The sequence below is a fragment of the Mesoplodon densirostris genome, chromosome 2 (genome assembly GCF_025265405.1).
Source record: "Mesoplodon densirostris isolate mMesDen1 chromosome 2, mMesDen1 primary haplotype, whole genome shotgun sequence".
Classification (NCBI taxonomy): Eukaryota; Metazoa; Chordata; class Mammalia; order Artiodactyla; family Ziphiidae; genus Mesoplodon; species Mesoplodon densirostris.
This window is the reverse complement of record NC_082662.1, coordinates 22,657,014-22,791,381: the sequence shown is the minus strand read 5'-3', so window position 1 is coordinate 22,791,381 and position 134,368 is coordinate 22,657,014. Positions and strand designations below refer to the sequence as shown.

Genomic DNA, 134,368 nt, shown 5'->3' with positions numbered 1-134,368 from the left:
AGGGCCCTGTCCCACGGCCCTTGGTCTGCAGCTCCGCCCCTGTGTCCTCTGTCCCCTCCGCCGGGTCCGTCCCGTCCACCCTCGGCCTGGACGTGGCACACACTTGAATTTTCATATGCATGAAGGTGATGGGAAGGCCTGGGGGCCTGGGAAGGGGAACTTGCCTCCCCATGCAGCAGGCGCTGTGCAAGGGGCTCTGCACGCATTGCTTCGCTAAGCTCACCATACCTGAGACAGGGTTCTCCGGTGCTTTCCATTTTACTGGTGGGAAAGGGTAAGCAGTGTGCCCAAGTTCCGCTGCCAGGAAGAGACCGAACCAGGTTCCCAGGAGCCAGCATCCCCTCTGCTGCTCGGAGCAGGAAGCCACAGGGCAGTTACCGTTTCTCAGGGGCCCTCTGGAGCCCTCCCTCTGTCTCATTGCCCTTCCCCTGAGGGTTTGGGAGCCTTGATGAAACAGTGACTTCAGTTGCTGGTGTCTCCTCCCAACGCCCCTGGGACGTCACTGGGTTCAGGGCTGAGACCCTCTAGGTGGCACAGGTGAAGGGACGCAGCTCTGGACTCAGCTGCCCCTTCTCGCTGAGATGGGGAATAACACCTCCTGCTCACCTGATCCAGTGGGGCAGGATCCAGGGATGGGGGGAGGGGAGGAGGGTGAAAGAGCTTCATGACACATTCCAACTCAACGCTGTCTGTACGGCTGGCCCACTGTAGGTTTGCTGGGAAGCTGTGGTAAACACGATAGACCCAGACTCTGCCCTTCTGGCACCCAAGTGGGAAAAACCCAGTGAGTGAGGGTTACTCAAGCAGACCTTCTTTACGAAGCCTGGGGACCAAGGAAGGCTGCCCAGAGGAAGTGATGAGTGAGCGGAGGGTGAATGGCAGATGAAGGGGGAGGGCAGCAGGGAGGATGCACACTGAGGAACTAAAAAAAGAGTCAAGTGGGAGGGTTTGAGGCCCCAGGAGGCAGATTGGCCTTTGACCCAAAAGTTTTGGGGATGAGTCCCTGCTTGAGGGACATCTGAAGGAGGAGTGATGTGCTGTGAATTGCATTTTAGGAAGACCCTGGGGGAGATGTGGAAGATGGCTTGGTGGGCAGGGAGGGGCACTGCAGCAGTGCTCTGAGGAGGGAAGAGGGAGGAGGGAGGCCCCGCCTGGCTGTGGGCAGAAGGGAGGGAGAGGCATGTAGGAGGCAGAATGGAGCCCAGGGAGTCTGGGTTAAGCCCTTCCATGGGGCAGGGCTGCCGCCAGCTCTGTCAGTCGGAGTCTCGGGGGCAGGTGGCTGGGGCCACTGGGACAAGGAGGGAGAGTGCCAGGCTTGCCCCCCAGCTCTGCTGTCTGTGAGCTGCTGATGGTGACATTGTGCCTGGACTTCCTCTGGTTACCACCCCGCCCTGACTTCAGCCCCTCTTCTGAGCTTCCCCAGAATAATGGGGGCCTGGGTCCCGGGGAGGGGCTGCCATCTCCGCCTCCAGGTGGGGCTTTGGTTCCAGAGCGCCTACTGCTGTGGCCTGTGTGCAGCACAGAGCCTCCCCCTCTGCTTTATAAACAAGCCTAGAGCGGTGAATTATTAGGAGAGGGAGGACTCTTCTGTCCCAGCAAGTGATTCCAGCCACTGGGAGTTCCAGGGAGCAAGGTGAGACCTAGAGACCCCAGAGAGAGTGGAAGAGGGGTTGGGGGGAAGTGGGCCTTCTTCTGCCTACCCTGAAATCCTGTCTGCCCTGAGCCCCCAGGGCTGTGGCTTCTCAGCTAGAAGTCTTCAGAATTCCTCTCTCCACCACTCCTCTCAGCACCACTGTGTCCATCTTCCAAACCTGTGTCTCCAGTCCAATTTTGAGCTCCAGGTATACATACAACTGCCCAAGTGACATCTCCTCTGATGATCCACAGCACAAAGTGCCTCACACTCAGCACCTTCCCCCTAACTTGCCCCTCCCGTGTCCCCCTCTGCAGTGAATGGCACCTCTGATCACCTGGATGCCCAGGCCAGGACCCAGGAGGCACCTGGGTCTTTCTCCTTCTCCCTGGACTCAGCCCATTCTCTTCAGCTGCCACCGTGACCCAGGTGGCATCATCTCACTTTCCTACAGTCTTGCCGCTGGTCTTCCCACCTCCAGCCTCACCTCTTCCACGGCACTGTCCCCCTCCTGCCATCTGCTCTTAAAATGCTGCCTTCTGCTTAAGCACTTCCATGGCCCCTGGTGGCCCTCGGGGTAAACTCAGAGTTCCCAGTGACCCAGCCCTCTTGGCACCTGACAACTCTCCAACCTCATCTCTTGCCTTCCCCTTCCAGAACTCCCTCTTGAGCTATCTCAAAGAACTTGGAATCCCCCAATCATGAAATACCCCCTCACTTCCCCAGGCCTTTTGCACATGCTGAAAACACTCCTCCCCACTGTCAGGCAGGATCACCTCTATTTACCCATCAGATCCCAGCCTTCATATCCCATTTCCAGGGAAGCCTTCCTGATGGCCAAGCTGGTTAGGACCTCCGGTCTTAGCAATGGTTCATTCATTCAACAAATACTTACCATGTGCCTACGATGTGCTAGGCCCTGTTCTAGCCATTCTGAATACATCCTGAAACAATCCTGACAACAATCCATGCCCCTAGTTGAGCTCACATTCAAATGGGATTGGGAATGGGCAAGACAGACCACAAAAGATATAGAGCAAATAAGCAATTGATCCAGTGTGGGAGAAGGCGATGGGTGTTATGATGGAAACAGAGCAAGGGAATGGGGAGGCTTGCGGGGTGGGGCAGGCTGCAGTTTTCACTGGAGATGGTAACCTCTGGGTAAAGACTTTGTGAAGGACCTCCAGCCAAAAACCACCAGAAAGACAGGGCAGTTATCAAGTTGAGTTTCTGACTTGTAGTGACGGACAGCGTACTCCACGGGGACCGTGGGGCCACTCAGTAAGAGGGTGCTAGAAACGAATTACTATGGGATTTGGACTTGGGTTAGATGATTTAGGGCTTTAGGAAGCAGGACTTTGCTCTGGATTGGATGCTGTAGGAGTGGGGGCAATTCTATGACTAGGGATCTCTTTTTTTTAACATCTTTACTGGAGTATAATTACTTTACAATGTTGTGTTAGTACCTGCTGTATAATAAAGTGAATCAGCTATACATACACATATATCCCCATATACCCTCCCTGTTGCATCTCCCTCCCACCCTCCTTATCCCACCCCTCTAGGTGGTCACATAGCACCGAGCTGATCTCCCTGTGCTATGTGGCTGCTTCCCACTAGCTATCTATTTTACATTTGGTAGTTTATATATGTCCATGCCACTCTCTCACTTTGTCCAGCTTACTCCTCCCCCTCCCCGTGCCCTCAAGTCCATTCTCTACGTCTGCGTCTTTATTCCTGTCCTGCCCCTAGGTTCTTAAGAACCTTTTTTTTTTTTTAGATTTCATATATATGTGTTAGCATATGGTGTTTTTCCCTTTCTAACTTACTTCACTCTGTATGACAGACTCTAGGTCCATCAACCTCACTACAAATAACTCAATTTCATTTCTTTTTATGGCTGAGTAATATTCCATTGTATATATGTGCCACATCTTCTTTATCCATTCACCTGTCGATGGATACTTAGGTTGCTTCCACATCCTGGCTATTGTGAGTAGTGCTGCAATGAACATTGTGGTACATGACTCTTTTTGACTTATGGTTTTCTCAGGGTATATGCCCAGTACTGGGATTGCTGGGTCATATGGTAACCCTATTTTTTTTTTTTTTTTTTTTTTTTTGCGGTACGCGGGCCTCTCACTGCTGTGACCTCTCCCATTGCGAGGCACAGGTTCCGGACGCGCAGGCTCAGCAGCCAAGCCTCACGGGCCTAGCCGCTCCGCGGCATGTGGGATCCTCCCGGACCGGGGCACGGACCCGCATCCCCTGCATCGGCAGGCGGATTCTCAACCACTGCGCCACCAGGGAAGCCCTTGTTTTTAGTTTTTTAAGGAACCTCCATACTGCTCTCCATAGTGGCTGTATCAATTTATATTCCCACCAACAGTGCAAGAGGATTCCCTTTTCTCCACACCCTCTCCAGCATTTATTGTTTGTAGATTTTTTGATGATGCCCATTCTGACCAGTGTGAGGTGATACATCATTGTGGTTTTGATTTGCATTTCTCTAATGATTAGTGATGTTGAGCATCCTTTCATGTGTTTGCTGACAATCAGCATATCTTCTTTGGAGAAATGTCTATTTAGGTCTTCTGCCCATTTTTGGATTGGGTTGTTTGTTTTTTTGATATTGAGCTGCATGAGCTGCTTGTATATTTTGGAGATTAATCCTTAGTCAGTTCCTTTGTTTGCAAATATTTTCTCCCATTCTGAGGGTTGTCTTTTTGCCTTGTTTATGGTTTCCTTTGCTGTGCAAAAGCTTTTAAGTTTCATTAGGTCCCATTTGTTTATTTATGTTTTTATTTTCATTTCTCATGGAGGTGGGTCAAAAAGGATCTTGCTGTGATTTATGTCATAGTGTGTTCTGTCTATGATTTCCTCTAAGAGTTTTAGAGTGTCTGGCCTTACATTTAGGTCTTTAATCCATTTTGAGTTTATTTCTGTGTATGGTGTTAGGGAGTGTTCTAATTTCATTCTTTTACATGTACCTGTCCAGTTTTCCCAGCACCACTTATTGAAGAAGTTGTCTTTTCTCCATTGTATATTCTTGCCTCCTTTATCAAAAATAAGCTGACCATATGTGCGTGGGCTTATCTCTGGGCTTTCTATCCTGTTCCATTGATCTATATGTCTGTTTTTGTGCCAGTATCATGTTGTCTTGATTACTGTAGCTTTGTAGTATAGTCTGAAGTCAGGGAGTCTGATTCCTCCAGCTCTGTTTTTTTTCCCTCAAGACCGCTTTGACTATTTGGGGTCTTTTGTGTCTCCATACAAATTTTAAGATTTTTGTTCTAGTTCCGTAAAAAATGCCATTGGTAATTTGATAGGGATTGCATTGAATCTGTAGATTACTTTGGGTAGTATAGTCATTTTCACAATATTGATTCTTCCAATCCAAGAACATGGTATATCTCTCCATCTGTTGGTATCATCTTTAATTTCTTTCATCAGTGTCATAGTTTTCTGCATAAAGGTCTTTTGTCTCCCAAGGCAGGTTTATACCTAGGTATTTTATTCTTTTTGTTGCAGTGGTAAATGGGAATTTCTTTAATTTCTCTTTCAGATTTTTCATCATTAGTATATAGGAATGCAAGAGATTTCTGTGCATTAATTTTGTATCTTGCAACTTTACCAAATTCATTGATTAGCCCTAGTAGTTTTCTGGTGGCATTTTTAGGATTCTCTATGTATAGTATCATGTCATCTGCAGTGATATTTTTACTTCTTCTTTTCCAATTTGTATTCCTTTTATTTCTTTTTCTTCTCAGATTGTTGTGGGTAGGACTTCCAAAACTACTTTGAATAATAGTGGTGAGAGTGAATATCCTTGTCTTGTTCCTGATCCTAGAGGAAATGCTTTCTGTTTTTCACCATTGAGAATGATGTTTGCTGTGGGTTTGTTGTATACAGCCTTTATTATGTTGAGGTAGGTTCCCTCTATGCCCACTTTCTGGAGAGTTTTTATCATAATTGGGTGTTGAATTTTGTCAAAAGCTTTTTCTGCATCTATTGAGATGATCATATGGTTTTTATTCTTCAATTTGTTAATATGGTGTATCACATTGATTGACTTGTGTATACTGAAGAATCCTTGCATCCCTGGGATAAATCCCACTTGATCATGGTGTATGATCCTTTTAATGTGTTGTTGGATTCTGTTTGCTAGTATTTTGTTGAGGATTTTTGCATCTATATTCATGAGTGATATTGGTCTCTAATTTTCTTTTTTTGTAGTATCTTTGTCTGGTTTTGGTATCAGGGTTATGGTGGTCTCATAGAATGAGTTTGGAAGTGTTCTTTTCTCTGCAATTTTTTGGAAGAGCTTGAGAAGGATGGGTGTTAGCTCTTCTCTAAATGTTTGATAGAATTCACCTGTGAAGCCATCTGGTCCTGGACTCTTGTTTGTTGGAAGATTTTTAATCACAGTTTCAATTTCACTACTTGTGATTGGTCTGTTCATATTTTCTATTTCTTCCTGGTTCAGTCTTGGAAGGTTATACCTTTCTAAGAATTTGTCCATTTCTTCCAGGTTGTCCATTTTATTGGCATAGAGTTGCTTGTAGTAGTCTCTTAGGATGCTTTGTATTAATGCGGTGTCTGTTGTAACTTCTCCTTTTTCATTTCTAATTTTATTGATTTGAGTCCTCTCCCTCTTTTTCTTGATGAGTTTGGCTAATGGTTTATCAATTTTGTGTATCTTCTCAAAGAACCAACTCTTAGTTTTATTGATCTTTGCTATTGTTTTCTTTGTTTCTACTTCATTTATTTCTGCTCTGATCTTTATGATTTCTTTCCTTCTGCTAACTTTGGGTTTTGTTTGTACTTCTTTCTCTCATTACTTTAGGTAGAAGATTAGATTGTTTATTTGAGATTTTTCTTGTTTCTTGAGGTAGGCTTGTATAGCTATAAACTTCCCTCTTAGAACTGCTTTTGCTGCATCCCATAGGTTTTGCATCATCATATTTTCATTGTCATTTGTCTCCAGTTATTTTTTTATTTCTTCTTTGATTTCTTCAGTGGTCTCTGGTTACTTAGTAACGTATTGTTTAGCCTCCATGTGTTTGTGTTTTTTACGTTTTTTTCCCTGTAATTCATTTCTAATCTCATAGCGTTGTGGTCAGAAAAGATGCTTGATATGATTTCAGTTTTCCTAAATTTACTGAGGCTTGATTTGTGACTCAAGATGTGATCTCTCCTGGAGAATGTTCTGTGCACTTGAGAAGAAAGTGTAATCTTCTGTTTTTGGATGGAATGTCCTATAAATATCAATTAAATCTGCCTGGTCTATTGTGTCATTTAACGCTCCTGTTTCCTTATTTATTTTCATTTTGGATGATCTGTCCATTGGTGTAAGTGAGGTGTTAAAGTCCCCCACTATTATTGTGTTACTGTCGATTTCCTCTTTTATAGCTGTTAGCAGTTGCCTTATGTATTGAGGTGCTCCTATGTTGGGTGCATATATATTTATAATTGTTATATCTTCCTCTTGGATTGATCCCTTGATCAGTATGTAGTGTCCTTCCTTGTCTCTTGTAACATTCTTTATTTTAAAGTCTGTTTTATCTGATATGAGTATTGCTACTCCAGCCTTCTTTTGATTTCCATTTGCATGGAATATCTTTTTCCATCCCCTCACTTTCAGTCTGTATGTGTCCCTAGGTCTGAAGTGGGTCTCTTGTAGACAATATATATATGGGTCTTGTTTTTGTATCCATTCAGCGAGCCTGTGTCTTTTGGTTGGAGCCTTTAATCCATTCACGATTAAGGTAATTAGAGATGTGTATGTTCCTATGACCATTTTCTTAATTGTTTGGGGTTTGTTTTTGTAGGTCATTTTCTTCTCTTGTGTTTTCCACTTAGAGAAGTTCCTTTAGCATTTGTTGTAGAGCTGGTTTGGTGGTGCTGAATTCTCTTAGCTTTTGCTTGTCTGTAAAGCTTTTGATTTCTCCATCGAATCTGAATGAGATCCTTGCCGGGTAGAGTAATCTTGGTTGTAGGTTCTTCCCTTGCATCACTTTAAGTATATCATGCCACTCCCTTCTGGCTTGTAGAGTTTCTGCTGAGAAATCAGCTGTTAACCTTATGGGAGTTCCTTTTTATGTTATTTGTCGTTTTTCCCTTGCTGCTTTCAATAATTTTTCTTTGTCTTTAATTTTTGCCAATTTGATTACTATGTGTCTCAGCATGTTTCTCCTTGGGTTTATCCTGTATGGGACTCTATGCACTCCCTGGACTTGGGTGGCTATTTCCTTTCCCATGTTAGGAAGTTTTCGACTATAATCTCTTCAAATATTTTCTCGGGTCCTTTCTCTGTCTCTTCTCCTTCTGGGACCCCTATAATATGAATGTTGTTGCATTTAATGTTGTGCCAGAGGTCTGGTAGGCTGTCTTCATTTCTTTTCATTCTTTTGTCTTTATTCTGTTCTGCTGCAGTGAATTCCACCATTCTGTCTTCCAGGTCACTTATCCGTTCTTCTGCCTCAGTTATTCTACTATTGATTCCTTCTAGTGTATTTTTCATTTCAGTTGTTGTATTGTTCATCTCTGTTTGTTTGTTTTTTAATTTTTCTAGGTGTTTGTTCTTTAATTGTTCTTGGTCTTTGTTAAACATTTCTTGCATCTTCTCAGTCTTTGCCTCCATTCTTTTTCTGAGGTCCTGGATCATGTTCACTATCATTATTCTGAATTCTTTTTCTGGAAGGTTGCCTATCTCCACTTCATTTAATTGTTTTTCTGGGGCTTTATCTTGTTCCTTCATCTGGTATATAGCCCTCTGCCTTTCCATCTTGTCTATCTTTCTGTGAATGTGGTTTTTCTTTCACAGGCTGCAGGATTGTAGTTCTTCCTGCTTCTGCTGTCTACCCTCTGGTGGGTGAGGCTATCTAAGAAGCTTGCGCAAGTCTCCTGATGGCAGGGTCTGGTGGTGGGTAGAGCTGGCTGTTGCTCCTTCATTTATTTTTCATTTATTTCTGATCTAATCTTTATGATTTCCTTCCTTCTGCTAACTTTTTTTGTTTTTGTTCTTCTTTCTCTGATTGCTTTAGGTGTAAGGTTAGGTTGTTTGATATTTTTCTTGTTTCTTTCTTTTTTTTGTGGATAGAAAACTAAAACCATGGCTTCTGGAGGTAAGGTGTTTCTTTAAGAAGAAAAAGTGATCCTTTTTTTTTAATTTTATTTTTTTTATACAGCAGGTTCTTGAGGTAGGATTGCATTGCTATAAACTTCTCTCTTAGAACAGCTTTTGCTGCATCCCATAGGTTTTGGGTCATCGTGTTTTCATTGTCATTTGTTTCTAGGTATTTTTTGATTTCCTCTTTGAATTCTTCAGTGGTCTCTTGGTTATTTAGTAGCATATGGTTTAGCCTCCATGTGTTTGTATTTTTTACTGTTTTTTTTTCCTGTAATTGATATCTAATCTCATAGCATTGTGGTCAGAAAAGATATTTGGTACAATTTCAATTTTCTTAAATTTACCAAGGCTTGATTTGTGACCCAAGATATTATCTATCCTGGAGAATGTTCCATGAGCACTTGAGAAGAAAGCGTATTCTGTTGTTTTTGGATGGAATGCCCTATAAATATCAATTAAGTCCATCTTGTTTACTGTGCCATTTAAAGCTTGTGTTTCCTTATTTATTTTCATTTTGGATGATCTGTCCGTTGGTGAAAATGGGGTGTTAAATTCCCCTATGATTGTGTTACTTTCCATTTCCCCTTTTATGGCTATTAGCACTTGCCTTATGTATTGAGGTTCTCCTATGTTGGGTGCATAAATATTTACAATTGTTATATCTTCTTCTTGGATTGATCTTTTGATCATTATGTAGTGTCCTTCTTCGTCTCTTGTAATAGTCTTTATTTTAAAGTCTTTATTTTGTCTGATATGAGAATTGGTACTCCAGCTTTCTTTTGATTTCCATTTGCAAGGAATATTTTTTCCATCCCCTTACCTTCATGACTGGGGATCTTAATGAACTTTAGCTAGAAGGAGGGAAGACCAGACCAAGGCTACCACTGTTATTAGCAAAAAGCAAGTCTCCTGTGTTAGCTGGCTTAGGGGGATTGCCATAACAAGTTACTACAAACTTGGTGGCTTATAACAACAGAAATTTATTCTCACAATTCTGGAGGCTGTAAGTTGGATATCAAGGTGTTGACAGGGTTGGTTCCTTTTGGAGGCTCTGAGGGAGCATCTGTTCCATGCCTCTCTCCTGGCTTCTGGTGGCTGCTGGCAGCCCTTGGCATTCCTGAGCTTATAGACGTGTTATTCCAGTCTCTGCTGCCTTCTTCACAAGCTTCCCCTCTGTGTCTCTGTGTCTCCCCCTTTTCTATCTCTTACAAGGACATTCATCATTGGATCTAGGGCCCACTCTTATCCAGGATGATTGCATCTCAAGATGCTTACCTTAAATACACCTGCAAAGACTCTTATTCCAAATAAGGTCACATTCTGAGGTTCTGGGTGGACGTATCTTTTGGGGCCACAAGTCAACCCAGTACAGGGATGGCTGGTCCTTTTTGTGGTTTGGATGTAATGTCCTGAAAATATCAATTAAGTCTAACTGTTCTATTGTATCATTTAGGATCGCTGTTGCCTTGTTGATTTTCTGTCTAGAAGATCTGTTCATTTATGTAAGTGGGGTGTTAAAGTCTCCTACTATTATTGAATTCCCGTCAATTTCTACCTTTATGTCTGTTAGTATTTGTTTTATGCACTTGGGTGCTTCTAAATTACATTCATATATGTTGACGAGTATACAATCCTCTTCTTGTATTGATCCTTTTATCATTATATAGTGTCCTTCTTTATAGACTTTGCTTTAAAGCCTATTTTGTCTGATATGAGTATTGCAATTCCTGATTTCTTTTCATTTCCATTTGCATGAAATATCTTTTTCCATTACCTCACTTTCAATCTATGTGTGTCCTTTGCCCTAAGGTGGGTCTCTTGTAGGAAGGATATCGTAGGCTCTTGTTTTTTTATCCTGTCTGCCACTCTATGTCTTTTGATTGGAGCATTCAGTCCATTGACATTTAAGGTAATTATTCCTTTCTGTGGTTTGGACATTGTTCACGTTTTTGTCTGTGTTCAGACATCATTACAGAGTGGTCCTCTTTGTCTTGATCCATCGTGGTCACAGAGTGGCCTTGTCTGACACTGATGTTCTGTGAAACTGTGTATGTTCAGCAGGAGAGCACCAAGACTCAGCTGTGTGAGCCAGGCCAGCCTCTGGAGGTCAGGGCCTGCCTTCCTCTTGTTCAGCTTGAAGGCAGCGAGGGAGGCAGCCATCTGGGAGAAGAGTTCCAGCCACAGGGGTAGGGTGGGAGTGTGCCTTGAGGGCTGAAGGGCCAGCCAGACCCCGTGGTGGCTTCAGCAGAATAAGCAAGGGAGAGAGAGGTAGGAGGACAGAGAGGCAATGGGAGGGGGTGCAGAGCAGTGAAAAGACTGGCTCTCAGGCTGGAGGAAATGAGGGGCCTCTGGAGCGTTCTGAGCAGAGCAGTGAACATGACTGACTGGAGTCATCAGCAGGCACAGTTTTGATGGAGTGTTAGGACAAAAACCTGACTGAAGTAGATTCACAAGCAAGTGGAGGAGAGTGAAGACACAGATGAGACAATTCTTTCTGGAAGTTGTAGTGCAACATGGAACAGAGAAACAGGAGGAAGCTGTGGTACCTGGTGAGAAAGTGGATTAAAGAGGTTTTGGTTTTGTTTCCCTTTGAGAGCAGTGACGATGCATAGAACACTGCTGAGGAAGGTCTGGAGGAGAGACTGTCTTGATGGTGTCAGTTGGAGAGGGCATAACCGCAGAAAAACAGGCTCCAGGCCCAAGTGGCGGCCTGGCTGTGGAGGAAGACCGTGGTAATGATGGGGGTGGAGGGGAGGCCGAGGCAGGCAGCCTGGGGGACTTGGTCATCAGAGGTTCTCTCCTGAGAGCCTCTCTACACATCTCACCTGCACTTCCTGTCAGTAACCTTGTCCCCAGGCCATCAGTGCAATAGTGTCTGGGGGGGGGGCTTCAGTCACCCAGCCTGGCCCAGGTATGGAGACAGCACTTGGAGCTCCACGGACCCCAAAAGCGACCAGAGATGGAGACAGAAGGGGTAGGAAACTGAGAAAGAGAAAAATCAGAAAGGGACCAAAATCCAGAGTCTCTCACAGACCCCAGGCACAGGCAGGGGCAGCAACCTGAGTCAGGAGCTCCCCTGTGTTTTTCGTCGTCCTAAACAGCAGGTCCAGGTTCAAACTGCTGGTTTATCACTTGCCCGCTGCGCACTCTGTGAGCCTCAAGCTCTCCAGGTATAAAGTGGGACTCAACCAACCTCCTCTCGGGGCTGTTGGGAGAATTTAGAGAGGTAAAACATGTAAAGTGCCATCAGGGTGCCTGACAAGGAGCCAGATGCTTTCCCTTACTATCATCTGCCACCCACAACCCTGGGTCTTCACACTGGCTCTTACGGCAGCTGCAAGGATGGGAGCAGGGCCCCGCCTGCTGGCTGACTCTGGAACTGCACCTCTACCCCAGCTCAGCGGTAGAAGCCTCCACATAACAATTCCTCCAGCAATTTCATTCCATGGCTACAGATACTACCCAAATTCGGTAGGTGAGCACTCCAGCCTTCTTACCACCCCCAACATCATCGCCAGGGCCTTTAATCCACCCTAACCCCCTTTACTCCTGCAGCTGCCCCTGCTTGGAGTGCCCCCACCTCCGCCATTTGGAAACAGCAAAGGTCTGAAGCTTTCCATGACCCCTCTCCTCTTAGCGCCCCTCCCTCTCACAGATAGAACTACTAAGGAACTTTCTTTTCCGTATTCTCTCAACTTCCGGACTTACCTCTAGGTTTGCTAAACTGTGTGAGAGTACACTAGAACACCTGTCTCCCCTGCTTCGAGACTCACCTGAGGTCAGAGACTGCCTCATTCATCTGCTGCCAGAGGGACTTTCTAACATCTGAATCCGATCAGTCACTGCCCTGTCTGAAATGTCCCTGAGGAAGTCTCCCCACTCTGGGTGAGGAGGGTGCGTGTCTGTATGAGGTATGTGTCTCTGGATTTTCCAATATTGCTGTATAAGAATGTCTGTATATATATATATTTTTAAGTAAGGAAAACAAATCCTTCATTGGCTCCCTGGTAGCTTCAAATTCCCCAGCAGAGCTCACCGTGTGGGACCTGGACTCTGCCTTTCGGATTCCTCCCTCCTGCCACCCCCTAGCCATCCCCTCGTCCTCCTTCCATGCCTCTCTCACACTGGTTCTTCTGCCTGGAGAACCATGGCCCACACTCCTTCACGCAGCAAATCCCTCCTTGATCTTCAATGCTCAGCTCAAACATCATCTCCCTAGAAGCCTCCCTGACACCCCAGGTTTCACTCATCTCTACTCACACATGTTCAATCCATGTTAGTTGAAAGAAGTAAGTCCCCGCTGCCATGGTTTGCTTGCAAGCAAAATGAGGGATCCAGGCAGGATCTTACAAACCCTTCTAGACTCTAAAATTCTGAGTTGATAATGATGAGCGTATTTTAGGCAAGCAGTCACCAAACAGCTGATCTTGAGCTGTGATCACCTATTGCTTTCTGTCAATAGGTCCATCTCCATGGGGTTCATCACCCTCTCCCATCCTGGAGAAGGGGAAGAGTCATCCCCTCCCTCCTTAGCAGGTGGCCTATTAGGGGCATAGGACTCTGGGGAAACCAACAGTTGCTTCTCATCCCTGCATTCCTCAGCAGCACTGTGCTCACCTGAGCGATAGAGACCATTTGCTGATCCTGGTGGTGAACAGCAGGGGCTTACCTACCCACGGTCATCGTCTAGAGCTGCATTAGGGGCAAGAGGCAGCTGAGCCCCTTCCTGCAGTGTTCATCTTTGAGGGGCACTAAAACATGATTGGAATAAATCAGAAATCTGGTGCCAGGGAAGCCAGGTTTCCATACACACATGCCTCCGTATGCTGTGTAACCACCAAATTCAGCCAGTCCTGCTTCCACTAAAGGCAAATGGACCTTTGTAGGCTTGGATATTCTCTGTTGAGCCTTCTTTGAGACATCAATTCGTTTTACTCTGCAACTCAAATTCTGAAACCGAATAATGCATGACATAATCTCTCACCAGGAAGGATTTTATTCTCTCTCACCAGGAAGGATTTATTATCTAAACTAGACCCAAATCCCTTATTATACCTTCTAGTAAGTTGTCTGGAGTCATCAGTCATTCCAGTTTGGAAAAAAAACCTTTTTCTTCCCTTTTAAAAAAAATTATTTACTTATTTATTCATCTTTGGCTGCGTTGGGTCTTCGTTGTTTTGCGCGGGTTTTCTCTAGTTGTGGTGCGTGGGCTTCTCATTGTGGTGGCTTCTCTTGTTGAGGAGCACAGGCTCTAGGCGCGCAGGCTTCAGTAGTTGTGACACACAGGCTCAGTAGTCGTGGCACACGGGCTTAGTTGCTCCGCGGCATGTGGGATCTTCCCGGACCAGGGCTTGAACCCATGTTCCCTGCATTGGCAGGCGGATTCTTAACCACTGTGCCACCAGGGAAGTCCCCAAAATACTTTTTTTAAACTTCAGAACAAACACCTAGCTCCAGTCTACGGAGCACAATGACGAGCCACCCAAGACCAGCACATCCTTCCCCTTAACTAATCCCGGAGGCCGTGTAAACCTGTGCTCAGGCTCTGGATTCAGGCTACAGTTTCAATCCTGACTTTACTACATGAAATCATAAGGACGTTTACTTTAGCTCTGAGCCTGTTTTCTCATCTGTGAAATGGGGATAAAAACAGTATTCCTCTTAGGGCTATGAAAATTAAATGACATGCTCGTAGATGGCTGGCACAGTAGGCAGGTGCTCAACGAGTGACAGTTAACCAGCACTAACAGTAACCTTCGCTGTGATGAGAGGAAGGTACCCTCATAAAGACGAGGACACTCACTGTTACGGAAGCCAGTGGAGAAGTTAACTTGTCTGTGATATTACAGATCTCTGTCTTTAACAGGCTGCTCCTGCTGTGAGTCCACACTCTCAATCTAAGGGATCTGGAACCTAGTTGGCATTTTCACCACAAAGCCACATATGTAAGTCTCACCACCCACAAATACACTTCCTGCACACGAGGTTCTAGTATGCAAGACACACCCATCCAATCCAAACTCTGGCTGAAATCCCTTCTAAATGTACTCATCTTTAGCTTCCTTTCACTCATGTGCCTCCTGAGCTATAGCGCAAATGCATGCAGCTGTAACCAGAGGGCAATGGTTACACCGAGGACAAGGGCCCCAAAGCCCAGTCTTCCTCGTCAGACCTGCGGCTCTGCCTCCTGATGAAGGGCAGCAAGCACTTCTTAACCCACTTTGCTCACGGAGGCTTCAGTCTGGGGACTGGAATCTCTAATTAGAATTTCCACGTTCATCAGGGGGCATCTTTATTTGTAGTAATAAAATGGGGACAGAGCATCACCTCCCAAGCCTGACAGCTGTACCTTTGACAAATATTCCCTAATGGCAGTAGAAATAGGTGATGGTGACTGAATCACAGACTGCACCCAAATGACAAAAGTTACGTTTAATTTACAATGTAATAAAGGTTACAGGTAAAAAGCTACACATAAAGCGTGAAAAGGCCTATTACACAAATGTACAAATCTCTGTACAAAGCTCACATCAATGTGTCCTACCTTCGTCTCCTATGTTTGTTAGCCAGGTCTAGTCTTGGAGCTCTGGACAACGAGAGCTCTCGGTCGAGGGGGGAGAGAGCCTCCAAATCAACATCTGAAAATGTCCTCTTCGAGATATCCGTTACTTCAAAGTAAAATCTTTTCCTTTTTAATTGAAATTGCTCTAACTGGTCATATCCTTTATACTGCCTTCATAACACACTTGAAAAGGAAAGTAATGCCTTAGAGAGTAGAGGACAGTACTCTGGAATCAGATGAGAAACTTAAGCAAGTAGAGTACTCAGGTTTGACAAGAAAAACAGGTAAACTTCAAACAACACTGTAAGTTTAAAACTATCAACCTGTGTCTATGGCACTGGTCACAGATGAAGAAAAATCAAAATGTTCTCATTGTAACAGAAAGGACAAAAGAGAAGAGCCTAACTACTGGACCTCAAAACCACTGACCCAGGAAAACTTCTGAGTTGTTTTAAACCTTAGCTTAACTGAAGCATTCTAAACCCTCTTGTTAACCTGGAATCCGTGGCAACTCTTCTGCTACCTGGGACTTGCAGGATAGTAAATATAAATCAGGCTGCTGAACCCACAAGGCTGGCGATGCTACTGTCACCTCCACAGCTCTACATTCAACCTGAGGGCCTGGAGTCTCTCCCTGGGGTAAATGATGTTTTAAAAAGTGATCCTAGAAAGAGGGAGAAAAGAAAAAAGGAGATAATGGAAAGAGTGGAAAAGAGCCAGGGCGGTCTATTTAAAAGGATGTATGAAACATTTCTCTTCAATGAAAGTGTTCTGAAGACAGGTCTTTCTGGGATACTTCAACCCCACCCCCAGTTTTAATATTACATGGTTAGGACCCCAGGAGACATTCTGAAAGACGATACTGCACACATGGAAAGTTTTTCTCCCTAGTTCATTAGCTCCCCCATCACCCTTCCACCCTGTTCCCACCCAATCCCACCCTCCTCCATTACCAAAAATATCAAATCAGTAAGGAAGGTGTGGGCTTCTTGCCCGGCCAAGCCTCTTTTGCATATTTTTTCTTCTTGGGCTCGTTGACAGCTTCAGGGTTATAGACGGCAGGGTTTGGTGCAGGGTTCATGGTCACTGCTGACGGCACGACGGGAGTCAAGTCCACGTCAGGAGCGAGGTTCGGGTATGGCATGGGCAAGCCACCGATGAGTGCTGTCCCGTGGATGCCGTGCGGCTGGGAGCCGGCTTCACTGTGCGTGGGGGGCAGGCCCCCATAGAGTCCTCCACTGAATGCAAAGTTCTGCATGCGCCTGTTCCCTGATTCCTCCAGGCCCAGGGAGCCAGGGCCCTCCACCCGCTTCTTCTGTGGTTTATAGAGAAGACAAGAAGTGAGACACAAGAGTGCTGTTAGCCTGTTCTATTGCAGTCCTCGAAAAACTGGGGAAGGCCCCTAAACCTCTAACTTGTTTTGTTTCCTAAACAACCCATCTCACTGTCCTGAAATCTGAGGGTTTGAAGAGACCTTACAGTGGTCATCTAACATCATGGCTCCCAAACACTGCCCCACACAAAGTGGTCACCATCCTACGTCAAACTGAGAAAAATGAGGCTAGTGTGTGAACTTTTCATAAAGTAAGACTTATCCAGTTTAAGTGACCATTCTTTACCCTAAGGTCATACTCCTCCCTCCTTTTTTTTTAATGTTAAAATGCCCTTTCAGGAATCAGAGGTGATAATAGATGGAGTAAGTATTTCAATTTTTCTTTTTGGGGGGGAAAATAAAAAGTTAGTATCTTCCTGTTGGGCACCTAATTTTTTTTTTTTTTTTTTTTTTTTTTTCGCTGTACGCGGGCCTCTCACTGTTGTGGCCTCTCCCGTTGCGGAGCACAGGCTCCGGATGCACAGGCTCAGCGGCCATGGCTCACGGGCCTAGCCGCTCCGTGGCATGTGGGATCTTCCCGGACCGGGGCACGAACCCGTGTCCCCTGCATCGGCAGGCGGACTCTCAACCACTGCGCCACCAGGGAAGCCCTGGGCACCTAATTTTTAAACATTAATCTGAAAGCAGAACAAATCTGTAGTGACTGAAAGCAGCTTACTGGTTGCCTGGGAGTGGGAGGAAACTGACAGCAAGGGGACACAGGGGAACTTTCTGGGGTGATGGAAATCTGTATTTTGATTACGGTGGTGGTTACCCAGGTGTATATATCTGTCAAATTTCAAATTATACTTTAAAGACAACAGAAAATTCCAAAGGGTGAAGAAAAAAGAGAGAAGTCCCCAAGGGGAAATGTGACACAAATACTATGGAGTTGTATGGAAAAATTTCATCTTATACTTTTTCACACTGGACTAAAGTTCAATGAAAGATCCTCCCTCACCCCTCTACTCCTTCTGCATGAACTTGACACATTTTATCAATCTATTCTAATATATTCTAAAGATTTTTAAAAAAATAAAACTCCCTAGAGCATCTCTGACCAACATCTTCCAATCACATTTTGAATACCTCTACTAATAGGGATCTACTTCCAGGGGCCATTTGTTCCCTTTTGGAGCCCTAGCCGGCAGGAGGTTCTCCACATGTTGAGCAATCAGAACATCTCTGTAACTTCCACCTCTTGGTTCTTCAACATAGCTGCTCTTTAAACCTAATCCAATGTGGGCTGGCTTTCCTATCTGTGCCATCCCCATTCACAAAATAAAGATGTGGTAAAGGCCAGAGGTGTCATGCAGAAATGCAACAATGTCTCTTCTTTGCCTAACAGCTTACTTTGAGTCAAGAAGGGAAGGTTAAAGAAAGGTGGGTCTCTCTGCACCCTGCTGGGAGGTAAATTTACAGACCCACATCACACCATAATTTACATGGAGGATCAAGCTAGCTGGTCACCTGCAGCCTCTCTATGGCACTCCAGGATCCCTACACACAGATGGGGTAAATGGATTTCCATAGTATGAAAAATGGGAAAGGAGCAAAGAATGTTTTAAAATTAAGCACACATTTAACACTTAGCTACATATAAAACAGTGGGTTTTTAAACCAGACTATATGACATTTCAAATACTGTCACAACATGCTTCCTACCTTGACTGGGACCACGGCAGTCTGCACCATGTTCCGGAAGCGACCAACTGAAGGATCCACATCCTCTGCAAAAAGACACGAGGGCAGGGTTAGTTCAGTAATCAACTGGGATGATTAAGGTTATAGGGCTCAATGCAAATAAAGCAATCACAATAATTCATATTAAAACAGTAAAATACAGCTAACACTTCAAGTGTTTACTGGGTACTGTGTTAAATCCTCACAACAACCCTACGAGGTAAGTACCACTACAATAAACATTTAATAGATGGGAAAACAAACTCAGGCTTGGAGAAGGAAAGTGACCGGCCCAGTCACCTTGCTGGAGAGGAGCCAGGATATAAATCTAAGCAGCCAGAAACAGGTCTGTGCTCTGGACCATGTGCTACACTGGCTTCCCCAGGTTCTTTCCCATTCCACATACCTCCCTCTTTTGAGGGAAGACATCAATAATCTCATGTTAGTGATAAAAAGAGGTCACACACCACATACCTTGCTAACACCCGCTCATTAGCAAATAACAAAATTAGGATTCAGACCCAAGGCTTCTAGCTTAACTTCGCCTTTCAACCTGAACAACTGTATATAGGCATACCTTGTTTTACTGAGTTTCATTTTACTGTGCTTTGCAGATATTGGTTTTTTTTAAAAAAAAAAAAAAACAAATTGAAGGTTGGTGGCAACCGTGCATTGTCAGATGATGGTTAGCATTTTTTAGCAATAAAGTATTTTGTAATTAAGGCATTGTAAAGAAACAAGTACATTGCTTTTGTAGACATAATGCTACTGCACACTTAACAGTTTACAATATAACGTAAATGTAACTTGGCAAACCAAATATGTGTGACTAGCTTTGATACTTTACTGAAGTGGTCTGGAACCAAACCCACAATTCCTCCAAGGTATGCCTGTACAATTAAGACTCACTAAAGGATCTGAAATCCCTGTCCAGGCAGGGTGGGACAGCGGCTCCCTTTTCAAAGCTTATATACACACTATTGCACCCTACGAAGCTTCTAGCTTCATTCATTCACACTGTGCCAGAAGAATGCACTAAGACCAAGTAAGGGACATGCTTGTTGTCAGTCAGTCTCTCATTTATTGGACATCAGGCATGGAAATAAAGAGCAAGACACCGTCCTGCCTGTAAGGAGTTCACAGTTGTAAAGCCAGATAGGCTAGAATACAATGGAGGTGCTTGAAGAGTGGTGCAAAAATAGTTTTCTTGGAGCACAGAGGGGAGATTGGGCTCGATCTCCTAGAATGAACAGTTTTCTCACTGAAGACTGAGTGTGGGGAAACAGGCAAGCATAGACTTATTATCATTACTAGAAAAAACTACTCCAGGGCCCTTTTATCTTAATATAGTGGTAGGAAAGGAGTTGTTTCCCTAACAGATGTTGTACACCTTATTTTAATGCGTTGAGGGCACTTGTTATTTAAAGAAACACTCTTGTGAGTCCCTCTGGAATATAAAGATTCCTTATTTAATTTGAATAATTAGTCCCTGGTTTATTTGTTTTAAGTCTGGCTTTTCACATATTAGGATGCTTCTAAGGAATATACCCTGGAATTATTTTCACAAACAATCAATGTTCAATGAATGAATAGCTTCTATATGGAAGAAGAAAGAGGAAAAGATATCCAGGCTCATCAGGAAGGAGAGAAGGTCTCTAAAAAAGGCACCCTTATTTTCTCTCTCATTACCATAATAGCCCTGCTCCAATCATCCCTTCAGGAAAGCTAAATCAAGTGCAAGAGCAACTGGAGCCCAAGAGGTGTGGCTAACGGGGTATGTGGCCCACAAACACAAGAGGCCTGCAGAAGAGGGGGCTAAGCCATCTGGGGGACCCTGTCCTGTGCTGGCTGAATGGTGCTCAGGCCTCTCACCCTCTCCTCATTCTCTAGCCATTCAACTCCTAGAGAGGGGGTCTGCCCATTGCAGGAAATCTCTGCTCCTGGAAGATCTACCGAGAAGTTTCTTGCTAAGTCTACTTCTAGTGTAGGAAAGTCTGCATAGGTAAAGGCAAAAGGGGTGGCAGATGATGATGAGGACAATGGCTAACATTTATCAAGGGCTACTGAGTGCCAAGCACAGATATGAGGTATTTTCACATATATTAATCATTTAATCTCCCCACCAATCCTGAGGCCAGTAGTCATGTCACTGGCCAGGGTCACAGAGCTACTAAGCGGAGAGGTGGATTTCACACCTAGGCCCTCTGATCAGAGCCCACGCTCTTAAACACTATGCCATACTCTGCCTGAATGTACTGCCTTAATAAAGCTGCAGGACAATAATTTTCTTTTTTTTCCTTTTTCTTTTTTTTGGGCATGCCGCGTGGCATGTGGGATCTTCGTTCCCCAACCAGGGAGAGCAGAGTTTTAACCACTGAATCGCCAGGAAGTCCCACAATAATTTTCAAGGAGAAAAACAGAACATATCAGACCCCAAGTCCTGAAAGAGACTTAACAAATTATCTAGTTCAGTGATTCCAAAACTGTTGGCTGTTCATCAGTACAAACAGGAGCTTATTAAAACTACAAATGTCTAGGTCCAACCCCTAGAAACTCTTATCTGGCACTCAGAAATAAACTTCCCAGATTAGACATCCAGCTCCTGCCCAAACATTTCCTTTGGGCATTCAGTACTTTGAGAAGTAATTCATTCCACTTCACACATCATCAGAAAGTGAACAAAAGTCACTCAAATGAATGCCCCAATCTCTTTCACAGGAATTCTTTTAATTCTTCTTCTAAATATAAGAAGGATTTGTTGTTGCTTTTCATGCTGAGCCAAATACTTGCTACTCACAGGCTCTGGTTTCGCCTACTCCTTCCTCCCGAAGGTCAGCCTTGCAAACATCCACCTCAGGGTGCCTCCCTCCAATCTACCCTCCCTCATGCACAGTTCCCAGCATTTAGGGACCACTTTCCATAGCTGGGAGTCTCTTCCTTCCCTCAAGACTACATAACACATTTAGTACTTAAGGCCATGCTTGCATTTAGTAACACATTTGGGTGAGTTCTGCTCAGAACACAGGCCACCGGGTTACTGTCCCCCATTATTCTATTAATCCAATCTTAAACTGTACTTGATTAGTTTCCACATCCCCCTGATGACTTAGACTGCATTTTTAACTAACTAAAATCCTTATACCTTTTTTTTTTTAACATGAGCTGTCACTGGAACAGATTTTCTCCATTTAAATAATTGACATTCTGAAACTAAATGCAGGACTTGAAAGTTATTCTCACTGCATTTCAATTTGGGATATAAAAGCAACTTGTTAGTCTGGGATCCTTGTTTCCATCCATGAAGGTTTATTTTCAAACAAGATTTCTGGAATCCCAATTCCATCTTCACTGTATAAACTGCACCTCCCAGCTCCATGCCATCCACCTCCCAGAGTACTTGAGATATAACATGAGCCCAATAAATGAATGTTGAATGATGGAACAAATGGGTAAACTCAATGGCCTTCCCAGAAACTGATGCTCTCATCTTGCTGACGTTTCCACACAAACTATCTATAAATTACGACCTTACAGAGGCAAGTCTTCAATGTGATTAATAGTGGCAGAAAGTTCTCCAATCTTAGAGTTGCCAATCATACATTGAACCCCATGACAATAGTGTCTGCTCTGACCTATACTTAAACTCCACTATACCTGGATCAGCAAAGGAGAATTACAGCCTTCCTCCATCTACTTCTTTCACACTGCAACTGGATAATGCTTGAGTTTCAGGGCACTCCATCAATGTACAGGCATACCTTGTTTTACTGCACTTCACAGATACTGAGTTTTTTATAAATTGAAGGTTTGTGGAAACCCTGCATCAAGCAAGTCTATCAGTGCCATTTTCCCAACAGCATTCACTCACTTCGCGTCTCTGTGTTACATTTCTGTAATTCTCACAATATTTAAAACTTTTCCATTATTACTATAGTTATAATAGTGCTCTGTGATCAGCAATCTTTGTTGTTACTACTGCAAAAAGATTACAACTCACTGAAGGCTCAGACTAGCATGGTTAGCATCTTTTACCAATAAAGTTGTTTGTTTTTTTTTTTTTTGCGATACGTGGGCCTCTCACTGTTGTGGCCTCTCCCATTGCGGACCACAGGTTCTGGATGCAAAGGCTCAGCGGCCATGGCTCACGGGCCTAGCCGCTGCGCGGCATGTGGGATCTTTCCAGACCGGGGCACGAACCCGTGTCCCCTGCATCAGCAGGCGGACTCTCAACCACTGTGCCACCAGGGAAGCCCCAATAAAGTATTTTTAAATTAAGGTACGTACATTGTCCTTTTTAGACATAATGCTATTGCACACTTAACAGATTGAAGTAGTGTAAACGTAACTTTTACATGTACTGGGAAACTAAAAAATTCGTGTGACTTGCTTTATTGCAATGCTTGAACTGAACCCACAATATCTCCAAGGTATGCCTGTTCTGTACAAAAATATCTCCCCTCAGCATAGCACCTGTTATCCTAAACCTTGTAGAGAAACATTACAACTGACCTACAGGTTGTGTACACTACTCTCTGACATCACAGCTTTTTCATCAGAAAAAACTAGGAAGGTACCTCACCTGGGTTGATGATCTCATCATCCTCACTAAAGGTCACCCGTGAGTTCTTCCTCTTCCTCTTTGGTCTCTGAATGTCCAGATTCCCCTCCTCAATGGTGAGAGTGGAAATCCGCTTGTTGTGGGCAGTGTTGAACTCCGTCAGGTTCTGGGACAGGGTTCACACAGGAAAGACAGGAATAAGTACACAAGGAATTTGAAGGAGAATATTACCAAATAAAGGGAAGGAAGGTATTAGGAGCTAACCTTGACCTCTCCACACAGGTGAGATTCTTTTCTGCATTCAGAAAAGATTCATTACCGTCCCTAGACAGTTAATACCAGCAAGCCTCAATTTGACAGAATGTGGAACATCTTCATTGACTAGTGCAGCAGTGATATTCAAAAGGGAGTGAAGGACCTTGGGCTGAAGACAGGTCATCTGTGCAAAAACCCTTGAGTTGAGGTTTTGGGTTTTTTTGAAGAAAGTTTATCATGTCTTCATGCTGAGAATTAACAGAATACAACTGGGAAGAAATCCAAGAATTGTTTTTAAGTAACAGAGATGAGAAAGGACAATTGACAGCTTCTTTCCCAGTAGCTCTCTCCTTTAAAACTTGTAAGGATGTTACCAGTGTACTGAATATCTGGCAATAACATTTTGTCACTCCCCATCCCTTCATCTGGCCCCATTTCTACTCATAACTATCTATCCATCTCAGTGATTAACTTGGCCTCATCACTGCTGCCTGCCTCTTCCCAATCACCTGGACTTATTCCAATCTGTACTGCAGTTTGAGACATCCCAAATGTCTTGAGAACAAGGACCCAGAGATGACCTAACATACTTAACTAAAAGACAGGAAGGCATGGGAGCAGCCTGGAAGAGAATGGGCAAGAGTGACTGCCAACCAGGTCCCTGGCTATGAGGCTACTTCTTTAGAACAAAATAACTTCTAAGTTGTAAGACTGCTACTGTGCTTTTCTTCCTAAGGGCTGGGAAACTGTCTCGGTATACAAGAATAGTAAATGCATGTGGGTGGTTAAGGACAGGCTGGCGTTTGATCTACCTGGATAGACCAGTCACACCGATGCAGTGACAGACATGTGAATACAAAAGCTACATCACAAACTACTGGGGTCAGCTCTAGAAAAGAAAACCTTAGCGCATTAAAATTAAATCTTGTAAAATTCATGGCCTTCAGGGCAGCCAGGCCCAGAGCAAAAGTAATCTAGTTCTACTCAGAAGATTCTAGGGCTGACTGGACAATATCAAAAAGAGCTACATAAATGAATGAAAGCTTCAATCTCTGTAAGCTAGTGTTGTTCAAACAAACCTTCTGGATGATAGAAATGTTTTCTATCAGTGCTATTCAATATGGTTAGTCACTAGCCACATGTGATTACTGAGTACTTAGTGGCTACTGCACTGGACAGTGCAGCTCTAGAGAAATGTAACTCCCAGCCTTGGCTTCTAACATCCACTGAAGGTGCACAAGACAACCATAAGGGTCTACTGGCAGGAGACCCAGTCTCCTAGTTAGCCCTGGTTATACATAACCAAAGCCACACAATACAGCTCTCCAAGGGCCACACCACACTGCCAAAGTGGCAAAGGCTTATCACTGGGCTCAAGAAAACCTCCAGTTGCTAAGTCACTGGCATTTCAAACTACACAGAACAGCTACATACTGCAAAAGCCAGAGTCCCAAAAGACATAACAATGACATAGACAATGGAATTACATCAAGCTCTGTTTCCTCCTCCGGAAGCCCCAGTAAGCCCTTGAGTTCATCATCCTCTCCACCCATCTTCTCATCTCCTTTCACAGCCGATGGCAATGTCTGAGGCTTCTCTCGCAGAGTGTATGCCCTTGTGGATGCACCAAATGAGACCGTGGAATCGATGGGAATTTGCTGAGGCTTGTGAGGCTCCAACCGAATGTGACCCAAGAAAGTGCCGTGTGCTGGGAATAACCAAATCAGAAATGTAAGAGAGGAAAACAAACAAACAAACAAACCTGAGTTGTAGAAGGGACAGTAGCTTCTGCCAGCACATCAGTTTTGCTTTTTAAAATGGAAATGGCACTGGGTCCACTTTGCATCCCTTGTCATGGGTCACAATGAAAAGGAAACTCCTTCACTGAATCTTGAATCTCTTCAGTGGATTTCTTACACATCTTCAGACCTGCTGTTACCCCACATAACAAATACCACTGCTTGCTCTCTGCTGCCAGACAGGCTTGGCTCCATTCTGGGTCCAGCAGGAATGGCTCCAACCCAGCAATAGGCATGCCCCCTAAGGCAGGAGACAGGAATTGCTATGGTCTGACCTCTCCAGCCCCAAGTCTAAGGAACATAGAAATTGCTGGCCTGGTGGCAGTTATGCTTGGGGTTTCCCCAGGATAAGAAATGAGGTTGGCTGAAACAGGTGCAATATCAATGGCAAGGCAAGCCAAAATCCTACTGGAGAGTCTGGATATCTTTCCATGTCTGCATTCTGCATATTATGAAATGGAGAGAAAAGATGAGATAAATTTGCAAGTAAGTACTTATGAGACAAGGCTCTCCAAAACCATTATATAAGCATACTGGGGTGATGTGTGCGTGTGTATGGGGAGCAGGGAAAGGAGTAAAACAGGATCAACCCCGGAAGCAGATCGTTTACATTTCAAGCTGTAATTATACATAGGGAAAAATGAACTAATTTCAAGGCCCCATGCAGTCAAGTCTCAACTGCATTTCTGGAATTATCTTTGACAAACTTGAAAATCTTATTAGTTGGAGTGTGCTCATAGAATTAAAATTGATATTATTAATAGTCACAGCAAAATGTAGCTGGGATAAAGAGCCCATTATAAAAAATTAACTTTTGGTCAAAACAAGTTTTTTTTTTGTTTTTTTTTTAATGTCCTACTGTACTACAACTCTACTACATTAATGGAGTTAATCACAGCTTCTGCTTAAATTGGACCACAATCTATCATGGGCCTATAAACACATTCCCTAGTTCCTGGGTGCTTTTTTTTGTTCTCTGTATATACCTATTGCTCTCTCCAGGAAAGTGCTCCCCAAAACCCTCTTCTCTCTCCAGTCATCAATTATTTCAGTAAAATAGGAAATATCACAGGAATGGAGAACAACTAATTTAAAAACCAAACATAAACTTCCTTGATGAGCAACAAAACACAATTTCAAAACTGAAGAACCCAAAGAGCATTTTCACACTGCCCAAAAGACAATGTATGAAATAGGATGGGATATGAGTTACTTACTACTGTTGAGATCTATTAGGAAAACTCTCTTCAGATGCTTGTGGTAGACCAAGGCAGCGTGGACCCGAGAGCAAGACTGGTGGTCAATGGTAAAGTCACACAAATCAGGGTTTCTCCCAAATAAGTAATACTTCTTCTCATCAATAATCAGTTTCTAAATAAATTAAATTAAATATTACTTAAAGCTTGTTTCAACAGGGTTTAGCAAAAATTCTTCCAATAAACTAAGTAGAGCATCTTAAGATAAAATTCCTTGTCAAAGGAAATATATATATTTATATTTACTATTATTCTTCAAGATAAAGAGCTCAGAATAATTTACTAACATTGGGGGATGGATGGCAATTAATCTCCCCAAATGTAGTGGTCAAATGTTTAGTGTTGATATGAAAGGAACTTTCCTAATCCTATTAGGTGTAAATGGCATGCAAGAATGGTTGTCTTCTGTCCATTGGAAATTTAAGATTTCACTGAATCTTAATTTTAGGTCAAGCAGGAAACACAAAGCATGCCTATAAAGTAATAAGACCGCTTTTCAGAAAAATATATATTCAAATGAAGATTATCAATTGGTTCACAAAGGAAGGGGATATAAACACCTATCTATATTCTAATCATGCTGCCAGAGACCCAGAGTATTTCTGGAACCCTCTTTAGAAACTAGAATTACATTAGACATCATTGTATGAGCCTCTAAATCTAACTTTATTGTCCCATTTCATTTTGGCCACAAAAAAGCATTATTCAAAGTTAACTCTAAATGAGTATTTGCTGTGTCCAAATATGGAACAACCTCACAGGGCAAAGATTTTCCAAGTTTGGGGGAAGGGAATGTAGGGATTGAACATTTATTGAAGAACTATTATTGCTAGGCATTTTTAAGTATTATGTCATCTAATCCTCAAAACAACTCTGTGAACCAAGTATCACCTTTATTGTTAAACATAAGAAAATAGATTCAGAGAGATGAAGCCACGCATCCAAGGCAGTCCAGTTGGTTAAGTAGCAGATCTGGGGTTTAAACTCAGGTGTGAAATGACCTGCAATGCTAACATTCTAAACAACAGTGTCATGGATCTGAAACAATTCTGAGAAGAGCTCCAAAATGTTTCTAGCCACTGCTGTGGTACTGGAAAAAACAAAACTGTATAAGGCCCCAATATAATAGCAGAAAAGAGGATTTCACAGACCAGCAATCTATTATCTTAAAAATTGTAGGGGCTGACATAGTATTGTTAACTTTTATTTTGCCATATGAGAACTATTTTTTAAATTGTCACCAATCAGTATTATAATCATTTTATGAAAGATAGGTCATTTTAACAAATAAGTAAGAAGAAGGATAAAGGACCACCCTTTGAGGTGAATTTATGAAAAACTCGCTACACTGTCTTTTTCTTTTAGTCCTAGATCAGTAAAGCCTTTGCCACAGACTGGTTGTAGACTGGGCCATCATAGATGAAGGACTCTAGATAAATTTTCGCTAACACTGTTTTCAGTTCTTAAAGTCTATAATATGAGTACTTGAAGAATAACCCTCATTCATATACATTATGTTGTTCCTTTAAGTTTTGGGGGTTTTTTTTTGGCTGTGCCACGCGGCTTGCAGGGATTTTAGTTCCCCCACCAAGGACTGAACCAGTGCCCTCGGCAGTGAAAGTGCCGAGTCCTAACCACTGGACCGCCAGGGAATTCCCTGTTTTTCCTTTAAACACAAGGTCTCACTAAGCTCTAGTTCACATTTCACACTATGCTCCTTCTAAAATCCCTGAGAGAAGACAGCACAAAGTTGAGTAGGGAAGTATAGTCAAACTAGGATGTACCAGGCTAGGAATCAAGAGGCTTGTATTTCATTCCTGGCTATGTCATTGAATTCACAGTGGGCTACAATTCTCCCCTATGCTTTAGTGTTCTTACAAAACCAGAAATACACCTCACGTACTAATAACAGTTAACAACTGCTGAGTACTTATGTGCCTATGCGCTATGAGTTTTATGCTATGAGTTTTATGCTATGTCATTTCATCCTTACAACCACTCTGTGAAGTAGGCAGGCACTATTATTCCTATTTTTATAGATAGGAAAAGTGAGGCACAAAGAAATTAATTAATATATGCAAGCTCACACAGCTAGATATTTATAAACTGGATTAGAAATTCAGGTTTGTCTGACTTCAGAGTCTAAGCTTTTTAAACCACTACATTATATATTTTCTTCACTCTTCCTGCATCAAAAAATCCACCATATGGCAAAAAACATTTTAAGGAGTGAACAAGTACTATGGGTCACACTCTTAATTGCTTTTTAAACAATCACTTACCCAGTTCCTTTCCAGCTTAGCCTTTAAAGCTCAAAATAGGTATGGGGGTCACCTCTGGGAAACCCTGTCCAGCAGTGCCCACCTGCTGCTGGCAGAGCTTGTCCCAGGCCCCTAGTGCTAGGGAGCACCAAGATTCAACAACAGCCTGACAGCTCAGTCACACAAGCATCCCATGTCTGCTCAGACCCAAGTATTAAGACTTGGGTTAAAAATAAGACATTGCTTCAGAATTGAGAGAGCCCTGAAATTTCAGCATCTTATTCTCTCTAGATAATATCTATGCAGGTTGAATTTCACTGCATTTCTCATTCATATTTATATGCACATAGATTATGTCCTCATAAGCTTAAATTTGCTAACCACAGTGTTCATAGGCTAGACTTAAAGAAACAGCACATAAGATCACCAGCACTTGGGCTCTAATATAAAACTGACCACATTTCCATGATTCTAAGCTGCCAGTACCAGCAATTTAGGTGTTTAGAGGGGAAAAAAAAGAAAGAGCCTCCAAATTAACTATATACATTCACTATTAAAGGCATCTCAATTATAGAAATGTGAAAATGTAGGGAAAAAAACAGTATGCCTCAGAAGCAAGAAAATGTGTGAATTCTTGGACAATATGCTTCTTCTGTCCAAGTGAATGAAATAATGCATTGGTCTTTCAATAGCCACTAAGTCACAATTTCTTAACTAGCTATGGCTAGTACCATTATTCAGTTGTGCCTCTGAGTTATAACTCAGAGTGTACCTTTACACACTGGGCTTAAAAGACTCATGGCTTTTGTTTTAATATTGCACTTTTTAAACCCAGCTATCACAACACGTCACAAGCCTCTGACACAAGGCTAGGACACAGATAGCTCGGTTAGTATCAAGTGCTGCCTAAATCCTTAAAAAATAAGCACATCTCGGGTCTATTCCTCTCAGAAACAATACAGTGATGTCTAAGTATTGTAACATGACAGTTTTGTGGCAACTCAGCACACCTAAGAGCACTGAAAGAGAACATTATCACTTAATGGAAACCAGTAATTAGAAGGATGTTTGACAAGTCAGAGTGCTTTGAAAATATAAATTATTTCGCAGAGGAATATGACATTATCATTAAAGCTAGCCCTCCTTGTCTGTTTCTTCCTGTAGTAAACTAAAGATTTACTAAATTCTGGTTTTAAAAATAAAAGACTCCTATATGTCTATTTAGCAACAATATTTTATATGTGTGAAACAGTCTACAGTGTAACAAAACAAAACAAAACAAAAAACATTGTAGCTAACTTATTCCTTTGAATAATCTTGGTACTCTGTAACCTTTAAGATAGAAGAACACATGACAAAGGGGCTCTAAGTGACTGGTTCAGGGCTTGATGAATTAATAAGAGAATTCATCACAACTCATGCCTTAATACTTTGCAAAATACGTGGGTATCTCTACAACATCCTGAAAGTGAAAACAGTGTATTTATAGAACATCCTGCAGGAGACCTCAAAGATAGCTTTTCATTATGGAGTGCAATGTTTTTACCATATATACCAAAGAAAAATAACTGCACTCAATAATAGCGCCTTGAACTTAAATTCTATCTGAGCAAGCAAACATAAAATTGGTTGAAGACACAGAGACTCACAACTCCACAGTCAGAGTGAGCTTAATCTCCATCTCTTGGTAAATAAATGGTAACATAAGGATTAAAAAAAAGTACACAACCTAACAGCTAATCAAAATTCAGGTTCTCTTGAAGTTCTATGTGGTTTTCATTCTAGAGACTTGTAGAAAAGCTGGAATTCTGCTCTACTTGTCCTTTATAGTACTTATTTCAATTATAATCATGCAAATTTTTGTTTGATTCTGTTGTTCCCATCAGATGATTTCTTTGAGTATAGGAACCACGTTTCTTCTGTTCACTGCTATAGTCCTATGCCGAGCACAATGACTGGCACATAATAAGTACTCAGTAAATGTTTTGAATGAATGAATGAATTTTGTCACCATTTCCATTCTCTTTTTTGAGCAAGTACCTTAGTTTACTATCTTCTTTGAAGAGTTTTGGCTTGAATCTCATAAAAGAAACTTAAAAGTTAAATTCAATCTACATCATTCACTTTCTTCTTCAATTACTACAGATCTTGCACCTTCCATACAACTCCACATACTCAGAGAGAAGGAATTCACCAAGTTATAGAGCATCCGGTTTGACTGAGGCCTACAAGCCCATGATCTATTAAAACCCTTCATTTGGAACATGAGAGGAGTCACAAAAAACTGAGTGTCTGTGGAGATACATGGTTTTAATGTGTTATATCACCATGTGCTTTTAATAGAAAAAAAAATCAGGATGAACGAAAGTAGAATTTCTGTAAAACAAAGCACAGGAGAGGAGGTGGAAAAGTGAGTCACTGGCAAAAATCTTTAGTGTGGTGGGAAAAAAAGGGAAGACGTGTACTTCCATACCTCAATTAGCTTGTCTCCTTTGACTACATCCAGATGTAAACCAGGAGGGGGTTTACCTGCCCTGAAAAATAAGTGTGAAAAAACATTTTCAGGATGAGTTTGTAGATGCCATTTACAACTATTATCCCATTCAACACTGTAGCTCTCTTACTAGCCTATAATTAGCTCACGTTCAAGCAGAAATGCCATCTACTTCACTGTTATTATAGCTCCTTTCTACATTTGACACTTACTTCCCCAGTGATTCAACTGCTCTGAAACATATTTTAGTGGATCTGTATTTAGAGCAGCACCAAAGAAACCCATGTTTTAACACTGGATTATCCACCTTGGAGAGAAAGCAGCACAAAGACTGCAAGTACTATAGCTGGGGTTGTCTGGTCACTTGGAGTCTGAATCTAAGATTTGCCGCTACCATTAATACCATATAAAGGCAGAATAAATCAGTTGGTGTCTGGGGCTGATCAAGACTAGCCTCATCACAGAATAAGCAGAGGGTACTGTCCTGAGCTCTGAGTCCAAATCAGAGAACTGTAATTAGGGAGCTAGGGCAATCCAAAACTATGCCCATGCAACCAGGTACCAATAAATACAAGACATATTTGTTAACCTTGAACAGGTCATTCTACAATGGCATGGTTAAGGGGACTTTTCTCTACACTCCTGTAACCACACCATCCAAGGGAGATACATGTATGTCAAAGCACCTAACACAGTGCCTGGTGCCTAACAGATGCTGAGGAAATGGTAGGTGATCTTATACAGTCTCTTCTAACTATACGTTTACTGTCCTGGCCCAACTTCTGAAATCAATGCAGCAAGGAACCAAAATGGACACAGAATTTGTAGACTGAAGCAACTGGGTGTTACAAAAGTGCAGAGGGACCCAGAAAACAGCCACACATTCACTTGCTTCCTGTGTTTGCTCCTTTGAAGTTTGAAGGATGAACAATCTTGCCAGAGTCCCTACATGTGCACACAGAAAAATGCATCTGTTTACATCTAACTTAAGATGCAACACAGTCATCTCACAATCCTGACCCAACTTCTCTATGGAGGTTGCTAGTAAGACAAGTGCATTGGACAAAAGCCCATTTTGTCTGGAAAACAGGGAAAGCCAAGTTACGTCCAAAACATGCTTTCTGAACTCCTACTATGTGCCAGGCTCAGGCCTAGGAACTCTAGGAACTGGGAATATAAAGATGCGTTAGGCAGCCCTTGCCCTTGAGTATCTCTATATAACGGGGGCCAGAGAGTAACACAAACAATACACTGTGATGAGCAGAAATAGCCCCACCTCCGGATGGGTCTCCTTGCAAGTCAATTCATATGTATTCATCATGTACTCTACTCAAAGACTTAAATTATTCCATTATTCCCAAGAACTTGCGAAAGGAGGAAAGGGGTTCATCCTAACAAGCAAGGATGCCCTCTGGTGCTCGGCTTCGCGCTGGTCGCTGAGGCGAGCGCGGGGGTAGGTCAGAGCCGTTCCTGCCCTCAGGGAGCTCCCAGTCTGCGAGAGACAGGCAAGTGCCGCACCCAGGCTGCAGCAACAACCGCGGGATGCGGGGCTCTGAGGGGGGCGCCGGGGCCGGGAAGCTAGCTCGTGCGCGCTCGGGACAGAGAGCAGGGGAGCAGATACGGTGCTCCACAAGAGCACCAGACAGCCAGGAGTCGGGATAAGTTCGGGGTCAAGGCCCCGAAGCGCCCCGGCAACCAGCTGATTGCCGGAGGGGCTGCCTAAGCGAGCGCCTCAGAGCCCCCAACTCTGGGTTTCCTCAGTTCCTGGGCCCGGGCTCCGGGTTCCCGGTTCCTCCACACGCCGCCCGGCCTGACAGACAGTTCTCCCTCAGTCAGTCCCAGGGTCTTTGGGCCGCTCGGCTCGCTGCGAGAAATGAGCCGCCCGGCCAGCCCTGGCCAGCGTAGGCCAGGCCACTCCAGCGATGGTCGCCCAGCCACTCACCAGGTCGGGCAGTCAAACAGCGGGAGGCTGGAGCCGGAGTTCGCGGCTGCCGCCATCTTGCTTCTCCCCCTCCCATTTGGCGGGCCTGAAGCACGCCGGGAAACTGGAAGACCCAGAGGAGAGAGGCGGCTTCCCAGCAGCCTGTGCGTATGCGCGCGCGCGCGCGCCCACCCACGCACGCATGGACGCGCGGACGCGCAGACGCACAGGGATCTTCTAGTAGCGGTGGAAACTGGGATTGGGTTTTGAGGTCTTTTTCAGTGCTTGAGAGTTCGCTTTTTACAGAGGTCAGGGCTTTCCTTGGCCGGGAGTTGTTTGAGGAAAATGCGCTCGTAAGGAGGGGTTCGGTTTCCCTCTACGTTCTTTTTGCAAACACGCTCCCAGGCTCTAAAATGTTGCGACTCCACCCTTGCTCTGGGCCTGCACCGTCAGCCTTTCGACCCCAGTCTGGAGAGAAGCTAGAGGGTAGAGCTCAGAGATTGGAAAAACTCCAACTTTTCTGTTTCTCTTCTTCCGGGCCTTCTGCGTAGAGCTGCATGCACCGTACTCCCTTCCCCATTGTAACCCAAATCCGGCACTTGAGGCTTCTGTAGATTATCTGGGAAGCTACCTGTGGGGGTCATCTAAACTCTGGACAAACAGGAGCCAGGGACGGATCCAACCAGATGGCAGGCGTCCAGATCTTCAGTGTGCATGAATGAAATGGTTAATCAAGTTGAGGCCCCTTTGGATTTTAAAATTTTGGTCATAGTGGCTAGATAGTGCAAGGAAGAATTAGGATTCAGGCCTGCTTTAGGCCAACAGCTGGGTGAAAGAGAGCAGCAGCAGGTCCTCTGGTTGTAATGGCTTATGTGTATTGAGTGCTTACTTATCTGGGCAAGTATATAGTTTATATGAATCATCTCATTTAATTCTCACAACTCTCTTGAAATAGGTATTATGATTCCTGAGGAGTGGGTCAGAGAGATTGAGCTGCCCAGCCTCACCCTAGAACAAGTGGTGAGTGGGATTCAAATCTAAATCAGTGTGATGCCAAAGGCCATGCTCTTTAATCATTGCTATCTGTCACACTTTGATGTTGGTGTGATCATATTAGCATGCAACTAAAGCCCAACACTTTTTCACTTTTGTAGAAAACATGGGAGGATTATCTGACCTTTTTTTTTTTCTTTTAAGGAAACCGAATGCAAAATTATTGTTCACCCATAAAGAGGCACTGCACAGCAAGTGCAGCAAGTGCCTCCTTCTGTGGTGGAGTTATTTCTTTTCTTGATTGCCTGCTACTGGTCCTCTAGATTTCAAATCGAACATCAGCCTGTTCAAAAGAGTTTGCCCTTGGTGACATCTCTAGGCATCAAGATTTAGCTGCAGCATAATATTAACTTAGAATTTAAAATTATCAACTCTTAGGCAGGAGAATCACATTTTCCCCTGGTCTTCAAATGCACAGTAAACTCATCCAGCAAGGATGTTAACTGATCAGATCACTTTTTTTTTTTTTTTTTTTTGGCTGTGCCTCGGGGCTTGCAAGATCTTTGTTCCCTGACCAGTGATTGAACCCAGCCCTCGGCAGTGAAAGCCCCGAGTCCTAACCACTGGACTGCCAGGGAATTCCCTCAGATCACTTATCACATGAACTGGTTAATATCCTACTTTCCAGCTTTGTGATTCCAAAAATAGACTAGGCTGATAGCTCTAAACTTGGTTTCAGGAAAACAGGCTATAGCTCCCTCCTTTGAGCACAAGGACTTGATTCTTAAGAAAGAATGAAATAGTTTCAAGTGTTTTGAGTGTAACAGAAAAGAGCAAGGTGCTTGTATCTACAGAGATTGTGTGGGCCTTTGAGGTCCCATGCCCTTTTCAGGCGTGAAGAGGTACTGAAGCCACGTCTAACGATCAGGGACCTAAAACCATCTTAGGTCAGCTTTGCCTTTCAATTTCTCAGCTTCTGTGGGTGGTCTATTATTTAATCCCTTATAATGCTGAATGTACACCCAAGAAACCTAAGCTATATTCTTACCCTTATAATTCTTTATTCCTTGGCCATGTTCCCTGTTTCCAGCACAGCTGATATTCACACTGACCTCTGATGTAATGGCACCTTACACTTTCCTGGGCCTTATAAAGCAAAATGCTCTTTGGGCACCAATGATGTCAGTAGAGATCAGCAAACTGGAGGACAGTAGTCTAGGACATGAACCTTTTGAAATGTAAAGACTGATGGGCTAGCTGCCTTTGGATTTTGGTATCTCAACAAAGACAGATTAATTTCTTAGACTTTGAGACTTCCTTAGAATAGAATCTAAAGACATAAAGAGCATATTGATATCAAAAAACTTCTTAGAACATCTTTTATAGATGAGTGATCAAATGGAGACACTGAAAAAAATTGTGTGTTTGTGTAGAGATGGTACAGCAGGAGACTTCATTTAGCAGGGTGATGAATGAAAAGTTTACAAGGTGCCAACAAAAGAAAAGATATTCATGAAAACTGAACAGAAATTGCCATTACTCCGCATTGTTAAAGCTTCATGAAAGACGTGGTGAGCAGGATAGTTTCTATCAGTGATGAATGGAGACAGTGTATAGTGTCTAAAGGTGTGGTTTTGAAGTCTGTGTGCTTGAGACCAAATCCTGGCTCCACTGCTCCTAAACTGGGTGCCCTTGGCCAGGTCGCTTACTTACTATGCCTCAGTTTCCTAATCCATAAAAAGAGGACGAGAAAAATATATCTCCTCGATAGTTTTGTGAGTGTAAGATGATAAATGTAAAATGTAAAACATTCAGCATAGTAAATTGCTTGTAGTAAGGGCTCCAGCATTACCCCACAAATGACCATTCACATACAGAGCACTCCCTCAAGCCTCTAAATTCCTGCAGTAGACTGCCATTCCTGGCCTCAGCTTCTTCAGTTGTAAAGCGATGGAGCTAGTCTAGGTGAGTGGTTCAGATATTTGAGATGTCACGGACCAGGGGAAAATAAGTATTATAGGGGTGTCAACTTTTATTTTGCCAACTGAGGAGATTTTTAAATGAAGACTGTCACCTAACATCACCACCTTTTCATTTTTATCATCTTTTTAAAAAGTGAGAAGGCCATTAGCTCAGATTCAAAGATGGTACTTTAAAAAGCCCACTATGTTATTTTTCTCATTTCTCCATGGACTGTAAAAACTTGGTCCTTAATCAGAGTTCCACATTAAAAATTCTATTATTTCAAGTTTATCTTTTAAAAATTAAGTAGTATATTGTTAATCAAATTTCATTTTGGGTAAGTATTAAAATGAACTACTCAGTTGGCCTAAAAGCAGCATCAAGGGTTGGAATTAAAACCTTTCAAGCTATTTCCTGGGTAAATGGAGATTCTAAAGTAGATGTAATTCATAGTACTGGAAAGCAATACTGAAAAATTCCTTGAAACCTAGGGACATGCTTAGAAAACATGCTTAGAAAAGAAGGGAGGAAGCAGGTGATTTCTAGCCCTAGGAAACAGGATAGAATGAAGTCTGAGTTAGGTTCTGGTCTGCATTTAGTGACCAAAAGCAAAAGCTTCATTCCCATGACTGAGAACTGCCTCTGAACAGAAGAAGGGGGAAAAACCCAAAAAACAAAAAAAACTGAATGGAGGAGGCTCGGTATGTTTTAGTTTGCACTGACTGAAGCATGATTTCATTTTGATATTTTTTTCCCAGTGGTGCAAAGCAGTGTATCACCACCCCTTAACAAAACAAAACAAAACCTACCCAGGGAGCATTGGTCTAGCAGCTAGCGAGTTCTTGTTCTGGAACATTTGCAGAGGAAGTGGCCAGCATGACACCTCTACTTTACCCTATACTACAGTACTACTGTTTTAATGCACTTGAAGAGAAAACATTCTATAAAGAAAGGAGAAAGAAAGAGAAAAGGAAAGGAATACAGAGACAAACATACAGTCGGTATGTTCAGACCACATCCCTATGGTCTTTATAATCAAAGAAGTTTATAGCTTTAAGAGAACTATTGAGGAAACTAGGGGCCTATGGGTTAAATAACTTGTCCAAATACCTACAGCAAGTTAATGACAGAGCTAAGATTCCCCAGGCCTTCTGTACCCCAGTCTAGTTTTTGACCTCCAAACCAATGGTTTTCAACCATGGTTATACCTGAGAATTATCTGGAGCTTTTAGAAGTCTCTATACCCAGGCTATAACCCAAACTAACTAAATTAGAATCTTGTGGCATGGTCACCTACGTATCAGTATTTTTTTAGTTTCTAATGTGAACCCATGGTTAAGAGCCACTGCCCTAAACCATGGTGCCCTAAAGGTGGACAAAGCACAGTCAAGGAGGATTCTGTGAACAGGTTTGTTAGGACCACTTAGCAGAACCTCTTGGTGACTACTACAAATTCCAGGCCATTGAAATTCTAGGCCAAGGTCATATTTGCTACCCATGACTACTATTACCACCATTGGATAACATAGAACAGAACTATGGTGGCTTCATTTTACCCAAACTGAAAGGTTTCGTGTTTTTTTGTTTGTTTGGTTTTTTTTTTTTACAGTCAAGACTTTTTTCTTGCCTGGAATGTTACAAATGATGTATTCAAGTCCAACTGTAATTTAGAGCTGAAGGGGCAGTGATTGTATAACCAAGGAATTACCTCTGAAGCTGCTGCTTGGGCCACTGTGACGCCCCAATAGCTCTATCCTGTTCCTCAAGGAAAGGACCTATTCCACCCCTAAACCAATCCTCACCTGATCTCCAGTCTTCTTGCAGGTCTCAATTTTTCTCTGGACAGCACATTACCCAATATCTACTGCATTAGGATGTTAACTCATAAAAACTTACTACAAAAGCTTTTCAAATGTTTATTTGTCTTATGTGGGTGGAATGCTGCAAGAGTGCAAAGAAACTTATGCATTTAGCCCTGTTTCCCTGCTGTTCACATTAGTTTAGTAAAAGAAGATTAAGTAACATTAAAGGGAATGGAAGAAATAAGTATAAATATATCCAGGGTAGTGAGATCCTCTGATTCACTAAAGGATGAACTGAAATTGTTGGCCCAATTCACATTTATGTGAGAGCCTAGAGAAATTACTTTCCCTTTAACTTCCCTAAACTTGTGAAAAAGGGGAGTGGACAACATTTATGTTACAAGACAGCAATCTTTTATTGAAACATTTTTTGTCTAAAACTATGCATGGAGAGATTAATCTCTTGTTCATAAGTTAGGATAAGTCTAACAGCACTATTCCAAACCAGTATTATTTACAAAAAAGAACCTTTGCTTTATCGCCAGGTTCACAGGACTAAATTTTAAACCAACTTCAGTCTAGCTTTTAAAATCTTCCTGCCATCAAATGCCCAGCAAACTTTATTAGGGTAGGGGGCAGCCTTTTGATGGCAACATTCATCATTTACCAGGAATGCAGAACCACAACTGAGCAACAACAACAAAAGATTAAATCATTCCAAACAATTCCTATTTGCTCTCCAGAAGAACGCTTTGTCTAATTCTCCCCTTCTATACAGACAGGTGGGAGAGGAACCCCACAGAGAATCATAATGTTAATTAAATTAAACTCTTCAAAAAGTGAACAAGATGGTTTAGTGTATATGTGGATGAACTGCAGTCGATGACACTAGCAGATAATAAACTTAAACCCAGATTAACACACACCCCAACAGCTGACCAGCTCAACTAGTTACTTCGCATTTAATCTGGATCACCTGTGCAATTTTTTATTCTCTAGTTAAATACATTGCCAAAATCTTTCAAAGCATATAGGGGGCAGGCTTCTTAGAAATTCAAACTAAAATATTAAATAATAAAAATTGCTGGCTTATTATACAGTTTCTGATAGACTCCAATATGCTGGGTGACGGAAAGTAATTCTATCTCAGTTGCTAGTAAAAAGGTAAATCTTGTATGTACATAGAAAGACAATATTACAAGACTATAGTGTTACCTACCAAAACAAGAATATCTAGAATGTAATTTTCAGTAAACACTTGGGACGAAGGGCAATCAGAATATAAGAGAAAGCAAAATCCACATAAATTAATGCTTAATTTGAGAAATCAATAAAATGTATACATAAATTGATAAATACTGTCTCCACAGGTCACTAATTCCAAGGACTAGTTAGCAGTTAGTTTCTAACTAAATTATTACAGGACATTCTGGTGTATTCTGTCTTCTTGTGGTCAGTTTGTTCTGGCAAAACTCCAGCAAGCACTTGCCCTTGAGAACAGCTCAGCAGGAGAAGGCTCGGAGGCAATCACTTCATTTATTAACTAGCCACAAAATAAGTCCCAAGATTACAATAATCACCGACAGGACAAGCACCAGGATACAGATCTTCTTGCGAGATTTTTTCTGAGGAGAGAAATATGTAAAGAAGACACTCATGAAACAAGTAAAAAATGTTTCAATCTAAGACTCCAAGAGTGCTTCATCAATCTGCCTCCTGGTAATTCAAAATTAACTCTATCCATGTATGACTATGCGGACACCTTCTCAAAAATCTCAAGTTACCAGTGCTAGGCAGCAGCGCAAGTTCTAATTCCAGGCTCCCAAATACGATTTTGCAAAGAAACTGTTTATACCTATGTTGCTAGGCATTATTTGCAATAAAATAACTTATCTGTACATGTGTATTTAATAAAGGTTTTATACCTAGTATAAAATTTTATGTTCACTGTAAAAAATACACACAAGCAAAAGAGAAAATAATCACCCACAGATAATAAAACAGTTGACATTTTGATTGTATTTCCTTCTGATCTTTTATCTATGCATATTGTTATGTGACATAATTGGGACCATACTGTATGATGTTTGATGTTTTTATCACTTAATATTTTAGCATAAAATTTTTGATATTATAAACTCTTCATAAACATCTCTTTTAATTCCCACATAACATTGAGTGGATGTACATAATTTACTTAATTGTTCCTTTACTGTTGGATATTAAAGTCATCACTCAGTTTTAAAAGAAAACACTATTATTAAATATGAATTTCTTTAAGAACAGTCCCAGGTGAAATAGAGCTATCTTAGGAACATGGTGACTGACTGAATGCTATTTATTTCTAAAAAGCCATGCAACACCAAGTTGAGGAGAAATGAGAGGGACCTCATTCACAATATTTGTAAACTGAGGTAAAGACCCAGATAAAAGTCATAAAACTAGAGTTTCAACTCATATGTAGAAAAATATCACTTTACAGAAAGTGCAACGATTAACCCCTATTTATTCATACGCAATAACCCCAAAATGATAAGTCCCTATTAATTCATAAATAGCCGTCGGAGTTGATTCTTTGTCCATCCTCTGTGGCAACAGTCAACATAAAGTATCTGCGAAGTTCTACTTTGTACCTATTACTATCCTAATTGAAACAAACTTCAGCTGTTTAGGTTATAAACGTGGCCTTATACCAGATTAGGTATCATGCTAGCTTACATGGTTAGCTTTGTAGCTAAGAGGCTTCTATGTCAGTTTATTCAAAGTTTGATGCCTTTTTGTAGATCTCTCTGCAAAGAAAAATACTAAAAATGGAGCTGGGACTGCAATTATGACTATCTGTCTCCAGCTTAAGTCTAAGCAAAAGTCTACAGCACAGAGTGACTTTCTTTTGTACCTGCTTTTACCTGATAGTAAGCAGCTCGCTGTAACTGATCAGTGGCTCTTTCTACATGCACCTCTGAGCTTTCCACATTGGCTTCTATGCTGTCTGCAAAAAAGAAGGGCAGTGGATGTTTTACCACACTCAGATGTCTCAAGACTGCAAACTGAAGACAATTATGATGCTATGGGTCCTGGTTCACCACCATCACTCCAACTATCCAGGCATGAAATCAAAAGTTACTAACTCCAGGGCTTCCCTGGTGGTGCAGTGGTTGAGAGTCCGCCTGCCAATGCAGGGGACGCGGGTTCGTGCCCCGGTCCGGGAAGATCCCACATTCCGCGGAGCGGCTGGGCCCGTGAGCCATGGCTGCTGAGCCTGCGCGTCCGGAGCCTGTGCTCCACAACGGGAGAGGCCACAGCGGTAAGAGGCCCGCGTACGGCAAAAAAAAAAAAAAAAAAGTTACTAACTCCATAAGAGAATAGCCCTATTCTTTGGAAATAAATACTGGGGTGAAGGGTTATGAAGTATATAACTCACCCACAAATGGTTCAGAAAAAAAATCAGGTATATACATAGAGTGAGAAAGAGTGAGCGCAAATAAAAAGCAAGTGGGGTAGAACGTTAACAAGAGGTAAATCTGGGTAAAGTTTATAAAGGAGTTCCTTATTGTTTATTTATTTAATTTAATTATTTTTGGCTGTGTTGGGTCTTCGTTGCTGCACACAGGCTTTCCCTAATTGTGGCAAGCGAGGGCTACTCTTCGTTGCGCCAGCTTCTCACTGCAGTGGCTTCTCTCGTTGCGGAGCAGGGGCTCTAGGCGCGTGGGCTTCAGTAGTTGTGGCTCGTGGGCTCAGTAGTTGTGGCTCACGGGCTCTAGAGCGCAGGCTCAGTAGTTGTGGCAAACGGGCTTAGTTGCTCCACAGCACATGGGATCTTCCCAGGCAAGGACTCGAACCCATGTCCCCTGCATTGGCAGGCGGATTCTTAACCACTGAGCCACCAGGGAAGCCCAAGGAGTTCCTTATTATTTTCATTTTTGCAATTTTTTATAAACTTGAAACTATTTCCAAATAAAAAGCTTTAAAAAAGTGTTTCTAAGCCCATAGTTGTGCAAGTTTCTGGAGATAAAAACTGGGAAGCTGACAGCTAATATTTCCCTAAACAGCCAAAGACTTACCAAGAGGCTATGGCAAGTAAATGGAGCTGACTATTCATGGAAGCCTCATTTTACTTACACATTTGACAACATAAGAAAATTGCTAAGAAAATGAATTTAATGATTTTTAAATGGTATTCCAAAATTCCTAAGACACATCTTACTGACTTCTTTGCACACAAATACTGTCAACTCACCTTCATGTTAAAGGTATCAATGATACATACCAATGAGATCACCTTGGTCATGGATCATCATTGCCAAATCTTTAAATATCTGATTGACATCCAAAATATCAGCCTAAGGAACACAAAAAAACAATTAACGTTAAGCAACATGTTAGAAGATTCATTTCCTCTTACTTACCTAAAGTTTTGTCTAGTAACAACACATGTGTTTTTAAAGCTTATAAATCACGTTTTCTCCATAAACAGAAAATGAAAAAAAAGTTAATTATTAACATTTACTAAATGACTACTGTGTGCCAAGTACTATACCAGGTAGGTAATTAAAAGCACAGTCTCTTGGAGCCTGACTGTCAGCTACAGAGGACTGTTAATCCTCCACAGTCTTGTTGTCCAACCTTAAATTAAGAACTTCTCTGGACCTCCCCTCTAAAATGTGGACAATGACAGTACCCATCTCATAGGATTTTCAGAAGTACTAAATAAAAAGTTCTTAGAACTGTGAAATAACCACTTCATAAGGGTCAGCTATTATTAACTATTACTTAATTGGTCCTCATGACAACCCAATGAGACATGTATTATCCCCATTCTACAGAAGAGAAAATCACGGCTCAAAGAGGTTTAATGACTTGTCCCAAGGTCTCACAGCTAGCAAGTGGCAGAACTGAGAATTAAAAGTTCATGATCTTTTGTTACTATGCCTCCTTGATACTTGAATTAATCATTCAGTAACTCTATGAATTAAGTATCTTTGAGGATGATGAGGCTCAGAGAGGTTATGTAACTTGTCTAGTCATACAACTCGTCAGTGAGGAAACTAAGCATTGCAGCCAGGATTATATCCCTAAAGCCCACGCTCTTTCAATTGTAGTGTACTGCCTCTCAGAATGCTATAATACAAAATGATGCCTTCAAAGCAATGACTTCCTAATCATAACTTGCAAGAATAGTTCTTGCCAGAACCTCAGTTACTTGCTAAGAGTCTACTATAGCTGGGAGAGTCTGCTAATTGCTGTGAATATAAAAAGGCTTAATAATAGCTAATGAGGGGGGCAGGGAGGGATCAGTACACAATAAGATAAATAAGAAGAAAGGGTGTTACATGGTAAATGACTAATAAATGGTATAGGAAGTCTAGCAGAGGAGGAAGACTATGGCAGAAGAGGGAGGACTTGAGTTGTGCCTTACAGCAAAAGAGAAGCCATATACACAGAAAGGTAACTGGGTTAAAGAACAAAGAGCCCAGTTTGGCTATAACATAAGGTGTGATACTGTGATTCATAATAAGAAATATGTATTTGGTCTTTGTCCCATTCCCAGCACAGAGCTTCTAAAAACTTTAGAATTTTCTAAGTGATAAAAGAGATAAAGATGTCTTTTTTTATTCATAACAAGCCCTTTTCAACCACTCCTAAGTTTATGTTAATGACTTGACTTTTGGAAAACCCGTAAGGATGGGGCCTGGTTGCCAGGGGAACCAACTTGGTGATTAGATGGTTGGAACTTTCAGCCCCAATCCTGACCTCTGGGGAGGGGAGGAGGGCTCAAGGTTAAATCAACCACCAAGGGCCAATTATTTAATCAATCATACCCATGAAACCACAGGGTTCAGAGAGCTTCTTGATTGGTGAACACATGGAGATTTGGGGAGAGTGGTGTACCTGGAGAGGGCATGGAAGCTCTGTACCCCTTCCCACATACTTTGCCCCATACATCTCTTCCATATGGCTGTTCCTGAGCTGTATCCTTTTATAATAAATCGGTAATCTAGTGAGTAAACTGTTTTCTTGAGTTCTGTGAGCAGCTCTAGCAAATTAATCAAACCCAAGGATGGGGTCATGAGAACCTCCAGTTTCCAGCTTGTCAATCAGAAGCACAGGTGACGACCTGCATTTGCGAGTGGCATCTGAAGTCACAGGGAGGGGGGTCAGTCTTGTGGGATCTGAGGCTAACTCCAGGGAGATAGTGTCAGAATTGAGTTGAATTGTAGGACATCCCGATGGTGTGGCAGAACTGCTTGATGTGGGAAAAAGCCCACACATCTGGGGGCCAGAAGTGTCAGAAGTGTAGTGTGAGAGTAGAAGAGACACACAGGAGTGTGATGCTTCACCATTAGAATGGGGTTTGTATGTTAGATGCAGGAAATGACTGGATATGAAAATCCAGCCCCAGCTAAGGAATTTGGCCTTAATTCCGTTGAATGTGAAGTGCCCATTACACATCTACTACATTACATTCTTCTCCTTAGCTCCATATATCTCACTCTACTCCCTGCTATAACAGGATTTCTCATGTTAAAGAACCAAGTCAATGATTAGTAGCAATAGGTGAAACAGAGAAAAGACATGACATTTTTGAAGGTGAAACAGAGAAAAGACATGACATTTTTGAAGGTAATAATCAAACTTGAGGATGAGCTGTCCCATCAAAAAAACAGACACTGGGGCTTCCCTGGTGGCGCAGTGGTTGAGAGTCCGTCTGCCGATGCAGGGAACACGGGTTCGTGCCCCGGTCCGGGAAGATCCCACATGCCGCGGAGCGGCTGGGCCCGTGAGCCATGGCCGCTAAGCCTGCGCGTCTGGAGCCTGTGCTCCGCAACGGGAGAGGCCACAACAGTGAGAGGCCCGCGTACCGCAAAAAAAAAAAAAAACAAAAACAGACACTGATGGGCTCTAGGGCAGTGGGGTTCAACCTCGACTGCACATTGTAATCACCTGAGAAGTCTGTAAGGAAAAAAGTGTCCACGGCCAGGGCCTCTTGTGGATGTTTGCCCATTTTTAATCTATGAAAAATAGGAAAATCATACAGTCCAAACACAGTAATTGGTAGTGGAGGAGGAGAGCTGGGGAATTAAAAAAAAAATCTCCAAGTGATTCTAAAGTGCAGTCATGGTTCAGAACGACTGCCACAGATGAAGGTCAAGAGGAGCTCCAAGTTTCTCCTCTCTACAACCCTCCCCTCCCCACTGCCCCAGGGATGGCAGTTTTCTATCTCCATGGAGGAGAAAAGTACTCAGGTTTAAGGATATCTTACTGGTCACTGTGCAAGATTAAAGTTGGGAACTCAGGTAAGAGAAGCCTCGAGACCACTCTCTCAACCCCCACCTCAAAAACTCTTCCTATTTCTCTCACTGACGTGATATCCAAAACTTGGGAGTGGACTTTGGGATACACAAAAATGGAGCAAACCTTTTTGGCCTATCTTTATTCTGGGCTATTCAGACTAAGCAAAGGGCTCTCCATAGAGCCCTACCTAACCTAGAGGTTGGCATTGAGGTTTGAGGACAAAGTCTTAATGAGCAATAAAATATTTGTTGGCCTTGCTCTGTTCTCTGTGCATAGTCTCATGGAGACCATATAAGATATAGTAACTGAGGAGAGGAGTCGGGTGTTCTCAGGCGCCATGGCCAATACCAACATAAGAGTAGTTCAAATTCACCGTGATTACACTGAGACATAATATGTCTCATTAGCCATACAACAACTCATTTCATCCTTTTTCATAATCACTGCGAGGAAAACCAGGTGAATTAAGAGATTGCATCTACATTGAGTCAAACAAAAAACATGACTTAGCTCTCACCTCCAGCTGCCGAATTGCCGTTTCCCTCTCTTTAATAAGTTCCAAATCCTGTTCAGTGATGGCTACCTCATCCTCCTGGCTCTGCATCTGGTTCCACTCCTCATGGCTGCAGGGAGACAAGCACACTAGTTGATTCCTCCTCTCTAAGGTGTGCATAAGACATATCTTCATCACCTCTGCTGCCAGCAGAGCCTGCCCAAAGACAGTACCAGGGTTCCAACACCTCTGGTATCAATACAAGTGTCGGAGGCCACATTCTTCACATCCAGAGGCAAAGAGTTGGTAATACCAAGAAAACAAAGTCTCAGCTTTCCTGGGCAAAACTAAGAGGAAGCAGAATTATGGGGGATGGGACTCCTTGCTGTTTCCCTTCAGGGGTACACTCTACAATCTTGCTAGGACTTGCTAGACAGAAGTGGGCAGAGATTTGAAATCAACAAAGTACACTGGCCCATTCTCTCCCAGGGTACTCTCAAAGTGCAAGCTGTGTTGGTATCTCGGGTACTAGACAGGTGGAGGAGGGCAGGTTAAGTGACCTGTGAGTGCTTCACCAATTAGTCCGATAGAATCACATCCCCTGGTTTTCAAGAATCTCTTTGAGGTTATGCTTTAGGTTAAATGTCTCTTGACAGAAAACCAAAGTAAAAAGCTAGTGAGATGTTATAACTCTTCTTTTCAGGTACCATATTTAAAGAAACGCATATGACATCTTATACTAGAAATGAAACACTTTGAAAATTCAGTATTAAGCATTTTCCAACAGTACACATAAATCACAAATCATCTCCACAATATTTAAAGAATTTCCTCCATGTGATGAAGATACAAAACTGAATAAGACAGCACCCCAGGCCTTTGAGGTGCTCACAGTATAGTGGGGCGGAGATAGATACATACCTATAAGAAAACATTTTATGTTCTCAACTAATACCATCAGTACATTTTTATGGAATTAGTTAATTCAGTTTGGAGAAGTTAAGAAAGGAGATGTTTTTCAGATACAAATTATTTGCTTTTTATTTTAATACTCCTAGAAGGATGGGTTGCCTACATTTTAGGGATGAGTAAACAGAGACCCAAGAACTCTGAAGAATTTAAATCTGAATTCGAGGTAAAATTATTTAGACCTCCAAATCCGTAGATTTGGGGGCTCATACTTATTCTTATTGAGCCACATCCTCTCCCCAACACACAGACATCAGAGATTTCTTGAAAGTTTTTTATTCACTTTGAAATTATTCCTTCCATAATTCAAAGATCTTGGAAAAGCCCAGAGTTTTGACTTTTTTATTTGATGGATTATAAATTACCTACTCCAGGGCTCCCTTTCATTTTCCTCCTTTTTTCTCACTGATTTTTAAAATTAAAAGTAAGTATAAAGTATAAAATCCCATCTCAACTCTCTACATTAGAATAATTCCTTTACCTGTCAAATGAGACGAGCTGCTCCTCTCTTTGCCTCTCCTCCACCTAGAAAGCAGATGGCATTATTGCTGCTGTTATCCAGAAACATGTCACAGACAGACAGACAGACAGACACACACACACACACACACAATGGCTTCCTTTAGCTACAGTATAAAGAAGTAACATCCCTTGGCTCCAACAGACTCTGTAAGATGACACAGGGCTCTGGCAATCTGACTGGACCAGGAAATGGGTGTGAAGCAGTTGAAAGCAAATCTGCATTCCAATTTGGATTCAGAACAGAAAACACACTAAATAGGACGGAGAAAACATGGATAGGAGAAAGGAATAAAAATTAATAATAATGATAACCTATCTTAAAATGTGGAGGCAGGTGGATTAAGGGAAGGAGTTGAAAATTTGCAAGGAAACAAATTTTCAGAACATGTGAAGATTTTTTTAATGGACATTTAAAGCATATTAGGTACTAAAGTGGCAAACTGACTTAAAAAAATCAGTCCAATTATGTATTACTTTTGTAATTTAACAACAAACTAAGAAAAAATGTTAAAAGAGCAATATTTTCCCATTTTTAAAAAGCTGTCCCTTTTTATGATAACAATAATTAAAAAGATAAGCAAAATAAAGAAAATTTCAAAATTCTACCTGCCCAGAGGAACACTGTGGGTTTTTTTTAAAAACATTTTTACTCTTTCCCCATATCAAAAAACAAAACAAGGGCTTCCCTGGTGGCACAATGGTTAAGAATCTGCCTGCCGGGCTTCCCTGGTGCCTCAGTGGTTGAGAGTCCGCCTGCCGATGCAGGGGACACGGGTTCGTGCCCCGGTCTGGGAGAATCCCACATGCCGCGGAGCGCCTGGGCCCGTGAGCCATGGCCGCTGAGCCTGCGCGTCCGGAGCCTGTGCTCCGCAATGGGAGAAGCCACAACAGTGAGAGGCCCGCATACAGAAAAAAAAAAAAAAAAAGAATCCGCCTGCTAAGGCAGGGGACACGGGTTTTGAGCGCTGGTCCGGTAAGATCCCACATGCCGTGGAGCAACTAAGCCCGTGCGCCACAACTACTGAGCCTGAGCTCTAGAGCCCACAAGCCACAACTACTGAGCCTGCGTGCCACAACTACTGAAGCCCGCAAGCCTAGAGCCCGTGCTCCGCAGCAAGAGAAGCCACCGCAATGAGAAGCCTGCACACAGCAATGAAGAGTAGCCCCAACTCGCCACAATTAGAGAAAGCCCATGCGCAGCAACAAAGACCCAATGCAGCCAAAAATAAATAAATTTAATAAATTTAAAAAAAGAAACAGAAACAGAACACTGCTAGTGTCCTAAAGCCTACCTATGTGCCCTTCTCCAGTTACAACCACCTCCCTCTCCTTTAGAGTAACCATCATCTTGACTTTGTGATCATCATTTTCTTGTATTTTTTATATGTTTTTTAAAATTAATTAATGTATTTATTTATTTTTGGTTGTCTTGGGTCTGCGTTGTTGTGCAACGAGCTTTCTCTAGCTGCGGCGAGCAGGGGCTACTCTTCATTGCAGTGCGCGGGCTTCTCATTGTGATGGCTCCTCTTGTTGCAGAGCATGGGCTCTAGGCACGTGGGTTTCAGTAGTTGTGGCTCGCAGGTTCTAGAACGCAGGCTCAGTAGTTGTGGTGCACAGGCTTAGTTGCTCCGAAGCCTGTGGGATCTTCCTGGACCAGGGCTCGAACCTGTGTCCCCTGCGTTGTCAGGCAGATTCTTAACCACTGCGCCACCAGAGAAGTCCCTTGTATTTTTAAAACAGTGATATGTATCCTTATTTAATATCATTTTACCTGAGTTTGAACTTTATATGAATAGAATTATACTGTTTGTATTCTTACATGCTTTGATTGGATCACTTTAGATTATGCCAGATCCATCCCTGACGCTGAATGTAACTGTGGTTCATCTTCTCGGTAGTAAGATATTATAGTACCACAATGTATTTATCTCTTCTAGTGTTTTTTGTTTTTTTAATAGATTTTATTTATTTATTTATTTATTTATTTATTTTTGGCTGCGTTGGGTCTTCGTTGCATGCACAGGCTTCTCATTGCAGTGACTTCTCTTGTTGCAAAGCATGGGCGCTAGGCATGTGGGCTTCAGTAGTTGCGGTTCACGGGCTCTAGAGCGCAGGCTCAGTAGTTGTGGCGCATGGGCTTAGTTGCTCCGCAGCATGTGGGATCTTCCCGGACCAGGAATTGAACCCGTGTTCCCTTCATTGGCAGGTGGATTCTTAACCACTGCACGACCAGGGAAGCCCTATCTCTTCTACTGTTAATCGACATTTGGATGTTTCCGATTTTTGAGTACTACAAATAATGCTGCTATGAACACTCCTGTACACATACCCTGGTACAGACTTACAGTGTTCTCTAGCATAGAACTGCTGGGTCATAAGGTGTGCGTGTGTTCTGAAGTTGCAGCCAGAATGTTTTCCAGTGGTTGTTCCAACTCATACTACCACTGGCCAGGCAGGAAAGTTCCTGTGCATCATATCCATGGCAACAACCCTCCCTGCTGACAGAATTTAAATTTTCTGCCTTTTTTTTTTTTCTGCCCTTCTTTTGGACATGAAATAGTATCTCAGGGTGGTTTTAATCTGTAATTCCATGACTACTAAAAATGGTCCATTTGACCATTATGCAAAGCAATACTAAGATGTTATTTGCTTTTTTCACTGTGTTGACAAAAACAAAGGTGGAAAAAACTACCACTTGCACTTTAACACAAATCAAGGCAGTGGCACCAAACCATACTAGGAGTTTTCTATTCTTTATCACCACACATAGGGGGATAAAAGTCAGTTCGTCCTTAATGAAGCCATTAAATTTATTAATTAACTAAATCTCAGTACATGTCTTTTTAATATTCTGTATGATGAAATGGGAAGTATACATAAAGCCCTCCTGCTACAAACAGCAATACGATGTTTGTCTCCAGGAAAACCACTTGTGTAATTGAGCTGCTGGGTGAACTAGCTACTTTTTTTAGGGAATAGCATTTTTACTTATTCAATATAGTTTATACTTATATATAAAACTTTTAAAATATATGAACTTTTAATACAATTTGTGTATATATATGTATACACAAACATATATTATATATGATATATATAAAAGAATAACTAACAATCTATGGTTCCTCAGATGGGTATTCAAAAGACAAGTTCTTCAAAATAAACAATGTGAGCCTGTCATTTCAAGGAAAATAATGGACAGTGTTTGTTGCCAGTGATAAAAATTTAGCTTTCAAATAGAAAAAAAAAAAAGAATTCTGGAAAACTTGTATCTACTGCTAGTGAACTTGAGAGATTCTCAATATTTAAAGACTTTTCTGGTCAAGCTGAAGATAATACATGATTTTTTGATATTGTAAAATGAAATATATCAACATTTAGAAGACCTGCATAAGTCACGGAACCAATATTTTCCAAATGATAAATACATGATGTTATAAAAATCATGCACGGATAAAAGATCCAATAAAAGCATAAGACAGACCAAGATTTTAATGCATCAGAGTATGAACAAGTCATTGACAATGGTTTTCGATTCCACAATGCAACTAAGTTTTGTCCAGTTTTGATGTAGTATCAAGGAAAAATATCAACAATGATCTGAAGAGGTTAAAATTAAAATACTCCTTCCTTTTCCAGTTACTTACCTCTGTGAGGCTGGATTTTCTTCAGATACCTCAACCAAAACAACATATCATAACAGACTGAATACAGAAGCAGGTATGAATATCTAGCTTCCTTCTGTCAAGCCAGATATTAAAAAGATTTGCAAAAATGAAAACAATGCCACTCTTCTCACTAAAACTTTTTTTATTGTTTTGGAAAAGTAGTATTAATTAAAATCTCATTTATATTTTTATGTTAGTATGTAATGGGTTTATTATTATTTGTAAATGAAATAATAAACATTTTATAAACTTCTCAGTTTTAATTTCTAATACAATATATATCAATAGATATCCTTCATACAAGCAAAAGCTCTTTGGGGTCCTTAATAATTTTTAAGAGTATAATGGGGCCCTGAAATCAAAAAGTTTAACAAACTATTGTTCTGTTGGGTTGTGTCTTTTTCATGTTGATTCCTGAGAATTCTTTATATATTCTCGATACCAGTCTTTTGTCAGTTGTACAAATAGCAGTATCTTCTCCCTGTTTGTGATTTGTCTTTTCACATATTTACCACTTTCTTCATTCTTACTCCTTTCTGCTTTTCAGACTTACTATCTGGGATCACCTTCCTTCTGCCTGAAGTTCATTCTTTAGAATGTTCTTAAGTAAGGTGTGCTGATAGCAAACTCTCTTTTGACTGAAAACGTCTTTAATTAGCCCTCATTCTGGTTATCTATTTTCACTGGGATTAGAATCCTAGGGAGGCAATTGTCGTCCTTCATAACATTAAAGACAACACTCTACTGGCTTCAATTGTTGCTGTTGAGAAGTCTAACTATTGCACCTTTGAAGATATTCTATTGTTTCCCTGGCTACTTTTTTTTTTTTTTTTTTTTGTGGTACGCGGACCTCTCACTGTTGTGGCCTCTCCCGTTGCGGAGCACAGGCTCCGGACGCGCAGGCTCAGCGGCCATGGCTCACGGGCCCAGCCGCTCCGCGGCATGTGGGATCTTCCTGGACCGGGGCACGAACCCGTGTCCCCTGCATCGGCAGTCGGACTCTCAACCACTGCGCCACCAGGGAAGCCCTCCCTGGCTATTTTTATGATTTTCTCTTTGTCTTTGGTGTTCTGAAGTTTCTCTTTGATATACCTAGAATGAGAGTTTTTAAATTTATCCTTCTTGGGGTTCTTGAAACTGTAGATTAGTGACTTTCATCAGTTCTGAAATATTACCAGCCACTATCTCTTCAAATATGACTTCTGATCTATGTCTGCTCTACCCTCATTCTGTAACTCTAATTAAAACTATTATAGGGACTTCCCTGGTAGCACAGTGGTTAAGAATCCGCCTGCCAGTGCAGGGGACACAGGTTCGAGCCCTGGTCCAGTAAGATCCCACATGCCGCGGAGCAACTAAGCCCGTGCGCCACAACTACTGAGCCTGCGCTCTAGAGCCCGCGAGCCACAACTACTGAGCCCGTGTGCCACAACTACTGAAGCCTGTGTGCCTAGAGCCCATGCTCCGCAACAAGAGAAGCCACCACAATGAGAAGCCTGCACACCACAATGAGTAGCCCCCACTCGCCACAACTAGAGAAAGCCCGCATGCAACAAAGACCCAACGCAGCCAAATATAAATAAATAAATAAATTTATTTTAAAAAAAACTATTTTAGATCCTTTTACTTCAGTCTCCATTTCTCATAACCTTTCTTCCCTAATTAACTTCTTAACCCTCTGTCCTACATGCTGGATAATATCTTCTAACCTATTTTCTAGTTAAACCACACACCCGTTAAGTTTTTAATTTCCACATTATATTTTTCAATTCTAGAAAGTCTTTTGACTCTTTACAAAGCTTTTTGTAGTTTCCTGCTTCCTGCAGATGTATTCAAGATCTTCTGTTTCTTTAAACCCAATAAGTATAGTTATCTTATAATTCTAATATAGTAAGTCTTTATAGGTCTATTTCACCTCACTTTTGTTTCTACTAGTTTTTTTTTTTTGTTTTTTGGGTTTTTTTTTTTTTTTTTTTTTTTTTTTGCGGTACGCGGGCCTCTCCCGTTGCGGAGCTCAGGCTCCGGACGCGCAGGCCCAGAGGCCACGGCTCACAGGCCCAGCCGCTCCGCGGCATGTGGGATCTTCCCAGACCGGGGCACAAACCCGTGTCCCCTGCGTCAGCAGGCGGACTCTCAACCACTGCACCACCAGGGAAGCCCTCTACTAGTTTTTGTCCAGGGTTATTTGTTTATTTGTGTACCCTGGGCTGCTCACTACACTTCAAAAATTATTTGAGGGTATTCTTTAGGGTATTCTTTAAGGTGTCTAAACAGAGCGGATTTGTATTTGTTTCTGTCTGGCACGTAGGTACTCAACCAGACCAGGACTACTTGAAGCTTTAGGCTTTTGGACCATTCAGGTAGAATTTGGGCAGTAAATCTGCCTGAAGGTTACTTTGTGGTACAACTTACTGTCTGGATTTCCCCTCCCTCCTGCCATCCTCAGTGCTAATGCGATCTTTTTTGCAGTCTGCTAGGGGAAAGGAGGGCTTACTTTTCATTTTTTAGGGCCCAGTTTAATTTGAGGGGCACCTTCTTTTAGATTATCCACCATGCATGGACTCCTGGCTTTGACTTTTGTCCCCCTTCATGCCATGAGGACATCGAAACTGAATCTAGGTTGGCCCTCAGTGAATATACTCAGTGGAAAAGCAGCTTCAGTGCTCTGCTTATGTCTATGGGTTCACACCTTCTCTTAGACTTTGACCTTAATATTTTCATGGTTCTTAATATTTTTAAGAAGTTGGGTTGTTAAAATCTAGTATTTGTTAATTCTTTTCAAAGAGAAGGCTAGTCCAAAGAACCTAGCCTGCGATATTCTAAGAAACAGATGTATTCTTTTTTCTTTTTTAAGTTTTTAACATAAGATCAACATGACAAGAAAAAAGGAAAAAGGAAATTACACACAATTCTACCTGTCACTTTTGTAAATCTTTGGACACATTCCTTTCTAGTCTAGTGTACAAAGTGACCATATGTATACTATTTTTTTAAACAAAGGGTATACCAATCTGACATTTTCACAGCAGCTAATGTCTATGTTTATTATTTGGAGGGATAGTAAGCAAAGAAAATGGTCAAAAATTTTTTTTAAACTTAGGAAAGAACATTCTGAAATTTGCAAAGGTCTTCTTTTGGAAATAAACTTACAGAAAGACGAGATCCAGCTCTTGCTCTGGCAATACTCTCCTTTTCCTTTTCAGATACCCTTCTCTGCACAGCCTGGAAATTGTTTAAGGCTGCAGAGAAGTCATTCATGAGACGTTCCTTCTGAAGTTTCTGCTGGCGCTAAGGAAATTAAATAAGAACTTGAAATTTCACATTAACCCAGAATCATTTGGTTTTAATTCCCATTAAAAGCAAAATTATACCTCCTAAAGAGTTCCAACTAGGAAAATTACTATGAAATAGGCTCTTCCTTAAATTAATAAATTTGTCCTTTTCTAACTCAAATCCCTGGTTAATAGTATAGGCCAAGTCAGAGTTTTCCTTCTTTCATTCTGACAAACCTGGGACTTGGGTATCATTTACCTGGTAAGGGAATCTCAGAGGGAACCACAATTCAAAATGTTCGTTCCCAGGAGAATCTAAAAGCAGAATACCCAACAGAGATTGTTTTCTTGCTAAAATGTTAAAACTGTATTCATCTATACTGAGTTCACAGCTTACCTGAAAACCATGGAATCATTTTCCTTCACACTGTAGTGAGGTTCAAAATCTTTGAGAACCTGAAAACTACTTTGTAGAGTTACAAGCTACCTTTACTAAGCTTACTGATACTACGTCTCAAAAAACACATACTGAGAGCACTGGCTGTGTGCTGAGAACACAGAAGTAAAAAGTCACCCCTGACCTCAGACAGCTTATCATCTATTTGGAGATAAAGAATTGAGATATACAAATAACAAATCAATACAAATAACTGCTATATTCAATTAGTACTATACAGAGTACTGTACACATTATACAGAGGCAAGTATAATCAGTAAGAATCTAAGTGATCAAAAGGCCTCCAGAGGAGGTGGGCACTGAAGGAAGAGTAAGGCGTGAAGAGCAGAGAGAAGGGGTAATAAGGCGAATCCAGGCAAGGGAACAGTGTGAGCAAAGGCATGGTGGCAGAAATTTGCAGAAGGTCTAGAAAAAGATAGTTTGGCTGGAACCAAAGGCTTTTTCATGAGCATAGCTAAAAGATAAAATTGGAAAAGCAGGAAAGGGGGTGGTCACTGCAGGTTTTAAATGCCAACATAATGAGTTTGGGATTCAACCTCTACAGAACATAGAGCAATGAAGATTTCTGTGTGGAGAACACGATGGGTACAAAATGATAACTTAGAAAAATTAGTCCGTGATGGTGATGGAATGGGAAAAAGAAACAAGTCAAAAAGATGACTACAATAATCTAGATTTAAGGTTAGAAAGACGTGGTATCAGTAATGGGAACACAAAGAAATGAACCTAAGAAATATTATGTGACTGGCTGTGGGGAAAGGGGTATAAAGTCAAGGGATGAGCCAAATTTCACACCTGGGAGAGTGATGGTAATACTGAAAGCAAATTCAGATAAGGGACTTTTTATCCCTTTTCTTGTATTTTAATTTTTACATAAACATTATAACAATAGGGAGAAAAAAACCCATCACTCCCCAATCTCACTATACAAAAATACTATCTTTTAAGTATATCATTAACGTTTTCCATGTTACCGTACTCTTCACAATTATGGTCTTTGTTATATAATACTCCATCAAGTTGATCTAGTAAATTTTAGGTAAACATTCCTTCTAGACTGTTCCATTTTTAACCAGTATAAATAAAGCTAAAGTGAGCCCCATTGTAACAGCTAATATTTATACCGTGCTTATCATGTACCAGTACTGTTATAAGTACTTTATATAATAACTCATTTAATCCATACATCAACCTATAAATTAGGTACTCTTATTGTACCTATTTTACAGATCAGACAAATGAGGCACAGAGAGGTTAAGCAATTTGCCTATGATTACACAGTAAATGGCAGGGGTAGAATTTAAATACAGGAAATTTGGCTCCGGAGTATATAGTTGGTTTCTTTTTCTTAGAACGCAGACACATTTGCATGAGTGGGAACATTAGGTCAAAAGGCACAAACTTTTTTATGACAATAAGCATTGTTAATCAGCTTAGTTAAGGGGTTTGGGTGAAACAGGAGGAATTCCGTATAAGATAACACATTAAATTTTAGATGAAGGCAGCATATTCAAGAGGAGATGTCAGAGCAGGAATTGGCAATATGGGCCAAATACTTAGAGGTTTAGGGGCTAGGGCTTGAAAAAGATCTGGGGATCATGTTCATAAAGGTGACAGGAAGCTCATAAAAGTACAATAGAAAAGATTCCTGAGGGAGAAAGCATAGAGTAATAAAATTACAGGATCAATGGCAGAGCCTTGGGGCACACCCACTTCCAGGCAGATATAAAGTCAGAGAAGGAGGCTGAGACTCAACCTGGGGTAAGAGAAAATAGGCCAGAAAGGGATCACCAGAGTTGAGAGACATGAAAACTACTTTGTAGGCTTTACTACAGAGATCATGGAAAGAAGAAATTTTCAGTGAAGACAGGATGGGCAAGAGGATCAAATGAAACAAAGAAAAGTGAATAAACTCAAAAAAGGCCACTGGATTTAGCAACTAGAAGATTACTGATGATAGCACATAAGTATGAGAAAAATGCTGAGAGTAGGATGTATGGTTTGATAGTCCAGTAACAAAAAGATGGGTGACAGGGCTAAGATTAATCAGATAAAGAAACAATTGAAAGGGAAAAGAATATTCAGCACAACAGGAGGAAGGGAATCAAGGATTTGTATTTCACCAGAGAGAATATGTCTGTAGATTTATTTCATGTTCTTAATGATCCAAGATAACGTAAGGGAACAAGAGCATGCATAATCCAAAAATAAATTCTATTTGATTTTGGAATACATTAGATTTATTTTTAAGCAGATTGAACTTTATATTTTGCTTAGGCTACTATTTAACACTTAAGTACTTTCAATACTCTGTTTACATCAGACTCTTAGACTCCCTTTTTATTACTGCTAAAACTATCTGCAAGTGTGTATTCCCTAAGTGCACAGCTGGGACGAGGAAAGGGGTGATTTGGGAACACTTTGAGATAATGAATGGCAAGGGGGAACTGGTCGTAGGTGAAATATCAGCATGAGTAACAAAACAAACAGCACATGTGGATAGTCAAAGGGTGATTACATTAAGATTACTACTTTGTAGCAGGATGACAAAAGCACCTAGTTTTGGTTCTTTTCTTTTGTGCAAGGGGATGCCAAAACTCCAAAGACTGAACATATACTTCATTAAACGACTTGCCAGGAATGGGTTAAACTGAAGATTTTCAAACTTTTTTGATGGAGACACAGAATAAGAATGTGACATCTTGACCTAGCACCATATATATAAATATGTATGAAAGTTTCACTAACAGTATTACTCTTATTACATGGTTACACACTCTGATATTTCTACTTTGTTTCATTTTTATAAATGATGATCACAACACACTAAAATTGTTTTATGTTCCAATAGCCACAATGCGCAGACAACCCGGGATAGGGAGGTGGTAGGCTTCATCTTTAGAGCCATCAGAGATAGGATACCATCATTTAAAGAATTCAATAATAAAAAGAAATGTAAGTTAAGTGCTCCCATGAATGGTACAGAAACTAAAAGCAAAATAGAATCATAATAGGCTAAGATAGATGGAGAAGGTTTTTGCCCTGGAAGAGAGAGGATCTGAGGCAGACCATGAATAATAGATTAAAAAGTCAAGCCACAATGGAGGGGGCACATCTGACTTCAGGAACGTCTGAAGAAAAGGCACGGCATATCAAGGGAACAATGAATTCCAGTAAAAATTGTGTGGTTTTAAAGGATTTAAATGGCCACTGAAGAAAATGACTTGAATAGAGGAATCTATTTCCCTGAGCATTTCCTCAACCTGAGACCTATAAATGATTCATGATGTGACATGAAAGTGGCTACAAAATATAAAAGATGTCTGCTTGAAATTTATAGATACAGGATACAAGAAAACTAGGATCAAGCCTGAAAGCATAAAGCTGCAGGTCAAACCCCAACAAGATGCAAACATGGACATTCTTCTCCAGTTAAACCCATTTTACTAATATATTATTACTAATAACAGCAGCCGCTACCCATATTGAGTACCTACTAAATGCTAGGCACTTTGCAAGATCTGGTGTGTACATTCTTCCTGTTGTCACAACAGACACTTATCCATTTTATGAAAAAGGAAACTGAGGTTCAGAGAAGGTCTATCTAGAACCAAAGGCCAAGTTATTTTTGTTTCACACACTGCCTCTCCACAAAAGCAAAGTCCTTTCTTATTAAAAAACAAGCCAAAACCCCACAAAATACCAACCTGTTCTGAAGTAGATAAAGGAAGGGGCAAGGACCCTAATTCCTTCAGTAATTCATTTGTTTCCTTGGCAAGCTGATTTGTAGAGTGTTGTAACTGTTGCCTAAGAGAGAAAAGATATGTTTTAGGATATTCTCACTTCTTGAGAGCTGTTGGTATCAGTTCGTTCTCAGAGTGTCTCACAATGCAGGGAATGAAAGGGCACTTGAAGAAATGGGTTCCTAGATGCCCAGGTTCATAACAAAATTCCAGAAATACTACCCAGTCATACTCACCTCCAGTCGTCTTCATATTACTGAGTAGAAAGAACCTGCCTCAATGAAACCTGCTGACTGGGTATTTTAACTCCTTGGGGAGGAAGGAAAAGCATTCTCAGCAGTTCTGATAGAAGAAGAGCAACTGCCCCCACACCTCAATCTAACAGTTTTTTTTTTTTTTGGTTTTTTTTTTTTTGTGGTACGCGGGCCTCTCACTGCTGCGGCCTCTCCCGCTGCAGAGCACAGGCTCCGGAAGCGCAGGCTCAGTGGCCATGGCTCACAGGCCCAGCCACTCCGTGGCATGTGGGATCTTCCCGGACCGGGGCATGAACCCACGTCCCCTGCATCGGCAGGCAGACTCTCAACCACTGCGCCACCAGGGAAGCCCAATCTAATAGTTTTAACACACTGAACGCTCTCTCAAAACTCTCATATTGATTTGCCCAGGAGTTCTACATGGGTTCTGTCTGTCACAGTCCACTGACTAGTGACAGAATCCAGGCACTGGAGGTTGGATGAAATGTGCATTAGAAGCACAGCTTCCACCCTAGGGAACAACCTCCAAAGATCTACTCCCACGCTCTTGCTTAAAGCTCATGCTTTTTCAGCTTTATCCTTGGCTCCCTATTTATCCTTGGCTCCCTACCTGTCCCTTAGGCCTGACTTTCTGGCTCTTCCCTCCAAAACAAAGAAGCCCTATACTGTGTAAAAAAATGTAACGAGCAGAGGGGGAAGGAAATTAAAGAGGGAAGAATGTGTGCTATATTAAGTGGGATTGAAAGGTAGTAGAAATATAAAAAAGGCTCCTTTAGACATGGTTTCCTCTACTATCTGGCCATTTCTACAAAGGGTTTAAGGGAGGACAGGGAAACCACACCATTAATTACTAACATTTTTTTCACTGCAAAGGGGCCTCCAAGATAAAAAAAATAATAAACAAATAAATAAATAAATAAAACAAGGGAGTCAAAACCAAGAGGGAGACAAAACAAACAAATAAGCAAAAAAACCCCAAGAGGCAAGTCAATCAGACGCCTGAGCATCGCAGACAGTACTAACATTCCCAGAGCTATCTCACATCTCCCTGGAAAAAGCTCAAAGTAGTAAGTCATCCTCTCACTTCACAATGTCTAGGACAGGAAACAAAGAATATTGTTCAGTGTGTGTTAAAGATGAAAACTAGAACTTCTAAAAGCAGAGATGGAGTCAAGAAGGACATAATAAAAAGAATCTATTCCACTATTCTCTCCCTCAGACTCTCCTCGGGTCATTCTGAATACATTTTTCTAATATGATAGACAGTTGGAAATCTAACCAGATTACCCGAGCGCTGTAGATCATCAGGAGGCCTCTGCCAACAAGGAAGCTCATTTAGGCAGAATGTAGTTTAAGAGTGGTAGGGATTCCCTCTCTGCTTCCCTAAATTGTTCTGCTAAACTGCCCAAGGGAGGAAAGAAGCAGCGTTCAAGGACTCTGCGAGGCAATGGAGATCACAACCCATTAATATATTTTGTTGCTCCCCTTCTAGATCCAGCTATGACCTCATATCCCACTGCCTCTCATTCTGATTTCACAGGCCTGAAACCTCAGCTGCCAGGCAGCAAGGGTATTAAGTGTATCCCCAAAAGGCCCTCACAAATCCCAACCTTGTTAGGAAGCTACTCACAGATTTTCCTGTAGCTTGCTTGAATCTTGCTTAGTTCCTAGTTGGCTCATCAAATTCTTTATCTGAGCAGCTGGGGAGAGAAGAAAAAAAGATTTATTGAAAAGAAAAATACAGGGCTTCCCTGGTTGCGCAGTGGTTAAGAACCCGCCTGCCAATGCAGTGGACACAGGTTCGAGCCCTGGTCCGGGAAGATCCCACATGCCGCGGAGCAACTAAGCCCGTGCACCACAACTACTGAGCCTGCGCTCTAGAGCCCACGAGCCACAACTACTGAAGCCCGTGTGCCACAACTACTGAAGCCCACGCGTCCAGAGCCCATGCTCCGCAACAGAGAAGCCACCGCAATGAGAAGCCCATGCACCACAACGAAGAGTAGCCCCCACTCAGCAATGAAGACCCAACACAGCCAAAAATAAATAAATAAAATAAATAAATTTTTTTAAAAAAGAAAAATACGTTCATCACGAGCATCCTAATTCTCAGATCACTGGTCTCCCTCCACATCCTGAATAAGTACATACAACTAATAGAAAGCATGCTATGATCAAGACCTTGGCATATATATTCCCATCTAAACCTACTTATAAGGTCCGCCTTTCTCCTCTAGAGTAACTGTGCCACTAAGTAGAGGGTGGTGGTTTTGTTCGTCACTCCCAGAGAACTCCCACATTTTGCCAGATTTCCCATGGCACTGGTTAAAATGTTCATCGCTTTTGGAATGGCCTTGATACCAAATATCAATTCACAACAATAAAAATTTAAATTCACTAATACACAATATTTTATACGGCAAACATTTTTGGAAAGACAATGTACACTTATTATTAATAAGTTACCACTAATTGAGCACCTCTATGTGCCAATTACTATATTAGGAGCTTTGTATACATAATCCTATTAATTTTCATAGCAACAGTCTGAAGTAGATGTATCTTCACTGTGCAGATGAGGAAATATATTTAAAGAAGTTAAATATCTTATATAAGGGCACACAAAAAGTAGCAGGGCAAAAAAATCAATCCCAGGTACATCAGACTGCAATGCCTATGTTTTAACTACGCTGTCTGTAGAGAACCAGTGTATCGTTTTGTTCAGATTACTCTACCTAGATATTGTGCTAAGATTTGGAATGGTCATGTTTGAATCCTAGATGTTGAAGCCCCTAACCCTGGACTAGGAAAGCAGAGGAATGGATTATCTCTCAATACGGAGAAACACCAGCCTGCCTGGGAATCTGAACACCCTTGTCCCTCACTGACTTCTGCAACAGGAACAGAGCCCCTGATTTCCCATGTCCTGCTTTCTATTTTCTGTTTCTGGTTGGCAGGGAGGACGATGGAGATTCCTTCCTTCCTTCATTCATTCATTTGCAGAGCTTGGAATTTTATTGTACGACTTTTTTGTTTGTTTGCACGCTTGCATTTTAAGAGCATTCCCTGTCTTCTATTGCAAGTAGCTGGAATACGGAACACAGTAATAGAATACTTTTTGCCCAGGGGAAACACAATTAATTATCTTCAAGTTTCACTAGAACTTCAAGAGATACTATAACACAATAGGTAATATATGGCTCCTCTAACCAAAAGACACTGTCCTTTGTGAGGGCCTTTCCTACCCTCTCAGGATTAATGCCCAAGTTTCACCTGTGAAACACCAGACTGCTAAATGACTGGCTTAGTGGAAGAAGAGGAGGAAACCAATGCATACTGTATCATTTGTACATATCTCATAGGAACAATATATAAACAAGGCTTCAATGTCCAGTGAAAACGAAATTGCACTTTTTAGAATTTTAAATTTTAAAAATTAATTGTTCCTGGGACTTCCCTGGTGGCACAGTGGTTAAGGCTCCGTGCTCCCAATGCAGGGGGCCCAGGTTCGATCCCTGGTCAGGGAACTAGATCCCACATGCATGCCGCAACTAAGAGTTCGCACGCCAGAACTAAGGAGCCCACGTGCCACAACTAAGGAGCCCGTGAGCTGCAACTAAGGAGCCCACCTGCTGCAACTAAGACCCAGTGCAACCTAAATGAATACATAAATACTTTTTTAAAAATTAATAAATAAAAATAAAAATTAATTGTTCCTTATGATAGGATGCTTCTTAAATAACAAAATTTGGGGGTCAGAGTCATAACCTTGGCCCTAATTCGGTCACCAAGGGTAGTAGAAAGGCAAGCTGAAGTTTATTAAGTACCAATTACCTTACAAAAACACAGATGTGTTAATAGCCTCTAAGTCTGTTAAGAAACAATAATTAAGCAAAATCTTCTAGGTGATTGCTGGGTGACTCTTCTCCTAAGTAGAAACTGAACAACCTAGTCCTTAGCAGCATGTACAAGTTATTTCTCCTGTAAAAAATTAATAAACAGAAACCTCAGTTAAACAGAGTTGGGAGACCAGAAGGGGGAGCTCGCACACCCTGCCACAACAGCCAAGCCCAACTGCTATGAAGAAGACTCCTCTCAGCCAATGAAAAGCCATGGACTCTTTGTTTGCTATACCCCTCCCAACTTCCTTTTCCCCTTCCCTTGCCAGGAGGGGGCTTCCACTTGGCTAGCCATGATTGCAGACCCCAAACTGCAACTCTCTGCTGATCGTGAATAAACCCCTCTTTGCTGGAGAAATATCTGGCAGTCTCTTTGTTTTAGGTCAACACTCCCTAGCCCAAATCCCTGTGTCATCATGGGTGTAACAAAGCAAAATTTTGCAAAGTCAAGAATATATTGGTTTGTAACACTTCAAATTATGATTTTATCTTATTTTGGGACCATTTTTTAAGTAAAACTATAACTCCACTTTTACAACAGAAATATAGAATTCACTTGATTAAAAAGTTGCCTTTTGACAAACTTTCCTAAAATATATCTATTCTATTAAATGAGGGTTTTTAGCTTATTGGTTCCATTGGAAAATGTAAGCACTATAAAATACTGCATTCTGCTAAAAAAAACACTATGTAAGATATAAATAATCATTTTTCATCACTAAGATGTATAATGTCCTTCTTACCTAAGTCAAATGGGAATCAGAATCAAAGCTATCTACTGGGTGGCCGAACAAATAATTTAAGAAAGAGGACAGACGTTAGCATTTACTGAGCATTCACCATGTGCCAGACACTGGGCTACATACTTGATGTGGTATAATAAAAAATATATTTGGTCTTTGTCCCCAGTTCTTGGCATAAAGCTCCTAAAACCCTTGTAATTTCCGGAGTGATAGTAGTGTCTTTCGTTATTCATAAAGGGTTCCTTTGGAACATACTGAGTTTACCTATTGAAGTGACATAGGGTAGGGCTCCTGATAGGCTTAGGTTGGGTGGGGTTAGTCACCAGAAAGACCAAGTGATTATCAGGTTGGACCTTTCAGTCCCACCCACCAACCTCTGGAAGGGCAGTGGGGGGGGGGGGTGAGGAAGCGCAGATTAAACTCTATAAATTCTTGAACTAGATTTGATGAGCTTCCGGACTGGTGAACACATGGAGATGTGGGGAGGGTATCAGCGCTCAGAGAGAGCATGCAAGTTCTGAGCTCTTCCTACATACCTTGCCCTAGGCATCTCTTCTATCTGGATGCTCCTGAATTATATCCTTTTATAATAAACCAGTAATCTAGTAAGTAAATGTTTTCCTGAGTTATGTGAGCTGGGCTAGCAAACTAGCTGAACCTGAGGAGGGGCTCATGGGAACCTCCAATATGGCTCACTGGTCAGAAGCACAGATAAGAACTTGGACTTACGATTGGCATCTGAAGGGGGTGGGGTGGGGGGAGTCTTGTGGGACTAAGCCCTTAATTTGTGGAATCTGATGCTAACTCCAGGTAGTGTCAGAATTGAGTTAAATTGGAGGACACCCAATTGAAGTCCAGAGAATCTGATAATTGCTTGGTGTGTGGTAAATCCACACATCTGGTGTCAGAAGTATTGACAGTGGAGGAAACACAGAAGTGTTTTTCCTTCACACTTGATAAGTATTATCTTATTAAATAAGCATTATTACAGATGGGCACACTGAGGCTCACACTGAGTGTTAAAAAACTCATTCATTCATTCATTTAGAATACCTACTCTACACTGTTATATGCTCTAGAAGATATTGCTCTCAAGAAGCTTACATTTTAAGGAAAGGAGATAATAAGCATATATCAGGTGGTGATAAGTGCTATAAAGAAAAATAAATTCAGGTAAAGGCTGGTAGGGAGAGGGTACTAGTTTACACAGGGCAGTCAGAGAAGACTTCTCTGATAAGGTGACACAGAGCAGAGACCTAAAGGAAGTGAAAGGTCAAGCCATGCGAAATTACTGGGGGAGCTCTCTAGCAGAGAGCATTAAGCACAAAATCCACAAGGCAAGAGCACTTGTCGTGATAGAGGCACAGGAGGCCTAGAGGGAGCAAAAGAGAGGTAAGAGAGAGAGGGGAGCCAGATTACATAGGGCCTTGTAAACTAGAGCAAGGACTTCGAATTTTAAAGAAATGTGAGGCCACTGATGGTTTTGAGCAGAGTGTCATAAAAACCAGAATTCAAACCCAGGAGGGCTAATTCCAATAACTGTATTTTTTATGCCACACTAGGTTCTCTCAAAAGGTTGACGCTTAAAGGAAATACACAGAACGTAGTGACTTAGGGCAGGCCTCCGTTTCCCAGTGTTCCACTTCGCCCCACCCTGCTTATCTGATAGCTTCCTAACTTAATAGCTCTCAGCTCCAGATAGACTGATGCCCTTGCTCTAACCTGCTCCCTTCCCCGACTCCCCCCCACCTTTGGGAAGGTTCCTGTGTACTCACCAGAGTTCAGCAGAGTGCCAGCACCCAGCGGGTAATAAGTAATTGCTGATTAATTGAGTTAGCCTCTGTTTTATGTCATGCCACCTTCAAGGCAGAAGATATGAATAAACATGAGCTAGGAATAATGAGACCTATACTCTAAGCCAGATTCGACCACTAACTAGATGTATGGCACCAGACAAGTCATTTCATGTTGCTGGGTCTCTTTCACCAATTGTATATGATATTCAGGTTTAACTAACATATGTTGAGTACTTACTGTTTGTCACAGTACTTACTATTTGTGTGGGGCTTTTTATTCATTAAATTATTACAACTATGTAAGGACTAAATGATCTCTAAGTACTCCCACCACTGCTCAATGCTAAAATTCAGCAATAATGAAGAAACCCTAGACCCAGAATGAGGCTGTGTAACCAAGCAGTGTTTTTAAGCCAGAGTTTGGCTTAGAGAGACTCTGCCTGTGTACAAATGGGACTGGACTGACGATATGCCTCTGATGGCACTGACCACATTCTACTCATTTTTGTATTTGCATAACCACACACACATACATACCCCTCCAGAAAATAGTTGGTTACAGGGTGACATATAAAGGGAAATGTTACTGGTACGGCAGTTCAAGGAAACATTTCATCTTACTGACTGTCTTTATATAGAGCATTCTCCTTAGAAACTCTAGAGGTATGTCAAAGTTTCAAGTTGTTAATCGTCTATCAAACCATATTAAATGCCCTAGAGAGCAAAGGGGACTTTACAGACTATGGGGGGAAAAAATCAATTGAAAATCAGCTGTTCTTTGTATATTCTCAGCAGAGAACTTTTATTTATCTAGACTTTTCTGACTTCTTTTGTTTGCTGAGATTACCTGAATTGGGATGGGGGGTGGGGTGGAGGAGGACTTTATAGGGTCACTTACTAGTTAAGCACCAGAATGAATCCAAGACTCCATCAATTCTATCTAAATTCCTGCATATTGATATTTTCCTAAAAGTTTTCAGCAAGACTCGGGTATCAAAAACTCAAATGATAAAGACAGTGGTGTCTACATTTACTGGAAGTATAATTTTTTTGTATACCGCCCTCCATAACCACCAACATCAGGGGTTTATTTGAAAATAATGACTTAATGACCCATCTGTTTTACAACTAAGAACTGTATCCCTTAAACCTAAAGCACAAAAAGAAATAGAATAGTGTAAATGTTTACATACATGCTTATTTTCACTTGAATGTACTTAAAATGTCAAAAAGTACAGTGATACTTCTTGGAACAATTTTTATCAAAATGGGCTACATCTAAAAGGGTTTTCTGGTCAGCTTGGTTAATGAGAAAACTCCTTTGCTAAGCATTCTAGTCAATAAAAGTTTTACTTTAGATTGATTTGTCACAATATTTTAGATGAAAATAATTGGGTATCTATCCTCTATGAAATGCTACATAATCCTGGAAACCAGATGACTAGGCCTCAGTTCTGTGTAAGCAATTTTGTTATTTTTAAAACTAGGCCTCAATCTCTCCTATCACTGACCTCTCACTTTTAAAAGCATGTCCTGGCTAAAATTTTTAAAAGACTACGAAGCAAATCAATTTATTGCACATTACAGCTAACATCCACACTAGGAACTACTCTAAACTGAACACTCTTCATGTGCTTTTAGCTGATATCACTTTAGGCAGAATGTGAATCTCCAAATGAACCTTAATCCAAATCAATGTCTAGTCATATCAAAAGCAACTAACATACAGGTAAAAATTTCTTCATCTGAGAGACTCGAATGCTCTAATTCAGTATATTAAACAAGCAAATATAAATTCAAAGAAAGAGCATTATTTACATTAAATGAGAAAATGATAGCCTATGTGGTCATTATTACAATGAGGTCATCTCAGTGTCTTTGAAAATTAGGTTTGCACTGCTTTTGAAAAGCTACAATGAAAATGACCTGACTTTTTAAAAGTAGCCACTATAGGACTTCACTGGTGGCGCAGGGGTTAAGAATCTGCCTGCCACGGGGTGGTGGTGTGATGAATTGGGAGATTGGGATTGACATATATACACTAATATGTATAAAATGGATAACTAATAAGAACCTGCTGTATAAATAAATAAATAAAATAAAATTCAAGAAAAAAAAGTATCTCTCTGTCAACTTCCTAAGACAGGAGAGATTTCTAGCAACAACAACAACAAAAAAGAATCCGCCTGCCAAAACAGGGGACATGGGTTCGAGCCCTGGTCCAGGAAAATCCCATATGCTACAGAGCAACTAAGCCCGTGCACCACAACTACTGAGCCTGCGCTCTAGAGCCCACGAGCCACAACTACTGAGCTCGTGTGCCACAACTACTGAAGCCCATGTGCCTACAGCCCGTGCTCCGCAACAACAGAAGCCACCGCAACGAGAAGCCCGCGCACTGCAACAAAGAGTAGCCCCTGCTCACCGCAACTAGGGAAAGCTTGCGCACAGCAATGAAGACCCAATGCAGCTAAAAAATAAAAACAATTTTTTTTTAAAGTAGCCGCTATACTACAATAGTAAAGCTCTAAACTAAACTGAACATGAATACTAAACATCACAGGTATAATCTTCTATTTACCATACCCATGACAGGACACGAACTCGTTAAGAGCACAGACTCTCAGTTAAGACTGCTGTGTGTTATTCCTGGTTCCACCACTTCCTAGCAAAAGTTTCTATTCCTCTGTGCCTCAGTTTCCTCACCTAAAAAATGGGAAAAACAAGAGAACCTTCATATGGTTGTTGTGAGGATGATCTAAGATAATATGAAGCTAAATTTAGAACAGTGTCTGGCACTTAAAAGAACTCAATTAAGGATAGCTATTATTATCAAACTCGAGACCAAGAAAAATGTACTTAGCAATGATAAAATCAATTAAGTACATATCCAATGCTAACTACATATCCACTGCTGTGCCAGGCACTGAAGCTAAAGACAGCTGTACAATGTGTGATCGCTATCCCCATAACAAAACTAATGATAATCTCTCAGTTGGAATAACAAGGTCAAAAAGCATGAATTAAAGACTACAGAATAAAGTAAGTGCTAAGCTTGCAAATTCAAAGGAAAAAAACAAAATGATAGCTAACATTTCTTCAACAATGTTGCAGGCACTGCTTTAAGCACTTTATATAAGTTACCTCACTTAATTCTCACAATCCTGTGAAGTAGAGTCTATCATTAACTCCATCTTATAGATGAGGAAACTGTGAAATAGAGAGGTAGAGCAATATGTTTACATAGCTAGTAAGAAGCAGATCTAGGACTCAAACCCAGGCAGTCTGACTCCTGAGCCTGCTCACTTAACTAAACTATAGTGGGGCAGGGGGCTCAACCAATGATATCACCATTTACTGAATGTCTACTATGTACCGGGCACTAGACTAGGCACTTTCAAACATCCCACTTTAACAACACCATTCATTTTACATATGGGGTAACAGACAGAAAGGGGAACTAGCCTGCCCAGGGTGAACAGTACAACACAGAGGAGCAAGGACTCAGTCACAGATCTGCTGAGCCTAAGGCCCAGGCTCTTCCTGACTTCACTCTTTCAAAAGCAAAGGAAGGCTTAGTTACAAGGGGCAGGATTTAAGCACAACCCAAAGGATTTTTATAATTTAGGTAGCTAGTGAGATAGGGAAAGATTAAAGAAAGGAGGAACAGAAAGGGCAAAAACTTGCAGCAAAACCCTGTGTTTAGGGATGTTAAGAAAAACAGCCTGCCTGTAACAAAGAGAAGTAGAAAATATGGCTAATTTGGGTTAAGATGACAGAGACAGTGAAAGCAAGGTGGAAGGTTAAGGTCTGACACAGCAGACAACAGAGAGCTGCCACAGGCTCTTGAGGAGGTGAGTGGTATAATGAAAACAGGACTTTAGACATACTGCTGATAGCCTTATCGGATGAACTAGAATGGGAACAGAGACACTGAGACTGTGCTGCTGGACTACAGAGGCTGAGATCATGAAGACTTATGAGGAGGACAATGAAATAAAGAGCAAGGGGCCAATATGAAAATAACTTTGAAAGAATCACCCAGAGGATTGCACACGATAATCAGTTTTAAAAGTTCAACTGCTTTTAATTTTTTTAGTAAACAGAATCATATCAATAAATTAGCAACGCTAGGCTTCCCTGGTGGTGCAGTGGTTAAGAATCCGCCTGCCAATGCTGGGAACATGGGTTCAAGCCCTGGTCCAGGAAGATCCCGCATGCTGCAGAGCAACTAAGCCCATGCGCCACAACTACTAAGCCTGCGCTCTAGAGCCCGTGAGCCACAACTACTGAGCCCGCGTGCCCCAACTACTGAAGCCTGTGCGCCTAGAGCCTGTGCTCTGCAACAAGAGAAGCCACCACAATAAGAAGCCCGCACACAGCAATGAAGAGTAGCCCCCGCTTGCCGCAACTAGAGAAAGCCCGCGTGCAGCAACAAAGACCCAACACAGCCAAAAATAAATAAATAAATTAATTAATTTATTATTTTTTTTAATTAGCAACGTTAAAGAACAGAAATGATGTTCTTTAATCTCTTCAGAGATAACTTGGCGCCTGTTAAGGTTATTTCCTTATATCTGCCTCAGCAATACTTGCCCAGACCCTTCGTTTCACAATAGGCAGAGTCAAGCAGTTTTCTTCTGTAGCCCACACACACTGATAACAACCCCTTGTACCAGGCAGTCAACCTTAGCTGTACCTATAACAACCCACGCAGTGGCCTGCCGTATTTCTGGCTGATATGCTCAGCAATTCCAAACCCACATATGTGAAAAAACCCACAGTTGAGAAAAAAGAATAGCTATTCTCTCAAATCTTCAATAGATACAGGTCCTTGCAGGACTATATGGATGTGGGCATATGTCTGGGAGGTCACATTCAGACTGTATACTTAGGTATGCTGGCCACGTCTGGGGGATAGGCAGCCTGATAAGTGGGTAGAAGCAATATCACCCTACCAATTTCAAATTCCCAGTGCCTCACTAAACAATCCCAAGGGGAGAACTCCAACTCACACTGACTAGGGTCATAAGATGTGGTAGGAACCACACAGCACAAGGTAAATGAGTCAGGAAGAGTTCCAAGATGGTAGAGAAACCTCATTCATTCAAATCTACTAAATACAATTTACTAAGCATCAAGACCCTAAATGATATGATCCCTGGCTTCCTCCCTGGCCTCTTTTCCTACCATGCTCCCCTTCTCTAACTGCAGTCCAGCCACACTAGTCTCCTTGCTATTCTTGAAAGCACTGAGGTCTTTGCTCCTGCTATTCCCTCTGCCTAGGATGCCTTCCCCCAGTTACTCACGAGGTTCTCTCCCTCACTTCATTCAGGTGTCTACTCCAACATCACCCCCTCAGAGAGGCCTTCCTTGACCAACTGATGTAAAAACATAAAATAGCACACCCACCCTCTTGCTCTCCTCACTCTCTGTGCCCTTATTTTTTTCTTCATAGCACTTACTATTTCTCAATATTGTTTATACATGTGCATGTATGCATACGTGTGTATATGTACACAAACACAAACACACACACATACACACACACTATCAGGGCAGGGTTTTGTCTGTCTTGCTCATCACTCCATCCCCAGTGCATAGCAGGTGCTCATAGAATATTTGTTGAACAGTGAATGAATGAATCTAACATATACTTGGGTCTGAGGTAAGTACTAGAAATATAAAGATGAATAAGTCATGTCCCATTTCTTCAAAGGAACTAACAATCTAGCAGGAGAGGCAGACACACCACAAGAAGAGAAAGTTCCACAGCCTCAGGTATTCCCCATAGCTTCCTATGAAGAGTAAAAAAAAAAGAAAGAAAAAGAAAAGTCACTTGTAACTTGAAGTGTTCACTGCTATAAAACTGTAATATTAATTAAAAATTATAAAAAGGCCGAATGCTGGTCATAAGAGACAGATCTGGTTTCAAATTTAGGTATTGCCATTTGTTAGCTGGGTAATTATTTAACCTTTCTCAGCCTGTTTCCTAACCCATAAAAAGAAATAATATTGGTACTTACTTCACAGGGTTATTACAAAATTAAGATAATGCATGTAAAGCACTTATATTGCCTGGCATACAGTATGTACTCAAATGTTAGCTATTAATGTTATTAATGGAATGAATCCAACTATCCCTTGAGCCTGATGCCTTATCAACAGCTAAACCTTATCAATTCTATCACCAGACACCTCTCCTATCCTTTCCTTCTTTTCATTTTCAGATCCTAACGGGTGTCTCTGATTCCAGTCTCTCTCCCTTCCAACTCAATTTACACATTTCTAAAGAATTAAATCCAAACCCCCTTAGTGTACCACTTAAAGCACTTCATGTTTGGGCCCCAACTTACCTTTCCAATCCTACTTTCCACTACTTTCTGGACTCCACCAGTCTAGCCAAATTAAATCACTCTACTTTTCTACACACACCACATGCTTTCCCACTACCATGCCTTGTTCATTTTACTCTCTCCTGGAATGCTCTTCCCTTCTTTACTCTCGAAAGTTCAAATACTTTCCACCATCTTTCCAGACCTAGCTCAGATGCCAATAATGTCCCCCCACCCCGGCCTCTCCCAAGTGAAAAAGGTGTCTTTCTCTCCTGAATATCTATAATTTTATTATATCTCTTCTATAGTAGCGATCCCTTTCAGTCATTATGTATGCCACAGGCTCCCTGTTGAAGGAATCCATGTCAGTTCCTATACATACTACATGCCTCATACTCAAATACATCCAGAATGAAAATTTCACAAATAGACATTAAAATTACATTTGGCCTCAATAAGAAACTTTCAGTATTGAACCAGAATATTCTGATCTAACCTGTATTACAGCTCCCTCACAAAAGGAAATTGGAACACAAAGTACTATACTTTCTAGCCAGTGGTCACATTAATTTTTGTTTCAAATTTCTGGATTTAACAGACCACATATTCTTCTTTCCACTTCCCAACTGCCCAGATTCAAACGCTTTCCATCAGAAACTTCCCTCTCTCATTATATATTTAAATTTAAAAGCTAAGTGATAGATTGTTCTTTAAAATATAGAACATAATTGTAATCCAGGACCAACTAGTTCTACCTATTAACAGGGTACAGCCAAGCTCACAAAAACACAATAATAAACAACAAGGATCATGATACCATTCTTTCCAAGTAGTTGCTGCTTCTGACCTCCTGTTTATAAGGCTTTGAGCTTATTTTCAGGCATCATCAAGAAATAACGTGTATTTGACTCATTCACCTATAGTATCATTCAGATCCTAATGGTGGGGAGGGAGTTTTAAGACAAGCAATGACATTCTGAAATCCACCACCACCTCTACCATGTCTTACTTGCCATGTGATTGTGGCCATGTCCCTGAGCTTCTCTGTGTATCATGCTTGTTCAAAAGAGTAACTAGGTGGGGAAGGAAAACAAAAGCCTCATTGGCTTGAAATCCAAAAACACATGCAAATCTTTTGCTACAAAAGACAAAAGAATGTAAACTGAAATGTTTTTGGTGAATTCTCTTTATTAAAGTAGAAGTCATCTCACCCCTCGAATACAAGTCATTGTATCTGATTTCCAAATTCCTTACAGGAAGAACTGTATTAAAGTCACCAAAACACATGCACTCTCCACTTCCCTTAATTGAAAGATTCTGACTTCCAAGAAGCCAGAAGTTCAGCAGAATGTAAAGTCTAAACCAGTAAACAACTCCCGATCCAAGCTGGCCAAAGAGGAAAGAGAGGTGGGTGGAGGGAGGCAGATGACAGGAAAAACTAGGCTGACCACTGGAGCCAGTCGACTCATTCACTGCTCTGGAGGGGACACACACACACCCTCCCACCCTGCGGCTGTCAGGACTGCTGTCTTGGCCCCAACACAGTAAGAGCAGAACTCCTGAGAAGAAACTCGAGCTGCAGCTGGGGCTCCGGACCCTCGGGGTGACTGGGCCTGGCAGACTCGGGATAGCAGCCCGCCGTATCCGGAGTAGAGCACCCAAGACGGCCTCAGGTGTGGCCCTGGCCGTAGCCCTAGTCGGGCTCCGCGTCCCGGCAGCCTCACCCGGGCCTGTCCCCGGGACGGCCCCCGCCCCCCAGCCCGGTACCCCGGCTCACTGGCTTGGCTGATCCGCTGGATGTTGCCGCTGCACGTCTGGATGATGCTGTTGAAGTCCCGGAGCGGGGGCCCCGAGGCCCCCGGGTTCCGGTACATATCTAAGGGACCGTAGGACATGACGAGGAGCCGAGACCGACTCGCCCTGCACCGCGCTCCTACCGGAAGCAGCCGCCAGACCCGACCAGCAGGCTGACAGGGAAACCGGGAAGAGAAAGGGCGGGGAAGGGGATAAAGCTGCGTGAGCGCTAGCCCCGCCCCCTCGCAGCGCGCACACGTCCGCCCTGGCTCCCCCACATTGCGCAGGCGCCTCTGGAACTGGTGTAGGCACGGTAGCTTAGAGACGTGACGCCCTGGAGCTTGGGGATGCGGGGCGGGGCGATGACATCATACCACTGGAGCTCGGATTGGAGAATCTGAGGTGGCGGTGTTGTTTATCGCCAGGGCACGGTGACAGAAGGCAAGAATTTTTCGATTAGCATAAAATTGTACCAGATGATCTCAGCCCTAACATCCTATTCTGTTCTATTCTGAGCATTCAGGCCCAAATATGGAGAATTCGACAGCCTTGAAACCCAAATCCGTAACCAAACTCCTGAAATTCCTCACTCTGCTTCCATCCTCCAGGGCTTTGTTAGGATTTGTGGAGCATTTTTATGGTTTACAAATCACTTTCATTTCTCCCTCCACCCCTCTTCTAGTCTAAACAATAAAATGGTAATAATAAGATTTCTTGAGCACGTATTATTTGTGATCCCCTCACTGCAATTCGGTTGTTCATAAGCTCTTTCACAGCAAGGGACGATGTTCTAACTATATTTTTACCTTCAGACTAGATAACGGACAATCGATTTTTTTAAATGTTGAAGTAAAGTAACTCGACAGAGCAAGCGTTATTATTTTCCCTTTTACAGTTGAGAAAGTTAAGACCATAGAGGTTAATTTGTTTTTCTGAGATTTGACTGCAAAACCCAAACACTAAGCTAATTGTATTATCATCTTGCTATGTCCCTAAAACGCATTCTCATATTACCAAATTCATTCTCCATCTAAATCCCTCCCCAATAGCTTCTTCATCTATATCCCAAACCAGGATTTCTTGGAGAACTAGACTCTCAAATTTTTAAAATCATTCTCTTAAGTAATTTGGAGTGCATGACCTCAATGTTCCCATAGAAGACTGCATTTTGTGAGTGTATGTTAGATGGAAAGACGAGTAGGATTTTGCTTTGGGAGGAGATCAAGATAGAGAGAAGTGAGGGGGAACTGGCAGTGTTTGTTTCCTGTGTTCTCCACCCCACTTCACCCCAGTCTGCTTTGCAATCTCTGGGGAATGATCAAGAGAGGAAGCTGCTTGCCTGTGTAGGAGGGGACCCTAAATGGGTGAATGAGCCTGCATTCAGCCTTAGAGATTGTGTAAGCAATGCTGTCTCTATTTTTCGTTGGAGCATTTATAAGAGCAATTTTTTCTCTTTAGAAAAGGACAGACGACATTTGGGTCCTCTCATTCTGGTTATTAAAACCCTACGATGTCTTAGAATCCATAGTTTTATGTCCTATCTTATAGTAAATCGTGTACATTGTACTTTTTTACCTAAAAAATAGTCTTGAGAATGTTTCCATTTACATCTGATTCTATTTAAAGTGAAGTTCAGTAAAGGTATTTTTCTCCTAGGATTGAAAACATAGTGGTGGTTGTTATTGTTGGTTTCTTTCTCCAGCTAAAATAAAAAGTGGTTTTCCATCTGTGCCATGGCTATCTTGTTCTATCTCTCATAGCAATACATTTGTGCCTTGCAAATATTAGATGTCAAATGAACATATATTGAATTTATACACGAAAAATAAAAAATAACTATCATTTCTTAAATGCCCATCCAGGTAATGTGAACACATTTTACAAAGTTATTGGTAATACCCAAGATAAAGCCCATCTGATAAAGTGGCTTTATATGGTCTGACAAAGTGAGGTTTATTAACTTACTGCTGCAAGGGGGACTACACACCAGAGGAATCATGAGGTATCTCACCAAGCACAGGAGAGATAGAATTATTCCAGGATTTGGAAAGATGGAGTGTAGGTAAAATTTAAAAGAAGCAGTGTTTTTGATAGCCTCAAAGCACACCAGGCTATGTGTAAAGGGATTATCGTCAGGCCTGAGCTAACAAGAAGACTCAGAATCCTGTTTCCTTGGAAACTACAGCGTGAAGATAAATGTGGAATGCTGTATCTGGAAACCCCTTATCTGAAGCTCTGCACCTGGGTTGGAAATTGAGGCTGCTTCTCCGTGTCAAAGTAACTCAGATCCTCCAGGCGAGAGTGGAATATTCCGTTCTTACTGATATTTCAAATAGCAAATTTTCTGAAAAAGCAGTGCTTTTAGAAAATGAGGTTTCTCAGCATTATGTCTTTTTGCTAATTGACAAAAACAGTTTTCATGGTTCGAACCCATCAAGGTGAGATTAGCTCCTTGGTAACAGATAAGGAAACTGGTGTTCTCTAGAGGTTCTGGGCACTTGCCCAATGTCATCCAGCTATTAAATTGCAGAGCCATGATTCATACATATTCTATGACCCAGCAATTCTACTCCTACCTATATACTCAACAGATGTGCATCCATATGTGTTCTAAAAACCAAGTATAGGAAAGTTCATGACAGCACTTTTTACGACTAAGCAGCATTTCTCTGTATTAATTTTTATTGCATCATAATTAACACACAATAGAATACACAGGTATTAAGTGTTCATTTCAATGAATTTTGACATTTGTATATACCCACGTAACCACCATCCAAACTGGGAAATAGAACACTTTCACTGTTACCCAAGAAAGTTTCTTCAGGCTGTGTTCCTTTTTTTTTCTTTTAAGAGATGCTTTTCTTTTGTATGTCTTTTTAATTTTTATTTATCTATTTAAATTTATTTATTTTATTTATTTATTTTTGGCTCCGCTGGGTCTTCGTTGCTGCATGCAGGCTTCTCTAGTTGCGGCGAGCAGGGGCTACTCTTCGTCGCGGTGCGCAGGCTTCTCATTGCAGTGACTTCTCTTGTTGTGGAGCATGGGCTTTAGGCGCTCGGGCTTCAGTAGTTGTGGCACACGGGCTCAGTAGTTGTGGCACACGGGCTCAGTAGTTGTGGCTTGCGGGCTCTAGAGAGCAGGCTCAGTAGTTGTGGCACACGGGCTTAGTTGCTCCGCAGCATATGGGATCCTCCCGGACCAGGGCTCGAACCGGTGTCCCCTGCATTGGCAGGTGGATTCTTAACCACTGCACCACCAGGGAAGTCCAGGCTGTGTTCCTTTCTAATCAATTCTCCTCATCCCCAGAAATCACTGTCTGAGTTTTATCATTACAGATTAGTTTTGCCTATTCTCAGGCTTCATCAAGAAGGGATCATATGTTATGTATTCTTTAGTGTTGGCTTATTTCAATTAACATAATGTTTTTGAGATTTATCCATGATATTGCATATGTCAGTGGTTTGGTCTTTATTGCTGAGTAGTATTTTATCATACGATCTTACTACAATTTGATTATCCATTCTCTTATTTATGGGCATTTGGATAGTTTCCAGTTCGAAGCTATTATGAAGATGGCCAGAGCAGCATTTATTTTTACAAGTTCCAAACTGGAAACAGCCCAAATGTACATCAACAGTAGGATGGATAAATTGTAGTATCATAGAGCATGAAAATTAATGGCCTACTGCTATGTGAGCAATGTGGGTGACCTTGTCCAACATAATGTCTAGCAAAAGAAGCAGACAAAAATGAGTACATTCTGTATTATCCCATATTTATTAGGTTCAAAACCAGCAAAATGAATCTATATTATTAAAATTCAGAATAGCATGTAGTTAGTTTTTTGGTTTGGTTTGGTTTGGTTTTTTGCCTTGCTGTGCAGCTTACTGGATCTCAGTTCCCCGACCAGGGATTGAACCCGGGCCACGGCAATGAAAACCTGGAATCCTAAGCACTAGGCCACCATGGAGCTCTCAGTTTTGAGGAAGAGAGGGAGTGACTAGGAATGGGCACATGAGATGGGCTAGGGTGCTGGTAGCAGTCTTTCTTGATCCGGATGGTGATTATATAATTGCGTTTACTTTGTGAAAATTCATCAAGTCATACATTTGTGATGTGTGTCCTCTTCTGTATATATGCTACACTTCAGTAAATACATCTCATATTTTAAAAATAAAGTATCATTATCACCAATATGACAAGCTTTCTGGGAAATGTAGGGAAGAGTCAGTGGAGAAATTCAAAGAAGTTTGCAAAGAAGACTGTGTTAAAATTTGCACTCATCATATATTGCCAGTGGGAATGCAAACTTGTACAACCACTTGGAAAAGTTTGTCAGTTTCTTAGAAAATTAAACATAAATTTATCACGCAATCCAGCAATCCCACTGCCAGGTATTTACCCAAGAGAAATGAAAGCACATGTTCATATAAAGATGTGTATGCAAATGTGTTAGCTTTATTCATAGTAACCAAAAATTAGAAATAACTCAAATATACGTCAGCTGCTGAATAGATAAACAAATTGTGGTACATCTATCAATGGAAAACTTTTCAGCTATAAGAAGGAACAAACTACTGAAACACGGAATAAATTTACTGAGACGTGAAACAACATGGATGAATCTCAAATGCATATGCTAAATGAAAGAAGTCAGACATGAAAGTCTACATACTGTTTGATTCCATTTATATGACATTCTGGAAAAGGCAAGGCTATAAGGATAGATATCAGATTAATGGTTGCCAGGGGCTGGATCTGGGGGAGGGAACTGACTGCCAAGGGGCACAAGGAAAGTTTTTGTGCTGATGGAAATGTTCCATGTCTTGATTGTGGTGACTACACAACTGCATACATCCATCAAAATCTTTTTGATCTATACACTGAGAAGGATAACTTTTACCATATGCAAATTACATCTTATTAAACTTAAAGAAAAATGGCACTCTAAGGATCAGTGTAATGAAGTGGCACGCATGAGGTGGGTAATGTGGAGTTGAAAAAAAGATATAAAAGTTGTGGGCTGCATGAATCTGGGGATAAAGTGATCTGGAGATAAAGTAAATTTGGAAGCAAAAACAAATGAACAGGGCTTCCCTGGTGGCGCAGTGGTTGGGAGTCCGCCTGCCAATGCAGGGGACACAGGTTCGAGCCCTGGTCTGGGAGGATCCCACATGCCGCGGAGCAACCAGGCCCGTGAGCCACAACTACTGAGCCCGCGCACCTAGAGCCCGTGCTCCGCAACAAGAGAAGCCGCCACAATGAGAAGACTGTGCACTGCAACTAAGAGTAGCCCCCACTTGCCGCAACTGGAGAAGGTCCATGTGCTACATCGAAGACCCAATGCAGCCAAAAAAGTAAAAATAAATTAAATAAATTTTTTAAAAAAGTGAACATGTATGTTCACTCTATTTTTTCACTGTTTTCTCTCTCAAGAAACAGAAAATGTAGATTCTGTGGTCTTGCATAATAATAGCTTAAAAAATCGAGTGCATACTAGGTGCCAAGCACTGTTCTAGAGACTTCTACATACATTATTTAATCCTCACAACAACCCTAAGTAGAGATAGAACTCACACACAGGCAGTCTGACTTCAGAGCTAACCACAGCCTGACACAGTCTCACTTTTCAAGTAGAGTTGATGATCTGCTTCAGTGACAGCCTGACAAGCACTGACAGGCAAAGTGGTTATTTGACGCCAGTTATAACTAAGAAATATGAACTTTCCCCCAAATGCCAACTTTCATTACTGCCTTCAAAATCCAGAGATTCACATAGTTGTTAATCAATCTTATTGGTCAAAGGTCAACGTGGTAGCCAGTCTCCAAGATGGACCCCAGTGGTTCTGCCTCCTGATATGAATGCACATAGGTAGTCCCATTCCACATTGAATAGTGTAATTTTTAAAAAATTTATTTACTTATTTTTGGTTGCGTTGGGTCTTTGTTGCTGTGTGCAGGCTTTCTCTAGTTGCAGCGAGCAGGTGTTACTCTTTGGTGCAGTGCGCAGGCTTCTCATTGTGGTGGCTTCTCTTGCTGCGGAGCACAGGCTCTAGGCGCACAGGCTTCAGTAGTTGTGGCATGTAGGCTCAGTAGTTGTGGCGCACGGGTTTAGTTGCTCCATGGCTTGTGGGATCTTCCCGGACCAGGACTAGAACCGGTGTGCCCTTCATTGGCAGGCGGATTCTTAACCACCGTGCCACCAGGGAAGTCCAGTGTCAGTAATTTGTCCGCTGTAACCAATAGGGTATCGCAGAAATGATGCAGTGTGACATCCAAAGATAGGCCATGAAAGACATTGCAGCTTCTGCCTTGTGCCTTGTTCTCTTAAATTCGGTTTGGTTCCAAAATCCATTCTCTATGTGGCAGATTTTATATATATATATACATATATATATATATATGTATATATATATAATTTTTTTTTCCGTATGCGGGCATCTCACTGTTGTGGCCTCTCCCGTTGCGGAGCACAGGCTCCGGACGCACAGGCTCAGCGGCCACGGCTCATGGGCCCAGCTGCTCCACGGCATGTGGGATCTTCCCAGACCAGGGCACGAACCCACATCCCCTGCATCGGCAGGTGGACTCTCAACCACTGTGCCACCAGGGAAGCCCTATATACATATTTTTTAAATAAATTTATTTATTTATTTTGGGCTGCGTTGGGTCTTCGTTGTTGGGTCTTCGTTGTTGCGCGCAGGCTTTCTCTAGTTGCGGCGAGCAGGGGCTTCTCTTCACTGTGGTGCGTGGGCGTCTTGTTGCGGTGGCTTCTCTTGTTCCGGAGCTCAGGCTCTAGGCACATGGGCTTCAGTAGTTGTGGAACATGGGCTCAGTAGTTGTGGCTCGCGGGCTCTAGAGAGCAGGCTCAGTAGTTGTGGCACACGGGCTTAGTTGCTCCGCAGCATTTGGGATCTTCCCGGACCAGGGCCGAACCCGTGTCCCCTGCATTGGCAGGTGGATTCTTAACCACTGCGCCACCAGGGGGGTCCGGCAGATAATATTTTTTAAAATAGCCTTCACAGTAGCTTCCATCCCACATGCTCTTCTACTTTGTCACCTCCTCATCAAGAGAAGGGATCTATGTCCCCTCCCCTTGAGTCTGGATGGACTCCTGACTGCTTTGACCAATAAAATGCTGCAGAAGTGAGGTAATGTGACCTCTGAGGACAGGTCAGATGATGAAACACAGCTTCAGATTTGTTCACTTGTGCTTGGAGTCTTGATCCACCATGGAAGAAGTCTGATTACCTTGAGGCCACCGTGTTGGAGAAGGAAAGGTATATATGGAGGGGCCCTACATAGGTGCTTCAGTCAGCATTACTAGACTTTGTCATCTCAGTCCAGGCACTAGATACACAAGTAAGCAGAGCCTTCAGATAGATGATTTCAGTTCCAATAAGTTTCCTTCAGCTTTTGAATCTTCCCAGTTGAGGACCCAGACATTAAAGAACAAAGACCAGTCGTCCCCACAGTGCCCTGTCCAAATTCTTGATCAACAGAGTTTGTGGGCATATTAAAATGTTTGCTTTAAAACACTAAATTTTGGGGAGTTCCCTGGCGGTCCAGTGGTTAGGACTCAGTGCTTTCACTGCCTTGGTCAGGGAGCTAAGATTCCACAAGCCCCCGGCACAGCCAAAAAAAAAAAAAAAAAAAACACCTAAATTTGGGGGTAATTTGTTATGCAGGAATAATAACCACAAGACTCTGTATGTCCTGACAGTTTGGACCTTCCCGAAAACAGCCCATCCCCCAAAATCCTCGAACTGACGGTTAGCTGAAGATAGCTATACTGCAGGTAACATATGGTCTAAACTGAAAAGGATGCAACCAAAATCCTGCTAAGTTGCTTCTAAGGTTAGTTAGAGTGGTTGAAGGACTTCCTGAAGAACTAGATGATATCTTTCTCTGTTTATACTGTATTCTTCCCCTACAGCGGTTTATACGGCTGTGTAAATGGGTAAATTAAGGTAATTCACACCATAAATGTAGTCATAAACATAACCTACTGTCGTAGTCTGTTTGGGCTGCTATAACAACATATCACAGACCGGGTAGCTTATAAACAACAGAAATTTATTTTTCACATTTCTGGCAGCTGGGAGGTTCAAGATCAAGGGGTCAGCATGGTCGCATTCTAGTGAGGGCCCTCTTCCAGATTCATAGCTGGCACCTTCTGGCTCTGTCCTCATATGGTAGAAGGGGCAAGGGATTTCTTTGGAGCATCCTTTATGAGGGCACTAATCCCATTCATGAGGGCAGAACCTAAGCTCCTCCTAAAGGCCCCACCTCCTAATACTACCATCTCTAGGCGTTAGGATCTCAACATATGAATCCGGCGGAGAGGAGAGGGGCAGTAAACATTCAGACCATAGCACCTATAAAACTATCATTATTTAGAGAAAATAAGTTGTCATTGCACCTATAGAACAGAATGACCAGGATGTGACAGTGATAATGTCTGAAAGGCACCTGTTATTTAGAAACCTACTAGCACCAATGTTTCAAACCAATACATTCCTCTCCTTGAGATGACATCTCAAAAACCTTTCACTCATACCTTATAAAGATTCATCCCATATTAATTTTGAGTAATAATGGTAAATATAAAATCAAGGAACAATGGTGTTGTCCAATATTCCATTAAATGGGAGCCTCATGAGGAGAGGAACTTTGTCAATTGTCTTCACTGCTGTATCCTCATTGCTTACCAGTGCTTATAACAAAGCAAGCACTTAAACTGAATAAATAAACTCAAAGAAGAAAGAGAATGATTTTATTCTCTGACGGACATAAAACTCCCTATTAGCACTGTTAGGTTTTTAATTGTTTAAATTCTACACGCAAGACAAACTGACTCTTTTCTAGGTTGAAGGGGATTATGGGATATGTCTATTGATGAACCAGCAAGAAATAAATGAAAAAAAAAAACAATTATACGTAAGTCAATATGAATTTTTATTAACACACATTTTTCAAAGTCTGTACAAACCAAAACATTCCTGTGTTTTAAAAGGTCCATTATTACAAACATACAAATAAACAAAAGGTGTTACCAAAAGTTAGCTACTCAATTTCATGGTAAAACAGTGTCATGAGTTTTAAAAACCAAAATTTCAAGACTGAGGTTTCTTCCTTCCCTTTTTGGAACTTGTGGAAAGTTAGAAAATGTGTGGATTTGCTTTATATTAAATGCCAAGACCTTAAAAAAAGATTTAGTATAAAACTAAATGTGTTTTTACATTGTCACTTCATGTAACAGAATTTCTCAAGTCTTTGAACTTAAAAAAAATGACTGTAACTTTTTTTAATCTTTTCCCCATAGTCAATGTAAATGCATCTGAAAATATTATCTGACAGTTTATCTTTACCTAAAAGTTTCTCATTCAAAAAGTTACAAAACTAAGTAGCACTGCCATTTCCCTTGCTTAGGAGGGAAAATTACATCCTCTACTAGAGTGATAGATAAGTAACATGGTCCATTGTTCCTCTTACCAGAAGGAAGCCACTCATTTCCACATCTCTGTCCAATTATATGCACGGCTCTACTTGTGAGAATGCTCACAAATTAGAAGCATTTGCTCCTAGGAAATGCCTAGCAAGTTAAACTTACTGCTACACTTTTGGTAGACTGAGGTACAAATGTCATCTGCCCTTATGATTACCTCTAACTCTAGTACCACCCCCTGCATTAATGATTCCAAGGTAGCTGGTTTTACTGTTTCATGGCACACTACACACCTCTAGTTCCTTTCACAAACATCATCTAGAGGACCCGAGAGTATGGCTAGAAATGCAAATCTATCCTCTCACCTGGAAAAGAGAATCCATGTGCCTATTGGATCAAGAAGGGAAAACAGGACACAGTTCAGGCTGCGGCCAAGCTGCTTTTGAGAAGCACCTGTTTTCAATTTCAATTTCAATACATTTCCCTTAAAGGCAGGGAGTGTACAGGCTGGGGTGGGTGAGGAGGAGTGGGGAAAAGGTACAGTGATATCATTTTCCCAGGACTTACAGTCCATACTTGAGCAGCTCATACTAACCTCCAAAATGCTCTGTAGTCTGAATATTATCCCATTTTGAATCATGTAAAAAAAAAAAGTTACCTGAAAATGGCCCAGTATGACAACTGATATAAGTAAAGGGCATTTTTTTAAAAAGAGGTGGCAGAATTTAAAATCAGTCACATAAAACAATCAAGAAAGAGGTGGAAGAGAGAAGTGTCCAGTACAACCTGGACAACCCTTCTTTCTGCCTTTACTTAGAAAGACAGACTGTCCCAATCTTTGCTACCTCCCTTAAGTATCTTCTTACATGGTCTTCCAAGAAATCCTCCAAAAGGCACTTAACTCCATACTTACATATTGAATTGTTTCACCTTAGCAATCAGTTTTTAAGACTCCAAGGTAACAAGAAGGAAAAGATCTGATTCTTTTACTAAACGCTAGAGAGTAGGACTTTTTTTTTAAGAGGCATCATTTTTACAAGAAGAACAAGCTAGGCTACCATTACTCCTTTATCAAGAAAAAGTTTCTTTTTTTTAAAAATAAATAAAACTCTGGCTATACATAGTACAAAGTTCATACATAATACACCTGGAAAAAACCCCAAGAGTATACCCTGAAGCAAAAGGTTTATTGGAGAGAAAAATTCTCTTCCACTGTACCAAGTCTTAAGGTGGCAGTTTTCAAAGTTCAGAGGGTGGCAGTGATATGTAATTAATGCCAACTATTTGCTCATGGGTATGGCAGGATGCAATGATGGACCAAGAAAAAAAACCCAAACCATTCTGCACATAACACTGAGCAGTGACCACCACACACACATAAAAAAGTAACAAAAGAGAGACAGACAGAGAGACAGTAGTACTGAGAGGAGGGCTGGGGGTAGAGAGGGGAGTGAGGGAGAGTGAGAGAGAGAGAGAGAGAGAGAGAGAGAGAGAGAGAGCGAGAGAGAGAGAGAGAGAGCCTGAAACCCCAAACATTCAAGCATGCAGTCATAATATAGCACAAACCAGGTGTTTCCACTCAGCCCCACTGCAATCACACAAAGAAGGATAACTATAGTAAAATAGAGATTTCTTAAGAAAGCTTGCAATTCCCAGAGAACAGCTACGTTGCCACCCGAACCCAGGAATCCATTGCTATTGCCAGGAGCATCCTTGTGACCTCTCATGGAGAGGTTATAGGTCCTGACTTCTCTGACTTCTTGCTCTTGGACAAGGCAGCTGCCTGCTTCAGGAGCTCTCGGTTTTTGGCCTTAAAAATAAATAAATAAATAAAATCAGTGCACGCAAGACGTTTTAGCAGGATAGGCTATGTTTTTCATGCAGATGCCAAGGGAGACAATGCAGAGGTCAGGAAGAGGTGAACAAATTCTAGAGGCAGAAAACAACAGAAAGCTCTAGGGTTTGGTTCAGAGGGAAGAAAGTATTTGCTGGAGATTAATCAGTGTACTTCAATCACCTGGGATCCACTATTACAAAAGGATGCTTTATGCAACACAAACGAACCGTGGAGTGCCTTAATGTGCTGGATAAACAAAATTTACAATTCAGACATCTGGAATCACATCTGGTTTATCCAAAAATCAAAGAACACGTTTATTAATTCCACTGTTTTTGAGGGAAAAAGATCAGAACACATCCAAGAGAAAATATTAAAAGACATCTATAAGGTGGATTAATGTGATTTGTCAATTCTCTGAGAAAAAAGAAATCTAAGAGATGATCACTTAAAATACCATCAGCTAAATAAACCAGAGTTACCATATTAAATAGGCAGAGTCACCTGCAATTGTTCTGTAACTTCTTTGTGGGTTTTCTCCATCTGGTTCATTTTGGCTCTCATCTGAGATTCTTGGTATTGAAAATCAGCTTTCAGCTCTGTGATCTGAGGGAAAAAAAGGCAGAGTGACCAGAAGAAATCTCTGTGCAGTGAGAAATGTTTTGGTACCAGAGCGCTAAATGGTCCCCCAAATTAATGAAATCCCGGGCTCTCCTAGTGATTCATACCTAAATCAAAGCCAGGGAACTGTGTATCCTATTTTTTCTAATGATTTCCTGAAAATCACACAAAATCCTGAAATAGCATGTTTGATACTTAACCACTTACTAGAAGGTTTTAGGTATTTCATGTATTTAATATTGCAATAATCTTTCAAATACCTCCAAATAAATCAGTGATTACAACAAATATGACTGACAGTTTGAGAGAAGCCATGAGAATAACAGCTGCTGCCATTTACTGAATTTTTACCTTGTTCCAGGCAAACTGTTTGATTATATTATTTCATTCAATTCTATGACAACCCTGTGGGTGAGTAATGTTATTCTTCCCATTTTATAGATGGGAACATCAAAGGCTTAGAAAGGGTTAAGTAAAGTGGCCAAGATCATACATGTTAGCAAGCAGCAGAGCTAGAATTCAAACTCCAGCCCTTCTTCTATTGACTATGCTATTCAAGGAACACAGAGAAGAGGTATCTAAATCAGAGAAGTGATGTGTGAGCTGAGTTTTGAGGTACAAGCAGCAACTGGCACATGAGGTAAGGAAAAGGGCATCCGAGCAAAGGCAACAGTATGGGCACAGGCAGAGTGCAAGATAATTGAGAGCGTGTTCAAATGACTGATGAGAGCGCCAGGAGATGAGGCTACTGATAGGCAGGCATGATGTGGAAGAGCCTGTGTTCCAACCCAAGAGTGTGACCTTGATCCTGAAAGTTATGGGAAATAATCTACTACTTGTTTTTGCTCTTTCGAAAACCCTAACTTTGTGGGAATTCTCTGGTGGTCCAGTGGTTAGGACTCAGCACTTTCACTGCCCTGGTCCAGGTTCAATCCCTGGTGAGGGAACTAAAATCCCGCGATTGCAAAGCACTAGAAACAAGTGTTCATTTTGTCTCTATTTTGAAAAATCCTTTTATGTGTCATTCTGATCTAGTTCATGAAGAAAATACACTTGGGTCTGCTTTCATCTGACAGTCATGTAGTAAATTGGAAAGAATATTGGTCTCTTCCCATGCACCTCCACCTTACTGGCAGAGTAGAAACATAGCACAGTAGAAACAGTAGGGTCAGAAAGATTTGGGTTCATTCCTTTGTTCTGCCATTTATCAGCTGTGTGATTCGGACATTTAACTTGGTTGTTTAATCCTCTTGGGTCCACTTCCTCATCTGTAAGATGAGGTAGAAACCAGATGCAAAGAATGCAGGTAAAGATTTTAACACTATAAATGTCTTTGTTAGCCATTCAGAATGAATCATAGCATTCCGAACACAGTGCAAAACAACATACAGCCTCTGGAAGAAAACAGAGCTAGAGGAAGGGACAGGAACCCTAAGGGGAAAAATACTGAAGGTACTGTTCATCTATGAAATGATGATAATAATAATTCCTACCTCAAAGTGTTATTATGGGGATAAATGAGTTAATATATATAAGCACTTAGAATGGGGTAAGGCACACAGTAAGCATCCAAAAAAGTTAGCTATTATTTTTATTGTTATTAAAATATTAAGGCAAAAATGAGATATTCTCTAACAATCTGAAAATAAGAAACAATAGATATGAATCAGAACAAGGACATAAAAAATTCCCCTAAAGAGGGGGAGATGGCTCTTAGACCAGAATAAGGCTTTACTGAAGATACTAATGAGCTCAAAGAGTAGGTCACTCAGGAAGGGAGTTATCAGCAATAGAAACAAAGTGATGCAGTTACAGAGGAAGGCCTACCTGAACACTGTCCAGGGAGGAGAGAGACCTGATCCACATATTTTGAGTATTACTGTCCCCTGGACACAGCCATCCCAATAATAGAGACAGAGGCATCAGGTTCCCCTAGCCTGAGAGCACTAAAAATTCCAATTATGTAACTACTTCCTCTTGTCCCAACTCCGTGCTCATTCAGCACCCTCTGATTACAAGCTTCCTAGAAAGCTTATGCTGAAAAGAGTAGTACTCTGTTATATTAAGAGGCAGACATTATAGTTGTGAATTAAAAGGCAGACATTAGTTTTACACATCATCTCTGTAAGCTTGGTCAACATCGGTCCTCCCTTAGAAGTGGAAGCTTCCTCCAAATGCAAGAAAGAAAAATCAACTTTTGGGACTTCCCTGGTGGCACAGTGGTTAGGAATCCGCCTGCCAATGCAGTGGACACGGGCTCGAACCCTGGTCTGGGAAGATCCCACATGCCACGGAGCAACTAAGCCCGTGCGCCACAACTACTGAGCCTGCGTTCTAGACCCCGCGAGCCACAACTACTGAGTCCATATGCCACAACTACTGAAGCCCGTGTGCAAGAGAGAAACCGTGCAACAAGGGAGAAGCCACCGCAATGAGAAGCCCACGTACCGCAACAAAGAGTAGCCTCTGCTCACCGCAACTAGAGAAAGCCCGCGCACAGCAATGAAGACCAAACGCAGCCAAAGATAAATAAATTTATAAAAAACAAAAACAAAAAAGCAGTTAGCATCATGCCCTGCACCACATATACCCGCCTGTCTCATTCTGACCTGAGAAGCACTAACTAAACAGTACCTTCTTCTCTTTCTCTAGAATCATTTGATCCTTTTGATGCAGCATCTTCTTTAGAGTGGCTACTTCTTCCTTCAGTTGGGCAATGATGACAAAGTGGTCAGTGCCTGGTGAGTCCAGAGCCAGGTCTGGGGAAAAGCTGAGTGGAAAAATGGAGGGGGAAAAAATCAGTTGGATTGATAAACTTTTTTCTACCTGAGTTCACATCATAGGCCACTTGACTGCAAGTGCAAGAGCAGGAGCAACTACTTGAATTGCCAGCATCAAGCAAAATACACACCTGACTTGAGAGTATTTGCTAAACTGCACAGGTAAGGTAGCCATCAGATAACTATACCAACCAAAGCCACAACCTACAGCATTCCTGCAGCATCTCTGCTCACATTCAGGACTAAAATAAATGCCTTCTCACAAGAGCCAAGGATATTCTGTTCAAGGTTCATTGAAGATCTCTGGTTATTTATGGGTGAGAGTCATAATTTTTTTGTGATTAGATAATTTCCCTAGAATCTGGATAAATTATCAATTGTAAGTTCATGCGTTTTTCTTTAAAGCTACCCATAGAGTTTTTGACTCTTTGTTTTCTGCTCCACAGCCCATGATGTGGTGCAGCTGCTGTGTTCTGCCCCAGGAGCAGTCAATCTTTTTGAAAAGTGATAGAAGATGAAATTAATAGGAAAGAAGCCAACTTCCCCCACTACAACTGGCCTGTTCATTGTCACTTCCAAGATCAAGAATTCTGCAATATTTAGTTAGGAAAAGAACAAAGAGGTGGCAAACTGCAAAGTCACACCACAACCTGGGGTTTTCAACAGATTCCTCCCAGTAATAGTCTCTGAGCACTACATTTTGTCAAAGTGCCAGGTGAACTCCATCCTTTTAGTAGAGTCTCTTAGCGAGGACAAGTTTCAGGGAATCTGTAAAGCTCTGAAACTGTATGTACAATTCTATGCATACATACAATGGATGGTTTCTAGGGTGAGAATCCATAGCTTTCTAAGGCTGGTCAGAGGTGTCTTAGACCCAAACAAGTTAAGGAATCACTGCCAAGAGAGTCAAATCCTGCCCTTCTCTACAGACTTCCCAAAGGAAGCTCTTTATTTTTCCCAGGGCAACCTTTAAAGTAAAACACAAACCTGTTTCTCCTAACAGATACTGCAAATACTGATTCTCAACTCCCTATATCAATATAGCAACTACTCTAGATATCCCTTGCTGTTGGTTCTTTCCTACATCTTAAACAACATCTAATAACTAGTAATTCTCTACACAGGTAGAAACTCCAAATAACAAGGTGAACCACTGGACAAACTTCCTCATAGTTACCAAGTCAAACGTTTCTATGGCTAGAATGGGAAGACACACTCCATTGATAAGAATATTCCCTCTCAGTCTACATGAAGCATATGAGAAGAATGTTAGAGGAAGAATGGATCCCTGCTTTTCTAACTGATAAACATGCAGAATTACTGGGTAACAAAAAGTAAATGTAAAATAATAAAACAAGGCATGCAGGAGAAAATATTGAAAGGACCCGTCACTGTCTCCACCGGTTTTCATGCTCACCAAGGGACTGTCTTCCCTCAACCCAACAGAATCTAGGTAAACCCATAACCAGAGCAACAAATGAAATGGAGTAATGGGCTAGTATAACTAACTTCTTCTTGTCCTCACAGCTCCTAATACTCTGCTCTACCTGCTTCTTCTTTTTTTTTTAACTGAAATATAGTTGACATACAATATTATGTTAGTTTCATACATAATGATTTGACATTTGCATATATCATGATCACCGTAAGTCTAGTAAACATCTGTCCCCATATAACATTATTATATTATTGACCATATTCTTTATGCTGTATATTACATCCCCGTGACTTACTGATTATATAACTGGAGGTCTATACCTCTTAATCTCCTTCCACCTATTTTGCCCATCCCCCACCCCCACCCTTCTGACAACTACCTGTTTGTTCTCCGTACCTACGAGCATGTTTTCGTTTTGCTTTGTTCTGTTTTTTAGATTCGCATATACATGAGATCATGCAGTATTGGTCTTTCTCCAACTTATTTCATTTAGCATACACCCTCTAGATCCATCCATGTTGTTGCAAACAGCAAGATTTCATTTTTTATGGATGAGTAGTACTCCACTGTGTGTGTGTGTACATAGCTTCTTTATCCATCTGTCTATCAATGGTCACTTAGGCTGCTTTCATTATCTTGGCTATTATAACTAATGCTACAATGAACATTGGGGTGTATATACTTTTTTGAATTAGCATTTTTGTTTTCTTTGGATAAATAATTAGAAGTGAAATTGCTGGATCATATGGCAGTACTATTTTTAATTCTTTGAGGAACCTCCATACTAGTGGCTGCACCAACTTACAATCCCACCAACAGTGCACAAGGGTTCTATTTTCTCCACATCCTCATCGACACTTGTTGTTTGTTATCTTTTTGATAGCCATTCTGACATGTGTGAGGTGGTATCTCATTGTGGTTTTGATTTGCATTTCCCTGATGATTAGTGATGTTGAACATTTTTTCATGTGACTGTAGGCCATCTGTATGTCTTCTTTGGAAAAACGTCGATTCAGGCCCTCTGCCCATTTTTTTTTTTTTGATAAACTTTATTTATTTATGGCTGCATTGGGTCTTCATTGCTGCGTGCGGGCTTTCTCTAGTTGTGTCAAGTGGGGGCTACTCTTAGTTGTGGTGCGTGGGCTTCTCATTGCGGTGGCTTTTCTTGTTGTGGAGCACGGGCTCTGTGGCGGGCAGGCTTCAGTAGTTGTGGCACACGGGCTCAGTAGTTGTGGCTCGCGGGCTCTAGAGTGCAGGTTCAGTATTTGTGGAGCATGGGCTTAGTTGCTCCATGGCATGTGGGATCTTGCTGGACCAGGGCTTGATCCCATGTCCCCTGCATTGCCAGGCTGATTCTTAACCACTACGCCACCAGGGAGGTCCCCTCTGCCCATTTTTAAATAGAACTGTTTGCTTTTTTGATGTTGAGATATATGAATTTTTTGTACATTTTGGTTATTAACCCCTTATCGGATATATCGTTTGCAAATATCTTCTCTCATTCAGTGGGTTGCCTTTTCATCTTATGGATAGTTTCCTTCATTGTGCAAAAGCTTTTTAGTCTGAGGTAGTCCTATTTGTTTACTTTTGCTTTTGTTTCCCTTGCCTGAGGATACATATCCCAAAAACATTGCTAAGACCAATGTCAAAGAGCATGCTGTCAATGTTTTCTTCTAGGAGTTTAATGCTTTCAGGTCTTACATTTAAGTCTTTAATCTATTTTGAGTTATTTTTCTAAGTAGTGTGAGAAAGTAGTCCAGTTTGATTCTTTTGCATGTAGCTGTCTAATTTTCCCAACACCATTTAGTGAAAAGGCTGTCTTTTCCCCACTGTATATTCTTGCCTCTTTTGTTGTAGATTAATTGCTCATATAAGTGTGAGTTTATTTCTGGGCTCTCTATTCTGTTCCATCAGTCCATGTGTCTGCTTTTGTGCCAATCCCATACTGTTTTTATTACTGCAGATTTGTAGTACAGTTTGAAATCGTAAAGTGTGACACCTCCAACTTTGTTCTTCATTCTCCAGATTGCTTTGGCTCTACCTGCTTCCTGAGGGAGGATTCTTCCTATACCAATAGATTGTTGGCAAAACTAGTTGTGACTTTCCTGTGTTAGGTCCTGACCTCTCTAACTCTGTAACTCCTGATTAATAAGAACTGCTGGGTATCAAAATGAAAAAAGATGGCTACGTTACCAAGGCAGAAAATCAAATTCAGTCTCTTTCTAAATACCTCCAAAGACAGGGAACTCACTATTTCTCCAGGAAGCTTCTTGTCTTTTCCAAAAGCTTAAGAGAACATCTTTCCTCAGGTTGAGCCAAAACCTGCCTCCCTATCAGTCCCATCCATTAGTCCTGGGTCTGTCCTCAAAGGCCACACAGAGTAAGTCTAATCTTTCAGGCATAGTTCAGAGGGAGAATAAAATAAAACTATAAGGAAAGGAAAAGAATGTCCTTTAGAAACAATAAACCACAAGGTGTGCCTGGAGGTCACCCACTGCTTTTATTGCCCATAGAACAATAAGCAAATATGATCAAAAAGTGCATTTATCAGGGAAGGAAAGCTAGAAATGAACTCAGATTTTCTTCAAATTGAAGAGTTTTTGTTACAATTTCGACAAACTATAAAATGTTGAGATGGAGGCTGTGAATTTTATAGGATACTAAAAAATAAAAAGACTAAGGCATTTTATAAGTATAAAACCATGAGAAAAATGAAAAAAAACCTAAAGTAATGGGTTCTCTATGATATGGAAGGCTAATGAATAAAGAAAAAGAAGAGGACTTCCCTGGTGGCGCAGGGGTTGAGAGTCCGATGGAGGGGACATGGGTTCGTGCCCCGGTCCGGGAAGATGCCACAGAGCGGCTAGGCCCATGAGCCATAGCCGCTGAGCATGTGTGTCCGGAGCCTGTGCTCCGCAACGGGAGAGGCCACAACAGTGAGAGGCCCGCATACTGCAAAAAAAAAAAAAAAAAAAGAAGAGAAAAAATAATCAAATATTCCTCGATATTTAAAAAATAAATAAGAGGACTTCTCTGATGGTCCAGTGGTTACGACTCCACACTTCCACTGGAGGGGGCACAGGTTCGATCCCTGGTTGGGGAACTAAGATCCCAAATGCCGTGCAGCGTGGCCCAAAAAAAAAAAAAAAAAAAAGAGAGGAGAATATGGTAGTATAGAAAGGTCAGTGGAAAACTGTTAGAGAGCAACCTGCAGAAGACATGAAGGGATAAAAATGCAAGAATAAAAGCATAAATTTAAAAGTATATAGATATTGCGTGTGGCTGATTCACTTGGCTGTACAGCAGAAACTAATACAACATTGTAAAGCAACTATACTCCAATAAAAAAAAGTATATATGGATATTTTAAGAGTGGGACAAGCAAAGTGGATTGTGATTAATTAAAAACTGGGAGGCAGTCACAATAGACAGTTAAGAGACAAAACTGGTAACATTTACTACAGAACTGAATTCAAAATGGATACTCAGGAAAAAATTTTTGGTTTGCATGACATTAAAAAAAGGACTGTTAAAAAAAAGTCTTGTCAGAATGTTTTCAAAATGAAGGAAAAGCAAGGGAAAAAAACCACAAAAAGTAAAAAGAAAAGGAAAAATGTAATTTACCTTGTATATGAACTTTTAAAAGACAGAAATGCAAACAAGTGGAATAGATTGTTAAGATTGCTAATGCAGGAACATTCAAATGGAACTTGTATATGTATGAAAATAATTTTTTTGGCAGCAGAAAAAATTTTTCCAAATTTTCAAGTTATTAGGATAAGTTTTTTTTTAATTACCATGTACATTTAAAGAAAAAATTATTTTTAAAGATCTTTCCCAGAGGACATTATGAAAGACCATGCACCTAAGTTAAAGATCGGCATCCTACTTGAGGAAAACAATCATTGCTGGTAACCGGATGCAATAAAACACTGAGCAGAAAGTTTAAGTCTTTGGCTTGGTGTATCCATAGCAATAGTCAGCAAGAATAGTGGCAGTATCTCAAGAACAAAATGAGCTAATAGAAGGCAAACTTTAAGGACTGTTGGTTAAACTAAAAGTTAAACTAAATGAGCTTTTCCAGGTCATTCAAACATAGCCTGTGTCACAAATAGCACAAAACAGAAATGATGAATCTAAAGGCTATGGGTCTTGGCTTAGGCCTTTATAAAGCAGGGCATTCAGAATGGTTCACTCTTTAAAAAAGTAGTTTTTACAGGATCATGCATCCTGGCAGAGGTGATGGGACAATCAGTGCCACATCTATTTTCTTCAGAATGGTCAAACTAGCTGCTCAGAGAATAAACAATAAAGCTGATCAGAAAGATGGTCTTTATGGTTCCTTCCCCTACGTAATCAGAATATCTAAATTAAGCATTTCTAGAAGGATCAATTCAAGAAGTTTAAAGTCACTAATACTAGCATTAAGAAGACAGCTTGCAGAGTCTCAAATCAAGTTAATGAAAAAGCCAACTTCATAGATGCTGTGTATCCTGCTAAATAAACAAAATTCAGCCCTGGTAATCCTATATGCTGGTCTGCTCCCATACCCACCACTGCCTGGGAGGGAGAACCGAGAATGGAAGTTTTCAGAATGGAGATGATTCCAAGGATTTTAGGGAAGAGTGTGCCAGGTGGTCTCACTTCAGGATGCCCAGGCCTGGAGGAACAGAAAAACAGGTGGCCCCAAGACTCTGCTGAGAAGCCGCCCACTGCACCAACATGGATGGGGCACTCTGGATATGAGGAGAAAGTAGCTCGTAAGCGAAGCATCACTGAGAAGGAGAGGGGAAAGTGAGGAATAAAAATGCATTTAGAAGGGCTTAAAATGAAACAAAAATATTTAAATGCATCTCCTTCTCTCCTGATCCAGCACTTGCATTGGGCTATCTCTGTTAATGCTAAGGAAGCATGGATTATCCCTCACAGACTGAGCAATACTGCCTTAATTCCAACTTGTCAGGAATTCCCTGGAGGTCCAGTGGTTAAGACTCAGCACTTTCACTGTTGTAGCCTGGATTCAATCCCTGGTCGGGGAACTAAGATCCTGCAAGCTGTGCAGTGCAGCCAAAAAAATCCCAACTTGTCTCTGCTTTGCCTCTGGAGACCAACTCCTGCCCTGCCTGGAGGAGGCTACAGGCACAGATCACAATAAAAAGCATCTAGCTATTGACTTCTTTGAATTCGTGTGAGGATGTTATTTGTGGATTGCAGAATTCAGTTGCTATGAAATCCAGTTATATGTTCTAGACAAGATTAGATTTATAAACAAATATCAGTACTGTTTGTTTATAAGATATCAAGTGGCTAGTGTAGCGACCCTGAGAACTTCATTGACAACCATAGACTAGCTCCATGACACACCCTAAAATGTATTCCTGTTTCAGGAACTGTGTATGCATTTCAAACAGAAACATGCACACACACTTGAATTGGCTTACCTATCTCCATTGGTTGTGATCGACTCAAACTTGGATTTTTTCTTTGGGATTTCATTTTGAATTGAAGATGTAGAAAGTGTTTTCTGACTTTTAGTGGCAAAAAAAAAAAACAAAAAGAGAGAGAGAGAGAGAGAGATACACACACTTTAGAAATCAAAGATTAATAAAACATCACAGTGAAAATCCTGTCAAATGGGACCAATGTAATACTGTACCCATTCTATGCAAGAGCTAATTATTCTTTTTTTTCTTTTATTTATTTTACTTAAAAAAATACAGCATAACACAAGGAACACACATGAACCTGTGTTGTTACTTAAAGGGGGTAAAGCTTTCAATTCTGAGGTCAGGTGGGGCACACTGTCAGGGTGAAACAGACAACAAGCAGAAATGTCCAGGTGGCCTTGAGCTAAGATCTAAGAGCTAATTATTCTTGATCATCAAAATCCACCAAAGTCTTGATTTCATAGGTCTTGGATGCATGGGTAGCTCGTTTCTATAGTCCTCCCCCAAATTCTTGGCCTTGATTAAATATTATCTGCTTTATTAATAACTATGAGAACAGAGTCAATAAAACCTCAAGTATAATCTATCTTACAATTTAAAAAGTACTTTCACATTCATTGTCTCACATGTATCTTATAATACCGTGAGGTATATACAAGGGATTATTTCTATTTTGCATAAACTGAGGCTCATCAAGGTGAACTGACCTACCCAGGGATATACAGCTAGTTAGCAGTGAAGCTGGGACTAGACACCAGGCTGACATATTTGAACTCCAAGTCCAGTTCTTCCTCACTCTATTTCTGTGAATCTTCTGGTGTCTGAGTCCCACAACAACACTAAAGGTCAGTTTTAGCCCTAAAAAGTTGACCCCCTAAAACTAGTCTGCAACCCTTTTACTTTGATGGATGTCCAATTGCCAAGCCCAAAGGATGTTTCAGACCTTTTCTTACTTGGCCTCTTTTCAATATTCGATACCACTGACCATGCCATCCTTTCCCCCCGCCTGACTTTATTGAGGAATAACTGACAAATATAATTGTACATATTTAAAGTGTACAAGGTGACAATTTGATACACATGTACATTATAGAATGATTACCAAGATCAAGATAATTAATACACCCATCACCTCGCATACTTAATTCTTTTATTTTTTGGCTGTACCACGTGGCTTGCAGGATATTAGTTCCCTGACCAGGGACTGAACCCATGCCCTCTGCAGTGGAAGCACAGAGTCCTAACCACTGGACTCCTAGGGAATTCCCTCTTTTATTTTTTTTAATGGTGAGAATGCTTAAGATCTACTCTCAGCAACTTTCAAGCGTATAATATGGTATTATTAACTATCATCACTAAGCTACAAATTAGATCCTCAGAACTACTTCTTCTTATAAAGTTTGTACCCTTTGACCTACACCTCCCCATTTCCCTCTCCCCCTGCCCCTGGCAACCACCATTCTATTGTCTATTTCTATGAAATCAGCTTTATTTTTTTTAAGATTCCACATAAAAGTCATACCACATGGTGTTTGCCTTTCTCTCTCTGGCTCACTTCACTTAGCATATGCCTTCCAGGTTTATCTATGTTGTAGCAAACAGCAGGATTTCCTTCTTTTTTTATGGCTGGATATTCCATTGTATGTATATACCACATTTTCTTTAGCCATTTATGCCTCGAAGGACATTTAGGTTGCTTCCCTATCTTAGGTATTATGAATAAAGTTATAATGAATATGAGATACTGATTTCAGTTCCTTCAGATATATACCCAGGAGTGATTGCTGGATCATATGATAGTTTTATTTTTAATTTTTTGAGGAAACACCATACTGTTGAGTCCTTTATATATTTTGGATATTAACCCTGATCAGATATTTGGTTTTCAAATATTCACTCCATCCTTCTTGAGTGCTTCTAGAATCTGTTCTCAGCCTCCAACCTGAGTCGTGTCATTCAAGAGCATGGTTTTAACAACTATCTATCATAGTGGTTAGAAATGATGTTCCCCAGATCACCTGCATCAGAATCATCTGAGATGTTTATAAAACAAAGAAGATTCCTGGACTCTATCCTAGATTCTACAGAATTAAACTCTGGGGTAGGGCCACAGAAATCCACATTTTAAAATAATCTCTGCTACCACTGACTCTTATGTGCTACCGATGGCTCATGTTCAAACCTCTCTTGTGAGTTTAGGCTAAACTTCCACTAAATAATAAATCTTTTTTTTTTTTTAGATATTGGATCTTATTTATTTGTTACTCTAGGGACGTCTTCTTTTTGACCAAGGACAGCTTCTGTCTCTTGACAATCTGTTCCTTGCATTTTTATTTGGCCTCCTTCATTCTCTTGACCAAAAGTGTAGCATATTCTGCAGTCTCTTCCTTATTTTTCTTAGTACGCTGTTTCTTCAGAGCAATATGCCGACGTTTGCGTTGCAGAACATGTGGAGCAATAAGACGCTGAATTTTGGGTGCTTTAGTCCTAGGTTTCTTACCTTCTTTGTTTAAGGGCCTTCTCACAACATAATGGTAGACATCATCTTCTTTATTTTTTTTATTTCTTTATTTTTTTTATAAATTTATTTATTTTTATTTTTGGCTGCCTTGGGTCTTTGTTGCTGCACGCGGGCTTTTCTCTAGTTGCGGTGAGCAGGGGCTACCCTTCGTTGCAGTGCGTGGGCTTCTCATTGCGGTGGCTTCTCTTGTTGCAGAGCGCGGACTCTAGGCGCGCGGGCTTCAGTAGTTGTGGCTCCCGGGCTCTGGAGCGCAGGCTCATAGTTGTGGCGCACGGGCTTAGTTGTTCCACGGCATGTGGGATCTTCCTGGAGCAGGGCTTGAACCCGTGTCCCCTGCACTGGCAAGCAGATTCTTAACCACTGTGCCACCAGGGTAGTCCCATCATCCTCTTTAGAGAGCTTAAAAAGTTTGCGGATTCTAGCTCTTGGGCCCCAGGCGATGCAGCACAGTTGTATCAGCAAATCTAGAAATATCCTCCTCACCTTTTTTCACAATGACCAAATTCAGGACACTCAGATTGGCATCCACAATGCAACCCCATACAGATCTGCACTTTCTTTCTCCAGTCCTCCTTGGCCTGTAATAGGAATGCTCTTTACTCAGTAGCAAGCAGACACGGCTGTGGGTCATGCCACTCTGCTTCATGGTCCCTTGTTTGTCATTCTCACCACTGATTTGGATCACATAACCCCTCCATTCTTCACCTGGAGCATCCGCAGCAACTTCCATGGCCATAAACTTCTCATAGATCGTACCAAGTTTGCGTTCATAGTCCACTTCAGTGAGTTTCTGGCAGACAGTGGCTGGGAGAGAGATGTTCAGCTTCATCCTGAAGCAGCTGTTTGCCTCCAAGGTGCCACGAAAAAGAGCTAAATAATTCTTCTTGATGCTTTAAACTCAACTTTCCAAAACTGAACTTCTTTTTCCCCCTTCCTATAGTCTCTCTCAGATAAGGATCTACCCATTCACCCAAGTAAGAAATCTGAGAATTGTCCTTTACTCACCCAGCTCCTGCCCATCTATCTGTTCATCATATTATCGAACTTACTCAAAAATCTCCTTCTAAAGTATCTTCCTGAATCTGCCTCTTCAGTGTCACTGCTTCAGTTGAGGTTCTCTTACCAAAAAAGCTTCTTAACTAGCCCCCAGCCTCTTTTCCCTCCAATTCATTCTCCCCAGTAGTCTGGGTTAATTTTTTTTTAAATGCAGATTTGGCCCCTCCCCTGCATAGATCCTTTCAGTGGCTTCCCGTTAAGATCACTAAGATCAAGTTCATGCTCCTTACCAGGTCTGCTGGATTCCTTTTCCTCCCATTTTCCAGCTCCCAATCATAAGCTCCAGCAAAATAAAAGGACTTGCTGTTCCCAAGTTCTGTGTGGTCTCATGCCCTCCATGTCTTTGCAAATGCTATTCCCTCAGCCTAGAATGTCTCTGCCCATTCCTTATCTGATGATTCTGATTCATCCTAAGATCTAGCTCCAATACCAGCATTTCTCTGATCTTTCGTTCCCTAACCTCCCAAGGCAGTTAATTACCACTGCCTCTTATGCCTGTATTTTGACATGTTTCCACTGTGATGCCCATCGAATTATCCTGCAATGATTTGATTACAGGTCTGTCTTCCCTACCAGGCTTCATACTCTTGGATAGCAGTGTGAGTCTTTTACTTATCTCTGCATTCCTTGCAGAGAACCTGGCTCATGAAAGTACTTAACAATGAACAAAGAAGATCACAATGGTAATAATAACAACGAATAACTAAAATGTATTGAAGCTTCCTATATGCCGGTTATAAAACTAATCACTATGCACATACTATATAATTTATTTTTGCAACAACTCTATGAGGTAATATTATTATTTCCCTCATTTCACAGATGAAAAAACTTGCCCAAGATCCCATAAAGAAAACTTGGCAGACCCAGGATTCAATCCAAAGCCAGAACTCTTAACAGCTCTACAGATACTCTGAAACGAAGCTTAAGACAATAATGAAAGGACATCATTTTGACTGGATCTCACAAGGACAAACCTAGAATATCTATCAATCTCCTAGCCAATATGCATAAAAAAGCTGCATCCCTCAGACTGTGAAATGTCCAATCTTCTAGGGAGATAACCCACTCTAACGGAGGGGAGAACGTTACATGTTAAAGTGGAGTAAGTTCCACAAACTTTTAAGACACAACAGAAACCAAGTCAGAAAATCCTGATGCCTTATGGAAGTCTCTCTGGCCTTTGGATGATACATGAATTACAAACTACGACAAAGGAGATTCCCTCTATAGACTAACAACTAGAGAGAAAATAGGAAAATTTAGACAAAATGGTATCTTCCATGGCTAATTGTGTAGAGTATTACATCTGACCTCCAAGCACCTCTAGTCCTATCTCATGCATCTCGGGGTTACCTGTTATAATGGCTGCCACCACTCAGTCGACTGTACTGCTCCTTCTCCTGGTGGCTGGCACGGGAAGAACTGCTCAGGTGCTTCCTCTGCTCTTTGGTCTTCTGAAGAACCCGTTTGTATGAAAGTGTGCACAGCCAGCATAGCAATTTCCCATCTACCTGAAAGATGAGGAAACAAAGATAAAGAAGAAGGAATGTGCTAGCGCAGTGGCTGAGAACATGGGTATTAGGAGCTACAACCTCTGGTTGAGTCCAGATCTGCCACTTACAAGCTGTGTGACCTTACAGAACTCAGCTGGGTACTCATGGGGTCAATTTCTTCATCTATAAAATGAAGGATAATAGAACCTACTTCAGAGGGCTGGTGCAAGGATCTAGTGACATAATGTAGGTAAAGCATGGTGCAAGGTACATAAAAATTGCTTAATAGGAGCTGGGGACTTCCCTGGCGGTCCAGTGGTTAAGGCTCCACACTTCCACTGCAGGGGGCACATGTTTGGTTCCTGGTGGGGAACTAAGATCCCACATGCTGTGTGGTATGGCCAAAAATTTTTTTAAATAAATAAATAAAATAAAAATGAGCTAATTTTATATATTTTTTTATTTTGTTTTTCTTCAACTTAACACAGACCAGAGCAAAGTCCCCATAAGAATTTCAAAAGACACAAATATCTCTATGGTGCTCATCAAGGAAAACACAGCAGGGAAAAGAGAAGACAGAAGATGAAACATGAATTTTATAATTTAGCTTTTTCTTTTCTTTTTTTTTCTTTTTTAAATTTATTTTATTTTATTTATTTATCTTTGGCTGCATTGGGTCTTTGTTGCTGTGCGTGGGCTTTCTCTAGTTATGGTGAGTGAGGGCTACTCGTTGTTGCGGTGCGTGGGCTTCTTATTGTGGTGGCTTCTCTTGTTGTGGAGCACGGGCTCTAGGCACGCAGGCTTCAGTAGTTGTGGCACGTGGGCTCAGTAGTTGTGGCTTGCAGGCTCTAGAGCACCGGCTCAGTAGTTGTGGTGCACGGGTTTAGTTGCTCCGCAGCATGTGGGATCTTCCCGGACCAGGGCTCGAACCCGTGTCCCCTGCCTTGGCAGGCAGATTCTTAACCACTGCGCCACCAGGGAAGCCCTATACTTTAGCTTTAATACCTTATAAATGGCTCATAAAATGGTATGCTGGATATCTTTTCTCAGATGGAAATAAATGTCTCCAGAGGGCTTCCCTGGTGGCGCAGTGGTTGAGAATCTGCCTGCTAATGCAGGGGACACGGGTTCGAGCCCTGGTCTGGGAGGATCCCACATGCCGCGGAGCAACTAGGCCCGTGAGTCACAACTACTGAGCCTGCACGTCTGGAGCCTGTGCTCCGCAACGAGAGGCCACGATAGTGAGAGGCCCGTGCACCCCGATGAAGAGAGGCCCCCGCTTGCCACAACTAGAGAAAGCCCTCACACAGAAACGAAGATGCAACACAGCAAAAATAAATAAATTAATTAATAAACTCCTACCCCCAATATCTTCTGTAAAAAAAAAAAAAAAAAAAAAAAGTCTCCAGAAAAAGACTGATGGGCAAGTAGCTTCCAGGGCCCCAGTCCCTGGTGGTGGCCTACCATGGCACTTTGTTTGATTTAGAAAAAGTTGATCACTTTAGGCAGAAGCAGCTCTGTACCAGGGTGCAGGGCACAGGGCTAGGAAAGCAGAATGGAGCTTCCACAATCCTCTGAAGCTGGGATGCCTCTGTACAGCACTCAGATTGCAAAACTAAGTTTGTGGGGTGGCCTGGTACAAGTGGCAGGGCAGCAGAGCTGGTTGCAATTACTCAGGTTGGGGAGGGAGTGTGCTGATATTTTATGGAATCTTAGTTTTCATGTCTTGCCTCTAAATTAGATCTTCTGCCCCATCTTGAACATGGGTAAGCCAGACCATCATTTACCTAAAGTATTATCTTGTTAGCAAAAGCTTCGTTGCACCTTATTCTCCTAACCTATTAGCAAGTCATCCGTCTGAATCTATCCACTTCTTTCCAACTCCACTGCTTCCACCCAAGCAAAGCCATTCTTACCTGTCACAACTGCAAGACCCAGCCAAATGATCTCACTATTTTTCTCCAGATCAACCATTTCCACATAGCTGCCAAAGAGGGCTTCTTAAATGTAAATCTGATTATGTCTCTTCTTGCCTTAAAATATAAAATCTAAAGTTTTTACCATAGCCTATGTTGACTTAAATGTAGCCTCTGCCTGCCTTTATAATCTCATTCTCTGTTCACTCTGCCTTCTTTCTGTTCTTCCCATCTGCCAAGCTCATTCTTGCCTCAGGGTCTTTTCATAGCTGGTCTCTCTTCCCAGGATCTTTGCCCTCCAGAGCTTCCCATGGCTGCTTCTTTCTCATCTTTCCCGTTTCAGCTCAGATTTTATCTCCATGTAGGTCCTCCTGATTGCCCAATCTAAACTGGCCTCACCAGTCACTCTCTTACCATATACCCTATTTCCTTATAGCACTTACACCTAAAATCTGTGTTCATTTATTTCCTTGTTTGTTCTCATCCATCTCTTACACACATAAATAAAAGCTCTGAGAGAATAAGGTCTCTTCTGCTTAGTTCATCAGTGTATTTCCAACACCCAGAGCAGTATCTGAGACATGATAAGCATCTAATTATTTGTTAACGAATGTATAAATGAATTTTGAAACCAAACTTCAATTTGCTGCATTTCATGGTTATGGGATATGGCCTGAAGGTCTGACTTTAAAATACTCTAGGAGGACTTCCCTGGTGGCACAATGGTTAAGAATCCGCCTGCCAATGCAGGAGACATGGGTTTGATCCCTGGTCCGGGAAGATCCCACATGCTGCAGAGCAACTAAGCCCCGTGCGCCACAACTACTGAGCCTGTGCTCTAGAGCCCGCAAGCCACAACTACTGAGCCCGCGTGCCTAGAGCCTGTGCTCTGCAACAAGAAGCCACCGCAGTGAGAAGCCCGCGCACTGCAACAAAGGATAGCCCCCACTCGCCGCAACTAGAGAAAGCCTGTGCCCAGCAACAAAGACCCAATACAGTCAAAACAAACAAACAAACAAAAAAACTCTAGGAGACCTTCTCCACGAAAGAGCTTTCACTGAAGAAGGGTTTGAAAACAAAGCAACTGCTCTGAAAGAGAGCCAGCATTAAACATGAAAATCACACACTGAACCACAGGACACTTTATTTCAGATCTCTCCTTCACAAACTTTAAAAATATAAAATCACCCTCTCAGAATTAAACTATCATAAAGAAATAATCATAGGTAACACTGAGTACTTATCATGTGCCAGATTCCTTCTGAAGGGGTTTACACTTGACCTTCATAACAACGATGAGGTCTGAGCAGCCTCATTTACGGATGAGGAAACTGAGGCACTGATAGATTAACTCGCCCAAAGTCACACAACAAATAAGTGACAGACAAAGATTTCAACCCAGGCACTCTGAGTCCAGATCATCCACTCTCAATCCCTAAGCTTGGTCCTCCTAAAGTTTATAAATAGGTGATTGAGGATGCCTACAAATACGCAAACTCTTATGATAGGATTGTAACTAGAAAGTAGAAACAATGAATTCTAATGTAATCCAATTTTAATAATAATATAGGTACCATTTAATGAAGTATAGTATATGCTAGGCTCAAAATTGTTTTGTTTTGTTTTGTTTTTTTGCCGTACGCGGGCCTCTCACTGTTGTGGCCTCTCCCGTTGCGGAGCACAGGCTCCGGATGCACAGGCTCAGCGGCCATGGCTCACGGGCCCAGCCGCTCTGTGGCATGTGGGATCTTCCCGGACCAGGGCACGAACCCGTGTCCCCTGCATCGGCAGGCGGACTCCCAACCACTGCGCCACCAGGGAAGCCTCAAAATTGTTTTATATACCTATCTCAATTAAATCTCTCTATGCCCTTGTGAAGTAGCTACTGTTATTTGCACAGTAAAGATGACAAAACTGATGCATAACAGGAGTAAATAATTTGCCCAGGATCATTCAGCTAAGCCAGAAGTGGGCTGGAACCCAGATCTATGGGACTAAAAAGCTTGTGCTCCAACTATTATTATATGTTACCTTCTGATTACTAATTCAGCTTCTCTAGTATCTTGATTCAGGGAAGAGGTGCCCTGGGTGGCAGGCAGGAGTATTCTGGTCACTGGAAAGTTACTTCCTCCCATTGTAAATTAATGAATTTGGTTACCACGAATCAGCTTTTGAGAGCCTAAGCATCTCTGAAATGCATCTCTGGACACTGAGAGTTTCTGCACTACATTCTTTTTTTTTTTTTTTTTTTTTTTTTTTTTGTGGTATGCGGGCCTCTCACTGTTGTGGCCTCTCCCGTTGCGGAGCACAGGCTCCGGACGCGCAGGCTCAGCGGCCATGGTTCACGGGCCCAGCCGCTCCGCGGCATATGGGATCCTCCCAGACCGGGGCACGAACCCGTATCCCCTGCATCGGCAGGCGGACTCTCAACCACTTGCGCCACCAGGGAGGCCCTCTGTACTACATTCTTTCATTCAAAAAATATTTATCAAGTACCTACTATGTGCCAGGCTGCTGGTAATACAGCATGAAAACAGATGGACAAAGAGCTCATACTCTAGTGGGGGTGGACAAACATGTAAACAAACAAGATAATTTCTCATAACATTACATGCTATGAAGACAATAAACAGGGTACTATGATAGAGTGACTGGGGGCGTTAGTAAAGAAGGTCTCTGTGAGAAGCTGGCAATTGAGCTGAGACTTGACGCAAGGAACCAGTTATGACACTCTGGAGAAGGCTGTGTATCAGGCAAATCCAGCCGGCACAAAGGTGGAAATGAGACTGGCATATCTGAAGGACTGAAAGGTGGTCAGTGTGGCTGGACCAAGGGAGGAGGAGGGGAGTGTGATGGAAGATGAGACCGAGAGTCAGGTATGGGCCTTGCAGGCTATGGAAGGAGTTTGGGTTTCATTCTAAGTGCAACTGGAAGCCACTTGAGGGTTTTAAACAGACCAAATCTAAACCATTTTAATTCCACCAAGGTACCATAATTCCACATAGAGGTTTATCTATATCATCTTCTTGTGGTCTTTAACTTCAACAGATAGAAACATTTAAAGAGCCAGATAGTAAAACTGGTAACAGACTATATCCTGCTTAAGTCACAATCTCTCCTTTAAAGAGTTTTGTAGAATTTTGCCAATCACCACTTCACTTATAAGGGATGTTGAACACGGTAATTCAAATTCTCATGAAATACTAACCTATGAAATGTTAGAATATAATGGTCCACATTTGATAAATGAAGAAAACAAAGGCTGAATATCTTCTTCAAAGTCAATAACAGAATTTGGAGAGGAACTGAGAAATCAATCTTGGTTATATGTCTTTTTAACACAATTGGCCCACCTTAATTTCTCTGAAAGAAAAAAAATACCAGGAAAAACACAGAGATTTACCTTCTTTCTATCATCTTTCCTGTCAAATGCACACTGCTGCTTGCACTGTTCACAAGAATATGGTGGTCCATACTTCTTCTCTGAATTTGTGCAGCGCTGGCATTTGTTGCCAATAAATGCTGCAATTATGTTGCAATACTGACAAGGTTTGGGCTTAAAGAGAAAAAAAAAGTGTCAAGTAAGTATGTTGTAAAATACCAGTGCATTTTTTTCCAGTGCATTTTTTAAAGTAATGATTTCTATTATACACAGTTCATTAGTCATGGTAAAAATGCATTCCCAACTTCATAAATTTCCTTTTACACTGATCCAATACAGCTCAATTCCTAACACCATGTAAAGTGTTTTTCTGCACAGGACTATTGATTTTTAAATAAATAAACAAATAACAAAAACCCATTAGCATATATGCTGGGACTTCTCTAACCAATTCAACAGAACCAGCTCTTGGAGAAATGAGCAAGTGCGTCCAAATTTCTGAAAAGGCCTCTTTGACATTATCAGTGTATAAACATGTGGGGAGAATGCCTGCAAGGACACAGTATGCTGAACCCTAACACTGAAAGAAAAAAAATCATTCATCAAAATGAATAGTCAACTGTTACCAAACAAAGAGGTCACGTCATAGGATTCATCATTCCCCTTCTCTTTACATACTGGTTACTGAAGCTTCTCAAGGAAAATTATAATCACAATCCTGCCACAGTGACTATAAACACAGAACTCCTTAATACTAAGTATTAGCTAAGTTGGAAAGCTAAAACACTACATAAATTTTTCTGAGAACATTTTTACACATAACTAGGTCTTCTAATAAAAATATTGTAATTATATTAATAGTCCACAGAATGTACGGTCCCAAGAGACCTGACTGTTAGGTACAGAGAAACCCTACTTACCGTTCCATACAACTGCACATTCTGAGCACATTTCTTGCATATTGTATTGGTTTTACTGTTAAGGAAGAAAGAGACACAAGGCTTTATAAGAAAAAAATCGTTTTACTTACAACATTTGAAAACTGATTCTTCCTTAAGTCCAAGGAATTTGTTCATTACTAAGTGCCAAGGTGGAATATGGTTTGGACATTTGATTAACTGAAGGGTGAGTATCTGGCCAGTAACTCTTTTAATTATTCTGTAGTTATAAATTTTATTAGCTCAAATACAAGGAGGCTTTGGTTAAAATGGAGAGTGAGTTATTTCTGATTATGACACCTCCAAGTACCACTAAGTAAAATTATCAGATATGCAAAGGACCCTCAAAAGAATATTATGTTAGACCAAAATGGACTAGCAGAAAAGAAATTAATTCTCCTCAATTCAGATGACCAGCTGAGAAATTTGAGATGAGGAGTAAAGTATTTGTGTTTGGGATATAAGCTCAGAGACTCTATCCATGTTGACCTTACTCTGTCTATGTTCTCCTCTGTAAGTAAAAGTATATGAAAATCCCTGATGTGGGGAAATAGATGCTAACACCAAATATTTTTTCAATATTTCCAATTTCTCTAAGAGCTAAGCACTGACAAAAATAAACACGCCCTTTCCCTTGGGAAGATCCAAGTCATAATATTACCTACATGCCTAAACTGATAAACTGCCTTGGGGAAAAAAAATTATCTTCAAATAAATTCTAACCCTTCACAAAGGGAGGTACAAACAAATGCTTGATGTTTAGGAACAGTTTAAAAAATATTTGGGGGCTAAAAACAAAATCACATAAAAATCCAGTATATCGCTACTTTGTGATTTTCTTCCCATACAATTCCTATCAAAGTGACTACAAACTTAAAAGACAAAAGAAAAATGTCAAAGTAAAAAACATTAAATTAAAATGAGATATTCAAACAAAATATTTCCCAGGGCAATTTTCTACCATTTTAAAAAGGCAGTTCAGGGACTTCCCGGGTGGTCCAGTGGGGCCCAGTGGTTAGGTCTCAGCACTTCCACTGCCGTGGCCCGGGTTCAATCCCTAGTAGGGAACTAAGATCCAACAAGCCACGGGGTGGCCAAAAAGAAAAAAAAAGGCAGTTCAGGAAGTGAAGTACATTGAAAGAGACCTCTAGAAAGAGGATTAGCATCAGTGATTCTGTGATGTTGAACATTTGGGTTTATTTTAGATTTATTACTCAAGGAGTGGGACATATATATCAATATATACAAATGCTCTTGACATCTTAGAAAGAAAATGCAAAAAACCTATTTCTATAATCCATCTTGAATTAATTTTTATGTATGGTGTGAATTAAGGGTTAAACTTCAAATCTCACCCTACACACAGAAATAAATTTGAAAGGGATCATAGGCCTAAATGTAAAAGCTAAAATATAAACCTTCCAGAGTATATTCTGTGTGTCTCCATTTACATGAAGTTCTAGAACAGGTAAAACTAATCTATGGTGGAAAGGAAAATCAGAACAGTAGCTGCTTGGAAAAAGCAAGGAGGGTGGGGACTGACTGGGTTGGGGTTAGAATCTCTGGGGTGATAGTAATGTTTTATATTTTGATGGGGTTTAGGGTTACACAGATATATACTGTTTGTAAAACTCATCGAATGATGCACTTAAGATTTGAGCATTTCAATGTGCACAAATTTTACCTCTAAAAAAATTTTAAAACCATAAACAAATATTGAACTCTAAGTTAATGATATGAATGCTGAAGTGTTTAGGGTCAAGTACACTGATGTCCCCAACTGCATCACAAATAAGATGGATTAATACACTGATGGATAGAGAGATGGACAGATGCAAATGTAGTAAGTGTAAATTGTAGAATCTAAGTAGTGGGTAGATGAGTGTTTACTATCTAGTTTTTTTAGCTTTTTTTTTTCTTTGAAAATATACATAATGGAATGTCAGGGAAAATATTCCTAGAATTGAAATGAAGCTGACTAAAATTAGGCTTCTGGGTCTATGTGTGAGCTGGCAAACAGACCCCATCCTGCTTAAGGCAATATTACCTACAGCCACGGTTCCCCAAAAGTTTAACTTACTATACCAATAAACCACTTTGCTGCTATTAAAAAGTCCCCCAAAGATGTGTGTTCATTCACACCTAAATATTTTTCACACTTTTCAAAATGAGATTCACACAAGGCAAGTGTAAAGGCAAGTGAGTTTTTTCAAATGTGACTAGGGCTAACAAACTCTTTATCAGATTGTCACATTTTCAAAAGTATCTTCTTTTGGCTTATAAATTCTTCAAACTCTGCATATAAACATACTAGAGCACAAGGCTCATGTTTTACTGTTGTGGGATTGGTTTCTTAGTGTCAAAAATGTCAAAACCATAATATAGGGCTTCACTGGGACACGGATTTGATCCCTGGTCCGGGAAGATCCCACATGCCGCGGAGCAACTAAGCCCGAGGGCCACAACTACTGAACCTGCACTCTAGAGCCCGCGAGCCCCAACTACTGAAGCCAGCGAGCCCCAACTACTGAAGCCCGCGTGCCCAGAGACCGTGCTCCACAACAACAGAAGCCACCACAATGAGAAGCCCGCACACAGCAACGAAGACCCGATGCAGCCAAAAATAAATAAATAAATAAATAAATAAATAGATTTATTTTTAAAACCCCACAATATAAAATTATCAAGGATGTGAAAAATAAGTAACTAATAATTTAAGCAATTAATGAATAACTAGGGAACAATATGTGTATTTTACTTCCATTGTGTTATAACAGGAAATGGCAGAATCTGTGTATAATGCAATTGATTACAGATCTATATATTACAATGCAACTGATTACAGATCTGTATATTGAAATGCAATCGATTACAGATTTTAAAAGGAAAAGCCTATTAGCATCTTTCATGGTCAACGAAAACTGTACCTCTCCTGCTGGTACTCAGTCCTACAGTAGGTGCACTTCACAACAGGGTGTGCAATCCGACATTCCTGAAATGAAATGAGGATATAATTTTAAAAGGCAGTCAGAAATGGAAAGAGCCTTCAGTAGGAGGCAGAAGACCTGGGTACTATTCCAAGCATAGTCACTGTGCTTGAGTGAGTCACTTTAACTTTCTGGGACTAATTTTTTTTGTCTGTAAAACTGGCACCACCACCCTGCATTGATGTGGGAGTTAAGTAAGAATTTATATGGAACTAGTCATACATTGTAAAACAAAGGTATGAATAAGCCTCAGACCTAGTGAACGAGAAGCCCTGGGTTCTAGTCCAGTTCTGCCTCTGCCACTGTGTGATTTTTGAGCAGGTTCACTTGTGAAACCAAAGTACTGAATTAAAATCATTATTGCTTACATATATAAAACTCCCTTAAAATCAATAAACATATACATATACAAACATATAATCAAATATGTATTTTTAAGGCCAAAAAGCCATTCAGACATTTGACTTTTTGAGTTCTCTCATACCTAGTAAACAAAAAGAGACAAAGTCATGGCCACTGGAGGCAATGATGACACACAATTATGAGTTAGCCATACCAGAGACACAAACTCTGGATTATCTGGAGATATCTCAACATCACTCTCCAGCCGGCTTGGTGACTTTTAACTGTCGCTTCACAGCACCTCTATTCATTTAAATAGGCAAAGCAAGATGAAGCAACTTAAAAGAAAAAAAGAGAACTTGGACCTTCGGGGTAAAAACTGATCAGCAGCTGGTTACGGCGAGGACAGAAGCTCACTAACTAGAAGCTGAAATATCATCCTTTTGCTTCGTGCGTTTGACTGTGGGGCTTTATTATAAAGCCTGGCTACCTCCGACTCTGGGACTGGCTGAAAAGTGCCCGTGAGGCGCCCAGTTCGACACGATCGTCCCAGACAGCACCCAACTCTGGAGTTCTGTCCCAGGCGGGGCAGGAGGCCCCTAAGCTTGAAACCCGACAGACCCCGGCGCGGGGGGAAGCCAGCCCAAAAGGGATCTCGGCCGCGGCTGGTCGAGGGCGAGCGGGGGACCAGCTGTCCCCTCCCCCGGCCTCACGGGGTCCGAGAACAATCCCTCGCTGTTGCTAAGCACCCGGACACGCCGGCCGCTGGGGCCTGGACACGGCTCGGGTCTCCCCCATGTGCCCCGCCAGCCCTCCGGCGGAGCGGGTGCTGTTCCTCAGCTAGGCGGGCCTGCCACGCCCTGCCCGGGGGACCCCGCCGGGCGTCCCCACAGAACCGGGAGCTCCGGGCCGCGCCTCCAGCGTCCCAGTTCCCGGCTGCCGCCCCAGCCCGCGCACCTTGCACAGCTGCTGCCCCTGAGACAGCGCCTCGAAGGGGAAGCGCTGGTGGCACTTGGTGCAGGCGTAGAGCGCCGCCATGTCCGGCCCGGGCAGTGCTCACAGCCCTACCGGCCCGGCCCACCGCTTTATCTGACAGTCTGAGGCACAACCTGCGGCGGCAGGCTGCGGGCTGCGGTAGGCGGGCGGGTCCTCGGGTGCGGGCGGACCAGGGCTGGCGCGGCGGCGCTGGACGCCCGTTCACTGGTTCATTTTGACGTCTATCAAGGAGGAAAGGGCGGAACACGGAGCTTCTTACGACTCTGATTCGGTCTGGACTGGAGTACGCCACTTATGACGCGCGCGGCCTCGATTATGTAAAGCGCAGTCACGAGGGGGCGCCGCTGGGAGGGAAGGTCTCCCGTGGGGGACCTCTGAAGTGCCTAGGCTCCTCCCACTTCGCTCTCTGTTCCCGCCCTCGCTCCTCCTCTCTCAGCAGCTGGAGCCACCGTGCTTCTCGCGATATCTCCACGGAGTTGTGATGTTTTGGTTTCCAATGGAGTTGCCCTCTCGCAGCTGGTTGAGCCGAGCGCGGTGCATTGTCGAACTAGAACTCGGCCGCCACCCCGAGCCTGAAAAAGAAGGGGGCTTGTGAGAAAACGCCTCCAACGTCGGGGTAGGAGGGGCCCGCACAGCTCTCTCACTCGAGGGAGGAGAGGAAACGTGAGAGGCAACTTAGAGGGATGCCCTCTGTCTGAGATCCCTAAAAAAGAGGGACCTCTAGGGTCCCTGACTTCCAGAGAGAAAGAGAGAAGCCCCAGAGAGCACCCCTATTTTGTGGAAGAGGGGTGCTAGAGTGATGACAACTCCTCCAGGAAGAAGAAGACGGATACTAAGGCGAGGCCCTCCACCCCTGAGAGTCCTCGTGCCCTGGAGGCCCCCTCAGTGGGATGCAATTGGCCTGAGGACTGCTTCCTACTGTGTCTAATCCAGTTGCACCCTCAGCTTCTCTGTCGAGCAACTCCCTGGCATTTCCTGGTTAGGTCCGGCCACGGGAAGGCAAGCCACACCCTCCCAGCTACTCTGCCTCTTTTCAGGTCCCAGCCTGGTGCATCTAGGGGCTGTCCAAGGAATTACAAACTTCTTGTTCTTGAGGCTTTGGCAAAGCTTCCTGCAGTGCTGACCTTTCCAGGTCTCTGCCCTATAGCTGCTCTTACTTTTTTTTTTTTTTTTTTTTTTGCGGTACGCGGGCCTCTCCCTGTTGTGACCTCTCCCGTTGCGGAGCACAGGCTCCGGACGCGCAGGCTTAGTGGCCATGGCTCACGGGCCCAGCCGCTCCACGGCATGTGGGATCCCTCCCAGACCGGGGCACGAACGCGTGTCCCCTGCATCGGCAGGCGGACTCCCAACCACTGCGCCCCCAGGGAAGCCCCTGCTCTTACTTTTGACTCTGCTCGCCTGAGCGATGCTAATTGCAGTTTTACCTAAACGTGCGTTTTTTAACAACCGAGGGCTCATTTATGGCTTATAAATCCGTGCACCCCCAAAATTTACTCTCTTTGATACCCAAATCCAGCCCCCTACTTGTGACTTTGCCCAAAGATGTGTATTAATCAAAGATTTAGACTCGGGGGTCAGAAAACAAAGGTTCAAAATCACTTCTCCACTTCTACTAGCTAGGTAACCTTGAACTTCTGAACTTCTCACTATGGCTGAATTTCTCAGAGCCTCTTCCCTCAATTGTACAATTGGGTCATTGTGGGGATCAAAAACAGTACATGGAGGGTAATGGGAAACTGCTTCCTGGTTAAGGGGTTTTACTTTGGAATGATGGAAATGTTTTGGAACTAGAGGTGATGGTTGCACAACATTGTAAATGTACTAACTGCCACTGAATTGTTCACTTTAAAATGATGAATTTTATATTATATGAATTTCACCTCAATTTTTTTTTTTTTTTAAAAAGGGTGCAGGGAATTCCCTGGCAGTCCAGTGGTTTGGATTCTGCGCTTCCACTGCAGAGGGGCCTGGGTTCAATCTCTGGTTGGGGAACTAAGATCCTGCAAGCCGCCACGTGGCTCAGCCAAAATAAATAAATAAACAAAAATTTAATTTAATTTAATTTTAAAAAATTTTAAAAAGATGCAGGTTTGGGAGCCAGACTGCCTGGCTTTGAATCCAGTTCTATCACTTAGAAGTTGTATGACTTTGGGCATATTAAAAACAAACAAACAAGAAACAGTACATGGAACTTGGTACACTAAATAAATGCTATTAGGAGAAACTGAATGTCTTCTAAGGAGATGCTGGTGCCATCGATCATGGAAACACAGCCTCCTCTCTGCTCACACGCATACTCCACGCTGGGGTATGGGCCTCTCTGTGTTTCTACTGTCTCCAGTTCTGGTCTCTACTATATTATTTACCAGTTTTGCAATTACCTATCTGCTTCTTTTTCATCCATCAGATTATGGCATTATGGAACAGAAAGACCATAGCGGGGTCCTCTGTATCCTATTCACGCAGTGCAGGGCCAATTAATCCATTCATTCAACAAATATTTACATATTTACTATGTGCCAGACTCTGGCTTAGGCAATGGGGATACGCTGGTGTGTAAAACAGATGTGATCCCTGCCCTTGTGAAGCCAACAGTCTAGTGGCAAAGACAGTTAAATAGCAAGGATTATGAACGAATAAACATGCTGCAGGGATAAAGAACAAAGTTGGGATAGGGAGAAGGTAGGGGGAGTCACTTGGGTAGAGAGAAGGCCAGGGGATGCCAAGGCCTGAAGGTTGAGAAGGACTTAGACATATGACTTAGCCAAGAATGTTCTGGGCAGAGGGAAAGGTGATGACCTTGACATGGAGTATTTCTTGGCATTTTCAAGAAATGGAGGAGAGGCCAGTATAGCTGGGGCTTAGTTGGACAGAGGGCAAGTGGAGAGGTTGGCAGAAGTCAGCAGGGGACAAATGTGCAAAGCCTGTAGACCCTGACGCACATGTGATTTTTTTTTCAAAGTACAGCATATGAAGTATAATGGGAAAGAAGCCATAGGCAGTTTTTAAGCAGTCAAGTGACAGATATAAATTTTTTTAATGATTTACTTGGCTGCTACGAGGAGAATAGACTGTAGGGGGCCAGCGTAAATGCACAGAGATCAGTGAGGAGGCTATTGCAGTCATCCAGGTGAGAGGTGATTATGAGACGTTTGCAGTGGAGAGAAGTGGAAAGAGTCAGGATATATATTTTGAAGACAGAGTCAACAGGACTTAGGGGTGGAGTGGATTTAGGGGGTGGTGAGGGAAAGAAAGAAATTATGGTCTATGTGCCCAGCTGTGTGCAGATGATGATATCATTTCCAGCAAAAGGGAAGACTAGAAGGATGGGTTTCAGAGACAAAACCAAGAGTTTTATTTCTTTGCTTTTTTTTTTTTTGGCCACGCCACGAGGCTTGTGGGATCTTAGTTCCCCAATCAGGGATCAAACCTGGGCCCCTGGCAATGGAAGCATGAAGTCCTAACCACTGGACCACCAGGGAATTCCCAAGAGTTTTATTTTTGACATAGTAAGTTCTAAATGCCTATGGGACCTCCAGAAGAAGACATTATGAAGGTGGCGGCTCTAGTCTGTATATCTCTTAGAGGAGAGGTCTGGAATGAAGAGAGTTTTGAGGGAAATGATCAGCATATATGCCCTGAGACTGGACGATATTACCTTGGAAGCCTAGAGAGAGAAGATAGCAGTGCCCCTTCCTGAGTCAAGAGAAAGTCCATCCAACAGGGATCTTGTCATGAGGAGATGCCTGCAAAGGAGCCATGATCAAGAGAGTTCAGAGAGGAGAGTGGTTTCACAGAAGCCAAGAGAAGAGCAGGAGACATCAGTCAACAGTGTCAGCAGCTACTGGGAGACTAAAGTGCGGACAGTGACTGATGTTTCCTGAACTGATCTGAACACACACCTGTTTGCTGAATGTCTAGCCTATCAAACCCTATCCCTCCTTCCCTTTATCGAGTCTCCTTCCATGTGTCTTTGGCAACAGCAGTTGGGTGTGTCCCTGTGGGAACAGTAGGAAAAAAAGGGTATTTCTAGCAGGATTGTTCATGGTAGCAAAAGAAAAGGGGGACATAAAGGAAATAACCATGGACAGGATAATGAATGACTGAATTGTGCTGTGCTTAGAGTATCATGGAAGTACACAGAGGGGACACTTAGCTTCAACGGGGTCAGCTCTCCCAGAGTGTCAGTGCTTGCCTCCTGTTCACAATCTCCAGAAAAATCTTCATGCTAAGGAGGATGGTGTAGGTCCAGGGTGGAAGGGGGGAGTTGATAAAAATCAAAAGTGCCTTCTATTGACAGGTGTAAATTCTTGATCTGCAAACTCAGAAATAAAACCTTTTTAAAAAATGAATTCTGACAGTCCTGCAGCCTGTGAAACAAAAACCACATTCACAGAAAGATAGACAAGATGAAAAGGCAGTGGGCTATGTACCAGATGAAGGAACAAGATAAAACCCCAGAAAAACAACTAAATGAAGTGGAGATAGGCAACCTTACAGAAAAATAATTCAGAATAATGATAGTGAAGATGATCCAGGACCTCGGAAAAAGAATGGGGGCAAAGATCGAGAAAATGCCAGAAATGTTTAACAAAGACCTAGCAGAATTAAAGAACAAACAAACAGAGATGAACAATACAATGACTGACATGAAAACTACACTAGAAGGAATCAATAGCAGAATAACTGAGGCAGAAGAACAGATAAGTGAACTGCAAGACAGAATGGTGGAATTCACTGCTGCGGAACAGAATAAAGAAAAAAGAATGAAAAAAAATGAAGACAGCCTAAGACACCTCTGGGACAACATTAAATGCAACATCATTCGCATTATAGGGGTCCCGGAAGGAGAAGAGAGAGAGAAAGGACCAGACAAAATATTTGAAGACATTATAGTGAAAAACTTCCCTAACATGGGAAAGGAAATAGCCACCCAAGTCCAGGAAGCACAGCGAGTCCCATACAGGATAAACCCAAGGAGAAACACGCCGAGACACATAGTAATCAAACTGGCAAAAATTAAAGACTAAGAAAAATTATTGAAGGCAGCAAAGGAAAAACGAAAAATAATGTACAAGGGAACTCCCATAAGGTTAACAGCTGATTTCTCAGCAGAAACTCTACAAGCCAGAAGGGAGTGGCATGATATACTTAAAGTGATGAAAGGGAAAAACTTACAACCAAGATTACTCTACCCGGCAAGGATCTCATTCAGATTCGATGGAGAAATCAAAAGCTTTACAGACAAGCAAAAGCTAAGAGAATTCAGCACCACCAAACCAGCTCTACAACAAATGCTAAAGGAACTTCTCTAAGTGGGAGACACAAGAGAAGAAAAGGACCTACAAAAACAAACCCAAACATTTAAGAAAATTGTCATAGGAACATACATATCATTAATTACCTTAAACGTGAATGGATTAAATGCTCCAACGAAAAGACACAGGCTTGCTGAATGGATACAAAAACAAGACCCATATATATGTGGTCTACAAGAGACCCACTTCAGACCTAAGGACACATACAGACTGAAAGTGAGGGGATGGAAAAAGATATTCCATGCAAATGGAAATCAAAAGAAAGCTGAAGTAGCTAGACTCATATCAGATAAAACAGACTTTAAAATAAAGAATGTTACAAGAGACAAGGAAGGACACTACATAATGATCAAGGGATCAATCCAAGAAGAAGATATAACAATTATAAATATATACGCACCCAACATAAGAGCACCTCAATACATAAGGCAACTGCTAACAGCTATAAAAGAGGAAATTGACAGTAACACAATAATAGTGGAGGATTTAACACCTCACTTACACCAATGGACAGATCATCCAAAATGAAAATAAATAAGGAATCACAAGCTTTAAATGACACAAAGGACCAGATAGATTTAATTAATATTTATAGGACATTCCATCCAAAAACAGCAGATTACACTTTCTTCGCAAGTGTGCACGGAACATTCTCCAGGAGAGATCACATCTTGGGTCACAAATCAAGCCTCAGTAAATTTAAGAAAAATGAAATCATATCAAGCATCTTTTCTGACCACAACACTATGAAATTAGAAATGAATTACAGGGAGATAAACGTAAAAAACACAAAAACATGGAGGCTAAACAATACGTTACAAAACAACCAAGAGATCACTGAAGAGGGCTTCCCTGGTGGCGCAGTGGTTGAGAGTCTGCCTGCCGATGCAGGTGACATGGGTTCGTGCCCAGTCTGGGAAGATCCCACATGCTGCGGAGCAGCTGGGCCTGTGAGCCATGGCCACTGAGCCTGCACGTCCAGAGCCTGTGCTCCGCAATGGGAGAGGCCATAACAGTGAGAGGTCCGCGTACCACCAAAAAAAAAAAAAAGAGAGATCACTGAAGAAATCAAACAGGAAATCAAAAAGTACCTAGATACAAATGACAATGAAAACACGACAATCCAAAACCTATGGGATGCAGCAAAAGCAGTTCTAAGAGGGAAGTTTATAGTTATACAAGTCTACCTCAAGAAACAAAAAAAATCTAAAGTAAACAATCTAACCTTACACCTAAAGGAATGCGAGAAAGAAGAACAACAAAACCCAAAGTTAGCAGAAGGAAAAAAATCATAAAGATCAGAGCAGAAATAAATGAAATATAAACAAAGAAAACAATTGCAAAGATCAATAAAACTAAAGCCTGGTTCTTTGAGAAGATAAACAAAATTGATAAACCATTAGCCAGACTCATCAAGAAAAAGAGGGAGAGGACTCAAATCAATAAAATTAGAAAAGAAAAAGAAGTTACAACAGACACCGCAGAAATATAAAGCATCTTAAGAGACTACTACAAGCAGCTCTATGCCAATAAAATGAACAACCTGGAAAAAATGGACAAATTCTTAGAAAGGTATAACCTTCCAAGACTGAACCAGGAAGAAATAGAAAATATGAACAGACCAATCACAAGTAATGAAATTCAAACTATGATTTAAAATCTTCCAACAAACAAAAGTCCAGGACAAGATGGCTTCACAGGTGAATTCTATCAAACATTTAGAGAAGAGCTGACACGCATCCTTCTCAAACTCTACCAAAAAATTGCAGAGGAAGGAACACTCCCAAACTCATTCTATGAGGCGACCATCACCCTGATACCAAAACCAGACAAAGATACTACAAAAAAAGAAAATTACAGACCAATATCATTCATGAATATAGATGCAAAAATCCTCAACAAAATACTAGCAAACAGAATCCAACAACACATTAAAAGGATCATACACGATGATCAAGTGAGATTTATCCCAGGGATGCAAGGATTCTTCTATATACACAAATCAATCAATGTGATACACCATATTAACAAACTGAAGAATAAAAACCATATGATCATCTCAATACATGCAGAAAAAGCTTTTGACAAAATTCAACACCCATTTATGATAAAAACTCTCCAGAAAGTGGGCATAGAGGGAACTTACCTCAACATACTAAAGGCCATATACAACAAACCCACAGCAAACATCATTCTCAATGGTGAAAAACTGAAAGCATTTCCTCTAAGATCAGGAACGAGACAAGGATGTCCACACTCACCACTATTATTCAACATAGTTTTGGAAGTCCTAGCCATGGCAATCAGAGAAGAAAAAGAAATAAAAGGAATACAAATGGGAAAACTAGAAGTAAAACTGTCACTGTTTGCAGATGACATGATACTATACATAGAGAATCCTGAAGATGCCACCAGAAAACTACTAGAGTTAATCAATGAATTTGGTAAAGTTGCAGGATACAAAATTAATGCGCAGAAATCTCTTACATTCCTATACACTAATGATGAAAAATCTGAAAGAGAAATTAAGGAAACACTCCCATTTACCATTGCAACAAAAAGAATAAAATACCTAGGTATAAACCTACCTAGGGAGACAAAAGACCTTTATGCAGAAAACTATAAGACACTGATGAAAGAAATTAAAGATGATACCAACAGATGAAGAGATATTCCATGTTCTTGGATTGGAAGAATCAATATTGTGAAAATGACTATACTACTCAAAGCAATCTACGGATTCAATGCAATCCCTATCAAATTACCAATGGCATTTTTAATGGGACTAGAACAAATCATCTTAAAATTTGTATGGAGACACAAAAGACCCTGAATAGCCAAAGCAGTCTTGAGGGAAAAAAATGGAGCTGGAGGAATCAGACTCCCTGACTTCAGACTATACTACAAAGCTACAGTAAGCAAGACAACATGATACTGGCACAAAAACAGACATATAGGTCAATGGAACAGGATAGAAAGCCCAGAGATAAGCCCACGCACATACGGTCAGCTTATTTTTGATAAAGGAGGCAAGAATATACAATGGAGAAAAGACAACTTCTTCAATAAGTGGTGCTGGGAAAACTGGACAGCTACATGTAAAAGAATGAAATTAGAACACTCCCTAACACCATACACAAAAATAAACTCAAAATGGATTCAAGACCTAAATGTAAGACTGAACACTATAAAACTCTTAGAGGAAAACACAGGAAGAACACTCTTTGATATAAATCACAGCAAGATCTTTTTTGATCCACCTCCTAGAGTAATGGAAATAAAAACAAAAATAAACAATGGGACCTAATGAAACTTCAGAGCTTTTGCACAGCAAAGGAAACCATAAACAAGACAAAAATACAACCCTCAGAATGGGAATATTTGCAAACTAATCAATGGACAAAGGATTAATCTCCAAAACATAGAAACAGCTCATACAGCTCAATATTAAAGAAATAAACAACCCAATCCAAAAATGGGCAGAAGACCGAAATAGAGATTTCTCCAAAGATGACATATAGATGGGCAAGAAGCACATGAAAAGCTGCTCAACATCACTAATTATTAGAGAAATGCAAATCAAAACTACATTGAGGTATCACCTCACACCAGTTATAATGGGCAGCATCAGAAATCTACAAACAACAAATGCTGGAGAGGGTGTGGAGAAAAGGGAACTCTCTTGCACTGTTGGTGGGAATGTAAATTGATACAGCCACTATGGAGAACAGTATGGAGGTTCCTCCAAAAACTAAAAATAGAATTACCATATGATCCAGCAATCCCACTACTGGGCATATACCCAGAGAAATCATAATTCAAAAAGGCACATGCACCCCAATGTTCATTGCAGCACTATTTACAATAGCCAGGTCATGGAAGCAACCTAAATGCCCTTCGACAGACGAATGGATAAAGAAGATGTAGTACATATATACAATGGCATATTACTCAGCCATAAAAGGAACGAAATTGAGTCATTTGTTGAGACGTGGATGGATCTAGAGACTGTCATACAGAGTGAAGTAAGTCAGAAAGAGAAAAACAAATATCGTAAATTAACGCATGTATGTGGAACCTAGAAAAATGGTACAGATGAACCGGTTTGCAGGGCAGAAGTTGAGACACAGATGTAGAGAACAAACGTATGGACACCAAGGGGGGATAACCACCATGGGGTGGGGATGGTGGTGTGCTGAATTGGGTGATTGGGATTGACATGTATACACTGATGTGTATAAAACTGATGACTAATTAGAACCTGCAGTATAAGCAAACAAACAAACAAAAAAAACTAATACTAAACTTTCTTTGGGTTATTTGTATGGAAATATGTTAATATAAATGTTTCAGCCATTACATGAAATTTCTAAAAATATTATATGTTCTGGTATAATGTTATAAGTCATAATTCTAGTTATTACTTTAAAATGTATATCTCAGAAATAACTAAATTTCCTTGTCAACTGCATTATTATGAACTTTCATCAAATCTTTAACATGGTCATTTTAAAGTCTTTTGTCATTTATAGACAGTTCTGGGTGTACTCTGATGCTTTTTCAAAAATGTTCCTATAAAAGTGTTTCATCTTCAAGGAATTCATGGAAAAGACTCTGACAAGTACAGGTTTCTGGTAACTGACTATACTGCTGAACTGAATGAATAAGCATTTTCAGAACTCTAATGGAAAACCGATGAATTCATAAAAGTGCTAACAAAAGATCAACATAAAAAAATTAATTACATGGGACTGAGCGAACTGATGAGGATGATTATAATTTTTGTGACTTTCTTTTTGAATAAAAAAAAATCCCACAAGGACTCAGAGGTAAAAAATATTCAAATCAATTTTCACTGCAAAGTAAAGGACCTGTTACAGTGGAGGATTACTGGACTGAATGTCAATATTATGACATAGTATGAGTGTGTTTCGTGTTTGGTAATTGCAATCATTGTTGCTTTTGTTGTGGTCATCCATTTACAATGCTTGGTGTCAGTTTATTTATCTCTTGTAAAAATAAAATACAGTGTGTGTGTGTGTGTGTGTGTGAAAAAAATACCAACACACTTAAAAAAAAAACTGAGTTCAATTTCTTTTTTAAAAAGTTAATTATTGGACTTCCCTGGTGGCGCAGTGGTTAAGAATCCACCTGCCAATGCAGGGGACACGGGTTCGAGCCCCGGCCCGGGAAGATCTCACATGCCGTGGAGCAACTAAGCCTATGCACCACAACTACTGAGCCTGTGCTCTAGAGCCCGTGAACCACAACTACTGAGCCTGCGTGCCACAACTACTGAAGCCTGCACACCTAGAGCCCGTGCTCCACAACAAGAGAAGCCACCACAATGAAAAGCCCGTGCACCTCAACAAAGAGTAGCTCCCACTCGCCGCAACTAGGGAAAGCCCGCGTGCAGCATCGAAGACACAATGCAGCCAAAAATAAATTAATTATTTTTTTAAAAAGTTAATTATGTCCCCAGCTTTATTGAGATATAATTGACATATAACTGAATTTAATTTCTATATTATTTATCCAGTAAACATGAATTGCACATCTAGTATCCAGTGCTAGGCCCTGGAAGGACAGCAACGAATATGACAAAGTCCCTGCTCTCGTGAAGCTTCCATTCCAGAGAGAGGACAGACAGGCGATAATACGAGTAAACAAACGTATAACATAATTTCAAGTGATGCTAAGTGCTCAGATACAAAATAAAGTGGGGGAAAGGGACAGAGAATGATGGGAAAGGCTCTATTTTAGATAGAATGGTCAAGAAGTCTTCCCTGAGGAGGTGGCACATGAGCAGACACCTAAATGAAGTGAAGGTGTCAAGCATGTGAAGATCTGGGGGAAAGAATTCCAGAGGAGGGGACAGTAAGTGCAAAGGGCCTGAGGCTAGGAGCGCTGGGCATGTCTGAGTAACAATAAGACCAGTGAAAGGGAGAATGGTAGGAGATAGGTTAGAGAGGCAGCCAGCAGCCAAATCCTCCAGGGTTTATGCGCCATGATAAGGAGTTTGGATGTTGTTCGAGGGTTATGTGAAGTCATTGGAAGGTTTTGAACTGCAGAGTGTGTGATCTGATTTACATTTTAAAAGATCACTCTGGCTGACCTGAGATGAGAATGGCAGCAGGGAGACTAGTTAGATGACCAGAGGTGATGATGCCTGGGACTCAGGAGAAAAAGGTAGAGATGGTGAAAGGTGGCCAGATTGGGATAAGTTTTTTTTCTTTCATTGTGGTCAAATATATATAATTTGCCAGTTTAACCAGTTTTAGATCTATAATTCAGTGGCATTAAATATATTCACAGTGTTATGCAACTATCACTATTTATATCCACCCATCTATATATTTATATCCAGAACATTTTCATCATCCCAAACAGAAACTCTGTACCCGTTAAGCAATAACTCCCCAATTCCCCCTCCCTCCAGCCCCGGTAACCTTTATTCTAACCCCTGTCTGCATGAATTTGCCTATTCAAGGTATCTCAAATAAGTGAAATCATACAAATTTGTCCCTTTATGTTTGGCTTATTTTCAAGCTTCATCCATATTGAAGAATGTATCAGAACCTCATTCCTTTCAATGGCTGAATAATATTCCATTGTATGTATATATCACATTTTGTTTATCCTTTCATCTATTGCTGGACATTTGGGCTTTGTCCACCTTTTGGCTACTGTGAATAATGCTGCTATGAATATCGATGTTCAAGTATCTGTTCGAGTCCTCACTTTCAATTATTTGCAATACATACCTAGGAGTGGAATTGCTGGCTCATATGGCAATTCTATGTTTAACTTTTTGAGGAACCTCCAAATTGTTTTCCACAATAGCTACACCATTGTACGTTCCCACTAGCAATGAATAAGGGTTCCAGCTTCTCCACATCCTTGCCAACACTTATTTCCTATTATTTTTCTTTATAATAGTCATTCTAGTGGGTCTGAAGAGGTCTTCTCATTGTGGTTTTGATGTGTATTTCCCTAATGATTAATGATGGGCATCTTTGCATGTGCTTATTGGTCATTTGTACATCTTTTTTGGAGAAATGTCTGTTCAAATCCTTTGCCCAGTTTTAAATTGGATTGTTTGTTTTTTGTTGTTAACGCGTAGTAGTTCTTTATATATTCTGGATATTAATCCTTTATCAGATGTATAATTTTTTTTCTTTTTTTTTTTTGCAGTGTGCGGGCCTCTCACTGTTGTGGCCTCTCCTGTTGAGGCTCCGGACACGCAGGCTCAGCGGCCATGGCTCACGGGCCCAGCTGCTCCGCGGCATGTGGGATCCTCCCAGACCGGGGCACGAACCCGTGTCCCCTGCATCGGCAGGCGGCCTCTCAACCACTGCGCCACCAGGGAAGCCCCAGATGTATAATTTACAAATATTTTCTCCCATTCTGTGGGGTTTTTTTCTCACTCTCTGGATAGTGTCTTTTAAAAAAAATTTTAAAAATCGAAGTATTGTTAATTTACAATGTTGTGTTAGTTTCAAGTGTGCAGCAAAGTGATCCAGTTATACATATATAATATATATGTATATTCTTTTTCAGATTCTTTTCCATTATAAGTTATTACAAGATATTGAGTATAGTCCCCTGTGCTATACATTAAGTCATTGTTTATTTTATATATAGTAGTGTGTATATGTTAATCCCAAACTCCTGATTTATCCCTCCCCCCCATTTCCCCTTTGGTAACCATAAGTTTGTTTGCTGTGTCTGTGAGTCTATTTCTGTTTTGTAAATAAGTTCATTTGTATCATTTTTTTAGATTCTACGTATAAGTGATATCATATGATATTTGCTTTTGTCTGACTTACTTCACTTAATATGGTAATCTCTAGGTCCATCCATGTTGCTGCAAATGGCATTATTTCGTTCTTTTTTATGGCTGAGTAATAAGATAATGTCTTTTGATTCATAAAAGTTTTTAATTTTGGTGCGATCCAATTTGTCTATTTTTTTCTTTTGTTGCCCGTGCTTTTGTTGTGACACTTAAGAAACTATTACCAAATCCAAGATCATGAAGATGGGGTAAGTTTCGAGACTAGAACTTAAATGGCCAACCAAGGGATTGGACATTGGTGTGAACAATAGAGAGGAATGAAGGATGTGTGTCCTATGTTTTTGGCTTGAGCAACTGGGTAAAAAGTGATGGCATTTACTGAGATGGGAAGAGTCGTGGAGGTGCTAATTTGGGAGGGAAAATCAAAGCTTCCATTTTGGCCATGATAATTTTGAGATGATTATAAGATGAATAGGCAGTTAGAGATACAGACCTGGGGTGTAGAGTATCAGCGAGGGCTGCAAGTATAACTTGGAAGTCATGAACATGTAGATGGCTTCAAAAGCCGTGAGATCATCTGGGAAGAGTGAAGAAAGAATTCCAAAGACAGGCCTGGAGCTCCAAACAATAGATTGGGAACTGAGGATGGGATGAAGGAAGGAGAGAGTGGTAATAAGCAAATGAGACTGAGAAGGTACAACCAATTAGGAAGAAAGAAAACCAGGAGAGTTGGTTTTTTTGGGTTTTTTTGCAGTACGTGGGCCTCTCACTGTTGTGGCCTCTCCCATTGCGGAGGACAGGCTCCAGACGCGCAGGCTCAGGGGCCTAGCCGCTCCGCGGCATGTGGAATCTTCCCGGACCGGGGCACGAACCCATGTCCCCTGCATCGGCAGGCAGACTCTCAACCACTGCGCCACCAGGGAAGCCCCATAAACCAGGAGAGTTTTGAGTCTCAGAAGCCAAGTGAAGAAATGGCTTCAAGAAAGAAGTGATCTCCTGTGGTAAAGGGTGTTTGGTGAGCCTGACATGACCAGTTTCACTGGGTCGGCAGGAAGAAAAGCCTGCTTGGGATGGGTTAAAGACAGAATGGGGGGAGAAGAGGAGAAAGAGAGAGAATGAGAGGTGAGGCAGTGGAGTCAGGGAGTATAGAGAAGCATTTAGAAAAAGTGGAAAACAAAAACAGGATAATAATTGAAGGGGGGCCTGGGGGTCAAGGGAAGTTTGACCTCTTTCTCTCAAATGGGGGTTGTGACAGTAAAGGGGAAATTAGTGATACAGGAGAAGGAGGAGAAATTTGCAGGAACAAAGTCTTTGAGTAGGTGAGTGGGGGTGGGATCTAGTGTATAAGTTGAAAGTTGCCTATAGGCATAGCAGGAGGAATAATTTAGAGTTTTCCCCACACACTTCCCAGGGCCTGCATCTAAGTTCTAGGAGTCTTCTGAACCACAAACACAGGTGGAATGGAGCAGGGTAAGGAATATCTAGTCTTTGTCATCTGTCCTTACTGACATCTTCCTTCCTACCTGGTGTGAAGTCATCTGTCCATGTGGCTTGCTGCTGTGTCCTCCTCTTCATGTCTGCCAGCAGTATGTGCCACACCTACTTTGCTCAAGGCCACTGGAGAAAATGTTCCACTGCTCCCGGTGCCACCCTCAAACATGAGGAGTCACATTCTTCAACCATTCCTTTTCTACTGCTCCTGGATTGGGTTGGGTGTGAGGACCTAGGGTAAGGCTAGGCTGCTGTTACAAAGAGAATGAACAATCACTCAGTGGCTTGAACAAAATAGAAGTTTCTTCTTCTCTTGTATAATCGCAATGGACTGAATATGTCCTCCCAAAATTCAAATGTTGAAACCTAATCCTGAGTGTGATAGTATTTGGAGGTGGAGCCTTTGAGAGGTGATTAGGTCAAGAGGGCTAAGCCCTCACAAAAGAGGCCCTAGAGAGCTCCCTTTCTCCCTCCACCATGTGAGGACACAGAAGAGAGGAACCAGGAAACAGGTGTCTTTATCAGACCCTGAATCTGCCAGCACCGTGCTCTTAGACTTCACAGCCTAGAGAACTGTAAGAAATAAATTTCTGTTGTTGATTAGCCACCCAGTCTATGGTCTTCTGCTATAGCAGCCTGAGCTGACAATCACGGTCTAAGGACTAACATTCAAGTCACCTGGTGGTTGTGCTCTCTCTCGTCATCCAGGCACCCAGATTCCTTCCACTGTCTGCATGATTGAGGCTAGTTCATGTAGAGTTGAACTGGCAGAAAAAGTCCTGGAGTCCTCCCCCTTTCAGTTAACAACAGTTCCATTTTTCCAGTTGTTTGGGCCAAAAATCTTGGTGTCATCCTTTACTCCTCTCTTTCTCTCATATCTCACATCTGGACGGTCAGTAAAGGCTAGGTATCCCTCACTATTTGAACTCCTGTTATCCAAACTCAGAAACCAAAAAGACACAGATAAATATTTTGAAAAGTCCTTCAGTATCTGAGCCCTTACTACAACCAGCCTTCCACCTAGGCCCTGTGTTTTAGGGGACCCTGCATATCACAAACACACATCAAATAAAGAACACACAAGTGCCTCTGACTCTCAGGATCTGAAGCTCAGCACTGGCACAGCACAACTCGTAATCATAAACATCTGCTCTACAACTAGCACCATTCAGGTCCTGGGGAATGCTTCTAAAATCTCTTGCCCTATGTCCTCAAAACAAAAGTTGACTGTGTTGATTGCTGTAAAAGTTTACAGGTTACGTCGCTGCCAACATCAGGGACAGACATGGCTTCAGTGTCTGGGGAAGATTGAGAGATGGAAGAGTTTAGGTAAGAGAAACAACAGACTGGTTGACCTGCCAAATCCTTCCTCTCCGCTAGCATGGATGTAGTTATAAATCCTTGCATGACAAAGCATCATTTGCCGGTAGTGCCCAATATCCATTTTCTTGCTTCTCTTCCAGTTTCAATTCCAAATGAGATGTACTCATAAATTACCCCAACATTCACAACAGCTGCACATGGTAGCAAAGGGATGTTTTCCAATTAAACAATTATTACTCACCTGGGTATGTATAGCTCTAGATTATATGTGAAGCATAGTACAAATTATTTCTATTAGCATTTAGATAGATATTGAATACTAAAATGGTAGAAAGTTTTATTTTAAAAAATAAGATTTGATAAAATTTACCAAAACAAAATATATCAGCTTCAAATTTTGATTTAAAATGTTATATTAGGGGCTTCCCTGGTGGCGCAGTGGTTGAGAGTCCGCCTGACGCGGGATCGTGCCCCGGTCCGGGAAGATCCCACATGCCGCGGAGTGGCTGGGCCCGTGAGCCATGGCCGCTGAACCTGTGCGTCCGGAGCCTGTGCTCCGCAACGGGAGAGGCCACAACAGTGAGAGGTCCGCGTACGGCAAAAAAAAAAAAAAAAAAAAAAGTTATATTAATATGTATAGCTTGCTTTTTTATTTGTAATATATGATTTAAATCTTTGGAGTAATTTTTTAAATTTTAAAATATATAATAAAATTTTAATTTTTAGTTAATCTTTTGATGAAAATATATTCAAATTTTGTGTATTCTGAAAACAATTACATTTTAATTTTAATTCTTTAAATCAGAGGTTGGTAAACTTTTCTGTAAAGGGAGAGATACTAAATATTTTAGGCTTTGTTGGTCATTGCATTCTCTGTCGTAACTACTCTGCCATTGTAGCATGAAAGCAGCCATAGACAATACATAAATGAATTAATGTGGCTGTGTTCCAATAAAACTTTATTTACAAAAACAGGCAAAAGGCCTGATTTGGCCCACAGGTTATAGTTTTCCAGTGCTGTCAAGAGAACACAAATTATGTGAAATTTTTAATTATGAAAAAATATTAGTAATTTTGCTGAAACAAAATCAAGAAAAACACATTGTAGGTGTGTCAGTACCCTTCAGCCAAAGACCAGCAGAAACACACCTGTAGTTAAATGAATTGGATTTATAACTCCCAGCAGTGAGGGAGAATACACATCACTGGGAATCATAGGATGTCTCAGAGGGTGTTAGGAAGAAACTATTATAGGATCTGGGCTAGGGTTGAGTGACTTGGGGGAAGGTCTAAGAAAGTGAGGGATTGCTCTAGATTGGATGTCAGAAAGCAAGGGCAGGGACTTCCCTGGTGGTCCAGTGGCTAGGATGCTGCACTCGCAATGCAGGGGGCCCAGGTTCCATCCCTGGTCAGGGAACTAGATCCTGCATGCCACAACTAAGAGTTCACAAGCCACAACTAAAGATTCCACATGCCACAACTAAGATCTCACATGCTGCAACTAAGAACTGGCACAGCCAAATAAGTAAATAAATATTAAAAAAAGAAAAAAAGATAGAAAGCAAGGACAATGCTATGACTGGAGATGTAAGTTTGATCTATAGAAGGAAGAGACTAGCCCAAGGGTAAAACTAATTGGTAAGAAGTAGCAGTCACTCATTTTAGCTAAGGTGGGGTTGTTTGATATTTTGACTTGTTGTCTATGCTTAGACAAAATATAAAGTGGCCTTGTTTTGTCTCATTTTATCATGGTGTCAGAGTAATCTTGTCTGAGACTGGTATTCTGTGTGGTCATTTATGTTCAATAACAAGACCTAGCTCTGAGTGCCAGGCCAGCCTCCTTTTTTTTTTCTTTCTTATATGGAATAAATACATAATTTATTAATTGTGTACATATTTTCTTACTCCTCATCCAAGTATTTTCAGTCCACCAATAGAACACTCAGGTATGTACTAATATTCAGTCATTTTAATAGACTTTCAGTCATATAAAAACCATAGGTTTCTATACATATTTTTCATTTTCTTGTTATAAAGCTATATTTGTTAAGGTATGAAGATAGAATATACCTTAAATAATAGGTTCTTGTCTTGATTTAGAGCTTTTAAATATTTAGACATCTGGTAGGTGAGCATCCATTTATACCATTGTTCCAGACCCTGTAGAAGTGAGTGGTGAGCCTGTTTGCTTCTCCCTCAGCAAACTCAAGGTGACATGACCACTCTCACATCAGAGCTCACCATCCAAGCTCAGAAACCACATAGATTCAGATAGTGAGGGATAGTCAGGATACTTCCAGAATTCAAGCACTTCTTACACCCCTGTTGCCAATACTCTGGTCCAAACCATTTCAATTTCTCATCTGGTGTGGTGGGCTTTGTATTATGTCAACTCAACCAAGCTGCAACTATGTTTCCCAGAGTTCCTTTTCTTGTATAGATTTGGATGAGAATTGGCCACAGAGGGAGATTTGGGCAGGATTTAGGAGGTGGAAGTGAAGCCGTAGACATGCTTACGCTTGGAAGGCTAGTACAGGGTCAAGTGCTGCTGCAGTTCATGCATGTTTTCACTGATCTGTTGGCTCCCCTTGTCGGTGTAAGGCAGCAGATGGACCATAGCTCCTCCAGCACCCACTCCCCGCCCCAATCTCTGCCTTCAGCTTCTCCAGCTCCAGGGTAGGTGTGTGTTGATGAAAGGCACCAGATTCTCTTGCCAGTCATCATCAAAATTGGAGACTTAGAGGTGGCGAGAGAGAAATGCGGGGGTGGAGGTCTAGTTTGTCCTCATAGATTCCAGTTCATCTTCATGGGTGCCAGCTTGACCTTGCCCTCCACCATTTCATGTCCATCTTTCAGAACACCCATCATTTAGGACTTCCCTGATGATTCCTAACCCAACATCAGAAGCACAAACAACAGCTGTACATAAACTGTGTAACTAGCACCCATAATTGCATATAATCAAATATGTATAATAAATCCCTTATTCTTACCACTCTTAATGGTTCTGCTTCTCTGATGGAACCCTGATGGATACATCTGGATTATTGCAACTGACTCCTAACTTGTCCTCTTGCTTCTGTTCCTGCCCTCCTGGGAAGCCAGAGTGATCCTGTGAAAGTTTTTCAGACATGTCACTCCTCTGCTCAAATCTCTCCAATAGCTTCCCATTTCATTCTAAGTAAATGCCAAAGTCTTTCCTTTAATTTTACCAGATTCAGTTTAGATGTCTCTCAGCAGTCAACATCCTTGCCTCATTGCCAAACGTTACTGGCTGCCTCAACATCATCAGGAGGCAAGAGCTAGTCTTTGGCATGAACTCAATTAAGCCTGCTACAGTAGGGGCACCAGAAGCTTTGGCACTCATGTCTGACCCAACTGGGCTTATGAAGGCTCTGGCTTCCCCTGCAACAGCCCAGTGGAAGGAGTTAACACGGTTCCAAAGGGCAGACTGTTAAGACCCTGTTGGCAACCATGAGACTAGACAATGAAAAATTGATGACAGATAAATTCCTCATTCTTCTGCCTTACTATGGACTATTCCAAGACATAGTGGTTCCATGTGACCCCTTTGAAGAGATCCCATGTGACTGAGCAACTGGCCTTGATTTTTGTGGGGCTCTGGCCAGCTAAGTAATGTAAGAGCTTATATTTCTTTCCTTCTTTTTCTGTTTCACTTCTGTTCTCCCCCTCACTTTTGCTTCCTTGGGATTGCAACACCCAAGAAAGCATCAGTGTACAACCTTTGATTCAGGCTCCATTTTCTAAGGAACATGGGTGGACGTTTAGTACCAGAAGAGGTCCTAGAAAACAGACCTCCGGGGTGTGATTTTGTAGTTGAATTTCTCACCCATGTGAAAGCAATAGGGATCTCATTGTTGGTAGTAGATGGAGTGATAATAACTTTGCCCTTCAGCTGGCATCACAATTAGTAAAGCTTTCACTTGTGGTGAAGGGAAGGCTATGAAGAAAAAAAAATCACAGCCAATCACATTATAAGTGGGAGAGTTGCAAAGGTCTCTAAATGTACAGTGTCAGTAGATCTCCTATGTCATAGTCAAGGTCCTGATAGGGAAAGAGTAGGATCCTGAGACCTGGGCTAGGGACATCAGGGTAGACAAACCTAAGAATCTTTATCTCATAAGTTCTCCTGGGTGGCAGAAGCAGCCCCTTCCCTCTTGCTAAGGAATAACAGTTTCTCACTTCCTTGAGACTATACAATAATCTCACATGAAGCAGGTCCTTCATAAGATATTTGTTCTCCTTAATACAAATGTCACTCCCATCACACACTCAAATAACTGGGGTCAGTTCCCAGCAAATCCTAAGTGGGGAGATTCAAGTCTTGACCCAGGAAAAATAAGCTATACATCAAAGGAATCGAAAGGCCTGGCTAATATATGTGGGAGTGATCTTGGGAGTTTTAGACATGGCAGTGAGGAGGCAGGCATGGCAGAATATAAGACTGGCTAATGGGGAATACATCATCATGGGCCACACTTGAGTTAGGTCAGGCTTTAATATGCTTGCAAGGATGCCTGAGCTGGTCTCTGGTAGTTTCCAAAGAGGGTCACCATCAATTCCTTCTTTCCCTCTAAGTACATGCCACTCCTCACATCAGAAGATGGAGTCTATTTTCCTCCTTTCCTTGAATTTGGACTGGGCTACGACTTGCCATAACCAACAGAATATGGTAGAAGTGATGATGTTCCAGTTCCAGACCTGGCCTTTGAGAAGACTGGCAGCTTCCATTTCCTCCCTCTTGGATGCCAGCCACCATGTAAGAAATCCAACCACACAGACACCCTTACACCGTGAAAAGACACCATGCTGAGAAAGAGAGATGCCTGACCAGCCCCAGATGTTCCGTCCATCCCAGCTGAGCTGCCATTTATGTAAGTGAAAAGGACATCCTGGACACTGTGCCTCCTGCAACACCTACAAACAATACATGAAGCATAGGAACACCCAGCTGTGAGCCTAACCCAGGCTGCAGAATTGTGAGAAATAATAAATTTCTGTTGTGTTAAGCCTTTAAGTTTTGGGTGGTTTGTTACTCAGCAATAGATGATTGAAGTATGATCTTAATAGTTTGCAAGGATGGTTCCTTAAAGCAGGATGATGACCTACAATAAATGAGGTCAAGATGCTAGAACTTCCTTGGTAGAGTATTAAGAAGAGGTCAGAAAGTTCAGGGAGGTGGGAATGTAAGATCTAAGAACTCAGCACCCATGTTCTCTAGAAGGGCCCACATGACACCCTCTGCACTAAGTCAAAAGGAACTCACTGATAAAGGGGACACCAGCACTTCTGAGTAGCTCAGTGGTGACTGTTTTGGGCACCCTAGGATTAAGAGTAAGAGATGCTGCTATGGAATTGGGATCCCTAATACCAATACTAATGTTGGGATTCCAGACTGGCAGAGGTGGCATCCAAGACCAGGTGAATATAATTACTGTCAAGGGCAGCGAGGCCAGAGTGACAATGAGGATGCCTCGATCTGCAGTAATCTATGGCAAGTTGTTATGGGGATGGAATGGATGGACAGCTGACTGGGTGATCCTCTATTTTCATATTTTAAAAAAAATCAGGAGCTGGTAAGCCGACGACTGACATCAGCTGCTACAATGGATAACCACAGTCCCTCATCTAGATTCTAGATCTAAGTTCACAGAGCCAGAACCCCTTGGCTACAGCAGAGGCCATTCCCCTAAAGAAACAACTCTACAGTGATATCATAATTATATATAGTAAATATTCCTCCAATCCTTCCCCAAAGGAATCTGCTGTCATTTACAAGGATAACTGTGCATTGGAAAAAGGACAATACTCAGAATTTTGAAAGATTATTAAAGAAATGGAGTCTGAATTGACACAAAACAGAGTTCTCTGGCTAGAGCAGGGAGTAAAGGAGCGCAGGTGATATAGATGGAGTTTAGTCTAAGTCCAATGGGTCCCAAAGAAGCTGACAGAATCCTTTCATTGATTCCACGATCTGCAGAGTAAAGGCTATAATGATAGGAAAAGCCAAGCAGAAGCTCCTGAAACTCCCTGTATTAGTCAGAGTTCTCCAAAGAAACAGAACCAATAGGATGTGTACATATATAGTAAGGGAGTGATTTATTTTAAGGAATTAGCTCATGTAATTGTGGAGGCCGGCAAGTGCACAATCTGCAGGGTAGGCTGGCCACTTGGCGACCCAGGGAAGAATTGATGTTACAGCTTGAGCCCGAAGGCGGACTGCAGGCAGAATTCCCTCTTCCAATGGGGAGTCAGGATTTTTTTGCTCTTAAGGCTTTTAACCAACTGAATGAGGCTCACCCACATTATGGAAGGTAATCTGCTTTACTCAAAGTACACTGATTTAAATATAAATCTCATGTAAAAACTACCTCACAGCAACATCTAGAGTAGCGTTTGACCAAATATCCAGGTACTGTGGCCTAGCCAAGTTAACACGTAAAATTAACCATTATACTGCCCTACAGCTGATTTGTGCAGTATTATTTCTGATCTAATACTTTGGCTGAGCTTGGATTCCCCATCGTATCCCCATTCAATTCACCTGTCTGGCCTCCAGGAAAACAGATGGATCAGGTAGACGATGGATAGATCACTGTGAACTTAACCTTGTGATAGCCCCAATCAGAGCTGTTCTCCTGGATGTGGTATCTTTACTGGAGCATATCAGCACAATCTCGAGCACTTGTGTGTGGTTATTGATTTAGCAAATGCTTTCTTTTCAATACCCAAGAGAAGAGATGATCAAAGGCGGTTAGTTTGCCTTTACATCACAATATGACAGTGAGAGCACCTTCACTCTCTCCCCTCAGGGCTTTGTTAACTTTCCAGCTCTCTGTTATCTATAGTCTTCAGGGAACTTGATCACCTTGACATCCCACAGAACATCATATTGGTCCACTATATTGATGACATCATGCTCATTGGACATGAAAAGGAAATGGTAAGCACCATATTTGCCAGAGAGTGGAAGGTAAATTGCATGAAGATTCATGGTCCTGCCACACTGGGAATATTTTTAGGGGTTCAGTGGTTTGGGGCATGCCAGGACAAGTTATCTCACCTCACATATCTCTTAGAAAAATGCACAGGCTTCCCTGGTGGCGCAGTGGTTGAGTCCGCCTGCTGATTCAGGGGACACGGGTTCGTGCCCCAGTCCAGGAGGATCCCACATGCCGCAGAGCGGCTGGGCCTGTGAGCCATGGCTGCTGGGCCTGCGCGTCCGGAGCCTGTGCTCCGCGGTGGGAGAGGCCACAACAGTGAGAAGCCCGTGTACTGCAAAAAAAAAAAAAAAAGAAAAATGCACAGTTTTTGGTGGACCTCTTTAGATTTTGGAGACAGAATAGACACGCTTAGAACTACTTCTCCAACCCTTTATTAGGTGACCTGGAAAGCTGCCAATTCTGAGTGGTGCCCAGACCAACAGAGGGCTGTATAGCAGGTTCAGATCATAAAACAGGCAATGCGGCCACTTTGGATTATATGATCCTGCAGATACAATGTTGCCTGAGGAATCTGTGGTGGATAAAGTTTCTGTGAGGAGTCTCTGAAAGCTCAAATAGGAGAGTTGCAGTGAGGACCCCTAGGATTGTGGAGTAAGGCATAATTACCATGATCCATTGGAACAAAAAGGTTCTGATGTGTCACTGGGCCCCAGTAGTGACTGAGCATGTGACCACCAGATGTCAGGTGGCTGTATGTCTAAAGTTAGATGTTATCAGACGGGCACAGCAGCAATCCAATATGATGGAAGTGGTACATTCAGGGCTGGGCTCAAAGAGTTCAGAGGCATGAGTAAATCAAATGAACAGGCAGCTCAGACTTCCATGGCATCTAATTCTGTTGATCTGACACCTCTGCTTTACTTCATACCTATGGCCTCATGGAGGGTTCCCTATAGCAAATTGATAAAGGAGGAAGGGAGTAGAAGCCGATTTACACACAAGTCAGTATAGGCACAAGCTGGAAATGGACCACTCTATTACAACCCCAAGTGAGGGTAGCCCTGAAGGACGGCGGTAAACTCCCTGGGGGCAACACTCCAAGCAATATACTTTGTCCTTCCTTTCGTATGGAGGAAGACATGACTGAAGCACAGATATACACTAATTCCTAATAAATGGCAAATGGCTTGGCTAGTTGGTCAAGGGCGTGAAAAGAGAAAGAGCAGAATTTGAGAGACAAGCAGGTCTGGGTAAGGGGCATATAGATGAATTTATCGGAGTGGGTGCAAAGTATGCAGATCTTGTGTCTCACATTAATGCTCACCAGAGACCATCGAGGCTCTCCA

The 134,368-nt window shown here is 41.6% G+C and overlaps 3 protein-coding genes, 2 non-coding genes and 1 pseudogene across 7 annotated transcripts; 1 reads left to right on the top strand and 5 right to left on the bottom strand.

Annotated features, from left to right (window-relative positions):
* Positions 1-15,182: 15,182 nt before the first annotated feature.
* On the bottom strand, positions 15,183-33,055 carry PPP1R8 (protein phosphatase 1 regulatory subunit 8). Its single transcript, XM_060089247.1, has 8 exons — positions 32,948-33,055; positions 30,985-31,045; positions 26,212-26,365; positions 24,683-24,903; positions 22,962-23,106; positions 18,365-18,429; positions 16,281-16,642; positions 15,183-15,991 (listed from the first exon to the last, which is right to left on the bottom strand). The coding sequence occupies exons 1-7, from the start codon at positions 33,001-33,003 to the stop codon at positions 16,289-16,291; spliced, it is 1,056 nt and encodes a 351-aa protein (XP_059945230.1). The 5' UTR covers positions 33,004-33,055; the 3' UTR covers positions 15,183-15,991; positions 16,281-16,288.
* Positions 29,251-29,416, bottom strand: LOC132484805 (small Cajal body-specific RNA 1). The gene has a single exon (XR_009531353.1). It is a non-coding gene; the product is annotated as a small Cajal body-specific RNA 1 (non-coding RNA).
* Positions 33,056-38,074: 5,019 nt separating the features above from the next.
* On the bottom strand, positions 38,075-73,130 carry STX12 (syntaxin 12). Of its 2 annotated transcripts, XM_060089245.1 has the most exons (9): positions 72,905-73,128; positions 59,985-60,054; positions 58,065-58,164; positions 53,779-53,916; positions 46,920-46,963; positions 45,494-45,599; positions 41,951-42,023; positions 40,590-40,672; positions 38,075-39,308 (listed from the first exon to the last, which is right to left on the bottom strand). In XM_060089245.1, the coding sequence occupies exons 1-9, from the start codon at positions 73,020-73,022 to the stop codon at positions 39,216-39,218; spliced, it is 825 nt and encodes a 274-aa protein (XP_059945228.1). In that variant the 5' UTR covers positions 73,023-73,128; the 3' UTR covers positions 38,075-39,215. The 2 variants fall into 2 exon arrangements, with proteins under 2 accessions (XP_059945228.1, XP_059945229.1); XM_060089246.1 differs by lacking the exon at positions 40,590-40,672 and having other exon boundaries at positions 72,905-73,130.
* Positions 73,131-81,911: 8,781 nt separating this feature from the next.
* FAM76A (family with sequence similarity 76 member A) lies at positions 81,912-110,255 on the bottom strand. Of its 2 annotated transcripts, XM_060089243.1 has the most exons (9): positions 110,092-110,255; positions 108,733-108,797; positions 105,788-105,842; positions 104,889-105,041; positions 99,430-99,587; positions 94,491-94,577; positions 87,466-87,601; positions 84,715-84,816; positions 81,912-84,183 (listed from the first exon to the last, which is right to left on the bottom strand). In XM_060089243.1, the coding sequence occupies exons 1-9, from the start codon at positions 110,170-110,172 to the stop codon at positions 84,097-84,099; spliced, it is 924 nt and encodes a 307-aa protein (XP_059945226.1). In that variant the 5' UTR covers positions 110,173-110,255; the 3' UTR covers positions 81,912-84,096. The 2 variants fall into 2 exon arrangements, with proteins under 2 accessions (XP_059945226.1, XP_059945227.1); XM_060089244.1 differs by lacking the exon at positions 94,491-94,577.
* On the bottom strand, positions 96,758-97,846 carry LOC132483436 (small ribosomal subunit protein eS6-like; annotated as a pseudogene).
* Positions 110,256-127,401: 17,146 nt separating the features above from the next.
* On the top strand, positions 127,402-127,474 carry TRNAA-CGC (transfer RNA alanine (anticodon CGC)). The gene has a single exon. It is a non-coding gene; the product is annotated as a tRNA-Ala (tRNA).
* Positions 127,475-134,368: the final 6,894 nt, after the last annotated feature.

What these genes read in the sequence shown, in the direction of transcription:
- PPP1R8 (XM_060089247.1), bottom strand. Translation starts at nt 33,003, where the DNA reads ATGGCGGCAGCCGCGAACTCCGGCTCCAGCCTCCCGCTGTTTGACTGC. An exon ending in CTGTTTGACTGCCCGACCTG is followed by an intron (nt 31,046 to 32,947) that starts GTGAGTGGCTGG and finishes CTTATTTTTCAG; the next exon opens with GGCAGGTAAACCCCCTCCTG. An exon ending in CCTAATAGATCTCAACAGTA is followed by an intron (nt 24,904 to 26,211) that starts GTAAGTAACTCA and finishes GGTTATTCCCAG; the next exon opens with CACACGGCACTTTCTTGGGT.
- STX12 (XM_060089245.1), bottom strand. Translation starts at nt 73,022, where the DNA reads ATGTCCTACGGTCCCTTAGATATGTACCGGAACCCGGGGGCCTCGGGG. An exon ending in CGGCAATTCGGCAGCTGGAG is followed by an intron (nt 42,024 to 45,493) that starts GTGAGAGCTAAG and finishes TGTGTTCCTTAG; the next exon opens with GCTGATATTTTGGATGTCAA. An exon ending in AGCGAGCTGCTTACTATCAG is followed by an intron (nt 39,309 to 40,589) that starts GTAAAAGCAGGT and finishes TTCTCTCCTCAG; the next exon opens with AAAAAATCTCGCAAGAAGAT.
- FAM76A (XM_060089243.1), bottom strand. Translation starts at nt 110,172, where the DNA reads ATGGCGGCGCTCTACGCCTGCACCAAGTGCCACCAGCGCTTCCCCTTC. An exon ending in ATCACAACCAATGGAGATAG is followed by an intron (nt 87,602 to 94,490) that starts GTAAGCCAATTC and finishes TTTTCCACTCAG; the next exon opens with CTTTTCCCCAGACCTGGCTC. An exon ending in TTCTAGAGAAAGAGAAGAAG is followed by an intron (nt 84,817 to 87,465) that starts GTACTGTTTAGT and finishes TTTTTCCCTCAG; the next exon opens with ATCACAGAGCTGAAAGCTGA.